Below are 133,016 nucleotides of genomic sequence, written 5' to 3' on the forward strand. Positions count from 1 at the left end.
TAGCCTTGCTTCATTTGTTCAATGCAAGCAACATTATCCTCATAAATGCTCGTTGGCTCATCTGTGGTAGACTTCAGACCACAATTGATTCGAATATGCATAACTATGGATCGAAGCCATATACATTCATGAACTGCTTAGTGAAGAGCAATAATCTCTGTATGATTCGAAGAGATAGCGACTAAGGTCTGCTTTGTAGACCTCCAAGATATCGCGGTCTTTCCCATGGTGAATATATAACCAATTTGGGAGCGATCTTTGTGTGGGTCAGAGAGGTACCCAGCATCAGCAAAACCTTCCAAAACACTTATATCGTTTTGGGATGGGGAGAGGGAACGCAGTCCACCATGTGTGACGTCCCTGGCATTTGATAGGTCTGAATCCATCATCTCTCTGTAGGGATAGAACAAGCCCATATCTATCGTACCACTTAGGTATCGAAAGATATCTTTGACACTCGTCCAATGGCGTCGTGTTGGCGCGGAGCTATATCTAGCCAACAAATTCACAGCGAATGAGATGTCTGGTCTTGTGCATTGTCCTAAGTACAATAATGCGCCTATTGCACTTAGGTAGGGCACTTCTGCCTCTAGTACTTCTTCGTCGTCATCTTTTGGATGGAATGGATCCTTCTTTGGATCAAGACTACGGACGACCATTGGGGTGCTTGAAGGCTTAATTTTGTCAGTGTTAAAACGCCTAAGCATCTTTTGGGTATAAGCTGATTGATGAATTAGGATACCATCCTCACTGTGCTCAAGTTCTAAACCGAGGCAAAACCGTGTTCTCCCAAGATCTTTCATTTCAAACTCGAATTTCAAGTGTTCAGCGGTTTCCCTTAACTCTTTAAGGGTGCCAATTATATTCATGTCATCGACATAAACCGCTACTATTACAAATCCGGAACTTGTCCTTTTTATGAACACACATGGGCATAGTTCATTGTTGACATATCCCTTACCAATCAAGTAGTCACTTAGACGGTTATACCACATCCGTCCAGATTGCTTCAATCCATATAGTTTCAATCTAATCACAAACACGCTCCGTGGTTTAGAGCCACTTGATTTGGGTAACTGAAGCCCATCTGGGACCTTCATGTATATTTCTGTATCCAGATCCCCATATAGATACACAGTAACCACATCCATAAGCTGCATGTTCAGTTTTTCAGAAACTACCAAACTGACAAGGTAGCGGAACGTAATAACGTCCATTACGGGAGAATAGGTCTCCTCGTAGTCGATTCCAGGGCGTTGTGAGAAGCCTTGCGCCACAAGGCGAGCTTTGTACCTTACAATCTCGTTTCTCTCACTTTCTAAAGAATACCCATTTGTGACCAACTGGTTTGGTGTTGGGCGATATTGGTACAACTTTGCCAAGTACTTTTCTTTTTGCAGAGAATCAAGTTCTGCCTGGATCGCATCTTTCCATTTTGGCCAATCAGATCTACGTTGGCACTCATCAACGGAGCGTGGTTTGATGTCATCAGTCTCAATAATCTCACGCGCTACGGAGTACGCGAATACATCATCAACGATGATGGAGCTTCTTTCCCACGTCCCATGTACACTAGTGTAATTTACAGAGATCTCTACGTTCTCAAGGATAGGTTCTGATATTGAGGCATCCCCCAAAGATGTCTCTTGGACATAACCATAATCTGGAACATTCTCATGGGACGGATTTTGAGTATCGATGATCAAAGGATTTGTTTGTGCCTCATTCACTCTCTTTCTAGGGCAAGTATCCTTCGAACCAATTGGTCTACCGCGCTTCCTTACGGGACCTGCGGCCATAGATGCCACATCATTGCCATTCTGGGTAATGGCGCCATCTCCTGGTGTCACAGGAGTGGCGTTATGGCCAGTATTCGGGACATCAATCCTTGCAGGCAAGTTTGCAGCAGGTATGTGTGATCTCGTCACTTTAGCAACATCAGAAAAAGCATCAGGCAGAGTGTCTGCTACGTTTTGGAGCTCGATTATTCTTCGCACTTCAAGTTCGAACTGTGCGGTACGGGGATCGAGATGAGACATAGTGGGGACAGACCACGACAATTCCTGTCGTTCCTGTTGAACATCTGTGTTCTTATCTCTCCGTAACGATGGGAAGACTGTCTCATCAAAGTGACAATCCGCAAATCTAGCGGTAAAGAGATCGCCTGTCAAGGGTTCAAGATAGCGGACAATAGTTGGAGATTCATAGCCAACATAGATGCCCATTCGTCGTTGTGGACCCATCTTAGTACGTTGTGGCGGCGTAATAGGCACATAAATGGCACACCCAAAAATGCGTAAGTGCGAGATATCAGGCTCATACCCAGTCACTAGTTGTAATGCAGAGTAAGATTCGGTTGCAGTGGGTCGTAGACGAATTAGCGTCGCTGCATGCAATATTGCATATCCCCAAGCAGAAACATGAAGATTGGTGCTGGTTATGCATGTCCGTGCTATCATCTGTAGTCGTTTGATAGCGGCTTCTGCGAGACCATTTTGGGTATGAACATGGGGAAATGGATGCTCTACATCAATCCCCATTGACATGCAATAGTCATCGAAAGTTTTCGATGTAAACTCCCCAGCATTATCAAGTCGAATGGACTTAATTGGATGGTCAGGGTAGTGAGCCCGTAGACGGATAATCTGGAAGAAGAGCTTAACATAAGCAGCATTTCGAGTAGACAATAGTGCGACATGTGACCAGCGTGTCGACGCATCAACCAATACCATAAAATACTTAAAAGGTCTGCATGATGGTTGAATTGGTCCACAGATATCCCTTTGGATTCTCTATAAGAACGGAATGAGTATTTTGGGATCCTTTGCGTAGGACGATCTCGGTCCTAATTTCTCGAAGGAACAGGCTTTGCAAAATGAGCGAGGGGCCTTACAAGCAACCAATGAGGGTTTGGGTTGGGCCTGAGCATCTGTAACGCTATTAGAAGCAAAATGTGTGACTACATCACCCATCATGGCGTTGGAACCATGGAAAGTGGCATCCATAGCATCTTGACCATGGGGAGAATCATCCATGGCGTCATGACCATGGGGAGAATCATCCATGGCGTCATGACCATGGAGAGGAGCATCCATGGCGTCGTGGCCGTGGTTGGCGCCATTTATGGCGCTGTCACAAGGGACTTGGGAGGCCCTATGGCGGCTTAGGACAGCTGCAACGCCAGATGCTGCGGCGGCTGCTGTCTTACTAAGTCCGGGAATCAATTTTCGATTCTTGCTTCGTCTCACTCTAAAGAATGGATGTCCGTGTGAAGTCTTTAGTATACAGAGCATCATATCACGACCAGGATGTCCTAGTCGGTCATGCCAAAGCCAGTATGTGTCATAATCCAAGAGATCTTCTCTTATGACGTTATTGGATTCAATAGGTCGAATGGTAGTGACATAAAGTCCACTAGATTGACATATAAGCTTGTCTAAGATGCGCTTTCATCCGCAGTCATTAGAGTTAATGCAAAGGAATTCTTTTCCGTTCTCAGTATGCGTTTCCGCATGGAATCCGTTGGCTCTTATATCTTTAAAGCTCAATAAGCTACGATTTGCCTTAGGAGCGTAGAGAGCTTCTGCGACTTTAATCAAGGTGCCATTAGGCAATAGGAATTGGGTCATTCCATGTCCTTGAACTAAACCTGATGGCCCAGCCATCGTAGTCAGTGAGGAATATATAGGCAACATCTCTAAGAATAATTGCCTATGGCATAGAATGGTGTGCGTAGTCGCACTATCCGCAAGACATTATAGTTCTCCAGAATCCATTCCTAAAAGAAAAGCTCGTAATTAAAAAGGAGTCATAAAGAAAAGAACTCAACTTTTATTAATAAGCCAAACGGAATTACATCATTGCTTCTTTGACCAAAGAAAATCTAATCCAATAAACTAGCTAATGCTAAACAATGGCAGTCGTCTAACTTTCGGTAATTCCAATGCAACTATGACCAGGTGAGTAGTGAGATGTCGGTGGAGCGAGGCTCACTTAAGTACCACTTATCTCAAAACCTTCCTAGACATCACATTTACAATGAGTACGCCTACTTTGAAGAAAGATTAAACCATTGGCATCTACTACAAAAATAATATGGCAATTGCCTACATCTCTTGGAAAATAAAAGGACTTAATCAAAATCGCCAGTTTCTTGGCCCTTGAAGTCGTCCACCCTAAGAGCAACGTCATCCTCTTGATCTTCTTACTCCATGTAGTGCGCCTCCCTTGCTTCACGATACGCCTTGTATACGTCTGCAACATTCTGGGATACTCTACATGCTTTGGCCCAATGTCCAGTTGATCCACATCGAAGACAAACATCATTATGGTCAGGCTCCCTTGATCGAGGCGTCTTTGGGGCGCGATATGGACGACCATTCCCTTTGGTGGCTTCACCACCATGGCCGGAGGCTCTGCCTCTCTCTCTTCACACGTTGACCTCCACGGTTCCGTGCATGCCTCTCTTGGCGGTTTCCTTCCTCTTTAGGGCGAGTATATGGACCAGAACGTCCAGAATTGTCCCTACTCTTAGGGTTTCACTCCTTGCGTCCTCCCTTAGGGGCGCGACTATAGTTAGACTCCGGAATAGACTTGGTTCCCACGGGTCTAGCATTATAGTTCTTCACAAGGATATTGTCGTGCTTCTTAGCTACGTTCATGGCTCCAATGAGCTCATGAAACCTTGTGATATGTCCTGCATTCACATCAATCCGATAATTCTTTGAAATCATCAGGGCAGAGACGGGGAAGGTAGAGAGAGTCTTCTCGATCAACATCATATCAGTTATGGTTTTGCCACAAAACTCCATCAAAGACTTGATACGAAGAGCTTCCGAGTTATAATCAAGCACAGACTTGAAATCACAGAAGCGGAGGCTATGTCATCTCACTTGTAAATCAGGAAGCAGGGAGTCACGAACGTTGCCAAATTGCTGCTCAAGTTCTACCCATAGCTTTCTGGGGTCTTCCTCATTGAGGTATTCACTTTGGAGCGCGTTATCCATGTGCCTTGTCATGAGAATGATGGCTTTGGCTTCATTTGCCTCTCTTGTAGCTCTATTTCCTTCAAAAACAGCAGCTTGTTGAGGAGTAAGCACGTCCTGACTTGGCACTTGGATGGTTTCCAAAAGTCCATCAGCCTTAAGATGTTGGCGCACATCTCGGACCCACCTATGGTATCCTGCGCCAGTTGTCTCCAGTGGAACAAAGTTCAACTTGTTCAGGTTATTCATCCTGAAAAACAACACAAGATTAGGGTTAGTTTCGGAGCAAAAAAGGCTACCATGATAAACTATAAAATTTCTGAGCGTAGTCGCTTCCAAGAAATTAGGGATTTTCTGAGCGTAGTCACTTCCAAGAAAATCTTATTCCAAGAGGGGTTTGGATTAGATCGAAACAACGATCTATGTGGTCGATCGTTTTTCTTCTCAACAAACTCTAAGTTTGGAGGACTCTACAAGCTCCAAGCTTGGAGTGAGCACGAACCCCCACAGTTCGTCTTTTTGGTCTCCCCTATGAAGAAGAAAGGGGGGTAGAAGATGGGAGGTTGCAAGTCCCCGATAAAAACAAGAGAAATTGAATTAAAAACTCTAAAAAAAATGGGAACTTTTAGAAAAAAAAATACCTCGAAATAGGTCAGCGGAAAATTTTGGTCGGAAAAGTCACTGGAAAAAGTTGGTCGGAGCTGACGTGACACCGGCTGCTGACGTGGCAGTCAGATGTTGACGCGGACGCTGACTGGACGCTGACGTGGATCAGGCTCTGGGCTGACGTCAGTGGGCTTTAGGCCTGCTTCTTTTTCTTTGGGTCGAGGTCTGCTGCTGCGCTTCTGGGCTGAGGGGTTGGGCTTCTGACTCTAGGCTGAGCTCTGGTTCTTTTGGGCTAGGCTAACAGGGGCAGAGTGAATCTGCAAGGAGGGAGGTCAGGCGGCGGTTCAGAGCGGATGAACTTTTGGTGGCCAGTTCTAGTGATTTCAAGCCGGTTCCGAGATTAAAGTTTCTGGTTCCGGCAATCTGGGATCAGGTTGAAGCTGTTGGTGGAGTATGGCTGCAGGAGGCATTGAGGAAGCCTTTGAACCGGGCGCCAGAGGGATTTTCGTCACTTCCGGGGACCGGTTTGGTGTTTTTCCGGCCGGTTCTGGGGGTGGTACAGCTAGTTCTGTACTCCTGGAGTTGATAGTTTCAAGGTGGGCGGCGGTGGTTTCTGGGATTTGAAGGCTATGAATTTAGGGTTTCAGGGTTAGGGCTTCATGCTGATAACGTGTTTTAGGGAATCGATATTTGAGAGAAAATTGTTGTGTATTCTCATTGATAATAGGGCCCTCTTTAAATAGAGGATTACAATGCATAGAATCTGAATTGTACAAGGAAAGGTAATCATACAATGAATGAATATCTCTAGATTCTTTTAATTAAACCCTATTACCACTAGGTCAAGTAACCTAGAATTTGGGTCAAACACAAAATAGAGATTTACTTGAACATTACTAAATTTTTTTGATTTATTGTTAAATTAATTGCTAAGTAATTCATGGACATATCAATATGGTAATTACTAATTACTTTCCTTCCTTTTCACATCAATGAGGTTGGTAAATATATCGCTAAAATATTGAATAACTTAACTTTCTTACCTTTGTTGTTCTTCAAGTTGAAAAACTTGATGCCTCTAAGATTTTAAAAGATTCAATATATGTCAATATCTTCATGATCCATATAGTCATGGACAATATTAAAATCCGTAAAGAATGAGTCATGGTTGTTGTTTTGCAAACGCGAAAAGTGATTGATGATGATGTATTCATGTATCCAAGATATATTTGATGGTTTTATAATCTTTTACAGTATGTTTCAACCAATTTGGTTGCTTGTTAATTTTTCATGTGGACTACAATTATTTTATCTGTCATTGACATTCACGTATGATATTGAAGAGAGGTCGATTGTATCATGAAAACGAAGATAAAATTTAACCTAGCTATAAGAAACTATTTAATTAATAATTTGATATATGAAGCATTTAATTCTTATTTTATTTTTGTGGAATCTTCTTAGTTTGTTTTTATTTTTATTTATTTATTAATTAGGGGTATAGATGGAAATTTGATGACGACAAAAAAAATATAGGAGGTGTGTATTAAGTTATTGGGGGTATGGATATTATATAAAACTTCTCTACCAATAAAAACATAACAAGAATAATAAAAAGTTCAGATAAAATTTTGCAAAAAAAAAGAAAAAGAAATTGGGTGTCAAATGCCCAAAAAATTAAGGTAAAAAAGCACATGAATTAAAGTATAAACAACTTCTAATACGAAAATAAAATAAAACCAATTAAAAAAATTTTTAAAAAAAAGGTAAAAAGGGTTAAAAAGGCATATGAATAAAAGAAAAAACTAAAAATAAAAAGTCAAAAACGAAACAGGCCTAGGTAGGAATCGAACCTTGGTATTTTCATGGCCACATCAGCCAGTTACCACTATGGCAAAACCCTAAATGGACGTGGTAGTGGCCTCTTCTTCTGTTGAAGCAGACATTGCCTACTAGGCCTTCAAAGCCGATGTCGAGCTCCTCTGATACAGATCCTATGCCTCTCCTAGTCACGGCCTTAAGAATTGCAATAGAGGCTAAATTGAGATTGAATTTGGGACAGAGGAGATTCAGAGAGATTGGGCTTTCGAACTTTTATACGAACTGATGAAGGATGGGATTGGGGTCATTGCGAGTTGATAAACTGGATTTAAATTTTAGGTTCTTCATTTCTTCGAAGATCACAGAGAGTGGGATTAGAAATCGAGGATTTTTTTTTTTTTGGGTTTCATTCTACACGACGCGTTTTTAGACTAACAAAGGGTTAGAAAGTCTCTATGGTCATGATTTGATACACATTTACGCAAGCGTACGTATCATTGTCAAGATAGAGAAATATTATGCCCAAAGTTATCGTACCACGGGGATTAGTGGCTAACCCACAATCATTGGATAGTCGGAACTAAAGTCACTTAGCAAACAAAAGAAAAATAAAATAAATACAAATGCTACTCTAAGGCACCAAGTCTTAACAATGCTCGACTTTGGTTCTCGCCAAAGCCTAATCAAAACTAAGAGTCTAGTGGTGGTTATTTACAATGAGTCGAAATTGTCACCGATAATTGTAATTTAAATTTCTAATAACTAAAGTGCAAGAATTTAAATGAAAATTTTAACTAACAACTAAATTAAATAAAGGAAAAAAAAGTAAGAAATGAATATAAATAGGGGATTGGCAGTTAGGGATGAATCCTAACCCTAATTCAATGCTCTAGATGCTAATTTGATTTACGTGCAATTTATTAAAGATGGTAGAAGCCGTACCCAAGGCTTTTCAAGGCTCATGGGCTGAAATTCCCTTTCATGGTATTCCTACTCCGGTTCAAGGGTTGTAGGAACTCACTTGACATGAATTAGAGCTGGTTCAAGGGTCACTAATTCACATCAAGAGGCCTAGAGTTCGAGGAATTAGGCAACCAAGCTCACCATAATTGCGATCAAGCTAATCATGTAGTGAACCATGCTTGTCCCACGAATATTAAATCGGGGTTCTAGCTCTAAAATCTAAGGATGTCATCTCCTAAATTTTAATCTAGACTTATTAAAACACATACCCAAGAGTTGACAATTCCTAAGCATGCATTCTAATCAATTATCACAAAACACAAGCATCCAATAATTAACAAATTCCATATATAAATTAAATTAAGCATCCATTACATCAAATTTGGATTATGGCACACAACCCTACCCCCCAACAAAGTCTACTCACAACCCATAATCATAGACATCAAAATTACAAAATTCAAAGAGGAAAAAAAAAGTGAAGAGAAGTATGGAGTAACAAGAACAAGCCACAAATTGCTATAGAGTAATTATAGCTAGCCTTGATTTACGGCGCCCCACTATTACCCAAATTTGATAGTGATGAAGCTCTTAATGCTTGGGCTTCCCCCTTTGAATCTTGTGAAATTGATGAGAAGATGGAATTTTGGTGAGGTGGATTTTGGTGAGGAGGTATGGATCTTGGTGAGGAGAGGAAATTTTGGTAAGGTGGATTTTGGTGAGGTGGTGTGGATCTTAGCGAGGAGAAAAAAATGGAGAAGGAAGGGAAAGAGGAAAGGATTCGGCTTCTCTGCTAGAATTCATTTTGCTAGGATCTGCTTGGATAACACTCTCAGCTCGCCACGTGTTACTGGTTCAATCTAAGGGCTATAATGCTTACAACACAGAAAGCCTGAACTTCACTAACGATCCTTTAACGTCAGTGTTGAATCGAACAAGATCTCTACCCCTGGACTCCTCGCATCTCCCTCTCTCTCTTCGCCCAATTTCCTCTTTCCCCTCATCGGAAGTGAAAGCCAGAGCACCTGGGAAGATCATACTGTCTGGTGAAAATGCTGTGGTTCATGGATCTACGGTCGTCGCTGCCTCCATTGACCTCTGTACCTATGCAACTCTTCGCTTTCCCGCTCATTCTGGTACGCTCTTATCTCTCCTTTGGGTCGTTCTTTGTTTTTCGTTATATGATCGTTTTGATCTAGATTTTGTGCATTTGGATTTGGTTTGAATTTGGGTTTTGGTTAAAAAGTTATTTGGAAGATACCCTTTTGATTTCTGTTCATGGGTTTTGCTAAAGCTTTGTGATTGTGTTGTGTTAACTCAAAAAGTTTCAATCTTTTTTGTTAGCTGAGGTTGGATAATTGTGTTATGTTATCTCAAAGAGTTTCAGTCTTTTGTGTGAGCTGAGGTTGGATGATGTGTTTGTGTTGTTTAAAAACATGAGGTAAAGGATGCACTGTTGATTTGTGAATGAATGCATTCGTTATTGCTAAGTTGAATTTGAAGGGTTTAAGTGATATTAGAAGTCTGATCCTTTTCAGGGATAGGTTTTCAAGATTGAGATGACATGTAACATTCTTGCTGAAGTTTTTGAGTTCTATTTGTGGTTGTCATGTTATTTGGATTATACTCTTTTGAGTTTTATTTACAATGATCTGAAGAAACTTTTGTTGTTGGTGGGTTCATTGGTTTTGTTCAGCTTTGTGTCTGTGCCATGTCAAACACAAAGTTTGCGCGTTTTTGTGAGATTGGTTGTTGGTATTGTAGGGAATCATGAATTGAAGAAAGCCCTTTTGAGATTCTGTGAAAATCTATTCTGTGGATTGAACCCTAGTTTAATTTGCCGGGTTTAAGTGATATTAGACATGGTGACAATTTTCAGGATTGAAATATATAACACTGACATCCTGCTGATTGAACTTTTGAACTGAAGTCTTCTGCTTTTATCCATAGATAATGATGGTTTACTTGGACTGGAGCTCAAGGATATTGGATTAGAGTTTTCGTGGCCAGTTGTTAGGATTAAGGAAGCACTATCCGGAATAGATGTTCCCAACCCATCAACACCTACCTCTTGTCCGGCGGAGGCGATCAAATCACTTGCTATTTTAGTTGAAGAACTAAACATTCCGGAGGCAAAAATCGGAATTGCTGCTGGAGTCTTGGCTTTTCTTTGGCTATATTCATCTATCCAAGGGTATGGGACTGTGGTTTACTTGTACAGCTGACTACTTTGAATTCTCGGCCATTTCTTCATATTTCTTAATTTCTGATTTTCCTCTCTTTATGTGCCAGATTTAAGCCTGCGACAGTTATTATCAGTTCGGAACTTCCTTTGGGTTCAGGTCTTGGTTCATCAACCCATCAGCATCTTTGGTCCCAAACTGATGAATGATTTGACCTCAGAGTTCACTTTCTTCTTCTTTTTGCCATCTGTGGTGAAGCATATCACAGAATCGTGTAGATATTAGGCTTTGTACAGCTTGCTGTCTTCTTCTGCAGTTTGGGAGTTTCATCAGTTTGTGGAACTGTTTAGGAGTTTCATCAGTTTGTGAAACTGTTTTTGCTGTTCATCAGTTTGTGGAACTGTTATTTAACTCTGTGCTTTTATAGTTTAAGCATTATCTATTTGATAATGAACTGTACAAGTTTTAGTTTTCTGCAGAAAGTTGCAGAACTTGAGTAATTTGACCATCAGTTTTTAGTTTTCTGCTCTATTTGATAATGAACTGTACAAGTTTTAGTTTTCTGCAGAAAGTTGCAGAACTTGAGTAATTTGACCATCAGTTTTTAGTTTTCTGCTCAATTTGTTGTGTATGTATGGGAGTTTTGGTTAGCCACTTTTGAGTTTCAAAGTGGAAGGAGGCAATCACTCTGTCGTGTAATTTGGTTAGCCACTTTTCTGCTCAATTTGTTGTGTAATTTGACCATCAATAGCTTAACAAGGAGGCAATCACTTAAAACTGGAATTTTTGTTCTTCAAACCTACTTCTTTGGTACACCAATTGACAAAGCTACTTACTTTACTTAAAGAAGCTTGAGAACTTTGAATAACATGGCTGGTCATTCACCAAGTTAAGATAAAAAATGAAATTCTCATATACTCTGCAGAATTTCTTCATACTTTTCATATTAATTCACTCCAAATTGGAGTCCTGCACAACCTTTTCATACATAGAAACTACAAGATGATGTTATTAATAGACTCCTCACTCCACAACTTACAACCTTTGCTTCATCTCATTAAGTAATGCATAAGCCTTGTTTACATTTTGCTCCCGACAGTACCCATCAATTAAATAGTTATATGTCTGGGTATTAGGTTCAATTCCCATAGCATTCATCTCATTCAAAAGAGATTCTGCCTTCTCCATCTTACCTATCTACCTTGGGCCTATTTGCTTCAGCTGCTTTCTTGGCCTCATATTCTCTCTTCGCCTCTACCTTCTTCCGAGCAGTGAACTCCTCAGCTTTCTCACCAGTCACCACAGCGGAGCATCTTTAGCAGCACTCAAAAGGCTTGGACACAATATCCACAGCCTCACGACCAGCATACCCTGCTGCTCCGGCAACTACTCTTGCAGCTGCTTTGGTTCCCTCCACTGGTGCCTCAGTTCCGTCGTGCGCTACAGTCCAACCTGCCACAGCGGCCTTGTCCTTCAAATCCACCGCAACATGAACAACATAATGCAGAGTGGTCTTACCTGCAAACACAGCCATGTCTTTAGTTTTCTCTGCTAATGGCACCGTGTACTCCACCGTTTTCTTCCCTACACTTGATAGAATATCTTTTGCTGCATATAGTACAGAAAAAATGAATGAAGATGTTGACGAACCTGAAAGAAAAGAAACAATTGAAACCAATTCATACTATAATTGTCCTATCCAAATTCGCATAGAAAATGACATCTTTGTTAAATTGCAGGCATAGAAACAATCTCGCATTTATTTTGTTACTTATTACACTAATAAAAATGAATTTTATACCACTCTTTCATATGATGTTTTCACAATCTCAATAGATGTTCCTCTCATTGATTGCCAGTATGATACCCTCAAACTATTTGGGAATTTAAAGCCTGCGTGATGCAGCTTTTACTTGCCCAAAAGTCCAAAACATAATATAAAATGTCAATAAACTCTTTAGGTGCAAAGAAAACACAACAGAAAATAAAAATGGCATTTCAGATTAACTGAACAAATTCTGCAGAACAGCCTCATCCTATTACCCTTCAACAACTCATTCAACAGAGAATTACAGCATTCCAATCTCGGCGAAATCCCAACACTCCTAACACCCAAAAACACATCAGCAGCCTCATAAAACCAACCCCCCATCGTAAACACATTAATCAAAATCTCAAAAACCACCATATCAGACCCCTCAAACTCTCTAAAACACCTAACAACACAATCCAAAACTTCTAAAGCCGGCTTCCGGGTCCTAACCATTCTCTCCAACACACCATGGGCATGCCCAAAAAGCTTGGAATTACACAAAACAACAGCCATAATCGAAAAAGAATGCAAATTTGGGAGCACACCCAATTGGGCACCAGACCAATCAAAGAAACTTAAAAGTCTCTCTGGGTCATCAATCTGGTGGTGTTGTTGAAGAACGGATCGAACCACACAAGGGTTTAGCTTCTTGGGAAACCCTGATGAGCTCAACACGGACTCCCACTCTCTGCTTCGCTTCAGAATGGTACAGATTTCCCTCACTGTTTCATCATCCTCTTGCTTTTTACTCTCTGATTTATAACTGCAGTAGTAGTGGACCCGAATCAAAAGCCTTGATTTTGGATTACCAATCTGAAATGCAAGGTTTCTCCCATGTGAAGCTAAACCCATTTCTCTTCTCTAAGCCACGGTGTGAGTCTTACCCATCATCTGGAAAATCTTGAGAGTTAAGTGAGGAGTCGAGAGATCGGACTCGGCTTCAGTTCACGACTAGATGATGAGGGGGTCCGATGAGGGGAAGGAGGAAATTGGGCGAAGAGAGAGGGAGATGCGAGGAGTCCAGGGGTAGAGATCTTGTTCGATTCAACACTGACGTTAAAGGATCGTTAGTGAAGTTCAGGCTTTCTGTGTTGTAAGCATTATAGCCCTTAGATTGAACCAGTAACACGTGGCGAGCTGAGAGTGTTATCCAAGCAGATCCTAGCAAAATGAATTCTAGCAGAGAAGCTGAATCCAAGAGGAAAATGGGCTGCCTCTGTTTTTGGTGGTGCGGCTACAGTAGGTCGGGCTCTTGATGTTAGGAAGAAAATGGGTATATATGGGGTCTTGGTGTTGGTCGAAGGGTGAGAAAGAGAATCTGGTAGACACGTGGGTGGTGGTGATTGCAAGAAAGGAAAATGAATGGATGATTGGCTGGTTGTGTGCGTGAGGTAGAGAGAATGAAGGATAAGGTCACGTGGCTGATAGGTTTTGGAAGTGAATGAAAATGAGCAGTTGCCACGTGTCAAATGGGTGATTAACTAATGGGTAATTATCAAAGCTTGCTGCACGTTTTGTGGTTTTGATTAATTACGCAATTAGGCTTAATCAAGTAATTAAGCTTAATCAAGCAATTAACAAATCCACAATTTCATTCTTTCGTCGAAAACTCAAATTTTCATTATTTTCGCGTCATTTTATCTCGTTTCCGCAACTCCATTTATTTACTACCAAATAAATAAAAATAGATTAATTACATATTAATTGACTTGAAGATTAGCTTAATTCTAGTATTTAGAATGCAATTACGTGCATAGAAATACGTGTAATCATGTCACATGAGGTTGAGTGCATTATAAAACTATAGACAGCCTATCATAATGCGACATGTGGAATATTTATATATTTTAGGGTTTTTTAATTGGCCAACTCCATGGACCAGGACCGGCCTGGCTTTTTTCTAAACTGGTATGGTCCTCTCATTTTTATTTATTAAAAAAAAAATTTAAAAAAAAAAAAAAAAAAAACTAAAACTGGCCCAAACCAGCTGGTTTGGTTCGATCCGACTCGATTTTTTGAGTTTCCGGGTTAAAATGTCCACTCTATACGGTTGTTTGAAACCCTCAATTTTCTTTACTTTTTGAACAAAGAAGATAATTTATTGATCAAATACGATTAGAATCGTACAAAAGGGCATCCAGAATGAAGTCTGGAGCATGAGTAAACCATTCAGATTGAACATCTAAATCAAAACTATGGCTAGCCAATCTGTGAGCTACTCTATTGGAAGTTCTAGGTGCATGCGACAAATAGATCTGAGGAGAGTGACTTAGTAATAGCTTGATATGTTCAACAATACTACCCAAAGAAGAACAATCTTCCTCTGCTGTGTTAATAGCTTGAGTAGCTACCAGACAATCACTATGGATTACTACCCTCGTTACATCCAAAGCTTGGAGAAATTCCACTCCAGATTTTAATGCCAACAGCTCAATATGTAAAGCAGAGGTGATGAACTGCTTTCGGAGAGAGAAGCCTGCAATAAAATCTCCCTTATGGTTACGGACCACTCCTCCTACACCACCATAATTAGCTGAGCTGATGAATGAACCATCCACGTTCAATTTCAAAAAAGTACTTTCTGGAGGGAACCAATGTTTCACTTGTTGAACCCCTACCATAGAACCATTATCACCAGAAGAGTTAATTTTTGAATACTTTTCGTAATATATCATTGCAGCAGAGGTTAAAGCTAAACTAGATTTCTCTGAATTATTCCATAGCTTATCATTCCTATTCTTCCAAATACTCCACAACAAGACTAACAACCGAGAAAAGTTAATTGCAATTAGCACTTTAACCTGCTCAAGAAGCCATTCTTTAAACACAAAAGGAGAAGGAAGATGAACTTGAGAGTAGAGAGGATAAGCAACAAGGATGGATTTCGCTGTGACATTCACAGAGAACACGTGGCTCAAAGTTTCAAAAGGATGATGACAAAGCAAACAACGCAAATCACCTGTGTATCCCTTCGTCATTAACTTGGCTCTAGTTGGAAGAATGTCATTACAAACTCTCCAAGCAAAAATAGAGACCTTACCAGGAATTTTTGCTTTCCATAAGGCCCTCCACAACTCTGAGAAGGGATCACCTTGAGATGTGGAGGAGAGGATATTGCCAAGAACGAAGTCTCTAGCTACTTTATAACCACTCTTGACAGAATAAAACCTTTTCTTCTCAAGTTTCCAATACACTCGATCAGCTGGTCTTCTAGCACTTAGAGGAATGCAAGCGACCTGTTCCACAATGTGAGGAGGAAAAATAGATCGAAGCACATCTAAATTCCAAGTAAAAGAGGCGGTATGAATTAGCTCTGACACTAACTCCACATGACAACCATCAGGTTTTCTTAGAGAACTATATGGAACATTTGGGATCCAATTATCACCCCATGCCAAATCTGTACTTGAGTCCCAGTTCCAATTTTCCACAACAGTCCAGCGTTAAGTATTGGCGTAGCATCCAAAATACTTCGCCAAGAGAAGGAAGGCCTATCTCCCATATCAGCGGTCAAAAAAGTACCATCCGGATAATAAATAGATTTGAATAACCGAGCAATGAGAGAATGTGGATTGGTTACTAACCTCCATCCTTGTTTAGCTAACATAGCGAAATTATAGGCATGCAAATTTTTAAACCCCATACCTCCTTCATCTTTAGTAAGACACATGCGATCCCATGACCGCCAATGAATTTTTCTTTTTTCTACAGTACTTCCTCAAAAAAATTGAGCACAAAGTTGGTGAAGATCGTCACAGAGACCCTTCGGAAGCATATAGCAATTCACGGCATACAAGGGAACTGTTTGAGCCACAACTTTTATCAGAATCTCTTTCCCTGCTGCACTGACTGAGGACTTTTGCACGCCAACTAATTAGCTTTTTTGTGAGCCTCTCTTTCAAGTACTAAAAAATAGCTGACTTTGATCTCCCAACATGAATTGGTAAACCTAAGTACTGACCATGATCTTCAACACACTGCACCCCAAGATACTTGTCAAATTACTTTTTACCTCTTTCTTTACTAAAATTTCTTTATACATGTTTATTAGTCTTCTCGTGATGGGAAGCAATATATTCTTCTATTACCTAAGTCAGTCAAGATGCGATTCATAAATGTTTCTATGATTGGGTGATGAACATCATTGTAAGAATTTATATTTGTTTGCAACATTCATTTAACGTGCATGAACAAAAGTTAGGTTATATGCATGAACCCACACGACTATTGATCCACTATAAATTGATTATGATGTAGAAAAACGTTCCCACGCCATTGTAGTTGATCAATTCTTTAGGTTTACTCTTTCTCGACCGATCTTTATTCAACATGCATACAAATGAATGAAGACAAAAGCATACTGCAAATTTCAACTACCATGAGACTCATACGCAAGTTGTTTTTAGTTGAGGTCATAAACAAAACTTCACCCTTCAAATCAATAATTTACCAAGAAAATGTAAGTTTCTCACGCCATGCCCATTTCAAAGAGTTTGAGATATGGATTGTTCTTACAATGACTATTATGATTTTTTGATGTCCATATTGCATATCTTTGGCATGCCTATAGAAGGTTTCATTAGAGGTATCATAGATTACAAGTAGAAGAGCTTGAAACCTTGTTTCCTAAATCAAGTCCTATTGACAATCCATTGCATTCTACAGTCAAACCACTGATCCCATTCAAAATCAAGTGAAAATTTGTGGAAGAATGTATATTGGTATCATCTTCTTCCGCTCCAATTACTCAATACGGCATTCAATAACAAGTGGGTCAAATCACATTTTTGCGGATTACGAATCGTCTCAATTACGACTTTATCTTTTCTAATTCTCCTTTACAGTGTTTTTTTTTTTTTTTTTTGTATAAATGATCTACACAATTTCAAATTCGCTTGATTTTTTTCCTTATGAAAAAGTCAAGAAAAATAGGTGACTCAATTCGCCGGAAAAAACAGAAGAGACCTAGGGTTGGAGAGAGCACAAGAAATTTTTCAGCCTGTCCAGAGGCATCCCCAAGTCGACCGTGGCTCCCTGCCTCATCAACAAGTAGCGGCTCTTGCCGAACGGGGTCTTGGGATCTCAGGGTTCCAGCTTTGTTAATCATTTCATTGATTAAGGTAGGGTATGTTTCTTCGCTTCTCTCAAGCGGTAGCGGCGTTGGTGTGGAAGACAGATGCTGGCGATCGGTGTGGAGAAAGTGGTCAGAGGCTAGATCATGACGGCGACATGCTATGGATCGTACGGGTCTGAATTCTACTCTAAGGCGGGTCGCTAGATGGAGGCGGTAGCTGTGGTGAATTCGGGCTTCAAGATGGTGGGCATGGCGGTGGCAGAGCACGATAATTTTTCACCGGTTTCTCGGTGGTGACTTGGTGTGGTTTGCTGCATGGTTTAAGTATCTCGATTCGGCTTGGGGAGCTCAAAGGCATGGATTTGTGGTGGTGGCCTGTCGGTGGGGCACCTGATGACAAGGAAGAGGAATATTGTGGCGGCGTCTTTTTACTTTTTGTTAGTCTTGTTTTTAGTTAGGTCTTTCCTAGGGACGAGTTGGTTTATTTTTGGTTTTATCTTATGGTCAATGTGCTGACAAGCGATCCTTACACGTGATCTGGTTTCATTGGGACACAGTGTGGAAGAAGGCATTGATTTTTCTGGCCGTTGTCCATGAGGTGTTATTGAGATTCTCGAGATTACCTGTAGCCTGTAAGGTTGGGTGACATAGTTGGTTAGGGGTTAGGCTCTTTGCTCATGGAAGTCAATTTTGATAACGGACCCATAACTAGTTCAGTTTTTAGGAAGGAGAGTGTTCATGTCCACACCGGTCATTCTGGTATTATGTAATTTTGGTTATTTTCAATAGAGAAGTTTTAAATACACACCCTTAATTACTTAATACACACTCCTTAATACATCTACCATTTAATTTCTCATTCTAATATTTTACTAAATACACAATCCAAATTACCTAAAATATCCTTAAACTAAAAAAAATCATGAAATACACTATTATTTAACTACATTAAGGCTACTATTTAATTTGATTAGTATATATCAACATATTAGTGTTTTATAATTAACCATATTAATTACTTGTGTTAGTTATTGGGAAATCCATAAGGATTCATTGTTGTTCCCTTCAAATAGATGCTTAGAAATATGTTTTGTATTATTTGAGTTTTCATCCACCAAACACTATATTGATCAAGTACAAAATTTTGAGTCAAACATTCAACCAAAACTGTATCAGTAGTTTCTCCACAATGGCGGAACTACGAAGTTGTCATTGGATGGTCAAACAAATTAACAATTACTGAGTTTTTTTTTTTTTTTTTTATCGGGTAGTTAGCTGTTAGTAACGCACACACCCATGCAGTGGTATCCCAGCGCCAGAACACCTACACCGACATTGCGGCGAAAGCCAGGCAAAGCCAGACTAATCCACTGCACCGCAGACGCACGAACCCAAAGGGTCCCTCAAATCTGCTGGCCACGGGATGGAGCAATTACTAAGTTTTATATCTGTGATGTTTTATATTAGATAATAAATTGACCAATCATAACTTCTAGAAAATAAAATAAAAAGAAATGAACTAAAAAGTGGGAGTAAAGCGATATGTTTTAAAAACATTTAATGCCATTGATTTTGAAATTCTAAATTATATTTTTTGAGGTAAAGAGTACATACCAATTGTATGTCCATGTTTCATAGAATAAGAATAGTACAATAAAGACTACTCTATTTCAACAATCGTATCTCAGAGTAGTCTATGCCAACAAAAGAATCTCGCCTTGTAGGCAATCTATTTTACCTAACTTCACACGTCGAGCACGTAATTGTGGTATGGTAAAGCCAAGCACTTCTACAAAGGCTCATAAAGACACCTTCACTAGCATAGACATTTATTCTTGAAGAAAAAATAAGCGAAACTAGATGACTATGGGCTCCTTACCCTTGGAGGGATTTCAGCCATTTGCAACTTCAACAATAGTACAAAAGGTTGAGCCAGTGATATGGGCTTAATGACAGCTTACAGTCTGGGAAGCCTAGATTGATCTGGACACCCAGCACAGGGCACCCAACTTCAACAGCCACCCGCTTCTAAATGTCTTCCGACCATTGTTTCCGGTCGTACCTATGACTCCCGCCAAACGCGGGACCGCTACCATCTCTAACCAAAACTGCATCTCCGACATCAGCAGCATCAACCATTAGCACAAGATCTAGCCTCCTTCCTGCAACAGCACAACCAACAATAGCAAACCATCACCGGTTCCACCATCAAAGATCAGCCAATCTCTTGGAGAAAGAGAACGCCACCCAATTCAGATCCAAGCTCTCTTGCCCAGAGAATGGAATTGGCCACGAAATCGCCCTCGTCGGGGCTGGGGTGCAAAACGAAACAATCCAAATAGTGATGCCAACACAACTCGCCATCCCTGTGGGTAAACACGATCAGCCGCAAGGCACGAAAATCGAGACAGACAAAGATGCAGAGGCGGCAAGAACCTCCATGGGAGCAGCCAATTGAAGGCGGCGCTAGGGTTTCGCGAGAATGCACTCTCAGTCTTGGCTCGCATTGCTTTGTCGATTTCCTAACATGTTTGTCTCTTCTTTAAATTCTAAATTATATGGTTTCTCACCCCCATTTAATTATAATTTATTTAAGAAAAATTTAAATTAGATGGTTTCTAACTTTATTCTTGTTTTAAATGAGGATGTCATGTATAGAAATTTATTGTGTTTATAATTATAGAATAATATAAGGAAGATATGATTATTATTATTTTTCTTCTAATACATAGATGTCTATTTTGGTCATTTAATCTACCTATAAAATCTTATTTGAAATATAAAATAATAGGGATGTGTATTAAGTAGCTCGGGGTGTGTATTTAAAATTTCTCTTCAATAAAGAATTCTTATTCCCTTAAAATATATATATATATATATATATATATATATATATATATATATATATATATATATTGTTTCCTTATGGTTGTATTCATGTAGTAATTTTGTATCTCTTATTGCCTATTGTGGGCGCTTTCAATAATGCGTAATATGTAATATTTGTTTTCTTTCAACTATTTTGAATATAATATTTACACTTCTAGCTCAAAGAAAAAAAAAATTAAAATCACTATATTCGAGAGCTCCACAAAACTCGGACTGCTCTTGGTCTAGGGTTTTGCGATTTTCGTCTCGTCCGGCGGCGCTCATCGGTGCTGGTTTGGGCTGCTGCTGGACGGGCTCTAGAATGCTAATGCCTCGATGGCTTCATGTGTGGGAGGTTTGGCTCGAAGGTTGGCCGGAATGGGTGGCGGCGGAGTCCGGACAATTTCTCTAATTCAATATCTAACTGTACAGTGACGGCGGGTTCCATCATGGTTTTCCAGAACCTGTGGCGGCGTCTTCGTCATGGAATTTCCAGAACTGGATGACGCGGTGGCTAGGCGGAGTTGGAGCAAATCATGTCGTGGAGGCGTGCGTGGCTTCGGTGGTCTGGGTGGATTGCTGTGGCGGCGTGGCTACGGCGGGTCTGGCCGGATCGTGAGGGCCGGCGTGGCTTGGTGGTTTTGGGCGATTTCGTGGGGTGGTCGCGGCGGCGAGGTTTCTGGATGGTGGTGGTCGGCGGCGCTGCATGTGAGCCCCCGAAAATTTTGTTTAATTTTTAGAATGTAATTTTTCGCTAACAAGATTTTCGCAAGGTGATTTAAGTGAAGAAATTGATTTTGGAAATTGTTTTGGTGTCGAGACCACCTATTGGGCTGACAATTTAAGTTTGGGCCAATGTTCTTTCATTTGGGCCTAAGACGAAGTCAAGAATTGATCCAGGAAATTTCCGACAAAAAAATGAATAAAAGAAAAGTTACGAGCTCTGTAGACCCCCGTACTTTTTCTTGTTATTTTAATTTGTCGCATAACGTATGAAATTACGTATTCGTAAGGTACGAATGTATTCGAGATTAGATTAAGATTCTGAGGCCATTAAAAGGATTAAGAAATTAGAGAAAATCCAATTTGGGTCTAGGAAACTATTTTTAAAGTATCGAGGCTTAGGACAAGCCCGGAAAAATTTCCCAAATGGATTTGGTGAAGTGTCGGAGAAATAAGGATGTTTGAAGATGTATTTTCGAATTTGGCTTGAGGAAATTAAAAGGAAAATGAAAATGGAGCAGCCCAAGCCCATTGGCCCAACAGGAGGGGCAACTTAGACATTTCACAATTAAATTTGGGGAGAGGTATAAAAGGGGAAACCTTCTCTCAAAACCCTAGCCTCTTCCTCATTTTCCTTCAGCTCTCTCTCTCTCTACTCGAGACTCTCTCTCTCTACCCTCTCGCCGGAAATCGTCGTCGCCGGAACCTCATCCTTTACCAAAATTTCCAGATTTTCTTCTCTTCCTTCCCTCTTTCCATTTCTCTAACCAAAATCAAGAAATTTGGCCATCCAACCCTCCAAAAACCTTAGAACCCGAAGCTAAATTGGGGCTTTTTGTGATTTCTTCTTTCCAAGTTCAAATCAAGGTATTATCCATCCTAATCAAGCCTCTATTCCTTCGATCTATACATCTTTCTTATCAAATTCGATTTTTTGATTTCCATTTTTGATTTTTGGTGCATGAACCCGATTTTCCCTAAACCAAGAGGCTAGGCTATGGGTTTGGCAAGGATTTGTGGTAAGGATCTACCCATGCAACCTTGTTTCGCAATTTTTGGTGGTGATATTGATGTTGGACGAATTTGTAGGTGAAGAAGGCCAATGAGGAGGATTAGGCCATGAGTTTTGAAGAAGAAAGGGTAAGGAATGGGTTTTGGACAAACCCTAGAATTTTTGGAATTTATTTGGTTGATTTTGATTTTGTTGAGATATTGTTGTTGTTGGAAAAATTGTGAAAATTAGATATTTGAAGAGAGTTTAATTAGTAGGATTTTTTGGTCTAATTTTCAAAGGATTGGAAATTGGTGTTGAAGATTTTGGTGATTATTGTTGTGTAGTTTTGGCCAAAAGAAAAAGAAAAGGAAGAAGAAAAGAAATGTTTTTGTTTTTGGAAGAAAAAGAAAATGAAGAAAATGGTAAAAGTTTGATTAAATGAGTTTTACCTTGGTAAATTGGTAAAAAAGTGAAGAAGGTGAAAGTAAAGGTAAATTCGGTAAAAAGGAGGTAAAAGGTAAAAGTGTAAGTGTGGAGGTGAAATTCATGGTAAAAGTGAAAAGGTGAAAAAGGAGAAGTAAATTGGTAAAAGTGAAAGTAAAACTTTATTTATAATTATTTACTTATTTATTTTTGATAAATAAGAAATAATGGTAAATAAGGGAATACTTGGTCAAAAGTCAGAAGTCAAAGTCAACGGTCAAAAGTCAACTCCGAGAGTTGACCAGGGTTGACCAACCTCGTAAAATGTGAGGATCGACTCGACTTTGGTCGCTCGAATTGGCGATAGTTTAGCGGAGCGATAAGGACGTTTTTCCTTTTTAAGAAAGAAGTTAGTTTCCCAAATTGGTAAAGGTTAAAAGAAGTAATTAATGGTCTCATTGAAATAAAAAGGAATACTTAGAGTTGATCATGATGTTTACCTGGATAATTACTTACAAACTAAGTAATGGTTTAGGAAACACGATCGTTAAGGAAGCTTAAGCGGAAAGCACCAGAGTGTGGAATACGCCGGCATTTCCAGGTAGGGTGAGCTGTCCCCTCCTTGTTAGAGGCTTTTCAGTATATGTGGAATGTTATACTAAGATAGTATGTTGCCTGCAAGAACGTTTTTGGTTGTTCATTAGTCGATGCCTCGTGATACATGTGTTTTCAGAACTGATAATTACAAATTGTGAAAACCGAGGCTAGACTTGCATGTTGAGATACTGTACCCATTGTATGTTTGTACTTGTGACCTGAAAGTGAATGGGACCTAGACGCGTAGATTCCTAAGGATCCCACGGTGTCGATAACCGTGAACCTCCGGAGGGGGCCGTGCTCCTATGTTTGTCGAGGAAGAGTGAGTACAGACAGTGAACCAGTCATAGGAGACTCAGGGCCAGGAAATGGACACTTTCGCTACTTGTAGTCATACAGACTATAGAGTAGTTGTCCGGTTCTCGAATTCAGGACGAACCAGGTCGGTCACCGATTTGATTTATATTGGCCGGCAGATAAGTATCTCGGAGCTCCAAGTTGTGTGAAGCATACTGCATATATTTTATGAAAGAAAACAAATGTTTGTGGTTGCCTCTTTTCTTAAAGCATTTTTCGATAAACGTGCACAATATTATGTAGTAAATATTTTCAAGTATATTATTTTTCAAACCTAGCATGGTTGGGTCGGCCCCTACTGCGCATGCGAGGACGAAAGCTCACCCCTACTATAGTGTGCAGGTTTCGAGGATGTGGTCGGGAAGCGTACAGGGGAAGCACATGGCCCGGCTTGGCGCATTTCTCTTTAGTTTTATCAAAAGGAAGGTTTTGGTCCCTTATTGGATTTTGAAGTAGCTTAGTTATTTATTTTCTTACTAATTTATTTGTTTATTTGTTTTCTATTCGCTCATCTACAAAATTTCGAGAGACCCGTAACCCTGGGGCGCGTCTCTCATACTTGTTTTTACTTCGTGATTCGTTATTTTCCAAATTGGGCTCCTATTGTAAGCCCAAATCTTTTAGCTCACTTTAAATTCCGCTTGCGAAAATATGTTGTTCGGTTGATAGAATGTTTTGTGACTTTTGTCCAAGAAAGTGTTTTGTAAACCAACAACCTAAACTCAAAAGGCCTTGCGGTTTCGGGTTGATGAGCTATCGAGATGCCATTCGTGACATGTCGATTCCTTATTGGCTCGGAGTCGCGGCGCTGTGGGACCCCATCTCGGGTCACCACACTGCACCGAAGCTGTGCACTGATTTTGGGTTGAAGATGGTGTTTGGGCTGGGCTTGGGGCACCCTTCTCTGTTGGGCCTGGAGCTGGTCTTCCTCTCTCATGGAGCTGCCCTCTTAGGCTTTTATTTGGGCTGGGGTGTTTTGCCTTAGGCCCATTTCTATGTTTTAGTTTATCTAATTACAATAATTTCCTTTTTAGGAACCTATGCTCTTTTGTGCACCCTATGTACCTCTAGAGCCTCTGGAGTAGTACCGAAAGAGGACTCTCGCTATGTCTACGTACTTAATTGTCTAATGAGTGGGTCTATATATAGCTATGCACCATTGTGGGTACTACCACTAGCTTCTTGTCTACGGCTGAAGTGTATGTAGTGGCCTATTCTGGCTTGTGATGCAGTATATTGACACCCGATTTGGGTTTGATTCAAAAAAAAAAAAATTTACTTTTGAGTCATGCATCATCATATTTATGTGAGATTTAGAGCAAGTCCAATAACATTACCTAAAATTTTATTATTTTGTCAAAAATATGCCTCAAAGTTATTTTACCTAACTATTTTTTAAGGGCTAAATACTGGTTACTACCCTGTGGTTTAGATCCAAAATCAATTCAGTCCCTGGACTTCTAATTTCATCAAAAACACCCCCGTACTTTCAATTTTAATCTAATAGGTCCAATTCATTAATCTTCAGTTGTGGGTTCCAGTTATAATTGGGTTATTTGTTTAAAAACTTTTTATTTGATAGATTTCTAATAGTGGGACTAACTCCTAAATTGACTATGCATACTACCTCAACACCACATCATAAAACATAGGCCCTATATGAGCCACGTCCCAGCAAGTTAACGGACTCAATTAACCGAAAACTAACAGATTGGACCTATTATATCAAAATTGAAAGTGCAGGGGTGTTTTTGATGAAATTAAAAGTTCAAGGACTGAATTGATTTTGGACCCACACTACAGGGTAGTAATCAGTATTTAGTATGGCTGTCAATGGGTCGTGTCGGGTTGGGTTCGTGTTACGTCCCGAACCCAAATTCACCCGTTTACTGGTCATTTGGACGGTAAACGACAACTACTTTCACTTTGACTGTCGTTTCAGCACTTTTAGTGGCCCTAAAAGTTGACTTTTTGTTCGGGTCAGAATTTGAGAAAAATTTCTTCACAAAAGTTGTAGAGGACGTTAAACCGAGCGCATGCATATGTGATACGTAGAAATCAGAGTTCGTATGCGAAAGTTATGAGCGAATTAAGGAAGTTACTGTTCATGGTAAGTAGTATATATATTTGAAAAAGTTACTATGGCCGGTAAGTTTTTTTCTTTCTCTTTCTCTTTCCTTCCTCCCGCGTTTTCTCCCTCTCCTCGGCGCTCTCTGCAACTCCGGCCATCTCCCTCTTCCGGCCACCTGGGAGCGAACAACCGGCACCGGTCGACTCCTCTACTCGTACCCAACCCCCCACGGCGGTAACTCACGGCGGCTTGGCCGGAAAATGACGCATCGGGTCCTTGAAGTTTCACTGTAGCAGTTTGGAATTTCCGTCGATTTCCGACGATGCCGGCCGTCTCCGGCCACCAAACTGGCGTCGAAGGTTGGGTTTTTGCCGGTGATCATTTCCCCTAAGGTCATTCACTTCAACTTGCTGCGTGGAAGACGAATCGAGGAAATTCCCAAACCTAGGGTTTGGAATTTCTGGGTTTTTCTTCACCGGTTGATTTCGACTGTTTCAAGGTAAAATTAGATGATGTTGTAGTTGAATGAATGGTTGGGTTTGTTGAGTAGAAGCTACTGTCCAAATTTGGTGGCCATCGGAGGTGGTGGCCGCCGGCGCGTGGGCCCCACTCGCCGCCACTGTGGGTGGCGCGTAGGGCTGACATTTAATTCCAATTTTTAGCCCATTAAATCCTATAATTTGAGTAGAGCTTGTTTATGAAGTTTGGTAATTTTTGGAGGAGTTTGGAATTGTTTGTGAATTTTGAAAGTGTGGAGTTTCGGTTGTTGATTTGTGGGAATCCGGCCTTCGGATTTCCCTTATTCCGTCATGGAATACCTTAATCGACGGATTGATATAAATGGTGAAGTTTGGCTTGACGTCGAAAGGAGTTGGAGTTGCTAGTTTACGTGGGGTTTTCGGGATTCAATATAGAATCGTATTGTTTTATCGAATTGTTGTTTACGGAATACAATTGTGTACAGGACGAGATACTGACTCATCGCTCGACGAGGATCCTTACGCTTGGATACCACGCTAGCCGTATACTGTGAGTGGACGTTTGTTTTTGAATATTGATGCATGCATTTATTTCTCTAAAGTAATGCTTTATTTAATTATCATTTTTTATATTTTGAGCATATGATGATTTGCTATCCTTACTGATTTTGGTTTTCGGATTCTGAAGTGATTTCAGATTTGTTTGGGTTTTGAGATTTATGAAATATTATAAAGTGATTTCGGAAATGAATTGGTTTCGGATCTTAATTTGGATTTACGAATTATGATGATTGTCGACGAATCATTTTTCCGAGGTGACTTCCGGATTTAAATATTATATTTCTATTCGTCGATTTGAGATTTTTAAAGGATTTTCGAAATGGGATTTCGATGGAGTGATATTTCTTCTTTATTTACCGACTTTCGATTTTGGCATTGGGAATGCCTTATTGATAATCTAGCTATTCTTTTAGTGTGTGGGACACGCTGTTGCTTTATATGACTTTTACGAGAATTTCTGGGTACGGTTGGGAATCGTACCCGTGTTTTCTTTATTCGTGGGACATGGGGAAGCCTTAAGGATTTATTGGATTTTAATAGTTTTTACCCACCATACCTGGGTCGTTATATTTTATTGCTAGCTAGCCTATTAGTACTCCTCCCTGCTTACTATGTGTTTGTGGGTGAGTAAGAGCAGAGCATGGGATGCTCCAGAGTGTGGGACACTCCGACCCGAGCCTGGGAGGCTCCCTTCTCGTATGGTGATAACTTCTTCCCCATACTTTTTCGTGACTTGACTAGCGGGGCTAGTCCGTTATTTTCGTAACCAGCGGGGCTGGTGTGTTTTCACGAGAATCTTGGATTTGTTGATAAATCTGTTTTTCTTAAATGTTGCATGCATCGGGTTTTTAAAAGGAATAAATGTGGAAAAGCACAAAACCCACTTTTCTTTACAATTATTTATTTATTTATTTTGTCCACTCACGCTAACGTTTTATGTGCTTTTCCCCTGGGCCCTTCGGTTTCAAATGCCCAGTCTGCAGAGTAGCTGGTTCGGCATAGTAGGATTCGGGGCATAGCATCTGCTGCCGTTGTTTTCATATTGTAGGTTAATCGTTGAACCTACTTGTATTATGAATTCTTAATCTTCTTTAGATTGCTCTGATAACCTGTGGGACAATTGTTGTAAAGTTTGGGCGTTGCCCCTGTGTATGTTGAAATGTTCGGTTTTTAGTTGTAAATTGTGGAGTTGTTGGATTTTGGGGAGCAGGGTGGCTCCAGGATATTATGGATGATTGTTAGAAGTGTGATTGTAATTCTACAGGTTGGGTAGTCCATTTTTAGGGGTGACTCTGCTGAATTTTCGGTAGAGTTATTCCTAAGGTGGGCCCCACAGGGCCACCTCGGATTTCAGGGTGAAATTCGGGGCGGGTCCTGTCAACTTGGTATCAGAGCATTAGGTTGTTAGGTCCTGTAGACTTCTTTCCTTCCTACTACTCTATATGCTTAATGGCGCCTAGTACCTCCCGAGTGATGGCCCGACCGCGGCGGATCCCCATCATATACTCTTCGGTGCTAGTGTGTTCATTACGTATATAAAGTAGATAGGTTAATGTCCTAATCCTTAAGCTTTGTTATCCTTCTCTTCTTCAGGTGCTATGCCTCCTAGACGCCGAAACCGCAGGGAGACTACTCCCGCTTCAGGAGATGGGAATGCTCCTGAAGGACTAGCGAACGCCTTGGGGCATATTTTCCAGCAGCTGACTGCAGCGCTTCCTGGTTCCAGAACCGATTTTACCATGGAGCGAGCGAGGAAGCATGGAGCGTATAGTTTCTCCCATGCTCCTAATGCTATGGATGCTCAGAATTGGCTGAACAAGATGGAGAGGGTTTTTACTCAGATTAATTGTCCGGAGGACCGGAAAGTGGGCTTGGCAGTAGACTTTCTCGATGGTGTGGCTTTTGACTGGTGGAATATGACCAGCAGGGATTTAGAGAATGATGGCCCAATCACTTGGGAACAGTTTAAAGAACATTTTACTGGGCGGTATTATGGTACAGCTATTCGTGACAGGATGAAGTATGAATTCTTACATTTAGAGAAAGGGGACAAGACTGTGACGGAGTTTGAGCAGCGGTTCACCCAGCTAGCCCAGTTTGTGCCTGATTTGGTTGGCACTGAGAGAGAGCGGATCTACAGGTTTGTTGATGGATTGGGGGGTGATTATCGTCTGCAGTTGACAGGAGTGCCATTCAATACTTACTCTGAGGTAGTTAATGCTGCTCTGCGACTTGAGACCATGTATTTGTCCGGTGTTCGACCTCGAGATGCGGGTGGCCCTAGCCAGGGTCCATCCAAGAGAGCTGCTTCTACTTCTGGTTCAGGATCTTCTGGAGGTGGTAGACGTGTTAGCTCGGATTCAGTCACCCTATCTGATTTTGGAGGACTTAATATGGGAGGTGGACAGTCTGAGTGGCAGTTCAGTGACGGCACTAGTCAGTATGGTGGTACCTCAGAGGGATTCCATACTTGGAGGGATCGTCCCCAGCGTTGGACGAGGGATGTGACGTGCTATCAGTGTGGACAGCAGGGTCATTATAGGAGGGATTGCCCTACATTGACTCATGGCGTTACTCCAGACGTCGGTCAAGGTTCTAGTCACGCATCAGGAGGTTCATCTAGCGGCACTCCCACTAGTTCTGTCAGGGGCGGCACTCAACGAGGTAGTGGTCGTCGTGGACGTCCTACGACTCAGACGAGACTTCATGCTATGTTTCAGCGAGAGGATCACGTTCCTCCATATACTCCTGACGGTACGATATTCTTTCCCTTGTATTATTTTCTTATATTGTTTCACCGGGGAACGCGTAACCAATAGAGTTGGTTTAGTTAAGCGTTTCATTGTTCGTGTGAATTTCGAGGACGAAATTTTATAAGGAGGGGAGATTGTTACGTCCCGAACCCAAATTCACCCGTTTACTGGTCATTTGGACGGTAAACGACAACTACTTTCACTTTGACTGTCGTTTCAGCACTTTTAGTGGCCCTCAAAGTTGACTTTTTGTTCGGGTCAGAATTTGAGAAAAATTTCTTCACGAAAGTTATAGAGGACGTTAAACCGAGCGCATGCATATGTGATACGTAGAAATCGGAGTTCGTATGCGAAAGTTATGAGCGAATTAAGGAAGTTACTGTTCATGGTAAGTAGTATATATATTTGAAAAAGTTACTATGGCCGGTAAGTTTTTTTCTTTCTCTTTCTCTTTCCTTCCTCCCGCGTTTTCTCCCTCTCCTCGGCGCTCTCTGCAACTCCGGCCATCTCCCTCTTCCGGCCACCTGGGAGCGAACAACCGACACCGGTCGACTCCTCTACTCGTACCCAACCCCCCACGGCGGTAACTCACGGCGGCTTGGCCGGAAAATGACGCATCGGGTCCTTGAAGTTTAACTGTAGCAGTTTGGAATTTCCGTCGATTTCCGACGATGCCGGCCGTCTCCGGCCACCAAACTGGCGTCGAAGGTTGGGTTTTTGCCGTCCAATAATTATAAAGCCAAATATTTCAAATTGTTTAATCCTATGATCAAATACTCCCAACGCCCAAAATTTCAAAAAGAAGTACAACATAATTGGGTTATACGGGTTCACTTCGTGTTGGCGGGTTGACCCGTGGCCGAACCATTTATTAAATGGGTCATGGCGGGTTGACCCACGGCTGACCCGCTTTTTAATCGTGCGGGTACAACCCATTTTATTTTGTGTGGGTTTCGAGTCGTGTTATCGGGTCGTGTCGGAATTGACAGCCCTAGTATTTAGCCCATTTTTTAAATTTTGCTCCAACAATTTTACTTAAAATTTAGCCATATTTGAATAATATTTATTTCTGATTGGTTAATAAAGAACAAACTATTAAATGACTTCATTTTTTTCTAAATTAATTTTCATTGAAAGTTTTAACTAGTATACTCGTTTAGAGTGTCATCCCTTATAATTTTGGGAGAAATACCAAACCAATTTTTTCTATCAGTAGTACAAAAAACTTGCTAAAAGCCCAGTACCATTTGGTCTAGCAGCATAGTCTCCCCTTCGTAAGTGGGAGGTTGTGAGTTTGACTCACGAAATGTTATTTACCTGATCAAAAAAAAAAAAAAAAACTTGGTTGCTAAAATGAGCTACCTTATTGGCCTCACGTGGAGCATACACAACTCTATAATCAAGGTGTATATAACCATAGTTTTTACATCTTTTGAAATGAAGGTCATCTAAAAATCTCTTAAGGCATCCCATGGTAGGTAATTTTTAACGGGATGGCCATAGAATCTTGTCATCCCATTATAATATCTTGAGTCATCCCACTTTCTCTTCATGATCTAAAATCTCATTAAAATCTCCAATGGTATGTTTGAATGAAGGAAAAAAAGAGGAAATTTAAATGAAAATGAGGAATTCATAATTCCTACACATGAATTCGTTTGACATTCTAAATTTAGAAATTATAAATTTCTCTATGGAAAAAAAATGTAGGAATTGATTGTCTGAATTCATTATTTCAATATCTATCAAAAGAGGTGTCATTTCGAATTTCCTGCAGAAGTTTCTTCTTAGGGTCCTTGACCCAAAGCACAAATTTGGGCCAAGCCTTTCCTACTTAACCCAGCAATAGTTTTTAATTCCCAGGTACCTAATTCAATGGTAAAATGACAGTTTTACCCTAAATCTAATCAAAAAGGGTGTTTCTAAATGTACCCAGCAGATTTCTTAGTACACCCAGCAAATTTATTTAATTATAAATATATCTAATTAAACCACCTAAATTCCCATATTAACCTTATCTAGGTGGTTTAATTAGATATATTTATACCCAGCAATTTAATTTTTGTCCTCCATCTCTCTCACCAACCATGGCCAAAGCCTCGTGTATCCAATGGAAAATTCTTCGTCAAGCCCTTCTTCGCAAACCAACCGGTCACTTCCTCAATCCTCTCTCTTCCTCTTTAATCAAACTGAGCTTGAAATTTATGTATTTGAATTCTATGTGCTGGAGCAGATAAGCAATCTGCAATTGGGGTTAAGTGAATCACGAGGAAGACGCTGCGAAGTTTTCGTCGCTTAGTTTCTTTGCTGGGTACACAATAAGGGTAGTTTGGGAAATTAGGTGATTTAATTAGATATATTTAAAATAAATAAATTTGCTGGGTGTACTAAGAAATCTGCTGGGTACATTTAGCAACACCCATTAAAAAACTAGGTCATGCCACTCTCATCATTGATCTATCTCTCTCCTCTCTCTCTCTGTAGAATCACCGTTCTTCTTCTTCTCTCTTTGTCTCTTTGTGAAGCGGCTATGGAGTGACTGATCCGCTTCAGAATGTTGATCTCGTCGCCAGAGAGTGACACATTGCCTGTCATAACCTTGACGGCGGCTTCGTCGCTGTAGAAGTTTCCTCTGAAAATGGAGAAGTCGTTGATTCTGTTGGATTCACTGAAGAATTGGGTGGTCCTCTGCAGATCTTGGAATTTTTAAGAGGTCAAGGACTCCACTACAATTTTAAGCCCGCTGGAAGAGAATGCGTTGGACCACGATTTCGTGGTGTCATCGGAGGTAATGGTAGTTAGAAGCGAGTAGGGCGTGTAATCATCGGAGCTTTTTAGACCCAAGTTGGGTTTAAGAGATTGGCGGAGCTGACGACAACGTCGTATTGATAAGAAGAGGAAGGCGGAGAGGGCGGTTAGTATGAGGAGACAAGCAACTCCGATGCCGACGCTGATGAAGATCCACTTGTTGTTGGAAGAGCCGCCACTCGACGGCAGAGTCGGTTGAGGGGATAATTATTTGACTCAGTTCTAGATTATCTTTCCAAAATTTTGGATGATCAGGATTTTTTTTTTTTTTTGGTCTTTTTGCATGCACTTGGATTCTTGGAATCATTCTCATAAGTGATCTTTAGAAAGAGCACTAACCTAGCAACTAGCTGCTTTGTCATGGATGAGAAATCCGAAATCTGAGAATTTATTGATTTTATTGCCCCCAATAAAAGGTTATGAATTGATGTAATCTCCTCATCTTCTTCCTCAATCAAAGTTTTATTTGTCTAATTTAAGGAGATTAGTTCCCCTTTCCCCTAACAAATTTTTATTGCCCCCCAATAAAAAAATATAAAAATTTTACTAGGGGAAATAAAGGTTTATTGGGGGGAGGGGGAGACAATAAACCTCTCCAGCGACCTATGAGATTTCCGATGACCTTTTTTGGAATCTCCGTCGAGGTTTTCAAAGAAGTCCGGCTGCCGGCGATCGGTGATCGGACTCTGGTGAAGTCATTTATGGCTTCTCTCTCTATGTGACAAAGGGTTGAGGGCAAAATAGTCTAAAAAAATTAATTTGGTATTAGGGTAGAACTTATTAGAGTTATAATGGGTAAGTGGAAAAAAAAAATGAGTGGTGTAAGGGATACTTTTTTCCCTAGAATTAGGGTAAATTGTCAAAACCCATTCTTCTTATCTCTTTATTAGTTTCCAAAAAAATATATATACCACCCCTAATGTCAGTGAGATTTGAACTCATGACATCCACGGTATTAATTAGGCTAGCTAACCAATAGGTCACGACTCACCAACGTTTGTTTTAAACTTTTTAAATTTATTATACATTTCAAATTCTAAAAATTGCAACTAATGAAATTTTAATTGATGAAGTTTTAGATTTCATCATTTCAAAAATTATCAATAATTTAAAATTTTCTCATCCAAACGCAATGTGAATCTTTTTTGTGTGTGTGTGTGTGTGTTAAAGGATCCATCTATTTATCGGCGTCGCTTACCATCCACCACCTTTCCTCTGGTCTGCCTGTGGTGGTGGACTTCTAATGGGTATTGGATCTTTTTATGTTTTTGGCTTTTTGGGTTTTATGGGGTTTTGAGGTTTTGAAGTGAAATAGCCCGAATGGGTAGGATTTGATTCCGGCGATGAAAGATGCTTGATGAAAACAAAGGCGATTAGGCGAGGAGATAGCGGAAACGAAAAAAGAATGATGAAATTGATGAACAGAGCTTTATTGCTAGGTTGAATGGCAGTAGTGTAAAAGAAGGAGAAAGACGGGTAAACACGTCTTTTCCTATACTGGCTCGGCTCGAGCCGGTACTGTTACTAGCCATTACTGTTCATAAACTACAGTGCAGTAATCCTGTTTTAGTATATATAGAATTTGAGATAGAGTAAAATTGTATATAATTTATTTTTGTGTTAAAGAGGTAAGTTAATGATTGGTCAATTCTAAAATAATGATATTCGAGGTCGATGAAAGATGATCAAAGTTGAATGATTGGTTTTGATTGATCTGGCCCCTAGATCTCGACGGGTGTTGAAGATATGTATTTAGATAGGAAATATTAATTTGGTTTACCAAAATTAAATTAGGATAAGAACTCCAACGTCATCATATATATCTTTATTTTTAGAGATAAAATCATCAAAAAAGTCCTTACGTGTAGTAAAATACATTTGCTTATAATCAGCCGACTTCCCCGCCCAATTTGTATTTTCTCTATTTTTTATTTTTATTCTTTTTAAAGTACGAGATTGATCACCACTTGTCCTTCTGTGAGCTACTCATTCTTCTTGGTCAGCTAGCGAGAGCTTGGCTATTTCCAAACTTGGAATGGGTGCCATCTGAGTCACTCCTGCCCTTAGTTCTGAGTTCATCTCAAAATATCCACAAGTCCACCTAGTCCCATGACTTCCCATCTAACTTGTTAAGGCCTATAATTCATCATATTGGTTTAGCCACTAACCAAGCTACAAGTCAATAATGCTATTTTTGTTTTAGCACCAATCAACTTTAGTCAATCGGGTTAGGGGGTTAGGGTTAGATGAAAAGAGTCTTAGTAGTATTTGCGTCGAAATGAAAAGAGTTTCGTAATACAAAAGCAAGTCATGTTAATAAGATATCGACTATACGACAAACACGAGTTAAATCTTATAGGTGTGTCGTATATATAAAAGTTTTATATCCATAGTGTGTGAGATTGGAAAATGTAGAACCATGCCTGCACGGCTCCATGGTTTGGTCACATCATAACCAACCCAAATTCTTACAACCACCACCCCATTACCATCAAATCCATGCTATTTTCTATAGAGTTCTTAATTATTTTCAATGCTAGATGGCAATGGCAGATTAATAAAATTAGAGACTTTAAAGTGAAAATCTCAAATTTTTCCATAATATTATCTATAATAAATATATATATTAAATATTATATGAAAAAACAAATTGTCGTATCCTTATCTTTTGCTATAAACATAGGATCATAATTTCATCGCCTTTTCTTTCTCTTAGACCTTAGAGCTAGAGTTGCTGTGCATCTAGAAACAGACCATGCATTCACCATTGTCAACAAAATATGTTTGTATGTCCCAATCTATCTATAATAATATTTTCCCAGCATTCCCAGCACAATCGAGGCATTATCAAAGTCTCTAGTGTCGCTTGTAAAGACGTTGTTCCAACTACCAAGACTTGACAAGGTGAGAACTACAAGCCTTCTTATATGTATGGTTTGATGTCAGAGCCCAACAATATGGTAAAAAAAAAAAAAAAAAAAAGTTGCAGAGAATCCCTTAACAGATAAGTTAATTTCTTGAAACAAAAGTCTAAAAAATCATTCATGAAAAGTAAAATTGAACCTGTAATATCAATCTTAAATAACAAAGATTTTCCATGACTAAATAATCTTCAGTTCTACAGTACTGACTAAAACAATACTTCATTAATGACGAATACATAAAATTATCTCGTGAATATGATAAAGTTAAAAAATTTACGAAGTAGACAGACATGATTAGACAGATAAAAACATAGAATGTTTTATAGTTTCTTAATTTTCATATTCTAATTTACAATTTAACAAGAACCAATAGATTCAGAAAATCCCGCAAACGCAAATTAATGTCGCCAAATAAAACCAGAATCCTAAATCCAATCGTGATTAGTGATTCTAATATATATCCATAATGGGGATTATAAATTATCCACAACGCGATGTCCGTACTGCACATGTTCAATCGCATTCACTTTTGACCAGAAGCAGTGACATAGAAAATGAGAACAGCCCTGTCAATATAGTAGCCTCAACACACCTTAATATAGTAGCCCCATTTTGGGTTTTACTGCTTCTCTCTCTCTCTCTCTCTCTCTCTCTTTGATTTCACCATCTGATCGGAGAGACTCTGCAAATCGGTAAAGGCTTGATCACAAATTTCGGTACCTGATTCGATTTTGTTATGGTCAAATTATCCAATTGGAATTGAAATTCATTAATTTTTGTTGTGGTTGTTAGGGAGGGTGAGACTTTGTGATTGTTCCAAAACGACGACGGATCAGGCGGCGGAGACGAGGACGGAGCCGGACTGTATGGTAGGTCCGGTGGGGGAGGCAAGAAGGGGTGGACATGACTGTGTGGTTGGGTTGGACTGTTTTCTGGACATCGTCAGGGCTTTAGGGATGGGCTCGTGCCTCTCCATCACCGGTGACAACGCCCCCGGCTACGGCCGGGTGTCTTCCCCGGCGCAGAGCAACAAGAGGAGGAGGAGGTTGACCGGCAACTCGTCGTCACCGGTTTCGTCGGCGGCGGCGAGTTCCATGGAGATGTGGCTGCACAGGGTTCCGGGGAGGTTGTTCCTGAATGGCTTCTCTGATGTGGCTTCCCTGTTCAGCAAGCAAGGCAAGAAAGGTGTCAATCAGGACGCTATGATTGCTTGGGAGGTGATATTTTGCTTTGCAATTTCATTTCAATACTGAGTATTACATACATGTGTATGTGTAATTTGAACTAAATAGGGATGTTTGTGGAGAATTATAGAATTTCGGCTCCAAGGAAGATACAATATTCTGTGGTGTTTTTGATGGGCATGGTCCTAGTGGCCATATGGTGGCGAAGAAGGTGAGGGATTCTCTACCTTTGAAGGTCAGCTCACAATGGGTGTTGAACACCAGCGCCGCCGATACTAACCACGCCGGTGCATCTGTGGAGAGCAAGGACAGCCATGGTGAATTTTTCGCCACATTGAAAGATTCGTTTTTGAAGGCTTTTAAGGTCATGGACAAGGAGCTTAAGTTGCATCCTCGTATTGATTGCTATTGCAGTGGGACAACTGCAGTTACGTTGGTCAAGCAGGTACTGTTTGTTGAGTTGGCTACATTTAGGATGCACCGTACCTATGAATTTTCATTTTAATATCATGTTGTTTCGTCTGCAGGGTCAGGATCTTATTATTGCAAATATTGGGGACTCTAGAGCTGTGCTAGGCACAAGAGATGAAGGGGGTTCTCTCGTTGCAGTTCAGTTGACTGTAGACTTAAAACCAAATCTTCCAAGTAACTTTCTTTCTCTTAATTTAGTTAGAGTACAAAAATGTAGTTTTATGTTTATGTTAAAGACTGCCGCATTTGATTACCCTTTTTTGTAAAAAGTAATACATGCTTTAGACAAAAAGTAATACATGCTTTAGACAAAAAGTAATACATGCTTTAGACTTGCTTCTTTTTAACAACTATGGGATATTTAATCTCTCTATACTGTTAGGAGACAGGACTTTAAAACTTTTTATTTGGAACCACAGAAGATTTCAACCTTGAAAGTTGTGGAATTCATTAGTACTGCCGCTCATTGATGGATTTTTTGACTTCTTTATGATAACTTCTTGTTACTGATGATGGCCAAACTGAGATAGCTCTCACTAATAGGCCAACACGACAATTAAGGTGTACGTCAGTTAGTAGCTAGGACTGCATAGTAGTACCATGACCATAATGAACTTCTACATAGGAGTCTGTAAATATGGTGTTTGGTAAAGTAAACTAAATCTGTATACTCAAGGTTTTGCCTTCAAGTAGATAATCTTCAGTGGATAGTATCTAGAAGGTTTTGCCTTCAAGTGGATCCATCAGATGTGAGATCTTTATCTCAACGTGTTATGTTATCAATATTTCTTGATGTTTTGCATGCTTTTTTTTTTTGATCAGGGATAAAAGAAGAAGAATACAATTTTGTTTTTTTTTGACTTTGGGATATATAGATGCTTGCTTGTTTGCTTTGATATGAAAGTAAGTTCACAGGCAAATATGCCTACAAATAACAGACCTATGCATCTGTGAAGGCACAAGCACACAATTGAATTTAGTGTTGTAGTAGCTGATGTTTGGTTAATACACTGCCCTTGGTTAATCTATCTCATAGAGTTAGGATTTTTAGACCACAATATTGTAATGCTAACTTTTATTTATTAATGCACTTCTTTTGCCTCCATCTAGGGGAAGCCGAGAGGATTACGTTATGTAAAGGTCGAGTATTTGCTCTCCACAACGAGCCTGATGTCACTCGAGTTTGGTTGCCCAACAGTAATTCACCTGGGCTTGCTATGGCCCGGGCTTTTGGAGATTTCTGCCTAAAGGATTATGGTTTAATCTCTGTCCCTGATGTTTCTTATCGTCGCCTTACTGAGAAGGATGAATTTGTAGTACTGGCTACAGATGGGGTAAGAGATCAATCTGCATATATAATATTTACCTGCAACTTATTCATTACAACACAGTTTTACCTGCATATCTGGCTGTTGTATGATCTTCATGGCAAACTATGAAGCTATGATTTTATTTTGTGGGTAAATAAATCTAAACTAAAGATGGGTAAAAGGGTGATCATGAGTTTAAAAGGGTAGCAACATAGAATAAAGCTATAACCAAGAAAAAACCAACAAACCACAAGCACCTGCTAAAATTACTAACAAGGGAAACAAATAAAAACCTTAATGGAGAGACTTCTATAACAGATACAACACCCAACTTGGGTGAAGAGGCCACCACCCTGAAGTTCGAAACTAATACACATGGACCAGTCTTCATCCAATGAGGCAAGGCGAGGATCAGCAAGCCTCAATGAAAGTCTACCCCTCACTTCCTTGATGAGGTTATAGAGAGGAAAGACATCTATAGCCGCATTCGTAAACATCTTGTTATAGAGAGGACATACATCTCACCTCTGTTCTTCTCCCCCTAGACGCAGCTTAGTATTGATTCGCTGCCACTTAATGGGGTCTCATCTACTTGGGTAGGATGATACAAAGGAATGGAGTTGTTGACATCCATTTGATCACTTGATTCAGCAGAGGTTCCTACCACTCTTCTACTTGCAAAACAGTACCCAATGCAGTTATGGATATCTATTTGATCACTCTAGGATTGCAGTTGAGCATGATGGAACCTTGCCATCTTGGGTATGCCTTATATTCATACCATACAGAAGTGTTTCTGGTAATCATGAGCAACGTGCTGAATGAAGGATCTAACTATTTTGAGATGGTTTTTATATAATGACCTTGCCTCTTGAGCAATGGTTGTTAGCCTTCCTCAAATTCAAGAGTAAACCTGAGGAGAATGAATTTGCTATAAGCTCCCAAGGTCAGACACTCCAGAATTCACCTAGCTTATATGTTTATCATTACCTTTGATTAGCTTTCTCTATTGTCTAAACATCAAACCTTCTTTGGAAATGAAGATATTTGATCCCTTTCTTTGTAGGAATGCAAACATTCCCTTACAATCTTAGGTCCTTAGAATTCTTGCCTTGGTTCTTTCTTGCTCGGGAAGAAGCCCGTCAACTTTTGAATCTTGGGGTGGAATAGGCAAGCTGTATTGCCAATGCATAAGCGGAGTGAACTGTAAATTGTAAGATGGAGACTTTAATGTACTTCAATTTCATTAGATCAAGCTTAATCCCAGCTTTGGGGCCTGGGTGGTCAAATTGTTCTGGTTTTTACTCAGGAGCTCCTTAACTAGGGGAAGAGGAACCCGAATCCTACTCCTAGAAAAAAGACACAGTCATGGTATTGATTTCCGTAAGTGCAAGTCATGCTTTTGAACTCCAGATAGTTGGTGGAAACACTGTGGACATTGTTTGGGCATTAATCGAGTTTTATGTGTTTCTGCTATCAAAGCTAATTGCAGCTCTTTATATGAATTTAAAAAGTTTTAAAACTTTTTCAAAAATAGAAAAATAGAAAGGAGCCTTGTTGTTTCTTTCCAAGTTTCTCTACATAGGCATGTCTTTTTTTTTTCCCCCTCAAGTTCATCTTTTGCCTAGCATATTTAGATTTTTTTCATGGGCCATATTTTCTGTGGCATATCTTGAGACATAATTAGGTTCTGAAATTTCTAATTGTTCTGTTTTATTTGGTGGCTTTTGTGGATAAATTATTATCGTGTTTTCTTCAGATTTCAATTTATGCAAAGATAACTATTGTTTCTTTTTAGTCAGAAAAAATTATCTGTGTTGGTCGTGTGAATGGATTAACTAAGAAGACATGTACTATTATCAACGGAAAATCAACTTGCATGTGCTTACATTTATTGTATTTTGTACCTTTGGTTTATTTATATCCAGTAGGTAATTGTATCCTATACTTGCAGATCTGGGATGTTCTCTCAAACAAAGAAGTTGTGGATATAGTGGCAGCAACCCCACGACCCTCTGCTGCTCGAGCCCTGGTGGAGTCAGCCAATCGAGCTTGGAGATTTAAACACCCATATGCCAAGGTTGATGATTGTGCCGTTGTTTGCCTCTTCCTCACTTCCGGTGCTTCAGACAATACTTCCCTTTCCTCACCAGAGGAGAAGAAAGTGAACTCAATATAAGTAGTTAACGTTGATGGCGACAACATAGCTGTTTCAGGAGCTTCAGAAATACCATCTGAAAAATTGCCTTAATATCAGGATGGGAGTTGGTACAAGAGCATCAGTTGCATGCTTTACTTTTGACCTGGTACACTCACATATCCTGAGCCTTCTTGATTTGAGCAGTAGCAAGGTTTTATTAGCTCTGTTCTTATTGTGTATATTTCTCGTCATTCTTTCAACAAATATTGATTTTTTCTTGTTTGGCTCTTCCAAAATCTTGGAAAAAGATAAAGGGTGTATTTAGATTGGTTTGAAAGGGAGCCGCGGAACTCATCCCCGGCCATGTTGGTGCTATTTCTTCTCTAGTGTTGTGGTCTGTCTTCTTTTTGGTCTTTTTCATATTGTAAATACAATCTTCAAGCTTTCTAGTTCATTACAAAGGCTACTGTGGTTTTGCGCATCCTGCTGTAAATTTCTTCATATTTACAATTTTAAATTTTTCTTGTAATTTTAAGGCTGTCTTCACCACTCTGTTTGGACTTGTAGTCCTATTTCTAATTTTTATTATCTTTAGGTAACTCTGCATGGGTAAAATGGTTTATGCATCCTAGTTGCTTATACACCAACAATGTCACACGGTGAAATGAGCAATCACTCGCGAATAAAAGAATGATCCAAATTGAGAATTTCTGTTCAGTGTTGTATTGAACAGTACGGGCATAGGAAGGTCGTACAAATGAAGCCTGTTAATACTCTTCTCTGTGCCAACCCTAGTTCCACCGGCTTCGCTGAACATGACAGATCCGCCATTGTATGCTGAAGATAAAAAAGACTCGTAGTACGAATTTCTTGCGTCTGCTAAAAAGAATCTTTACCAACTCTCTAGACCTTGGGAATGCTAGTTGGGATGTCACAATTGCGTGTGCTGCTCGGTAATTACCGATAATTATCAACAAGATAGTGAGATCTTGCTTTTTTTTTTCTTTTTTTTTAATAAAATGAGATCTTGCTTTTGGCTCGGGATGTTTGTTGTCGTCGATTTTTTTTTTAATTTTTACCATGTATGTGCTGGAATAGGAAACAGACAACAATCCCGAATTCTATCAAGTCAATGTAACTCATTACATATCTGTTTTAAAGACGTTGGCGGTTTGTCGGATTACGAGTCTCCGTAGTTGTTATGACCATTTTCTTGCCTCATGATGTACTGGAGAATTAATAGCTTCATCAAGAAATTATGTTCAGACATTTTAGTCTAACTTTTGTTATGAGTGGCCTCTTTTTTTTTGAAAGGGGTTTGGAACCCAGCCTAACTAGGAGGCTCAGCCCCACACCCGAATATTATTAATAATAGGAGAATCAGTGTACAACGAGGGGGACACATAACCTTCACCTCGAGTAGTAGTACAAGAATCCTCATAGAGTGCGTCCTGAATAATAACAGGAGCCTCCTCTAACCAATACTCATCTAAATACGATAGACTAGCGAGGTGTGCCAATCTATGTGCAACACCATTCGCTTCACGATATATAGACTGTACTCTAGTTGAAAGAATAGAGCTCAAATAAGCCTTGCAATCCTCCACAATACAACTTCTGACAAGTCCTCCATCTCTCCATTAACTGCAGTAACAACCATAGCACAATCAGTTTCAATATCAATATGAGTGGCCTCTTAGTGGCTCTTGTATGAGAAGAAATGAAGAATAGTGATGGGGTTGTATGACTATATATACTGGCCAATTCGCATGCGATCGGTGCATTGACTCTTCTATTTTATTTGTTTTAATTAATATAGAATATAAATTGTTCAAAAAAAAATATATATATATAAAATATAAAAAGTGTGAAAACGGGGCCTTAATTATGATATTTACTTTTTTGCCCTCAATACATACAAAGTTAGAACGGGCAATTCTTGTCTTTTTGAATGTTTACCAAATCTAAAATCCTCCCCCCCCCCCTATATATAGATGAACACAATAAACTCTCTCAAAAAAAAAAAAAATAGATGAACAATGAAAGCCTTGTCATGTAGAACAAATTCATGTGAATAAAAATTACATGTAAAAATAAATAATAGGACTTAGGTCTTGTTTGATTTACGAATTGAAATTCTTGAGAAAACTATTTCTTTATTGTTTCTATAGTGATGGAAATTAAGATTCCTATAGATTTTTTTTTTTGGCGAGTAAAAACGACAATTTTTATCCTCACTCAACCATCTCATGATGTCAGTGAGATTTAACCCTATAAACACACCCAGCTTGCAAAGACTATAATTGCTTTCTTTATTGAGATTGATATCAAGTACAGTTATATTACTCTTTCATCAGAAGTACACGATCAAAATGATAGCCTTGACGCCAAAAGAAAAATACAAAAGAAAGCCACCCAAAAATAGAAATGAGGAAACATCATTGTTGTCTCTAGAATTAATGTAGCTAGTACCAAAATAGCTAGAGAGTTTTAGTTGTAAACATCAGGGTTCGCTAGAAGGTGGCTCTCAATAATCTTGAACAAACCGGCGGCCCTTTCTTTGCCAGCCTTAACATGCTCTTCCTTGATCTCCACGTCACCCTTGGTGTGGTAGTTGCTGGTGCTCTTGATGATGGAGCCTCCATCGGAAGATGCCACCAACTTAGTCTCATAGGAGATCTTCTCAATTTTGTCTGAGATAGCATCTCCTTCAATCATGCTGTACTTGTACACGAAGTTGTCTTTGTCAATTCCGTCAATCTGGTGCTTCACATAGCTGTATTCACTTCCTTCACCGAGGTTGATCTTCTTGATGGTTCCAACACCTCCATCACCTTCAAGAATCTCAGCACTCTTAACTGCTTGGGGAGCAATCTTGGGGATGAGGTTGTCGGCGTCAAGGACAAAGGCCTTGAACAACCTAGCTGGTGGAATGACAGAGGTGAACTCAGATTCATAAGTGAAGACACCCATGATGATGACTTAAGTTAATAGTTGAATGAAAGAAATTAACAAGTATGTGGAAGTAATGGAGAAGGTATTAGATGTGGGAAAGTATGAGCATTATCAGTGGTACTTATAGCCTTGGAGGAAGGAGAGTATGGACAAGGTTTTTAATTTTTCATTTACTGTTGAATGTTGATTATATCCATGTGAAGGAAAATTCTACAAAATGTTAACGTATGACATGCATACAATTGCCTTAAAAGTGGTAATTTGAGTCCTCAAAATAGTAATATTAGTCCTCAAAGTTGTAACATGAGTCCTTAAAGTGGTAAATTTTCTTAGTTACCACAAGAGTCCTCAAAATAGTAATATTAGTCTTCAAAGTGGTAACATGAGTCCTTAAAGTGGTAAATTTTCTTAGTTTACCATATGAGTCCTCAAAATAGTAATATTAGTCCTCAAAGTGGTAACATGAGTCCTTAAAGTGGTAAAAATAGTTGATGTATGAGAAATGTTAACATACCATAGCTTTACCCCCATGTGAAAATAGGGTATATAATTTTCAATTCAGGGTGTTCAATACAATAGCAAACCGCTAAAAAAAAGATTGAACATGTGGGAGGATCCGAACGAATTCTGCTTTCATATTATTTTAGTCGAGTCATCCTAGTTTGAACTTTGAACTTCTGGAAGTACAATTAGTCGTGTGGTACGGATAGGCAGACCGGAACTGTGAAAATACTTATATTGTGATTCCCAGTACGTAAAAGAAAAGATAAAAGGAGAAATGATGAGAATAAAAGGAGAAATGAAAAAAAAAAAAAAATGAAAACACTTGAAAGGAGAAATGATCTGCAAACACTTTGATAAACACACTCCTATTATGATCGTCTACGTACTTTGCGACCAAGTTACTAACTTTATTTTTAGTTGAGAATTAGCATAATGGTTAGTTAGCCTTCTTTGACTGCAATAACGTACAACACTACACAATTGACAAGCATGATTTTCTTTTCATAATGGAACCATATATGCACTGCAGGCTACAATAATTCAAACTTACCTCAACTCTTTTGTCATCGACCTCGCCCTATAAGTACAACCTCATTCATGCATGGTGTGATTGATAATCCAATCATATTTATAATCAGTATTAAACAAGAAGAAGTTATCAAAGTAAGGAGACATAATGCCATTTATGGAGGGGACTCTTGTTATTAATTAATTGCATCAAGAAAAGGTGTGACACCCCTTGGCGTTTGAGGTCTTTGATCAAAGACATTATTTTGCTTTCAACTTCTTTGCCGATGCGATTAATTACTTCGATTGGTCATGGCCTCTCTGCCCCAAGGATTTGGCTGAATCATCTGCCTCCTAGCTTTCGGGCGTTTAATTTAGACCAGCTCAGTATAGGTTGCCCAAAGGGATTCAAGCTCCTTATAATTTTCCTTTTCTTCTAAAAAAAAAAAAAATGCCTTTTATGGGGAGATTCACCAAGTTTCTTTATAAAGGAATGAAGATCGAATGCTGTAGAAATTTTGAGTTACTTTTGCACTAGAGCTCTAGTATAATTACGGACATTAGATTATTAGATAGAAATAAACAATCCAATATAAACTTCGAAATTTGTAGTAGTCAATATGTAGTTTAAATTTGTAGGAGTGACGTCTCCAATATAGGGCGATTGATCGATGATTGCAAGGTTCTTGCAACTGAGGTTAGTGGTATTTATTTTCTCCTATATATCGTGAAGCAAATAATGTGGCACATAGATTTGTTCATTTTACTAGTTTGTCTAATGATGATGTTAGTTATTTCGAAGAGAGTCATGCTATTATTTAGGACATTCTCTACGAAGATTTATGTAATGTACACCAGGGTCAAGGTTTATGTCTCCCTGATGATTTAAATATTTGTTACTCCTTAAACTTTTCCTTAAAAAACAATTAAGTCCCTCGCCTTTTAAATTAAGCTGGATAGTCCTTATTATCTCTAATTCTCACACAACATGTCCACACCAGGTCCAAAATGACAATTATACCCCTCACTTGTTTTTTTTATTATTATTTTTCTCTTTAAAAAAAAAAAAATTCTCTCTCTTTTTATTTTTTAATCCTTCTTTTATTTATTTTTTCTGCTTCTCTCTCAGCTCTCTCTCTCTCCCCCTGCTCCGCTCTCTCTCCCGCTCCAGTCCTCCAACCCCAATTCCAACTCCGATCTCATTTCCAACCAGCCCGCCTCCATCGAGCTCCACTCCCAACCTGCCACTCAAAACCCCAATCTCTCACCCTCCTCTGTCTATTCTACTCCACTGAATCCCAACCCGAAACCCCAACCCCCAAACCGGATCCACATCTAATGTCCCACTTGACCCTCAAAATGGATGATGCCGGTTTCCTTCTCGGCCCAAACAATGATGTCGGCCGTAACGTCCTCGACCTGGAGAACTCGGAGTACAACCTGGAGCTCGAACTCAATGATGCCCACCAACCCAATTCTGGATTGCTCCGATTTTCCTTTGCACTGAGCTCACTTTTCACCGACAAATCTATGGTGACTGTGATGGCAGAAAAAATAAATAAATAAAAGAGAGAAAAATTAGGAAAAGAGAGGAGAAAAAAAAAAGAGGAAGCGAGGGGTATAATAGTCATTTTGGACATGTTGTATGCGAATTCAAAAGAATAAAGACTAAATTGTTTAATTTAAAAGGTGAGGGACTGAACTGTTTTCTAAAGCAAAGTGCATAGAGTAACAAGTATTTAATCCGTTTATCTATCATCAATAAAGTTTGAAGATCGTTTCTTCCTTTCAGAAAAACAAATATGCAGTTTGAATTTTAACAAATAAAACATATGTGAATTGAAATAAGAATTGATACAGGACTATTAGTCTATAGTCAAATGCTAGCTATACCATTATTCTAAGAGCTCAATTCAAAGTTTCATCATTAGTTAGAATCCCAAGCGGCTTATGGTGCCCTTGTTCGGTTGAGATTCCACAATGTTTCTAGAGGTTAAAATTTATATTGGTAGATAACCAATAACTCGTGGTTACCTGAGATCGATACTGACACTTCCAGAATTATTTGACAGTTTTGGATGTTCATAATAACAATTTAATTAAATTCAAATTTCAAATTAAAATAACTATAATGAAATTGCAGCCGTTTAAAACGCTCATGTCTAAATGCTTATACATGAATGAATGCACAAATTATTTGAAAACTCCACCAGCGAGGGAAAAATATGATATGTTGATGAGAAGAATAGTAGTGAAAGTAGTGTGACTATAGAGAATGAAGATCGACGAATATAAACATGAACAGTTAAAACGTAGCTTGTTATGCAAAAGATATTCATGTGAACGACAATTAACTATACGAAAAGACATGTAGGACACTTCTTTATTTTAGATGTTTAACGATACAAATTAATAAGATTGTCAATTGATCGAATTCAAACTGTGTTAACATAATTGTTCTTTTATGATTGTAGCTCAAGTTGCTTGAAATCGATGAGCAGTAATTAAATATTTACATGGCGACTAGGAATGCACTTTGAGTTTGCTGAGACGATTAAAAGAAAACAATACACAATTTAATATTGAAATCAAATACAAATACGTCACTCAATCAAAATAACTTGAAAGATCAAAAGTTGAACAAAAATGAAAGCCACGCACACAAACATAGAAATGAGGACACATGGGTTTGCCTCTAGCATATTGAGTATAGTAGAGAGAGGTTTAGTTGTAGGCCTCAGGGTTGGCTAGAAGGTGGCTCTCGATGATCTTGAATAGACCAGCGGCTCTTTCTTTTCCAGCCTTGACATGCTCTTCCTTGATCTCCACGTCACCCTTTGTGTGGTAGTTACTGGTGCTCTTGATGACGGAGCCTCCATCGGAAGATGCTACCAACTTAGTCTCATAGGAGATCTTCTCGATTTTGTCAGATATAGCGTCTCCCTCAATCATGCTGTATTTGTAGACAAAGTTGTCTTTGTCAATTCCGTCAATTTGATGCTTCACATAGCTGTACGTATTCACTTCCTTCACCAAGGTTGATCTTCTTGATGGTGCCAACTCCTCCATCACCTTCAAGAATCTCGGCACTCTTAACTGCTTGGGGAGCAATCTTGGGGATGAGGTTATCGGCGTCAAGGACAAAGGCCTTGAACAGCCTAGCTGGTGGGATGACAGAGGTGAACTCAGATTCATAAGTGAAGACACCCATGATGACTTAAGTTAATGATTTGATGAAAGAAAACTAGTAAAATGCTCGTGGAAGAAGTGAAGATAATCGATATTGATCGAAGGTATTAGATGTGGGAAAGTATGATCACTTGATACCACTTTAGGAAGGAGAGTATGGACATTTTTTTTATTGTTCAATAGCTGTTGAATGTTGATTATTCCAGCAATATGAAAATAAGGGATATAATTTTCAATTTAATACATCAATATTTTAGTCAAGTCATCCCAGTTTGAAGTTCTGGAAGTACAAATATACTAGCTAGTTGTTAAGTACGGACTGCCTCATGGGAACTGTGAAACTTAGACGTTAAAACCGACCCAGTATCCATTTGATTCAAGTAGTAAACTACATCTCAGTTTTTTTAACCAACTGTTTGACCAAAGTAACAATTGGAGAGTTTTTTTTTTTTTTTGGTTACATTTTTGAGAGTTTCTTTGAGATCCTACAAGTTGGTTCAAAATGTGGTTCTCAATTCTCTTGCAGAAGTAAAAGAAAGTAACACCAATTCCCACGTACAAGACTAGAAAATAATTAAGTAGCTTAAAGCAAGGAAAATAAATAAAAACATTAAAAAATGGCAGCCAGAATTATAACAAGACACATTTCGGCATCTCGACTATTCAGTTTTTAGGTCCTAATGTATAGATCCTTATGTAAATTTTCAGCCAAATTGATGATAGTTAAGATCTCTTGTTAATGTGATTGAAGGTGATGCTATAGTTGAGAAGATCTCTTGTTATGAGATTAACTTTGTGCAGTCTGGATCTTCTCCTAACCCAACAATCTACCTAAGCTTTGTACTCGCATGAAATAAAATTAAATGGTTGAATCATGTCTTTCGTATTCATGTATACTCGATCTGTTTCCCTTTTTTTTTATTATTATTTTTTTATTTACTGAATTTGTTTTTCTTGTCCAGTGTGTTCTCAAAATGCATGCGGGAACTTTTGTGTAGGTCGATTATTGAGAATCTGGTTTGGGGAAACAAAAACTATACACTGTTTCTTGGTCGTGTGCTTTTTTATATATATATATATATATACACAGCGGTTCTCCACTGCGGACGTCCGCAGTTTTTCGATCCGTACGGATTTCCAGTTTTGAACCACTTTTCGATCACATTTTCACATCTTAACCGTTCAGTTTTTAGGTCCTAATGTATAGATCACCTCTGAAAAATTTCAGCAAATTTGGTGATCATTAAGGCATTCAAAACTACAAATTACAACAATATATAAGAACGGTTCCGGTTCGTTCGTGTAAATTGCAGTTTTGAATGCCTTAACGATCACCAAATTGGCTGAAATTTTGCAGAGGTGATCTATACATTAGGACTTAAAAACTGAACGGTTAAGATGTGAATGTGTGATCGAAAAGTGGGGAAAAACACAAAATCCGTACGTTTTTGCTTAGGTGCGGATATCCGCACCTGAGCATTATATATATATATATATATATATATATATATATATATATATATATATATATATATATATATTACAAACTTTACACCTTTGGCTTTTCATTTAGGCTTTCACTTGTTAGTTTTTCTTCTTTAGATAATTAATTAAGCGTACTTCCATCATTTCATTGTAAATTTAATTTCATCTAACATCTCAAGTTGAAATGAAATAAAGAGAAAACCTATCCATTCCAGGAATTCAATAAGAATATCCAAACATAGTATGTGTTGCATATATGTAATCTCATTTCACTAAAATCGAGAAGCCAAAAAAATAAAAAATTGCATGATTATATATAATGAAATTTAAGAGCTCAATTTGCTTTTCAGAATGACTCTTCTACCCTTGAAGAGTGTTTACTTGATTGTTGGCAAATCTGGAACAGCAGGAATGATATTATTTTTTGATCTGCTGAGTTCTCTCCTTCCACTGTAGTGCATGCTTCAGCCTCTTTTTATGCTGCCTATAGGGTTCATAATCCTCAGCCTAATCATGTCCCCCAGAACATCAGTGAAGTCATTAAATGGCACCCTCCTCTGGAGAATATTCGGTAAAGTTAAACTTTGATGGTTCGGTCTCTCTTTTAGGTTTGGCAGCAGCGGGGTTTGTAATCAGAAATCATCTTGGTGACCCTATTGCTGCTGGCTCTCGGTCCATTGGTTCCTCATCTGTTCCTGTTGCGGAGTGCTCTGCGCTCAAGGATGGTTTATTAACCGCCCGACGGTTTAATTTTGATCATGTCTTGGTGGAAGGAGATTCTTCTCTTGTCATCAATTGTATGAATCTCAAGTGTGAAGCTCCCTGGATTTTGAAGTCTCTCTTGAAGGAAATTGCTTCTCTTCACGTCCATTTCCTTCTCTCATGTGTTCCGAGAAGCGAATTTTCTGACGGAGGCTGTTACTGCCACTGGGCATAGGTTGGAGCCGAGAATTTGGCTTAATAGCCTCCCTGTTAAGGCTCTTTCAGCCCATTATTGGGATCAGTTTAGCTTTGGGTGCCCAAGAGGGTTTTCTTTGTAATCTTTTTCTTTCTTCTTACAAAAAAAAAAGGAGCTCAATATATTATAAGTTTTATCGATATTTACAATTGGGCGGTGCTTTTCGCACACCCATTTTCTCTATTCACACATCCTATTTATTTATCTATTACTTTAATTCAATTTTTTTTTACAAATTACCCTAACTACCCTCTCTTGCAATTCTATTTTATTTTCTATTTGGCAAGTCAATCATCCCCAAATCCTCTTTGCCAAAAAAAAAAAAAAAATCATCCCCTGTATCCAAAAAAAAAAAAAATCATCCCAAAATCCTAAACTCTTATTTTCCTGCAGACACATAGAACTTCAAAACTCTTTACGATTTTCTCTTTTCTTTTCCATCAAAAACTTCTCTAGCATAGTCATTCTATCTCTCTAAGAGCAAGTTCACCCGTTGGGTCACCAGGACACGAAACTGTTCACTGCCACTGGACTTTTGTTTCCACCCATTGGGTCAGGGTCACCAGTCAATTACTATTCATTGAATATTTTATTAATTTTTTTAGTGTAAATGAGAAATGTATGATATAAATAAATAATATTGATGAGCATTATGGAAATGCAACCAAAGAAAATTTTATGGGTAGACAAATTATATGTCCACCGACACTTTTTTTTTTTTTTTTTACACTCCACTGACACTTTTATCACATGTACACCACCGACAAAGTTTTTGAAAACAGTGAAAACCCACCGACACTTTTATTTGTATGAAAAATTTCAATAAATAGACATGATCTTTACACTACATACACACACCATCCGAGCTTAACAAACCTTCACCTTTTTCTTATCTCTAGCATTACACAATTCCTCAATTTCCCTCGTTTCAATGAATAGGACGTTGTGGGATAAAATTCAACGGTCTATGGATGAAGATGATGAAGAGATGATGGCCACCAACGCCACTGTGATCGCAGCAGTTGCAGAAGAATCTGGAAACCAAACTCGAGGGCGCGGTTCTCATCCTGGTCGTGCACCAAATGAGGAGAGACTTAGAGAAGAAAGGGGAAAAAATATGATGGCCGACTACTTTTTCGACCGACCAGTGTTCAAAGATGGGGAGTTTCGAACACGTTACAAGATGAGTCTCACTGTCTTCAAGCGTATATCTATTGACCTTTGCCAGTATGATCTGTAAAATATTATTTGGACCAAATATTATCTACATTAAGTAAATAACAAACTGATTAAACTTATTCCAATAAATGGGAAATATATGAATTATCTACCTAGACACCTAATGAGCTTTGGTATGTCACTCATATGGTTAGGAATTCATTTTGATAAAGATAAATATCTAATTAGTTGATATGATAATTATAGCATCTTTCAGAAATAACTCATTGGCTAGAATCAATTCTTTTATGGGAAGTCCTATCTAGCTTGTGTATATAGGTGCTTGAAGTCCCTATTCACTGTGTGACAAAACATTTAGTCCTGCCTCATAGAGAGGAGTTAAACACATAGTTGAGTAGAAGATTTCTTGCGTGTGGCTGCTTGAAATTTTGGAGCTCGGATTATTTGTGTTGAATAGCTGTGTTGCTGCTACTGCTTTTGAAGGAATGGCTGTTGTGCATGAAGCAGGTGATGCATCTCCTCTTGTTGTATTCTAGTTCATATTGTATTGATCATTTGATTGTGTTTATGCATTTTGTGAAACAATCTTGGTTTGCTCATTAAGTTAACAATTGGTATCAGAGCAAATTTCACAATTCATATATCATTTTTAGAAGATCAATTCATTGTATTTTGAACTAGAGTTTTGTGTTATGTTGAATTGCAAAACGTTTTGGGAAATTAGGGTTTTGGTTAACAGGCCAAGAAAAAAAAAAAAAAAAAACTCGAAGTGGATTCAAAAACCACATCATTCGATTCGGATTAAGATCGCTTTTGGGAATTATTGCTTCCGCTAAAATTGTTGCAGAATTGCAGTCGCAAAGGTTAGGCCTTCTGAGAACCATGTTTCGATTCAAAGCTTTAATTCGTTTTCTGTTGAATTACAAGAACACTAGAAGCATTCCCGGCGTGCACCTAGGCTAGAGTAGATGGTGACCGGATGAAATTTAAGTTTTGGTGTGCTTGTGTCTCTGAATTGAATTGAGTTGAATTGAAACAATTTTGTGCTTTCTCTGTGATTGCTTATGGATGGTTGTGCTTAATATTTTGCATTCTGCTAATATATATCTGTGATTGAACAATGATTATATGATAAATTGATGAATGTTTGAGTTAAGAAGTTCACTGTCTCCCTGTAAATGTTGTCATATTTTCATTGAGAAAATTGCAGATTGAGTAAAGTTTCTTTTCAAGTGCCTTGATGTCTTGAATTGAATTTAGTTAAACTTTATTTAGGTCACAGGTTGTTGCAAATAAAAATAGGCATGTTGCACAAAGCAATTTCTGTTATTATTTGCATTTGATCATTAAGATAAAAATGACTTGGAAACTTGTGTTAATTGTTTTCAAACTGTGCTTACTCGTGTCTTCCAAAGAAGTGTTAATATAGCATAGTTTGGTGACAAACAGCTTCACACATGATTTTGAATTCATATTTTGATACTTAAAGACTCTTCTACTGTCATAAGATGTTGATTGTCTTTTTGGATAACTTGAGTTCTCTAATTATGGGGTGAAGATTCAGAAACTTAAGTACATTATGTCTACTGCTACAAAAGTGTTGCCTAATGTGAAATTCAGATTTGGGGTATTTTCATTGACATAGTATCTTGTGGTACTTGTTGTCATCATGGTTGATATTTTGTTTTGGTGTTTTATGTGTTTTTGAACTGCTTTTGGAACTAACACATAAATCTGCAGAAATATTGCTAAATTGAAACTTTGTATTTTTTTGAGTTTTGAAACTGAAACTTACAGAATTTTTCTTTTTGACTTTGCTCATTAGGAAGTATTTACATGAACCTCAACAATGTTTTGATGCTCACTGGAACAAACTTTAGAGCCTGGAGAGATTCGGTAGAGCGTTATATGATGATGCATGAGAATATAGACCTAGTCTTTCATGAGGATGAACCTGAGGCATTAACTAAAGATAGTTCAGCTGAGGAGGTTAAGGCATTTAAAGCCTGGCACAGGTCAAATAGAATGGCCAAGAACACCAGTAGGAACACTATGTCTGACACTGTAAGAGGTAGTGTAGAAGAACTTGACTTGGCTACTGACTATATGGAGGCCATTGAGAGAAAATTTAAAGAGAGTGAGAAAGCAGAGGCTGCAAGATTGTCTAAGGCTTTCCATGAGCTGAAGTATGAAGGATCTAGGGGAGTTAGAGAGTACATAATGAAGCTGATCCACATTAATGCTAGGCTCAGGGAGTTACTGATGGGAGTGAATGATAGCCAAGTGGTGCATGTTGCACTGCATTCTTTGCCAAATACCTTTAGTGGGCTTAGAACTAGCTACAATGCTCTAAAGGGTACCTGGACCATAGATGAGATCATATCTATCTGTGCTGATGAAGAAGATAGAATTAAGAAAGAGAGAGAGCCTGCAACCTCTGTGAACCTGGTGGAAAAGCCAAAGAAAAAGAAGAACAAGCTTAAAGTCACCAAAACCATCACTAAGCCATCTGGAAACACTGCAGCACCTAACACCACCAAAGCTTTTAAGTTCAATTGCTACTTTTGTAAGAAAGTAGGACATATGAAGAAGGACTGCTCAGGTATTAAGGCTTGGTTGGTGAAGAAGGGTAAGGATTTTTTAAGTACTACAGAAACTTTTTCTTTAGAAATTAATTTTGTCAATATTAAACCTCACACTTATTGGTTAGATTCTGGCTCACCCTTGCATATTACGAATTCTTTACAGGGATTCACAAAGAAGAGGGCACCAAGAAGTGAGGAAACCAATGTCTGTGTGGGAAATGGCATGAGGGTTGCAGTGAAGGCTATAGGAACCTTAAGACTAGATCTAGGCTTTGGAAATTTTTTAGTTTTGGATGATGTTTATTACATTCCCTCGATTAAGAGGAATTTGCTTTCTATGTCTCTTTTGGTTAAGACTGGTTGCTGTTTTTACATTGATTTGGATGCAATAAAAATTTCTAAAGGTTCCTTGTTATATGGTTCTGGTGTTATTTTGGATAATTATATGAAATTGAATTGTTCAATACCTCAACAAGTAATCTCACTTGTTGAAGACAGAAATAACACATTAAGTAACAACACCATCACAGGTGTTAAAAGGACCTTGTTCAATGATAAATCAGCTTACTTGTGGCGTAGGAGACTAGGCCACATTTCAAAAGAAAGACTGCAAATATTAGTAAAGAACAAAACACTTCCAGAACTAGACTTTTCAGACCTAGCAAACTGCATTGAATGTTTTAAGGGTAAAATGACAAACTTAAGAAAAAAGACTGCTAGCAGAAGTGAAAAACTGCTAGAGTTAATTCATACAGATATATGTGGTCCCTTCAGGCATAGAACAATATGTGGAAATGTTTATTTCATTACATTCATAGATGACTATTCAAGGTACTGTTACATCTACTTATTGTCAGAAAAATCACAGTCACTTGAGGCATTTAAAATTTTCAAAACTGAAGTTGAACATCAACTAGAAATGAAAATTAAGACTGTGAGGTCTGATGGGGGGGGGGGGGGTGAATTTTATGGTAAATATACTGAGCAAGGACAACAAAAGGGTCCATTTGCTTTATATCTGCAGGATGTAGGTATAAAAGCTCAATATACAACACCATACAATCCCCAACAGAATGGTGTTGTAGAGAGAAAGAATAGAACTCTGTTGAATATGGTAAGAAGTATGATGTGTACTTCTGGGTTGCCAAAAATGTTTTGGGGAGAAGCTTTAAGAACTGCAAACTATGTTTGCAATAGGTCCCCAAGCAAGTCTGTGGATAAAACACCATTTGAGTCTTGGTGTGGTAGGCAACCTAGTCTGCATCATTGCCATGTATGGGGTTGTAAAGCTGAGGCAAGAATTTACAATCCCAATTTAGGAAAACTTGACCCTAAATCTGTAACTTGTCATTTTATAGGCTATTGTGAAAAATCTAAAGGTTATAAACTCTATGCACCTCACTATGCACCTAGAATTTTTGAAACTCATCAGGTTAAATTTCTGGGGGAGAGTATTTGCAATACAAAATTAGAAGATTTAACTGATGATTTTGAGGAAATTGCAGAAAGTGAGGATACAGAAATAGAAATGCCAAACTTTAAAAATAATGCAGAAACTGAAAGTGAAATTCACAATGCAGTAGGTGGTGACTTAGAACTTGAAAACCAAAATGTTGAAGTGGCTGAACCTATACCGGACCAAAATATTCCTGAACCTCAACAAAATGCAGTTGAACCTAGAAGATCACAAAGAACTAGGAAGCCAACTTTTGGAGGTGAAAATGATATTTATGAGGTTTATTTGCAAGAAGTTGAGAGCACTTTAGCAGATGATAATGACCCTGTAAATTTTAAGCAAGCTGCAGAAAGTAATGAGTCAAAACAATGGAAGAAAGCCATGGATGCAGAGCTTGAATCCATGTATAATAATGAAGTGTGGGAGCTTGTGAAGCCAGATCCAAATCACAAGCCTATAGGCAGCAAGTGGGTGTTCAAAACTAAGAGAGATGCCAAGGGAAACATTGAGAGACACAAAGCAAGACTTGTAGCTAAAGGGTTCACACAAAAGGAGGGTATAGATTTTACAGAAACATTTTCACCAGTTTCAACTAAGGACTCTTTTAGAATCATAATGGCTCTTGTAGCTCACTATGATATGGAGTTACATCAAATGGATGTAAAAACAGCCTTCTTAAATGGTGAACTGGAGGAAGTGATATACATGTCACAACCAGAAGGCTATATTGAATCTGGAAAAGAAAACTTAGTCTGTAAGCTTAAGAAATCTATATATGGACTTAAACAGGCATCTAGACAATGGTATAGAAAATTTGATTATGTGGTTGCATCTTTTGGTTTTACAGAAAATCTAGTAGATGAATGTGTTTATCTTAAAGTTGTTGGAAACCAGTTTGTTTTTCTTATCCTATATGTAGATGATATTCTCCTTGCTAGCAGTAACATTAAGTTACTGAAAGATACCAAAATATTTCTGTCGAAATTTTTTGATATGAAGGATCTAGGAGAGGCTTCTTATGTATTAGGAATTGAGATAAAGAGAGACAGAGCACAAGGTTTATTGGGATTATCTCAACAAGCCTACATTTCAAAAATACTTCAGAGATTTGATATGGCTACTTGTGCTCATGGGGAGGTTCCAATATCTAAGGGAGATAAATTAAATAAGGATCAATGCCCTAAAACAAGTGTTGAGAAAAGGGAAATGGAGTCTGTACCATATGCTAGATTAGTTGGCAGTCTCATGTATGCACAGGTGTGCACTAGGCCAGATTTATCCTTTGCAGTTGGCATGTTGTCTAGATTTCAATCTGATCCTGGACACAAGCATTGGACTGCTGGCAAAAAGGTATTGAGATACCTACAGAGGACTAAGAGTCACATGCTTGTATATAAGCGTGTGAAGAAACTTGAACTTGTAGGCTTCATAGACTCAGATTTTGCAGGCAATTATCCTGCATCAATGAAGTCTACTTGTGGCTATGTATATATGTTGGCAGGTGGTGCAGTGGCTTGGAAAACAATGAAACAATCATTGATAGCCACATCCACCATGCAAGCAGAAATTATAGCCATATATGAAGGTGTATGTGAAGGCCTATGGATCAGAAACTTTCTTTTGGAAACAAAGATTTTAAGTAATCTTGTTGATGGAAAGCTGAAAGTTTATTGTGATAATGAAGTTGCTGTGTTCTTCAGTAAGAATAGCAAAAGGTCCAATAATTCAAAACATATAGACTTGAAGTTCTACAGTGTGAGAAAGAGGGTAAAAGATGGAGAGATTGAAATAGCTGCCATTAGCAGAGATGCACAACTTGCAGAACCTTTTACCAAGGCATTACCAGTTTCAGTTTTCAAGAAGCATGTTGAAGACATGGGAATTCTCTCTAGTTTAGATTCCTGAGTTCAGAAAGAGCAAAAGTCATAAAGATTATGTTTTCAGTTTCTTAGTTTGAAAGTTTCAATTTTATTTCAGTTTGCAGTTCATGTCAGAAACAATATGTATTCATATTTTGGTCAAATGAATAAAGCTTGAGGTATTTCCAGATATATTGTTTCACAGCTTGATCTTATTTTGAAAATATTTGATTGCTGCTATTTTAGTTTTGTTGATTATCAGGTGGATGGAAATATGCATATATTCAGTAAGAGGCAAACATGCAATCCACTAGTGCTTAAGTAAATAATGTTTGCATTATGATTTTGATATTCAAAATTTTTAGTTGGATTATAATCAAGTGTTTACAGCAGAATGACATACTTTACCACTTGATTTCATCATATCAATTTTGTAGTTCATGTGAGATGCAGAGGTTATTATTGGTAATTTGGAACAAATATGTTTACATAAGCATGTATATTTCCAAGTTCTATTTTAGCTGCTGCGTTCTTTACAGAACTGAATGGATCTTGAGAAACCATATATTTCAGTGCACACTTTGGCTATTTTCTGGAATGAGTTTTGGTTAAGTTGTTATGTAGACAATATTGGTCCAAGGGGGAGATTGTAAAATATTATTTGGACCTAATATTATCTACATTAAGTAAATAACAAACTGATTAAACTTATTCCAATAAATGGGAAATATATGAATTATCTACCTAGACACCTAATGAGTTTTGGTATGTCACTCATATGGTTAGGAATCCATTTTGATAAAGATAAATATCTAATTAGTTGATATGATAGTTATAGCATCTTTCAGAAATAACTCATTGGCTAGAATCAAGGATTCTTTTATGGGAAGACCTATCTAGCTTGTATATATAGGTGCTTGAAGTCCCTATTCACTGTGTGACAAAACATTCAGTCCTGCCCCATAGAGAGGAGTTAAACACATAGTTGAGTAGAAGATTTCTTGCGTGTGGCTGCTTAAAATTTTGGAGCTCGGATTATTTGTGTTGAATAGCTGTGTTGCTGCTACTGCTTTTGAAGGAATGGCTGTTGTCACTACAAAAAAAAATTGCAATAGCCACGGCACCCTCCCATCGAGAAAAGCTGTTTTGCCGTAGCAAAAAAGCATTCGCGACGGCTCTGCGACGGCAAAGCTTCTGACGCCGTTGGTGGCGTCGCCAATACCTTTAGCCACGGCAAAATGCCGTCGCAAACTACTTTTGCGACGGCAAAGAGATTTGCGACACTTAGTCTGTGACGGTTTCATGCTACCCCTAATGCCGTTGCCATTACAAAATTTACTACGGCAAATTTCCGTCGCAGCATAATTAATATTATGATAATTTTATTACTTCGCGCCAAAAATTTTTCATGCCAAATTTGTTTCCCGCCAATATTTTTTCCTGCCAAATTTGTTTCCCACCAATTTTTCAATAGCAAATTTTGCTACGGTCTTGTTGCCGTAGCTTCGGTGTGGTGGTATATAGAAATATATTCTTGGCTACGGCAATTCACCGATGCTAGTAGCCAACCAACATTTTTTTTTTTTAACAAAACCTGTATTTTTGCAACATCCAAAAATGGGATAAAAATATAAATATACCACACACATATTGTTCATTAACTCATCTATTTCATTGCAATGTAATTAAGTTGCTGCACTGTCAGAATATGTAATTAGAAGAAGTACAAAGTTATGCCCAAAACCAAGCACCTAATGAAGACAACCAAGAGTGACACTCAACAAAAATTCCAATATTGCACTATCAGAATATGTGCAATAACATATTGAAACTCAGTCCATTGCTCTATCACTGCTTGAATCTAGATTCCCTTCTTCTCCTACAGACTCCCTCCGAATTTCATGGTCACTAGTTGCATCTGGAACCTAAGACATCAAAAAAAAAAAAAAAAAGATATATCATGTATGGCTTTGCATATCACCCTTTTTCAATGTCATACCATAACCCAATTCCAATAATTAATATTGCAGGTTGCACCCTTCTTTATAATCATATTACAAAGAGAATGGCAGTATGAGAGGAAATTTCAAACCAAGTGTCATCAAAGCTAGTGTTTCTTTTACAAGTTGATACTAGTATGTATATTCATCATTGATAAATTAACAAAGGTATATATGTGAACAACAACAAAGGGCAAACAAATCAAATAAATATTGGCAATAATGCATCACTTGAAACAATTGTAGGACTGAGGACAGATATGATCATAATAGAACATTATGATCTACCTGCCTACTGTACACATATATACAGAACATTATGATCAATATCTTCTTCACTCACCATCTGATACAAATGACAAAAATACAAGTTAACAAAATTGAAGTGTGTAGCTACAAATAACAATTTGAAGTGGTCATGCAAAGTAGGAAAAATGAGGCTGTGCGTCATGCAAAGTAGGAAAAATGAGGTTGCTGGTCATGCAACGTAGGAAAAATGAGGCTCCCTACTAGTTCAAAGCTGCTAGGTTATCTCAAGATCAATATTGACACAATAAAACCACAATGAACAAGGCCTAATTATATTATATATATATAAAAGTAAAATGAGAATGGTACTGTTCAATGAACAGTAATACAGTGACCTGCCCGTTTTGCCCCTGCATTCTCTTTGGCTTTTTAACTGATTACCCCGGCAGGTGTACGTCTTCATTGGCGTCCGAGGCTTTCCGCGTGGCTCTGTTTCCTGGCTCCACGAAGAGAGAACAATCAAAGAGAAATCAAGAACGATCGAGGACTCGAGTCCAGGTGTGTTTCTTTGCTTTGCCCGAAGAGAGAGAGAGAGCATTTTATCCTTGGCCTCTGGCTGCTATTTACCCCTCCGCATGCATGTGCACCGACTGTTGCTATCGTGTCTCTATTCTGAAGAAAGGGGGAGTGGGAGCAAGAGGGATCAAAGAGTGAGAGAGAGAGAGCGCGAACAGGTCTTCGATCTTCAATCGTCTTTGATTTTCATCCATCACTGCTTAACCCAATTGATCCCTTTCTCATTTCAATTAACTACATGGGAAAACTGATTAAGGTTACGGCATTTGCAGAGAAGAGTTTTCAGGCCTGCGATCACTGTTGAGGTCCAAAAGACAAGTCTCCTGTAAGTAGATTTTGTTGATTCTTCTCATTTAGTTTATGGGTTCGTAATTTGGATTGGATTCTACGCTAAAGTTTCAGTCTTGATTTCAATTAGGTACTTTTGCTCTTTAATTTCTGCTAATTTTATACAATTGGGTTATCTGGCACAACAAGTTTAAGCATATTTGATTCAGTGAGCGATCGTGTATAATTGATTTCCTATTAAAGTTTGCATAATAGTGACTTTTGGGTTTTCAGAGGGCAAAACCATTTGGGTTCTGCGGACGAAGAGAAAATGAGGGGAGTCGGGAAAAAAAAAAAAAAAAAAAGAGGGACGAAGAGAATTTGTACTTGGTCACTGTCTCTGATCTATTGATTAACAATAGAGAATAAAGATAGATACTTGGAATTACTTCAGTCTTTCTATGAAATTATGTGAAGTGATTGATTTAATTCTACTGAAATGCTTGAATTACAAGGCTGCTAATAAGTGCATCTAATTGGGTTGTCATTGATTTTGGTTGCAGGTTTTGCATATTGTTATTGTTGGTCTTTCAAGTGATTTATCTCTCAGATCAGTTGTGTTCTAGGGGTGAGTTTTTTTTGTTTGTTTGATGTTATTGTATTCTGCTGATAATCTGAGAAAAGAAAAGTACAATAAAAGCAAATAGAAAAGGCTTTACATCTAAAGATACTATTTTTGTTATTTCGTTTTCATTGTTTAGGTATCCTTTGGTTTATTTGGAGCTGTTTACAGTAGTGTTAGATAAATTTTTCATATAAGCTTGCATTTTGGAATAATGTATAATGTATATGGTAAGATGTTGTTATATGTTATCTACTCATTGATTATTGTTGTCGTCACTGTTATATTGGAGCCCATTTCAATCAGCTTTTCGCTTCTCAATTTGAGATAGAAAAACTGTGGGGTGGAGAGAGAGCAAAGATATACAGATATGTTGTGTATGACTTTGGTCCAGCTGCATGCTTATATTTATAGGAGAAGAGAACCTCTGGGTTCCCTATTATAATCACGTGTAGAGCCTAAAATGCTTACTTCTTTTAGTCAGAAAATTGGAAGTTCCCTTAAGTACTTTGGTTGTGTTGTGGTCATGGTGTTTACCCGTCCCACGATTTATTCTCATATGTGCTGCGCCGACTTGCTATAATGCTATGTGCTTTCTGGAAAATGTCGAAAGGAGCAGACCGGTTTAGAACTTTAGATATGATGAAAGTCCCGAAACTGAACAAAAGGGTTTGGTATTTGGGGAGCTTATGGCCACTCACTTTAGTTTTGTTCTATCTACTTCATCTGACTGCAATTCTGACCAGGTTCAATCTTCAATAACTTTTATTTCTAACCCCTTCAATCAATTCAAAAAAGATCACAGCATTTCATGTAATACCCCGAAAAAAATCCAAATTAAATTCCGTGGATTTTTAGAAATGATTTCACGATAGTGGGAGCGAGTACGAGGCTCGGAGAAGTTGTGGAATTAGTTCGAACGATTAATTTTCGAAAAAACGAACGTTATTTAGGGGCTCGCGAAAGTTGACTTTTTATACGTTCAAAATTTGGGAAAACTTTCTTCATGAAAGTTGTAGAGCTCGTCGATACGATCGCGTGCATATGCGGAACGCAAAAATCGGAGTTCGTATGAATTAGTTATGATTTTTTGAAAAAGTTTCCAATTTAGTATAAAGCTTCCATTTTTGGAAATTTCCAAAAATAAAAACAGATTTTTCCAAAATTGGAAAATCGGCTGCGATTTTAGTTCCCCGCCGGAAATCGCCTCCAAAACTTCGATCGACGATTTCTTCCTCCTCCGGCCACCGATCCTCACCAAACTTCTTCCATTGGCTTCGTATGGTCCTTGCGCACATGTCTGTGGCAGCCTTTCACGGCGGCGCGGCCTGTAGCGGCGGCGGCAAGCCCGGTCCGATTTAAGCTCGATTTTGGTCAACGCCGGTTTTCTCCTAGCTCCGGCCACCAAAACTTCCGATCCTTGGCTCCATGAACTCCCCTCAACCTGCTGATCATCATACTAGGAGGATTGCACCTAGAGTGACCGGTTTCACGTTCGTCGGAGCTCGGTAAGTTTTCAATCCGAAACGAAAATCTTTCGATCGGTATATCTCGAGCTGTAGTGCATCGTTTTGATTGATTCTTTTTCCAGTGGGTTCCCCTTGATGTTATTAACAACTCTCTAGAAGGCATCGAGGCCTGAAATTGAAGCTTTGACGTCGAAATCGAGCCTTGCCGGATTCTGCAAAATTTTGGAATTTTTCCGACCACAGAAGCTTTCGATCGGTATATCTCGAGCTACAGACCATATTTGTCTGTGATTCTTGAACCAGTGAGTTCATCTTGAGTTTCTTAACAACTCTTCAGAAGGAATCGAAGCCTTAAATTGACGTTTTTACGTCGAATTGGAGCTCGCCGTTTTCTGCAGTTTCTCGCCGGTTTCTGGAAAATTCCGGCCACCTTCATACTGTTCAAGGTAATTTTCGACCCCTTCCGGTCATTTTCAGACTTCGTGCTAGTTATGAAAGTTGTTAAGCATGATGAGAGGAAGAAGAGCAGCCCGGCCCCGACACCATTGGTGGTGGTTGGCGGCGGCTCTGCCACTAACTCCGGCGGCCCTTTCCGGCCACCTCCGGGGATCAAAAATATGGTTTCTGTACATTTTCAGATTCTATATTTCAATACGATCATTTCGATATATTATACGCAATTTTTGGATATCGTATGATTAAGTTATGAATTTTACGATTTCAATCGATTTCGATCGTTCGATTTGTGATCTGTGAAGATCGGACCGTCCGATGGACTTGTAGTTTTGTTATGTTGATCTTATGACTGTCCCAGTGGCTTTGTGTGGTCATGGGCGAAGATCCGACCGTTGGATCTTCGTATAATTGTGAAATAGTGATTCGGAAGGCGATTCGTGAGAATCTAACCGTCGGATTTTCGTATAATTTTGAGGAGATGTTTGTTAGAGTGATTCAAGAAGATCTGACCGTTGGATCTTCGTGATAATTTTGGAGGATGATCCTAAGGGCGATCCGTGAGGATCCGACCGTTGGATCATCATATAAATTCGATCTGGCCGTTGGATCATCATTAAATTAGAATCCGACCGTTGGATTTCCGTATATGTGTGGTTTATGAATGATTGCTAAGTTAAGATCGTATCTGACTAGGTGATTGACGGTTTGAGTTAGTGGACGATTGTGGATCGTATTTTGAGCGGAATTGAAGACGCAGCGGGATTATCGAGGTGAGTAAACCTCACGTGGTTCATATTACGAACCGAGTACTTTTAATTAATTTATTTTTTGTCGTCATTGTGTGAACTATAGTTGGTATTAATGGGCATTCCTGTGTGAATGTCTATCTATATATATATTATTTATGTGAAATAATATGTATTGTTGAAATTGTGAGATATTATGTACTGTTATGGTTGTGTTGAGTTTATTGTTGAAAAGCAACAATATTGTGAGAGGTATTAAATTTATTGTTGAGAAACAATAAATTGTTGATTTGTTGAGATATATTGATCTGTGGAGATCAATAGGTCACGGGGGTGACCATGGCATCTATTAGTGAACCACGCCCTTGTACCGGGTAGGTGGAAACTAATAGCATTAAATCGTGAACCACGCCCTCGCGCCGGGTAGGTGGAAACGATCAGTTAGAGCTCTAGTCTGTCTGCCAAATGTTGAGTGACCTTATGAGGGTAACGGGGAGTGACTCATAAGTGTATAATATTTATATATATATATATTTATATATATAAGAGAGTGAGAAAGTGAAGTGGTTTTGTGGTGATCATTGTAATTGTGATGTTTCTACATTTCTATACTTGAGTTAAAGGAAATGTATTTTATTAAATCAACAGTTCTTTCTTGTTTACTCATACTGGCTGTAAAAAGCTTACCGGGTTTTGTGTTGTTGCAACTCCCGGTACACTATTCAAATTGTGTAGCGGGTAATCCTACAGGACAGGAGAACCAGGACGGTGATCGTGCGGTTAGAGCAATTGTTAGAGTTTTACAGCAATTGTACGTTGTGAGGTGTGTTATGCTCATTTGAGCTTTACAATATTGCTTGTGAGAGTGAATTGTAATAATGAACTCGAAGTTTCGAGATTTGGATTTTGTAATTGTAATTATTCATGTTTCGGATTTGAATTTATTATTCAAAATTCGGGGCGTGACAGTTTGGTATCAGAGCGTAAGGTGCATATTTGGTGATGTGTCAATACCTTCCGAGTGATGGCCCGGCTGCAGCGGATCCCCATCGTGTGCTCTTCGGTATTGGCTAAGTCATTGGGTATGCGTGAGTGTTGGGAGTTGTTTAGGCCGCTAGGTCGTTTTAGGAACGTGAATACCTTCCCTATAGTATTGACTTGGTTAATATGAATTTGTATTTGACTTATACTGTGTTTTAAGTGTTATACAAGTATTAGCCAAGCATACTATACTCCTTAGGTGATGGATATTCGAAGGGGTTGTACTTAGAACCTTACAGTTGTCTTGTAGGTTCGTATGGGAATAAGTTCAGTGGCCGCGAGTTACAATCCTTGAGGAATAGGAACCTCTTGATTCAACTCTGTTAAGTCAACGAGGATTGTTTTATGGAAATGAGGTTCTTTTGATTGTTGAAGTGTTTGGTTGAAGGCATGATGTGGATCTTTGCACGTACCTAGTGTGGATACGAGTATTGATTGATAGAAGTTTACCTTCTTAAGTTAGACGTACATATGGTTTTGGATGAGATGTACATGTCAAATAATAGATATCTTGTTTTGTAATGAGATGTCCTTGTGGAGTTTGTTAGTAGGGTTGAGGTTAGGGAAGAAATTATTGTGGTTACTTCTTCCTTGTGCTTGTAAGTTGTTAAGCAGAGTTTAAGGTGCGAGACAAGAATTTTATTTTGTGCTCGATGGTTAGAGATGAGAGACCATTGTTTTGGGTTGTCGTTGAGTACTATAATTCCTTCAGAATCAGGATTGTTGGTAGAATTGGAATTAGTAGTAGTTTTGGTGATTCGGAATTTGAATTGAGTTCGCGAGATGTGTCTTATATACGTGGTTGATGTTGCTTGCATCATTTTGGAACGATACGTTACGATTCACAAGGAAAACTGGATTTGAAATTTATTCATTTGAACACCATGGGTTGATGACCTGACCGTGACTTGTGAATATAGTTTTGTTCAAGTGAATGAAATTGAATTTTGTGGCCTTTGTGTGGTGAACTAGTTTTCTTAAGTTTTGGATCATAGTATGGAGATAGACTGCAGTGAATTTGAAGTTGTTGTGTGTTTTAAGTTTAAGTAGGCGGGACACTTAAAGTTTTGCAATGGAGTTGATTTTGGTGTAATTAATTGGGAGAGTTAGAATCAGTTCTTGTGAATGATGTTGGATGAGAGTGTGTGCCTTTGGTGATTGATTTTAGGTGATATAGTTAAACGCAATTTCGGATATTGATTTTAGTGACTTTGTTAGGTATCCATAGTGGTTCAAGTGAATTACTATGTGATATGGAGTTTGATTCGAATTCTGAATCGCTAAATGTTAGGGATTGAATTGTGGTGAGTTTTTGTTGAAGCAATTGATAGATGGAATTATCGAGATTCTATAAGAGTTGTAAGAGTAACTCTAAAGACGTGGGTTTTTCCTAGCTAACTCAGGATGTGTTTAGCTTTATAAATCCCTAATCCTATCGATGAAATTGTTGTGTTTGGTTTGACTCAGAGGATACTAGCTAGACCTCGATGCGACTTAATTGATTGTTGGATTCTTTTTGAGTGATTGTTTTTATTGCATCATTATGAAAGATGTGTGCAGTAGAGTTGTTTATGGTTTTGAAAATAGTATTGGGTGACCAAGGTTCGATCCTTGGTGTTGTTGTTGGTTAAACAAAAAGAAAAGAAAACATGCACACCATCTTATTGATTTTACATTACAAAAAAAAAAAAAAAAAAAAAAAAAAAAAGGAAAACGAGGACCATGCTATACTAAGCCTAGTCAGCAGCTCCGGATGGATTGAGGCTGAGCTCAAGAGAAACGTTTGAGCCATTGTGGTAACCGCCTGAGCCACCAGAATAGCAACCAAAAGCGCTGCCTTCCTCGGAAGTAGCCTTCAGGTTACCAAAGACGTCCTCGCCGTGCACGGGGAACAGAGGAAGAGTTTGAACCTCCTGGTGATCTCCTCCTCGTTGTTGCAGGGATGTTTGTCCTCCTGTTGTGCCAAAAGAGTTGTACTGGTATTAGTGTTGAAGTGTGAGGAAGAATATGAAACAAAATTTAAATCAAGAAATCCTTCATTACCAGTAGAATAGGTGGAACCAAAGTTGAGATCAATGGATTTACCATCATCAGTAGAACTAGTGGACCCAAAATTGATGTCAATGGATCCACCAGCTGGCCCAAAATTGGTGTCGATGGATCCACCAGCACCAGTAGAACCAGTGGACCCAAAATTGAGATCAATGGATCCACCAGTACCAAGAGAACTAGTTTCCATGGGCACTGGAGCAGCCTGATTACACCTATTCATCTGCTTCTCTCGAGCCCTGACGTTCTGGAACCAAAAGTAAATGTTCTTACCCTCAACATGTCCATACTGGTTCAGCTGGAGGCAGATCTCGTGAATGTGCTCTGTAGTTGGGCACTTAAATCCCTTGACGTAGTAAAGATCCTTGAGGATTCTTATTTGTTCTGGAGTAGGAATCCACCTGGTACGGCTTCGCCAGAAATCCATGTTGGCACTACTTCCAGCTGCTTGGGTGTTTCCTCCCTCCTCTGTTGGTTGCTGTTGTTGTGGTTCCATTTGTTGCGGGGTTTGGAGCTCCATTAGTTGCAGAGTTCGTGGCTCTTGGGTCATGGAGTGAGAGGATGTGAAAATCGAGGAATACATGGTTTAGTGTTTGAGGGAGATTTTGTTAGAAGGATTGGAGTTGTTGAACTGGTGATTGGAGATCTGAGATTCTCAGAGGAAAGATGAGATCGAATCTTCAAATGGAAGAAAAGATCTGAGAAAGAAGGATTGAAGATTTGGAGGAAAAGATTGAAGATCTGAAAGTTCAGAGGAAAGATGGGATTGAATCAACTAGATGGGAGAGAAGATCAGAAGAGAAGGATCGAAATTGATGAAGAAAGGATTTGAGAAGAGAAAGGCTGAAGAGTTGAGAGAGAAAGACTTGAGCTCGGAAGAAAATTTCTTTTCTTTTGGAGTGAACAGTTTTTCTCCAGAATGCACCTATTTATAGAACAAGGTGAGCAGATCTCCACCGTTGGATGAACGATCTCAGAATTTGAATCCACGCGTTGGATTAAAGTCGCCCCGAAACCCGGAAAAGCTGTTGGCGCGTGTTGAGCGTGTAAGGGGACAGGCCGAACCTCGAGACGCTGTGGCAGACAGCTTTAGCCGAAAGTGATTTGCTTTCCGTAAATCACGGAAGAGACGTGTCGTGGCACGTGGAGTGTACCAACAGTTTGTTGTTATTCTATCGCTTATGATAGAATAAATAAAAGAAGTTGCATGGATAGTAACGAGAGCAGCTGGTGCTCTAGTGGTTGAAGAGCAAGGCTCTTGTACAAGAGGTCAGAGGTTCGAACCTTGCCTCTCGTTTATTTTTATTATGTTCGCTTATGACATAATAAGTATAACATTTGTACACATTATATTAAGCACAGCTTGTGCTCCAGTGGCTGGGGACAAAAGTTTTGTGCAGCAGGTTGAGGTTTCGAACCTTGCCTTCCCCGTTATTTTATTTATGTCGCTTATGACATAATAAATATAACACGTGGGCATATATTAATGAAGGCAGCTCTTGCTTCAGTGGTTGGGAGCAAAACCTTCGTGTTCGAGGTCGGGAGTTCGAACCTTACCTCTTACAAATATTTTTGGATCTCGTATATGCTTGATATACGGACGTATATACGGTATGTACGGTATACATACGTATATATGGTCTGTACGGTATGCATACATATATACAGTTGTACGATATGCATACGTATATACGGTCTGTACGGTATGCATACATATATACGGTATACCTACGGTATGTACAATTTCATACCGTAGCCGAGCTGGAAGTCGGTGGGCCGATTGGTAGGCCCAAATAGTAAGCCCAAATAGTAAGCCCAATTGTTCGGCCCGAATGGTAGGCCCAAATGTTAAGCCCAATTGTTCGGCCCGAATGGTAGGCCCAAATGTTAAACCCAAATTGGTTCGGGCCGGTTCGAAATGTGAATGGTTCGGTTCCTTCGGCCCAATTGGCCAGCCCTAATGCTTAGCCCAAGGATTGAGCAAGCCCACGTCATCATCACTGGGTGACATATTTTATTGGTGTACTTTTGGGGATGATTTGTTTTGAGTGATGCATCTCTATTGTTGTGTAGAATAGTGCATGCTTAAGTTTTACTATAGAGATTTACCGTGATGCTAATGGAGTAGCGAAACGCTTTGTGGGAGTCTTTACTGTGCTTGTATGCCAGTACAGGGTGATGATCTATGTGAGGATCTATGAGATAATCTCTGTGAAGATCTAAGTGATGATCTCTGTGATGATCCACGTGATGATTTTGTGTAATTGATGTGGAGTGATGTTGAGCAGTTGTTTTGTGAATTTACATCGTGACGAAAGGATTTAGTGGCCATAGGAATGTATTTTTATACAAAGGGCTGTGGCTTTGTAGATTACTACAACTTTGGGATTGATAGAGATTCGATGATTAGGTCAACCTTAATTGAGAGGAATTGACTTACGCTTAAATTTCGGGACGAAATTTCTTTAAGGAGGGTAGATTGTAATACCCCGAAAAAAATCCAAATTAAATTCCGTGGATTTTTAGAAATGATTTCACGATAGTGGGAGCGAGTACGAGGCTCGGAGAAGTTGTGGAATTAGTTCGAACGATTAATTTTCGAAAAAACGAACGTTATTTAGGGGCTCGCGAAAGTTGACTTTTTATAAGTTCAAAATTTGGGAAAACTTTCTTCATGAAAGTTGTAGAGCTCGTCGACACGATCGCGTGCATATGCGGAACGCAAAAATCGGAGTTCGTATGAATTAGTTATGATTTTTTGAAAACGTTTCCAATTTAGTATAAAGCTTCCATTTTTGGAAATTTCCAAAAATAAAAACAGATTTTTCCAAAATTGGAAAATCGGCTGCGATTTTAGTTCCCCGCCGGAAATCGCCTCCAAAACTTCGATCGACGATTTCTTCCTCCTCCGGCCACCGATCCTCACCAAACTTCTTCCATTGGCTTCGTATGGTCCTTGCGCACCTGTCTGTGGCAGCCTTTCACGGCGGCGCGGCCTGTAGCGGCGGCGGCAAGCCCGGTCCGATTTAAGCTCGATTTTGGTCAACGCCGGTTTTCTCCTAGCTCCGGCCACCAAAACTTCCGATCCTTGGCTCCATGAACTCCCCTCAACCTGCTGATCATCATACTAGGAGGATTGCACCTAGAGTGACCGGTTTCACGTTCGTCGGAGCTCGGTAAGTTTTCAATCCGAAACGAAAATCTTTCGATCGGTATATCTCGAGCTGTAGTGCATCGTTTTGATTGATTCTTTTTCCAGTGGGTTCCCCTTGATGTTATTAACAACTCTCTAGAAGGCATCGAGGCCTGAAATTGAAGCTTTGACGTCGAAATCGAGCCTTGCCGGATTCTGCAAAATTTTGGAATTTTTCCGACCACAGAAGCTTTCGATCGGTATATCTCGAGCTACAGACCATATTTGTCTGTGATTCTTGAACCAGTGAGTTCTTCTTGAGTTTCTTAACAACTCTTCAGAAGGAATCGAAGCCTTAAATTGACGTTTTTACGTCGAATTGGAGCTCGCCGTTTTCTGCAGTTTCTCGCCGGTTTCTGGAAAATTCCGGCCACCTTCATACTGTTCAAGGTAATTTTCGACCCCTTCCGGTCATTTTCAGACTTCGTGCTAGTTATGAAAGTTGTTAAGAATGATGAGAGGAAGAAGAGCAGCCCGGCCCCGACACCATTGGTGGTGGTTGGCGGCGGCTCTGCCACTAACTCCGGCGGCCCTTTCCGGCCACCTCCGGGGATCAAAAATATGGTTTCTGTACATTTTCAGATTCTATATTTCAATACGATCATTTCGATATATTATACGCAATTTTTGGATATCGTATGATTAAGTTATGAATTTTACGATTTCAATCGATTTCGATCGTTCGATTTGTGATCTGTGAAGATCGGACCGTCCGATGGACTTGTAGTTTTGTTATGTTGATCTTATGACTGTCCCAGTGGCTTTGTGTGGTCATGGGCGAAGATCCGACCGTTGGATCTTCGTATAATTGTGAAATAGTGATTCGGAAGGCGATTCGTGAGAATCTAACCGTCGGATTTTCGTATAATTTTGAGGAGATGTTTGTTAGAGTGATTCAAGAAGATCTGGCCGTTGGATCTTCGTGATAATTTTGGAGGATGATCCTAAGGGCGATCCGTGAGGATCCGACCGTTGGATCATCATATAAATTCGATCTGGCCGTTGGATCATCATTAAATTAGAATCCGACCGTTGGATTTCCGTATATGTGTGGTTTATGAATGATTGCTAAGTTAAGATCGTATCTGACTAGGTGATTGACGGTTTGAGTTAGTGGACGATTGTGGATCGTATTTTGAGCGGAATTGAAGACGCAGCGGGATTATCGAGGTGAGTAAACCTCACGTGGTTCATATTACGAACCGAGTACTTTTAATTAATTTATTTTTTGTCGTCATTGTGTGAACTATAGTTGGTATTAATGGGCATTCCTGTGTGAATGTCTATCTATATATATATTATTTATGTGAAATAATATGTATTGTTGAAATTGTGAGATATTATGTACTGTTATGGTTGTGTTGAGTTTATTGTTGAAAAGCAACAATATTGTGAGAGGTATTAAATTTATTGTTGAGAAACAATAAATTGTTGATTTGTTGAGATATATTGATCTGTGGAGATCAATAGGTCACGGGGGTGACCATGGCATCTATTAGTGAACCACGCCCTTGTACCGGGTAGGTGGAAACTAATAGCATTAAATCGTGAACCACGCCCTCGCGCCGGGTAGGTGGAAACGATCAGTTAGAGCTCTAGTCTGTCTGCCAAATGTTGAGTGACCTTATGAGGGTAACGGGGAGTGACTCATAAGTGTATAATATTTATATATATATATATTTATATATATAAGAGAGTGAGAAAGTGAAGTGGTTTTGTGGTGATCATTGTAATTGTGATGTTTCTACATTTCTATACTTGAGTTAAAGGAAATGTATTTTATTAAATCAACAGTTCTTTCTTGTTTACTCATACTGGCTGTAAAAAGCTTACCGGATTTTGTGTTGTTGCAACTCCCGGTACACTATTCAAATTGTGTAGCGGGTAATCCTACAGGACAGGAGAACCAGGACGGTGATCGTGCGGTTAGAGCAATTGTTAGAGTTTTACAGCAATTGTACGTTGTGAGGTGTGTTATGCTCATTTGAGCTTTACAATATTGCTTGTGAGAGTGAATTGTAATAATGAACTCGAAGTTTCGAGATTTGGATTTTGTAATTGTAATTATTCATGTTTCGGATTTGAATTTATTATTCAAAATTCGGGGCGTGACATTTCACGTCTGAATTTGCTTAGAAACCATATAGGTATAAGATCGACTTTGAAGAGTTAGCTAAGCGTTCTGGGAAAGGAGTTCTAGCTTTTAATTTTTTACTTATTTATTTATTTATTTTGGGTCACAGAAACTTTGTGTTAAAGTTATTGTTGGGATGTGCCTGACTTCTTATATAAACACTCCTATGCAATGCACTGTTGTAATTGATTGAACTATATGCCTGAGATATATGCATATGAACTATGTCAGATTATGTCAAATTGTTTGAGTAGATGAATTCCATTTGGGTTTCTTTCTTTTTTTTATCTATCTTTACAAATTGAAAATTTAATTCATTGTTTTCTGTGTAGTTGGAGCTTGAAGGCTATTCAAAAAGTTTGAAAGACGTTTGGAGAGTTGAGGATTCTGCTGCGAGGTTAGTATAATCAGTGATTCCTTTTGTAATACCCGAAAAAATCCAAATTAAATTCCGTGGATTTTTAGAAATGATTTCACGATAGTAGGAGCGAGTACGAAGCTTGGAGAAGTCGTGGAATTAGTTCGAACGATTTTATTTTCGAAAACGAACGTTTTTAGGGGGTCAACAAAGTTGACTTTTTATACGTTCAAAATTTGGGAAAACTTCCTTCATGAAAGTTGTAGAGCTCGTCGATACGAGTTCGTGGACATGTGGAACGCAATATTCGGAGTTCGTATGATTAAGTTATGAATATTTTAAAATTGGGTTTTTTCTATAAATAGAGAAATTTTCCAAATTCTTTCATTAAGGACGAAACTTTTCCCTTTTTGCTAAATAGTCCCTCCGGTTCTCTCTCTCTCTCGATCGAAAACCCTCAGACCCGGAACTATTCGACTGACCCGACCCGGACCCATCTCCGGTCTCCGGCGTCCTCCGGCCACGACCCGGCCCTCCTTGTGATCGCCGCAAGCCGCCCAGTCGCCTGGTGCCACTGTCTTGCACCGCCGTTGCCCCCAAACCTGGATCGAAGCGACCCCAGGCGAAGTAACCGACCCGACCGGATCTCATCGACGCCGGCGTTGCACGGGCCGATCCTCCCCATTTTCGTGATCTCCTCCTTCCCCTGATATCCTCATATCCTCCTTGCTTGACGATTTGGAGTGTGGAGTGAAAGATCACGAGTTGAAGATTTCGACGTCCCTGATTCAATCTGGAATCTGATCAGACGCACGAGATTAATCCAACTTCAACGCTTGATCTAGGACGATCTAGGCCGAACCAGGCTTAGCTCCAGGTATGAAAGTCGACCACCCTTTCATTTTGAACCAGTTTGTAGTTGGTCACTTTGCCATCTGAGGTGGTTGACCGTCGTTGACCGCCGCGTTGACCGCCCACTGACCACCGTTTGTGGCGGCGCATCAGACCATATTTCGAGTTTTCATTATCTAGGCGATGATCTATGCATCCATACGAGCGTTTTGATATATAACATGGTCATGTTAGAAAAAGTTGATAAATAGTGGATTTACGTTTTGACGTTACTATTTAACGTTTTTACGTTTATCTTCGGGTTACGATCTGTGAAGATCTGACCATCGGTTTTGCTTCAATTTTGGATATGTTGATCGTATGACTGTCCCGGTGACCTTGTGAGGTCACGGGCGAAGATCCGACCGTTGGATCTTCGTATAATTGAGAAATAGTGATTCGGAAGGCGATTCGTGAGAATCTGACCGTCGGATTTTCATATAATTTTGTGGAGATGTTAGTAAAGGCGATTCAGGAAGATCTGACCGTTGGATCTTCGTGATAATTTTGGAGGATGATCCTAAAGGCGATCCGTGAGGATCCGACCGTTGGATCATCATTAAATTCAGATCCGACCGTTGGATCATCGTTTAATTTGAATCTGAGCGTTGGATCGTCGTTTAATTACATATTTGAGTTGTTGGCTAAGTCAAGATCATTATTGGACTAGGTGATTGACGGTTTGAGTTGGTGGACGATTGTGGATCGTATTTTGAGCTGAATTGAAGACGCAGCGGGATTATCGAGGTGAGTAAACCTCACGTGGTTCATATTACGAACCCAATACAATTAATTGCTTTATTTTGTTGCAATCATATGAACTATTGTTGGTGTTACTAGACATTCCTGTGTGAATGTCTGTATATATATTATTACGTGAAATAATATGTATTGTTGGAGTTGTGTTGAGTTATTGTTGAGAAACAATATATTGTGAGAGATATTGAGTTTATTGTTGAGAAACAATATATTGTGAGAGGTGTTGAGTTTTATTGTTGAGGAACAATAAATTGTTGTGATCTGTGGAGATCACTAGGTCACGAGGTGACCATGGCATCTATTAGTGAATCACGCTCTCGTACCGGGCTGGTGGTTATTAATAGTATTAAATCGTAATCACGTCTGTGGCCGGACGAGTGGTTACGTTCAGTTAGAGCTCTAGTCTGTCTGCCAAATGTGGAGTGAACTTATGAGTGAAATTGAGAGTAACTCATAAGTGTCAATATATATATGGTAACCTTATGAGGGAAATTGAGAGTAACTCATAAGTGTCTATATATATATATGAGAGTGAGTGATCTTATGAGCTAAATTGAGAGTAACTCATAAGTGTCTATATATATATATGAGAGTGAGTGATCTTATGAGCTAAATTGAGAGTAACTCATAAGTGTCTATATATATATATGAGAGTGAGAAAGTAACGTGGGTTTGTGGTAGTCTTGAAATCTAATAAATCAACAGTTCTTTCTTGTTTACTCATACTGGCTGTAAAAAGCTTACCGGGTTTTGTGTTGTTGCAACTCCCGGTACACTATTCAAATTGTGTAGCGGGTAATCCTACAGGACAGGAGAACCAGGACGGTGATCGTGCGGTTAGAGCAATTGTTAGAGTTTTACAACAATTGTAAGTTGTGAGGTGTGTTATGCTCATTTGAGCTTTATAATATATTGTGAGAGTGAATTGTAATAATGAACTCGAAGTTTCGAGATTTGGTTTTTTGTAATTGTAATTATTCAGGTTTCGGATTTGAATTTATTATTCAAAATTCGGGGCGTGACAGTTTGGTATCAGAGCGTAAGGTACATATTTGGTGATAATCAGTACCTCCCGAGTGATGGCCCGTCTGCAGCGGATCCCCATCATATACTCTTCGGTACTGGTAAAATCATTGGGTATGTCTTAGTATGGGGTCTAGACAACGTGTAAGTCCGTAGGACGGTAGAGTTGTCTACTAAGTTCGTATTAGAATAAGTTTAGTTTCCGCGAGTTGTGATCTTCGAGGAATAGGAACCTCTGGATTTAACTCTGATGAGTCGGTGAGGTAGAGGTCGAGTCTGATGTAGGGACATGACCTTTCTATGGAGACAGTTGAGGATGAGGTGGAGGCATTAGAGGTTGAGTTGCCTAGTCTACCTGTAGTTGATGTGATGGATGTTATTCTTGGGTTGAAATGGTGAAAGAGATTGAGACCCTAGGAATAGTTGAAAAGAGAATTGATCTCACCAACTCAAGATGATAGGAGTGTGAGGGATTATGAGACAGAATTCTCAAGACTATATTGGTGTTCGAGTGTAGTGATGTAATTTGGGAGATACTTATGTTACCTTTAATAAGGGTAGTATGTCAAGTGATCATGGCATAGGTTGACTTTGTAAGTGAAGTGGTGGAGCTTGTGTAGCTTCTTTGAGTTATCACCTTTGAGGAATGGGAACCTTTGGATTAAACTCTGGTGGAGTTATTGAGGATGGTTTTCACGAAAAACAGTATCCTTATGTGCATTGTAGTCGTTGGTTGTTGGGGTCATGGTGTTTGACCAATGCTTGTATCTAAAGTCGTTACGAGTATTTGACTAGTAGTTGTGATACTTTCCATTAGTTGGATATGCAGATGTTTTGAGTTGAAGAATACTTAGCAGTTATTGGTTGCTTAGTGATGGAATTGTGTTATAATGGAGCATTCATTCATGCACAGTTGTTTGGTGTTTAGGATAGCTACTATATATTAGCTAAATGTCGGGGTGTGGTTTGAGATCTGCGGATGGTATTGGAAATTATTGTGGAGTGCTGGTTCACTGACTATTGTTGAGTAGTAATGCATAATTCGTTGTTACTATGATGGATTTTGTGTATGGTTGACTTATGGAAAGATTGATATGACCTCGTGATAGGATTGACTGTGAAGAGACATTGTGTTGATGTATGAGCTTAGGTAATAACGTTGTTTTCAACTCTAGGAGTGCTAGGGTTGTATAACTAATTTATGAGGCCAGATACTGTTGTGAGGACAGATTATGGATTATGACGTGGTTAGTGTGAAGTGCTATAATCACAGAATTTTGACCCACTAGATGTTGACTTACCACCAAATGAGCAGTGAGGTGATTCGTGGGTGAGATACTGAGTGTGGTACCAGTATCGATTAGTGGATGCTAAGATGGTACATATTGCTTGTTGAAGCAATTGATAGATGGAGTGATCGAGATTTTTTTTAGAGTTGTAAGTGTAACTCTAAAGATGTGGGTTTTTCCTAGCTAACTCAGGAAGTGTTTAGCTTTATTAATCCCTAATTCTAGCGACGAAATTATTGTGTTTGGTTTGACTCAGAGGATACTAGCTTGACCTCTGTGTGACTTAATTGATTGCTAGGTTTTGAATGATTGTTTGTGATAAATCATTTTGAAAGATGTGTGCAGCAGAGTCTCGATGGTTTTGAAAAGAGTATTAAGTGACCAAGGTTCGATCCTTGGTGTTGTTGTGGTTAAACAAAAAAAGAAAAAGAAAACATGCACACAATCTTATTGATTTTATATTACAAAAAGGGAAACGAGGACTATGCTATACTAAGCCTAGTCAGCAGCTCCGGATGGGTTGAGGCTGAGCTCAAGAGAAACGTTTGAGCCACTGTGGTAACCGCCTGAGCCACCAGAATAGTAACCAAAAGCGCTACCTTCCTCGGAAGTAGCCTTCAGGTTACCAAAGACGTCCTCGCCGTGCACGGGGAACAGAGGAAGAGTTTGAACCTCCTGGTGATCTCCTCCTCGTTGTTGCAGGGATGTTTGTCCTCCTGTTGTGCCAAAAGAGTTGTACTAGTATTAGTGTTGAAGTGTGAGGAAGAATATGAAACAGAATTTAAATCAAGAAATCCTTCATTACCAGTAGAATAGGTGGAACCAAAGTTGAGATCAATGGATCTACCATCATCAGTAGAACTAGTGGACCCAAAATTGATGTCAATGGATCCACCAGCTGGCCCAAAATTGATGTCGATGGATCCACCAGCACCAGTAGAACCAGTGGACCCAAAATTGAGATCAATGGATCTACCAGTACCAAGAGAACTAGTTCTCATGGGCACTGGAGCAGCCTGATTACACCTATTCATCTGCTTCTCTCGAGCCCTGACGTTCTGGAACCAAAAGTAAATGTTCTTACCCTCAACATACCCATACTGGTTCAGCTGGAGACAGATCTCGTGAATCTGCTCTGTAGTTGGGGACTTAAATCCCTTGACGTAGTAAAGATCCTTGAGGATTCTTATTTGTTCTGGAGTAGGAATCCACCTGGTACGGCTTCGCCAGAAATCCATGTTGGCACTACTTCCAGCTGCTTGGGTGTTTCCTCCCTCCTCTGTTGGTTGCTGTTGTTGTGGTTCCATTTGTTGCGGGGTTTGGAGCTCCATTAGTTGCAGAGTTCGTGGCTCTTGGGTCATGGGGTGAGAGGATGTGGAAATCGAGGAATACATGGTTTAGTGTTTGAGGGAGATTTTGTTAGAAGGATTGGAGTTGTTGAACTGGTGATTGGAGATCTGAGATTATCAGAGGAAAAATGAGATCGAATCTTCAAATGGAAGAAAAGATCTGAGAAAGAAGGATTGAAGATTTGGAGGAAAAGATTGAAGATCTGAAAGTTCAGAGGAAAGATGGGATTGAATCAACTAGATGGGAGAGAAGATCAGAAGAGAAGGATTGAAATTGATGAAGAAAGGATTTGAGAAGAGAAAGGCTGAAGAGTTGAGAGAGAAAGGCTTGAGCTCGGAAGAAAATTTCTTTTCTTTTGGAGTGAACAGTTTTTCCCCAGAATGCACCTATTTATAGAACAAGGTGAGCAGATCTCCACCGTTGGATGAACGATCTCAGAATTTGAATCCACGCGTTGGATTAAAGTCATCCGAAAACCCGGAAAAGTTGTTGGCGCGTGGAGAGCGTGTAAGGGGACAGGCCGAACCTCGAGATGCTGTGGCAGACAGCTTTAGCCGAAAGCAGATTTGACTGCCGTAAATCACGGAAGGGATAAGCCGTGACACAAGTGGGCCGTACTTGGGCCTGTCTCGGATCAAGGCATCACTGTAGCTGTGGGTGGAGGCCTGATGGGCCGAGTTTCAGAAACAGTTTTGGACATGATGGGCCGAGTTTCTGAAACAGTTTTGGATGAGTTGGGCCGAATTGTTGAAATAGTTGAAACAGTTGGTTTAAATAAAAGGATTGGTATGGATAATAACGTGAGCAGCCGTGCTCGAGTGGTTGAGTGTACAGTTCGTGTACAAGAGGTCTGAGGTTCGAACCTCGCCTCTCGTTTATTTTTATTATGTTCGTTTATGACATAATAAGTATAAAATTTGTACACATTATATTAAGCACAGCTTGTGCTCCAGTGGTTGGGGGACAAAGGTTTCGTGCGGCAGGTTGAGGTTTCGAACCTTGCCTTCCCCGTTATTTTATTTATGTCACTTATGACATAATAAATATAACACGTGAGCATATATTAATGAAGGCAGCTCTTGCTTCAGTGGTTGGGAGCAAAACCTTCGTGTTTGAGGTCGGGAGTTCGAACCCTACCTCTTACAAATATTTTTGGGTCTCGTATATGCTTGATATACGGATGTATATACGGTATGTACGGTATACATACGTATATACGGTCTGTACAGTATGCATACGTATATACAGTTGTACGGTATGCATACGTATACACGATCTGTACGGTATGTATACGTATATACGGTATGTACAATTTCATACCGTAGCCGAGCTGGAAGTTGGTGGGCCGATTGGTAGGTCCAAATAGTAAGCCCAATTGTTCGGCCCGAATAGTAGGCCCAAATGTTAAACCCAAAGTGGTTTGGGCCGGTTCGAAATGTGGATGGTCCGATTTCTTCAGGCCCAATTGGCCAGCCCTAGTGCTTAGCCCAAGGATTGAGCAAGCCCAAGTCATCATCATTGGGTGACATAATTAATTGGCGTGCTTTTGGGGATGATTTGTTTTGAGTGATGCATCTCTATGGTTGTGAAGAGTGGTGCATGCTTAAGTTTTACTATGGAGATTTACCGTGATGCTAATTGAGTAGCGAAACACTTTGTGAGAGTGTTTACTGTGCTTGTATGCCAGCACAGAGTGATGATCTATGTGAAGATCTATGTGATGATCTATGTGAAGATCTATGTGAGGATCTATGAGATGATCCATGTGATGATTTTGTGTAATTGATGTGGATTGATGTTGAACAGTTGTGTTGTGCGTTTACGTTTGTGATGAAAGGATTTAGTGGCCATAGGAATGTATTTTTATACAAAGGGTTGAGGCTCTGTAGATTACTACAGATTTGGAAAAGATGGAGATTCTATGGTTAGGTCAACCTTAATCGAGAGGAATTGACTTACGCTCAAATTTCGGGACGAAATTTCTTTAAGGAGGGTAGATTGTAATACCCGAAAAAATCCAAATTAAATTCCGTGGATTTTTAGAAATGATTTCACGATAGTAGGAGCGAGTACGAAGCTTGGAGAAGTCGTGGAATTAGTTCGAACGATTTTATTTTCGAAAACGAACGTTTTTAGGGGGTCAACAAAGTTGACTTTTTATACGTTCAAAATTTGGGAAAACTTCCTTCATGAAAGTTGTAGAGCTCGTCGATACGAGTTCGTGGACATGTGGAACGCAATATTCGGAGTTCGTATGATTAAGTTATGAATATTTTAAAATTGGGTTTTTTCTATAAATAGAGAAATTTTCCAAATTCTTTCATTAAGGACGAAACTTTTCCCTTTTTGCTAAATAGTCCCTCCGGTTCTCTCTCTCTCTCGATCGAAAACCCTCAGACCCGGAACTATTCGACTGACCCGACCCGGACCCATCTCCGGTCTCCGGCGTCCTCCGGCCACGACCCGGCCCTCCTTGTGATCGCCGCAAGCCGCCCAGTCGCCTGGTGCCACTGTCTTGCACCGCCGTTGCCCCCAAACCTGGATCGAAGCGACCCCAGGCGAAGTAACCGACCCGACCGGATCTCATCGACGCCGGCGTTGCACGGGCCGATCCTCCCCATTTTCGTGATCTCCTCCTTCCCCTGATATCCTCATATCCTCCTTGCTTGACGATTTGGAGTGTGGAGTGAAAGATCACGAGTTGAAGATTTCGACGTCCCTGATTCAATCTGGAATCTGATCAGACGCACGAGATTAATCCAACTTCAACGCTTGATCTAGGACGATCTAGGCCGAACCAGGCTTAGCTCCAGGTATGAAAGTCGACCACCCTTTCATTTTGAACCAGTTTGTAGTTGGTCACTTTGCCATCTGAGGTGGTTGACCGTCGTTGACCGCCGCGTTGACCGCCCACTGACCACCGTTTGTGGCGGCGCATCAGACCATATTTCGAGTTTTCATTATCTAGGCGATGATCTATGCATCCATACGAGCGTTTTGATATATAACATGGTCATGTTAGAAAAAGTTGATAAATAGTGGATTTACGTTTTGACGTTACTATTTAACGTTTTTACGTTTATCTTCGGGTTACGATCTGTGAAGATCTGACCATCGGTTTTGCTTCAATTTTGGATATGTTGATCGTATGACTGTCCCGGTGACCTTGTGAGGTCACGGGCGAAGATCCGACCGTTGGATCTTCGTATAATTGAGAAATAGTGATTCGGAAGGCGATTCGTGAGAATCTGACCGTCGGATTTTCATATAATTTTGTGGAGATGTTAGTAAAGGCGATTCAGGAAGATCTGACCGTTGGATCTTCGTGATAATTTTGGAGGATGATCCTAAAGGCGATCCGTGAGGATCCGACCGTTGGATCATCATTAAATTCAGATCCGACCGTTGGATCATCGTTTAATTTGAATCTGAGCGTTGGATCGTCGTTTAATTACATATTTGAGTTGTTGGCTAAGTCAAGATCATTATTGGACTAGGTGATTGACGGTTTGAGTTGGTGGACGATTGTGGATCGTATTTTGAGCTGAATTGAAGACGCAGCGGGATTATCGAGGTGAGTAAACCTCACGTGGTTCATATTACGAACCCAATACAATTAATTGCTTTATTTTGTTGCAATCATATGAACTATTGTTGGTGTTACTAGACATTCCTGTGTGAATGTCTGTATATATATTATTACGTGAAATAATATGTATTGTTGGAGTTGTGTTGAGTTATTGTTGAGAAACAATATATTGTGAGAGATATTGAGTTTATTGTTGAGAAACAATATATTGTGAGAGGTGTTGAGTTTTATTGTTGAGGAACAATAAATTGTTGTGATCTGTGGAGATCACTAGGTCACGAGGTGACCATGGCATCTATTAGTGAATCACGCTCTCGTACCGGGCTGGTGGTTATTAATAGTATTAAATCGTAATCACGTCTGTGGCCGGACGAGTGGTTACGTTCAGTTAGAGCTCTAGTCTGTCTGCCAAATGTGGAGTGAACTTATGAGTGAAATTGAGAGTAACTCATAAGTGTCAATATATATATGGTAACCTTATGAGGGAAATTGAGAGTAACTCATAAGTGTCTATATATATATATGAGAGTGAGTGATCTTATGAGCTAAATTGAGAGTAACTCATAAGTGTCTATATATATATATGAGAGTGAGTGATCTTATGAGCTAAATTGAGAGTAACTCATAAGTGTCTATATATATATATGAGAGTGAGAAAGTAACGTGGGTTTGTGGTAGTCTTGAAATCTAATAAATCAACAGTTCTTTCTTGTTTACTCATACTGGCTGTAAAAAGCTTACCGGGTTTTGTGTTGTTGCAACTCCCGGTACACTATTCAAATTGTGTAGCGGGTAATCCTACAGGACAGGAGAACCAGGACGGTGATCGTGCGGTTAGAGCAATTGTTAGAGTTTTACAACAATTGTAAGTTGTGAGGTGTGTTATGCTCATTTGAGCTTTATAATATATTGTGAGAGTGAATTGTAATAATGAACTCGAAGTTTCGAGATTTGGTTTTTTGTAATTGTAATTATTCAGGTTTCGGATTTGAATTTATTATTCAAAATTCGGGGCGTGACACCTTTAGCTATTTCTCTGTATTGCAATTTTGTTGCTGTCACATCAAAAATTTATATCACCAACCTAAAATAAATCACCGAAATTTAAGGGAATCTGATACTTTAATGGAGTTGATGTTAACAGTTTGTTTGTTGATATAATCTTCTGTCTATTTCTTTTATCCATTCTATTCTTGGCATCTTTGTTCATACTTTGGTTTATCTTTGTTCCTCTCACACATAAATATATGCCCTCAATACTTTCATTTAATATCTGAAGTACTCGAGAACATAAATTTAGATGATTTCTGATCCACTTAATAAATTTGATTCTGTTACCTGTAATTTTTTAAGCTAATTCACATTCCTTCTGCACCTTTACACTGAAATTCATTTCCAGTATCAGTGTCCTGCATTCCCTTTTTTCTTCATCACAACTTGATCATCCACTTTTCAGTTTCAAGTCATGCACCAATTGTCCTCACCATTTACACATATATATAAGTTCAACAAATACAAAAATCACTTCCAGATAGAGGTTTGAGTAAAAAAATTGATCACTTTTGTGAGGCAACTTCTTTGTGTTTGCAATTGTTAAAGATTCATACTGACTTGATTTCCCTTTGTTGGTTATGATATATGCCTAACTTCATATATGAAAGCCTTCTTCAATTGTTATATCCATCACTAATAAATTCTTCTATCAAGTCAAATGGGTGCATATCTGATTCTGCAGGACTTTTGCCGGCATAAATTCTATTACTGTTATGAGGTAGGATGTACATAACGTAATGAATGAGTTCTAAAGAAAATAAAGTTGAATTGAGCTTATGTGAATACAAATGTCATTGCATCCTAGCTGAAAAGAAAAGCTGCTCAAATTGCTGAAAAGGAAGTTCATAATACGAAGTTGCAACACAAAACTCCTAGAATTGCTCGATTGTAAAAATTGCTCCACTGTTTGGTGTTTTATTTTTTTGTAATGAATAAAAAATTAGAGGTACAAAGAAAAGAGAGGACAAAAGTTTGTAATGAATAGTTTCACAGTTTTGATAGTTTTAATATTGGATCAAATCAATGAATAATATTCATTGCTCCCGCGGCAACGCGCGGGCAACAATTGCTAGTTCTTATAAAAATAAAAATAAAAACTAATTGTCAAAATACTCATTTGGTCTGTAAACCATTGAGTAATGATAATTATGAATAAGTGCCTACTATATTCAAGGCCGATGCACAGCACAGACACGCAAATGTGAAAATGGTAGAAACCAACATACCTGTATGATCCTTGAAATGGAATTCCCAATTATATAGGCCATCTAGATTAGAAAAAGAAAGGTTAATTAACTTTAAGTATTTGCATAATAATAGCCTCTACAAAATAGAAGCAAACTTACCAGTAACATTTTCTTATAGTAGAGGATAGCTGGTATGCGCGTGCAGGGTTGTAACAAGGTTTATCATAGTAGTAACAGCACCTGGTGTGCCCTAAATGCCACAAACAGACTCAAGAGTTAAATGACCTAAATTTTCAAGTTTAATGCAATATACAAAACCAAAACATGAAGATGATGACAACTGCCAAGGTACCAATTGCAACTAAACATGCATATTTAAATTAGAAAGTTGTATGAGCAGCAATACCTCTTAAGAGTTGTAGAAATGATAATGATTTTACTAATTGAAACTCTAAGAACCTTGTGCTCAGAAGAAATATGAATGAAAGGATCAATAAAGACCTATACTTTCAGTGAAACTAGTAACTACCTTAAGTGAATTTTCTAAATATAAAGTGCAAAACTGTAACAGTGCAGAAAAATATGTGAATAAAAGTTTGGCCTTATTCCCATCTCTCCACCATGTACTACTCTTCTTGATCCTCTCTGTAGCCCTCCACTGAACACAGTAAGTCTAAATTGACCACTTTTAAATTAAAATCACCAAGTATCAAAGGGAAAAACATAAACTAAACCAAAAAGAGATACATCAGTATAACTACCTTAAGTGAACCCATCTCTCCACCATGTACTACTCTTCTTGATCCTCTCTGTAGCCCTCCACTGAACACAGTAAGTCTAAATTGACCACTTTTAAATTAAAATCACCAAGTATCAAAGGGAAAAACATAAACTAAACCAAAAAGAGATACATCAGTATAACTAAAATCAATATAACTAACAACAATTTAAGAGCCTAATTTTGTAAACATTCCAGAAACAAAAAAACAACATACTCAAGAAAGAAAACACTCACGTACACTTGTTCGAATACTAAGAAAAGCATAAATTGGCAAAATGAGAGATCTTGGCTAACTTGCAGAAGATAAAAGGATCGGACTTTACAGTTTATTAAATTATAACCATGACTACCAACCAAACCAAGAACTTTAAACAATTAACCTAAGTGAACAAGCATTGCATACAAGTGAGCTGACATCAAAGTACAATACAAAAAGACTATAAATCCCTAATATATACCCTAGTATAACAATAATCTGATACACATTAAAGTATACAAATTGATTATATATAGGTAAGAGGGCAGAGTAGCATGCTTATGAAGTAAGTGAGTATGGACACAAATAATGATTGAAATTTTAAATAAATAAGCTTTGTTCAAATATACATTAAAAAAAAAAAAAGCAGCAAACAAAAAAGATAAAGTGGATAACTTCTACATTTACTCCCAACAATCTCATAGACATCCAAGACATGAAAAGATAAGGCTTACCTGGAATTAGACTCAAACCATTAATGACGAGTGGAAGATAGAGGATAGAGAATAGAGGACAAAGCAGACTAGCCTCCGAGTAATATCCAAAGAAGCTGCAAAGCCAAACAATTAATAAGATGCAAACAGATAATGAAGTATCAAACTACATGACACTTTTTTTTTTTTTAGAAGACAACTAAGTGAGAACATATCTATACAATATCCAGCTTATTGCACGTAATACTAGCAAGGCTGCGTTCACAGAAAGAACTAGTCTCAATAACTATTGCCTCAATCATCGTCCTAGGAAGGAACGTTAATGCCAGTACACATAAAATTCATAGTTTGAATCTTGGGGAATACGATTTGAAAACCAAAAACGGCAAAGCAAATTTTCTGCGAGACTTTAAAATTCAATTGAAAACATTTAGGGCCTGAAAACTATTACACACAAAGTCCACAAGATAATATTATAAGGATAAATCTAACATGCCATAATGATTAGAGCTACAAACCTAATATATGCACCATCTAGGCAATCATGTAGAGCACACAACATCCGTAACAAAACAAACATAAGAAATTCTGAAAAAAATATTAGAAGAACTTACGTGTTCTTAATAGTCAGGCAATCTTCCTTTTGCTTTCCCTTCACCCATCAGTAACTGAAACAAGAGATGAGCCCACAATTAAAAATAATACAGATGCTATCAATTCAAAACAAATTCCAATGCCAACTAAAAGTTTTCTTTGCTTTTGAAAGAAGATGCAAAACAGATATACAATTATGCATGCAAGGTAATTGCAAATCTTAGCAAGCACATTGGTAAAAGAGAAAGCAAGAGTATCAAAGAATGGCCAATTAACAAAGGAAGCCAAGAGGAGATGCTATTCTACATAATATGACAATTAAAAATTGAAGACAAGTTGATAAAGAAATAGCACATATATTCGAGTTCCACATTACATTAGTTCTATCTCTTATAAAGAAATAGCACATTATTAGCTAATCAAATTAAACACCAGCCAACTAAACCAAGTATATATCTATTTTCATTCAGAGAACCCCTACAAGCTATAAAAGGCCACTACTCATAATACATATAAATATCCAAGTATCAAAACCAACCACTGAATAGGACCACGGAAAACTAAAACATAATCACAAACACATTCATATACCATTTAGCTGAAAGCTTCAGCAACTGAATTAACCCATATAGTGATAAACAAAACCAGAGCTATTAATTACTCAGGGCTTGAAAACCATTCAGGGCCAAATTCAAATTAAAAGATTTAGGGCCTGAAACCATCTAAACGAAAAGATTAAACAACCGAGATATCACTATCTACCATGTGAAGGAATAGATCAGGCCCAATGCTTTGAATTCTCCACAGAGCAAATTGAAGTCAGCTCCATTCATATTGAGATTTTCAGTACCAAATCGACATACCCAAACACTCAATTGACATACCCAAACACCAAAACCAACAAACATAACGGTTCTTCCACAAATAAGCAAAATTGAAAGTGATTTCAAATACACAAACAAATTTTCTATACTTGGTTCCTCTCAGACAACAAAAATCTCATCTCTTTCATTTGATAATTTGAACTAACCGAATTGAACCCACTGATGGGAGAGAGAAGATACATACCCAGAGAGCGAGAGAGACGAAGGTGAGTATTGCGTATGAGGTTTTTGAGATTTAGATGAGTCTTCAGAGAAGAGTTTTTGGGTTGAGGGGAGGGGAAGATGGAGTATGAGGTTTCATTCCTCGGGAAGATTGAGTTTTTTGGGTTCACTATGGCGTGCGGCTATTTTTCGTTTCCCCGCCCCTTGTGAAGCTAGGTCAACTTTGATTCTGATTTTAAGACCCAAATAGTATAAAAGAAAAATAAAAGAAAATTAAAAAAAGCTACGGCAACTATAGCGTAGCAAGAATCAGGACAAATTTAACTACGGCATTAAAGATGCCGTCGCAATTGTATCAGTTTTTATGCCACGGCGTTAATTTGCCGTCGCAAACCAATTTTAATTTTGCGACCCCTTGTTTCCCGTAGCAAATCTATGACCAATGGCGACGGCATTTTTGCGCCGACGCTAACTGCGGTAGCCATTGCAATTTTTTTTTGTAGTGTGCATGAAGCAAGTGATGCATCTTCTCTTGTTGTATTCTAGTTCGTATTGTATTGATCATTTGGTTGTGTTTATGCATTTTGTGAAACGATCTTGGTTTGCTCATTAAGTTAACATGATCGTTACTTTGTTCAAAGGTCAGATGCTGCTGGGAAAGTCGGATTACTTCCGGAGCAGAAGATGACAGCTGACTTGTGAATGCTTGCTTACGGTGCTGGGGTAGATGAATGTGCTGAGTATTGTCGGATGGCAAAATCCACCTCCATCACAGCCTTTCAGCGATTTACACGAGGAATTGTTGATCGTTACTCAGCAGAATACCTCTGCGCTCGTACTGCTGTCAACCTTAGACGACTTCTTGCCAAAGCTGAGAGGAGTGGTTTTCCAGGAATGATTGGGAGCATCGACTGCATGTATTAGCAATGGAAGAATTGTCCTTCTGGTTGGGCTGGAGAATATAGTGGTAGGAAACATATCCCCACTATCATCCTAGAAGCAGTCGCATCTTATGACACTTGGATTTGGCACTCATTCTTTGGAATGCCCGGGGCATGCAATGACCTCAACGTCCTGGCAAAGTCCCCGTTGTTTGATGAGCTTACCACCGGTAAAGCACCTCAGATCCAATTCCAAGTGAATAATAGAATTCACAATTTAGGCTACTATCTCGCTGACGGTATTTATCCTCGATGGGCGACTTTCTTGAAAACAGTTCAAAATCCTCGACGCCCCAAGGAAATCGAGTTCGCAAAGGCTCAAGAGGGGTATAGGAAGGATGTGGAAAGATGTTTTGGTATATTACAATCACGCTTTGGTATTGTTAGAGGAGCTGCTCGTGGGTGGCATATATAAAGAGGACATTCTATACATCATGTTGACTTGTATTATATTACACAACATGATTATCGAGGATGAACGACCTGAAGACAGTGAGGATGAGTTGGAGTCCGATGATGACGAGGAAAACAACATGAGGCCAAGGATTGCTGAGGTATGGGATGGACCCACCGGTAGAGACTTTGATCCTGTTGGTAGAGATGGTCATAATATGAATGGATTCATGGACCGATACCAAGAAATTAGATCTGAGCACACTCACTCCAACCTTCAGGAAGATCTCATTCAACACTTTTGGGAAGTTCAAGGCAACATGTGTATCTAGATCTGTTATTTGAATAATTGGCTACTATTTGGTTGTGTGTTTTTAATTATGTTTGTGTGTTTCTCTTTTAGTTTTTATGTTTTTAATTATGTTTGTGTGTTTCTCATTTAGTTTTTATGTTTTTAATTATGTTTGTGTGTTTCTCATTTAGTTTTTATGTTTTTAATTATGTTTGTGTGGTTTTCATTTAGATTTTATGTTTTTAATTATTTGAATTATTGCTTGAGGACTTCCTTCCATGACTTCCTTCCAATGTACCCACATATTCAAATAAATTTTCATTTCATCAATCTAATATTACATAAGCGAAAAACCAAGCATAGTAATCATAACAATACAATTTTTAAAATTTATAACTTCTAATTTTGCTAATCCTCATCTTCATTAGAAATCCAATTTGTGTTGGAGGGGTCATCCAAATGGTTGGGGTTAGTGGATTCACCCGAGGAGAAAGGTGGTGAAGGGACTCCACCGGTGAATGGTGGTTGTGGGAAGCCACCGGGGAAAGGAGGTTGCGGATAGTATCCACTCGAGGAGGTATGGCTTGCAATGTCCCTAAATTGTTGACAACCCAATACAATATCGTAACATTCTAAACTAGTGAAATCACCTCTTTTTGGCCTTCCTTTCGATTTGGTCATCGCAACTCTCCACAAATCTTGTGCTTGACGTTGCTATGTTAATTTAAAAAAAAATATATAAATCTATTAGTACAAATATAAACGAGGTACAATGTATAAACTAATTAAATCCACCTACATCACCTAGTAACTTTAAGTATAAGGTGAGTATAATGTATCAACTAATAATTTAAAGTATAAAGTATGATTACAAACTACGAATTTGAAGTATAATGTATCAACTAAATTTTAATATATCAACTAATAATTTAAAGTAAAATGTATTAAGTAATTAAATTTTAATATAAACTAAGTATGATGTAAATAAAAATTAATATTCATGTTACACTACAAATTCATACCTCATCAATCATATTCGCACCACTCTTGTACCAAGTTTTCGCTTGCCTTAAAGAACAATGCCAAGCATAAAGTTCGATTTTCAAATTTTTCCACCTCCCTTGAAAAGCTTGCAATGATCGGACATATCCATCCCAATGTTCGGCATAGTGTTCGCGTACATCTATCCATAGATCATCTTTTCTTCGATCCATACCCTTTGCCGGATTTTCGCTAACGGCTCTCCAAGACTCGCACAATTGAATGTCTTCCATATTTTTCCATCTCATCCCGTCAATAGTTGGATTTGCTACGGGTTGTACGCTAGTATTGGCTCGTACGCTCATATCGGATACAAAAATTTCAGAAGATGAAAACTATGAGGAGGAGGAACAAAAATTGTTGAGGAAGTGAAAATGATAGTTTTTTTTGTGTGAGAGGTAAAATAGGAGGTGAGGTATTTATAGAAAATTTTGTATATATTTTTTTTCTTACCGTTGTAATCTGCCCTTTTTTTTTTTTTTTTTTATCTGCAAACCTAGTTTATAGGTCCATAATTGTAAACCATCGGATCCCATTATTAAACAAAACAACGGTCCAGATCTGTGGACCGTTACATTCAAATTCCAAAGGAGACCAACAACTACTTGCCACGTCGGCCCCTCCACATGCCGCTACACGACAAAAACCCGCACTGCACGCGCGTCCGGGTTTCTCAGTGCTACGCTCCAAGCGAGTGAACCACACTCCTTCGTCCTAGCGCGTCTGTCCTCTTCTCTTTTGTTTGGGCCACGTTGGAGCCCTGGGTCACCCCCTCAGTCACCCTGCTGCCCGAGCTCGTGTCCTGGGCCATGCACTATTCGCTTGCCCAAGCCCGGTGGAAGCTTCAATAGTTAGATTTTAATGACTTTGGTCACTTTTTGACGTGGAGCCCGGGCATAAACAAGCCCGGTGGACTTGCTCTAACGTGATGCTTTGAAGTTTAATTATGGTAGAACAAGCAACTTTAGACCTATCTTTGGAAAAAAATTTACATCTGATTTGCAATTAAGACATGAAAGAAAAATATGAATTTGATTATTTGAGCCCCTTAATTTGAATTTATCATTCCTGGTAAGATTCTAACTGAAATTATTTTGTATAGTTCAATCCATTGCTCTCTACTAAAAAGATCAATTTCTCAGCTATTTGGTGGACTAGGAACTTTAAATTTGTGCGTTTTGTTCATCTTAGTTTGATTTTGGTATGGCTTGCTTGCTAATCATGGTTTTGACTTGAGTTGATTGATAATTTTAAAATTATTGACGCTTTGATTTCATTTTGACTTTAGTCATATCATCACTCTACAAAATGTTTTATGTCACTGGGAATGGTATCTTGAATCAACGTTGCTTAATCAGATGTGAGAGGTTTTGAATCTCCTTTAGTTTAGGTGATATGCTTATATCTTTCTTCAGTTTTGTATAGCAGCCATGATGACATATCTAAATCCCCAAACTCAGTTAAATCGTGATTTTTCATCTAAGCCTAATCTTTGCCACACTAATTGCAGAACTTTTGACAGATTGCACTTCGTCCTGCCCATTAGTTTTTTTTTTCCCTAATCAGCAATGACATTCACGAGAAAAATTGATTTATTGTATAATGATGTTTAATTCATGATTGACTTGCCAAATAGATAAAAAAAATTACAAGAGAGGGTAGTTAAGGTAATTTGTAAAAAAAAAATTGTATTAAAGTAATGAAAAAATAGAGAGGGTGTGCGAATAGAGAAAATTGGTGTGCGAATAGCACCACCTTTTACAATTTCCTAAAAATAGAAAAGCATACGGGCGTCCCTATTGATCAGTTGAGATTTCACAATGTTTCTAGATGTTAAAATTTATATTGATAGATAACCAAATTAGCGGTCACGAGAGATAATTTGAAAATAGATTACTATAATTAGGGGTCACATGAGATATTGACACTTGGTAGATGTTTACTTTCCTCCAAAATTTTCAAGTAAATTTTTAAAAATGAAATAGCAATCATTCTATTCGAGGAACAAGCATGGCATATGTGCATGTGTAAATGTATATACATTTATAAATGCACAAATCATATGAAAAGCTCACCAGCCAGCAAGAAAAAAAGAAGACATATGATGATGAAATGAATAGTTGAAAGTTGTGTGACTATATGGACTTTGTGTGACTATATGGAATGAAGTCTGAAGAATATAGATATGAACTGTTAAAAGCCTAGGTTTGCTATAGAGAAGAAATTCATGTGAATGAAAATTAACTGTAGGAAAAGACATAGGACTACACAACAAAACTTATTTTATTTTCAGACGTTTAACCGTGCAAATTAATAAGATATCAGCTGATCGACTTCAAATTGTGTTAATAAAATTGTTCTTTTATGATTGTAGTTTAAGTTGCCTGAGATCGATTAACAGTAATAATTAAATATTTACATAGCGACCATGTATGCACATCGAGTTTGAAGAGACAGTCAAATGTGTATTATTTTCTTTATTGAGATTGAAATCAAACACAAGTACAGCACTCAATCAAAATAATTTGGCAGATCTAAAAGATAAACAAAAATGAAAGCCACATAAACATAGAAATGAGGAGACACGGGTTTGCCTCTAGCATCGAGTATCGTAGACTTAGAGAGAGGTTTAGTTGTAGGGTAGGCCTCAGGGTTGGCTAGAAGGTGGCGCTCATGCATGGTGCTCAACCAAACTTAGTTGTAGGCATCGTGGTGCTCCAAGAGGTAGTTCTCAATGACCTTGAAGAGGTGAGAAGCCTTCTCTTTCCCTGCCTTGACGTGCTCTTCCTTGATCTCAACATCACCCTTGACATGGTATTCACTAGTGCTCTTGATGACGGTACCACTGCCGGATGCCACCAACTTAGTCTCGTAGCAGATCTTCTCGATTGAGTCAGGAGCACCCTCAATCACACTGTAGTTGTAGACAAAGTTCTCCTTGTCAATGCCATCAATTCTGTGCTTCACATAGCTGTAAGTGCTACCTGCAGAGGAGATTTTGAATCTCAGTTAAGTATGATCCATCTTTTCTGTGTTGTGGCTCAAAATAAGTTTTGGGTTTTGCTTTAGTATTTAGAAATTTATATTAAAAAAACGTAGTTTTATACATAAACATATATAAGTTAATTGATCAATATTAACGTGAGCTAGACTAATCACCTTCGCCGAAGGTGATCTTCTTGATGGTTCCTGCACCACCGTCTCCTTCAAGGATCTCAGCGGACTGAACTGCCTGTGGTGCAATCTTGGGGATGAGGTTGTCAGCATCGAGAACGAAGGCCTTGAACAACCTAGCTGGAGGGATAACAGAGGTGAATTCGGACTCATACTTGAAGACACCCATGATTAGGTAAGTATTTGGAAACTGAGAAAATGAAGGGGAAGATCAATGAGATTGATGATATTGTAGTGGGAGATTTTGGGTTGGGAAGAAGTGAGGAGTAGCTATGGGTATTTATAGGGTTGAGGATGAAGGTTTACATTACAAGTTCCAGAATAACGTGGTGACCATTACTTTTGTCCATGGAATATCTTGCAACTTGGTCAAGGAAGGCACCTTGGTATGAATAAGAAATATCCAATCAAGATCACGAGGCGGACTATAACCTTAATTATTTTCTTCCCATTGTTTGATAAAAGGTCTAATATCCATGTGCAACCAACCTGTGCTTTTTGTTCTCTCTCAATTTTAAATTTCTAACAGATTGCTCACTGTCTGTGGCTCCATTTGGTAGAATCCAATAGCTCAATGTTCAAAGAAATCAGACTTCTTTTAAGAAGCAGCTTGAGTTTATTCATTCCCATTAACAAGTCTCCAGTTCCTTGTTTTCGTTACTATTCACCCTCTCATATTCATTATTCACCATCCTTAGCATGCAGTTCAAATTGTATAAGCAAACACGATCATCACAGAGCCCACAAAACTAATAATGATTTAGTTGTTTGTTGGCTATCTATCCCACTATGGTTACACCACTATCCCAGGACAATTCTTAGGTTCACCCCTTAAGTGAATGAGCATATTCACCCTCTCTTGCGATTAACGTATAATAACTTTATAATTTTCTAATCCAACCATTCATGTTGTATAACGTAATACAAAGATTAGCTCTGTAAAAAATCAATCAAATTGAAGACCTTTTAGTTATTCATTTCTATGAGATACATAGACGTACGGTTCATCATAATAGTAGTAAGCATTGTTGAAACCATCCATTTGTTTGATTCAATTAAAAAATTAAACGATTTCCGATTCGATTGATTTTTTTACAGAGATGATCTTTAAAGGCTAATTTAAGATATGAACCGTTGGATTATAAATTTGTTAAGTAAAAATATGTTGTTAATCGACAATGAGGGTGAATATGTTCACTCACCCTTGTCCACTATTATCCCATCTTTGTAAGTATGAATGAATCATTTAAGCAAGTAATTGAGAGAAAAATTTATTTTCTGAACAGTAATATAGTTTCTCCCCATAATTGACTCCATATTCATGATCTGTTATATTAAGAGGACTTAGAATAATCTATTAGAAACCACTAGGGATAGTGGGGTGGTAGAAGGTCCCAGTCTGGAACCCTCAGGTCTGGCTTTCGAATCCCCATGATCGAGACCTTGGTGGCCAGCTAATGGGTGATTAATGCCCCGTGGCATTCAGAAGAGATTAGTCTTGCTCTGTTGGGATACCTCCGAAGGATGTGTGTGTTGCTAACTATCTAACGCTAACCTCCCCCAATAATAATAAAAAAAAAGAATAATCTATTAGAGCAATCTATATTTGTTGGTCTATATGAAAATATATACTTGCAACGTACCGATCGACATGAATGAAAAGTTAAGAACGTGAACATGAATTGGATAAGAACATAAGGTTGTTAAAAATATTGGAAGATTTTGGAGCTATCCATGCCATTGAAACAAATGGCAGCCGATGTTGAAATGCAGGTGGCTGAAGTCGAGTCATCCTACGAAATTTCTGTGAAATTTGGAACTTTACCCATTTGATTCTGTTTGAGCCCAAAAGTAATTTTGGCAAGATCCTTTAGTGGATTCAGCACAGCGGGTCGATACCTGCGGCCCAAAAATAAGCCTATATATTCGGGTTTGGGTTATAGCTTCACCCATTCCGTGATCCATAAGGAAAACGAAACCTTATTGGAGTCGGGTAGCGAGGATTGAATAGGAAACTTCAACCAATAATCCTTCTGTGGCAAGGAGCAGTCAAAGCCCTAGGTATATATACCAGGTTTCAAGGACGAATAAAAGATCAGCTCTCAAATCAATCAATCCCAGCGATTACAAAGCCTCCCCGGAGCAAACCTTCAACCTCGTTGAAACCCGGTGACCGCGCGCCAGTCCCAGTCTCTCCAAGAGCCGACTGTCAGCATCACCAGATCAACCCGGTGACCGTACTTCCAGTCCTAGTCTCCCCAGGAGCCGACTGCGAGCGCAACCGCCACCGTTACTACCAGCGAAGCAAGGGTAACGCCCTCGCAACCCAGCGAAGCTAAAGTCACGCTTTAGCACAAGCCCGTGCTTTCTCCCAAACTTCCCAGTGATTGCTCTGCTTAGTCTACAACACTAAGTATCGATTCGGTGACGCGAAGAGATCACACCCAAAGTCCTTATCCGTAAGGCAAGAAGTCCTTTTCCGGAAGGCTAGAGAAGAACCTTGTGGCGAGGTTGGTGCTCTCCTCGTCCACAACGCTTGAAGAAGAAGTCAGGTCAAGGGACTCCCCCGACGACTGCACCCCACGGTGCTGGCACGCCTGCGCACACGCTCAAAAGAGACAGTTTGCAAGCCAACTGGTTTTGGAGCCAAACAGATTCCAAGTAATGCATGCATGTACTCGTAAACCCCAGTAATCGGTATTATTGTCTTACAAAGTCATAATTTGATAGTCCTATAGTGAAAGCTAGAGTGCTTTACTTCTGGTAAAGTTAAAGTAGTATGTGCTCCTAGCTACTTTATTTGCAGCTGACCACACCATTATCGCACATGTACGTTAGAAACCAACTGGCCGGGTTCACAGAAGTTACTTTGCCAAGGGCTAATGAGAGCAAAAGTAGCTGAAAACATAAGAAATGACTACGTACAAGAATCGATTCCGATTAGAAGCTTGGTTTTACGTTCAAGACTTGAAAGGCTTGAGTCATTCAATAATGGCAACCACGGTCAACATTTGTTGTTAGTATTCTGTTAAGTCCAGTTATATTTCATTATGAATGAGTTTGAATCCCCTTTTCTCCGAGGATAAAAAAAAATGAGTAGAAAATAGAAAAATGATTTCCTTCTATTCCTTCGATTGCATGATGATCCTACTTGGATCCAACACACTCATTTCTGATCTACTTTGCGTACATGCTTCTGAGAACTATGATTATTCATGACCTAACTAAGTGGTTCCAGTGGCGGATCCAGGATGTGAAGTTGGGGTGGGCTAATCTAATACATGCTTAGAAGAATTTTTTTTTTTTGTCGATAATACTTTCAAGAATGTTGAGATTAAATTTTAGAAGAAATTTTTATTAGTAGATAATGTTACAACTAAAGAAAGATGGAAAATGAGGAAAGAGCAAAAGGAAAAAGAAAAAAAATAACAGGCAATGTAAGATTAGATTTGACTTTAAGGGGGAGAAATTTTGAAGATATAATTATAGAAATGTTTAACTTAAGGGGAAAAAAGAGAGAGAAGAAAATGGGGAAAGAGAGGCAAGACTTAGTAGATTCGAACCAAGTACAGCCTAAAGACAAAGGCAAAACAACTGAGCACTCTGCCAAATGAACCAAATTAATATTCGTTGAGACTACCACTTATAGTAGCTTAAATATTTGAACCATTTTGGGTTGGGCTTGAAATATTTGAAGCATTTTGGGTTGGGCCAGCCTCTTAAGTGGATCCGCCCCTGGGTGGTTCTCCCACTCCATGCTGCGGGTTTGTTTTTTTACTGAATTTTACACGTAATGGAGTAATAACCATAAGCTTAATTAGAAACATCAGCACATATTACAAAAGCTGGTGTTCTAAGTTCTAACCAGACTTTTATACTTACAGATTTCAAAATTGGATATTCTTGAGTAGAAGCTGGTTTTTTAACCAAACTTGTGCATTTACATTTCTTTAAAAATTGGTATTCTAACCACAACTGTTTGTTATATACAAATTACAAAAGTGGTTACCACCATGCGAAATAGCCATCATTTTTAGTCTAAACCATGCCAATTATTCTACATGCGGTTTTCAGGTGTGTCATCAACTGCTTCGTCTACTGTTGAGGGCTGTGTTTTTCAGCAATTCGTTTGTCCTTGGATGTGATGGGCTGCCACTGATATATTTGAATCAAGAATAGCAACATATAAAACGTAAGTGGAGGAAAATGAGGCTAGGTGATGAATCATCAGGTAACCTAATATGTCATATATTTTTACCAATAGGTTATGAATCAAATTAAGGGTTCTCCCCACTGTAGTTAATCAAAACTCATTCAGGTGCAGTCTAGGTTTCTCCTAATTCAAAACACAAAGGTTTTCATGAACATAAGTGAAACTAAAAAAGAGGATGATCAAGTTATGGTGAAGAAAGATAGAGAATGCAGGCCGGGTACGTACTAATTAAAACTGAAAGTGAATTCAATCTATTACAAGCAAGGCTGTAACATCTATGTAAGTTTTTGAGATTGGGATTCTGCAGCTGTGGCTATGGACTTATGAAAAACGAAGCCACAATAATTGGTATTCTGTGTGTTTTCCGTAAATGCTTAGCAGGCTGATGATTTTAAATGTAGTCACTAAAAGCTGAAAGAAAAAGGGTCCAGAAATAGCAGGCATTTTAAAGCTACTGTAATAATTCATTATATGATGGGTCTGCTTGATGTATTTCCAGGCCACAAAATGCATTTGTTTCGGTTGATTTATGTATCATTATTATTTTAACTGAGCTAGCTAGGTTCATAAAAATTATAATATGAAAATTTGTTTATAAGAATGATATAGCAGCAAACATCTCATGATTACAAAGACCTTAACGATTCATATGTTTAGACCAGATCATAGTGTTTTTGTTTAATTTGTTTCCTTTCAAATAGCTTATGAAGTATAATCAATGGGAAGGAGCAAAGAGGATGACATTGTTCCATCAAACATAGTGAACAAACAGATAGAACACAAACAACAATCTGAATGAGGATAAAAATAGGCTAAAAACTTTGATTCTAGCATATAAATTGGAAACTGGAATGAGGGGTCTAGAATTTCATGCGTCAACTCCTTGTTAACAAATCATGCATATCTTTACTACTTAGAAGTTAGAACCATAGTGGACGTACTGCAGACCGATGTGCAATGCTAAAAATAAACTAAACTGACCTATACAGGGAGGGAAAAAGAAGTGCATCTATTCTTTCCCAACAACAAATTACCGATCTTGGTAAAGATAAATGGCCAAGATACAAACGGTTCATTCTACTTTTGGTTGGGTAGAGTGAGAGACTGTGAAAGGAGAAGAGGAACAATCGATCTGGATTCGTTTGGGTAGAGGTGCAGAGACGGAGAGAGATTGTGGAAGGAGAAGAGCAGGAATCGGTGTTGGTTTGGTTGGGAAGAGGTGGGTGCGAATATTTGGATCCAGTGTCAGCAAAAGCAAACTTCCAGGTAAATTTGGATCCTTTAGAGCTTTTACCTTCTTGGGTGTTGTTACCTTGATAACGATTGATTCAATTATTGATATCTGAAATCTGGTTCGATTTTGTAATCTTCTCTCTAATCTAACCTCATATCTACTTACGCGGGTCGAGGGATTATTTGGGGTTTATGTGAAGTGGGTTTGCTTGAACAAGATGTTTGCTTCTGTTGTTTTTGTTTTGGGGATTTGTGCTTTTTTTGGTGGGTTTTTGCTCTGGAAATTTATCTGGTGATGGAAGGCATTTACTTTTACGTACTGAGCTGGAGGTTAGCCGATTGTGGGTTCTCTGTGAAATTGGTGATTTTAAAGAGTTGATTGGTGATGATTGGTTTGATGCAAAGATTAGCAGAATTATAGGAAAGGTGAAGGAAGAAACAGGTTTTGCAGCTTTGATTTTTTGTTTCATTGTTGAACTTTTTGGATCCGAAAAGGAGTTAGGGTAAAACCCAAATAAAATTGTTTGATTACCAATCTTTGCACTGCAGCGGTTCGGATTACCTGGGGCAATGTCTTCCTTGAGTAGGGAACTGTTGTTCTTGATTTTACAGTTCTTGGACGAGGAGAGTGGATATGCAAATTCTTCAAAATTTTTGAATTTCAAGCTCTTTTTATTTTATTTATTATTATTTTTTTTAATCTTATAAACTGTGATAAGTTTATGAGATTAGGAAGTAAGTACTTTACTACATATTTAGCTTTGCCAATGTGTACTGGTTTTCAATAGGAGACGTTAGTTAAATGCTTTTCAGATTCATTTCCAATTTCTCCTATGACTAATAATAATCAGATTATTATTTTTTTAATTATGTTAGTAGGTTATTATTTGGAACATGAAAACACTACAGACTGAAAGCACACTGAAACATCACATGATGATCGTTAATGATGTTCGATTTAGAACAAAACTCCTGAGCAGAATATGGACAAGTATGATGGTAGAGTTAGCATGAGTTCAGAGTCAACCACTGTATATGATCTCATATATCTTTGATTCCTGACAGAAAATAAATTTTCAATATATATTAAGGATTAAATACTGTTTACTCCCTATACTTATAGGGTTTCATCGTTTCAGTCCCTGACCTTCGAATTTCACCTAAAAAGTCCCTGAATTTCCAATTTCTTCCCAATTGGTCCCTACCGTCAGACATCCGTCAAACACTCCGTTATCTTGCTGACGTGGCAGTGGTTTCCCCCCTAAAAAGTCTATTATACCCTCACTTACTCTTTTTTTTTAAAATTAATTTTATTCTTTCTTTCTTTCTTTTTTTCTTTTTCTGTTTTTTCTTTTTACCTCTTCTTCTTCCAGGTTTTCTCTCCTCTGTTCATCTCCATCATCTTCTTCCAAAAACAAACCTAGCTCTCTCTCTATCTTCTTCTCCCCGGCGGTCTTGGATGGCGAGACGAGGGGGAATTGGGCGGTGCAACACATAGCCCATGAAAATTGAGGCACAATATACAGTGCAACATTCACATAACTAACCATTAATTCAACCTCCACACTAGTACTGCCCAAAACCGAAAATTCATCATGTAAAGGAATCCAATTCAACCAACAAATATAGACGGGAATCGGTAAAGAAGTCATGTAAAGAACTCACACAGACTGTGGATACGACAGCTAAAGCCACGATAAAATTGCCAATATGGTAGGGGAAAATACGAACTAGTCCTCTTGAAACAAAAGCACAAAACAAGATCACCGGAACCACAATCAGCGACACAGTAAGAAATAAGAATCAATGACTTGGCATCCGGACCAAATATCAGTCTGCCATTGAAGCAAAATTTCTGCACAGAAAAGAAAAATTGCAAAAAAATGAGACACATTGTACCTTTTCGCAAATCCAAACACCAATCCCAGCTTACTTAAGAACCTTAAATCTAAATAGAGAAACTGAAGAGGAATATAGACCTACATTGTTTCCTTTCCAAACTTGAAATACTCTGAGGGACGGGCCAGGGGGTTCCATAATCCGCCGGTCGGAGTTGGAATGCTGAGCATGCATAGAACTACCGTGCATTCCTTCCCGCGTTCTGACCAAGTCGTCGTCTTTTCTCATTGGCCCGCACCCTTCAAATTCCCGAGCTCAATGCATTTGATTCTGAATCTCAAAAACAACAGGTCGTCTTCCCTAAACGATCTGCAACACACACAATCACTTGCCCATCGAGAAGGTCATCAAACCCACTACTATCACTTGCCCGCGGCGGCGGGGACGTCACTGTCAAGGAGAAAATATTGTTTGCAGCGGAGCTCTTCAGCCCCGCAACACCGGGCCAGAATCAGCGACCTTGGAGGAGGAATCAGTGGGCCCACCACCACCGTACATGGAATCCAAGTTCAAAGCTTCGAAATTGATGGAGAACCTGGCCGAGCCGCCGAAGATCTTCTCGAAGTCTTGGGCTTTCAGGGCTTCGAAGATCGGGTCGCGATCGTCAGAGAAGGACCCGTCGAAGGAATTGGAGGTGCGAGTTGATCTGGAGGAGGGTCCAGTCGAGCAGGAAGACGACGACGATCGAGTCGCCGGCGAGTTCGCGGTCGAGTTTGCAGGCAAGTTGGAGGAGAGGGACGGTTGGGTAAGTGGGGTGCTGGGGGCGGAGGGGATTCCACTCGGCGTCGAGGGCAATGATGGCGGAGCGAGTCAAGGAGGTGGTTAGGTGAGTGAACTCGGGAGAATCGGTGGAGGAGACGAAGTGGGTTTTCAGGGGCATTGGGTCTTGCGGATCCATGGATGAAGAAGAGGTCAAAAGGAAAAAGAAAAAAAAGAAAAAGAGAGAAAGATAAAAAATAAAAAAATTAAAAGAAAAAAAGTAATTGAGGGTAAAATAGACATTTCAGCATAAAATAAATGCCACGTCAGCAATTTAACAGTCAATTTGGACGGAGTTTGACGGCAGGGCCCAATTAGGAGGAAATTGGGAGTTCAGGGACTTTTTAAGTGAAATTCGAAGGTCAGGGACTGAAACGATGAAACCCTATAAGTATAGGGAGTAAACAGTAATACCCCGAAAAATCCAAATTAAATTCCGTGGATTTTTTAGAAATGATTTCACGATAGTGGGAGCGAGTACGAGGCTCGGAGAAGTTGTGGAATTAGTTCGAACGATTAATTTTCGAAAACGAACGTTATTTAGGGGCTCGCGAAAGTTGACTTTTTATACGTTCAAAATTTGGGAAAATTTCCTTCATGAAAGTTGTAGAGCTCGTCGACACGATCGCGTGCATATGCGGAACGCAAAAATCGAAGTTCGTATGAATTAATTATGATTTTTTGAAAATGTTTCCAAATTAGTATAAAGCTTCCATTTTCGGAAATTTCCGAAAATATTTTCAGAATTTCCAAAAATGGAAGCTCGGAGCTGCAGCCCCTCCCCCGACCGGAAATCGCCTTCGATTTTCTTCCGGCTATTTCTTCCTCCTCCGGCCACCGATCCTCACCAAACTTCTTCTATTGGCTTCGTATGGTCCTTGCGCACCTGTCTGTGGCAGCCTTGCACGGCGGCACGGCCCCTAGCGGCGGCGGCGGCCCGGTTTCGATTTAAGCACGATTTTGGTCAACGCCGGTTTTCTCCTAGCTCCGGCCACCAAAACTTCCGATCCTTGGCTCCATGAACTCCCCTCAACCTGCTGATCATCATACTAGGAGGATTGCACCTAGAGTGACCGGTTTCACGTTCGTCGGAGCTCGGTAAGTTTTCAATCCGAAACGAAAATCTTTCGATCGGTATATCTCGAGCTGTAGTGCATCGTTTTGACTGATTCTTGAACCAGTGAGTTCTCCTTGATGTTCTTAACAACTCTCTAGAAGGGATTGAAGCCTGAAATTGAAGTTTTGACGTCGAAATCAAGCCTTGCCGGATTCTGCAAATTTCGCCGGATTCTGGAAATTTTCCGGCCACCTCGACTGTTTTAGGTAATTTCAACCACTTCCGGTCATTTTCAGCTTACATGATAGTTATGAAAGTTGTTAAGCATGATGAGAGGAAGAGGAGCAGCCCGGCCCCGACACCATTGGCGGTGGTCGGCGGCGGCTCTGCCCTAACTCCGGCGTCCCTTTTCCGGCCACCTCCGGGGGTCAAAAATATAGTTTCTGTGCATTTTTAGATTCTATATTTCAATACAATCATTTCGATATATTATACGCAATTTTTGGATATCGTATGATTAAGTTATGAATTTTTAAGTTTCGATCGATTTCGATCGTTAGATTTGTGATCTGTGAAGTTAGGACAGTCAGATGGACTTGTAGTTTTGATATGATGATCTTATGACTGTTCCAGTGGCTTTGTGTGGTCATGGGCGAAGATCCGACCGTTGGATCTTCGTATAAATGCAAAACAGTGATTAGGGAGGCGATTCGTGAGAATCCGTCCGTCGGATTTTCGTATAAATTTGTGAAGATGTTAGTAAGGACGATTCAGGAAGATCCGACCGTTGGATCTTCGTGATGATTTTTGGAGGGTGATCCTAAGGGCGATCCGTGAGGATCCGACCGTTGGATCATCATTTAATTTCGATCCGACCGTTGGATTGTCGTTTGAATATGTTTTTGAGTTATTGGCTAAGTTAAGGTCATGTGTGATTAGGTGATTGACGGTCTCCCTTGGGTGAGCGGTTTTGGTGTGTATTGTGTTGAATTGAAGACGCAGCGGGAATATCGAGGTGAGTAAATCGCACATGGTTCATTCACGAACCGATATTCGGTGATTTTATTTAATTGGGAAATTGTGGAAATTGTTTTATGAAAATAAATATTTGTTTTAAATTATATGGACTTGATCGACTACGGTCCATAGGTAAGTAAAATGTATTTAAACTATAAAAATGAATTTCTAGATTTTATTGCATGTGAACTATAGTTGGTATTAGTGGTCACTCTTGTGTGGGTGACTACGTATATATATATTTACGTGGAATATATATTGGATGGTGTGACATCGGGTGAAGTATTGATGTGATTTACTGAGTTATATTTTGAGCATTACCCTTTGGAATATGTGATTTATCTTAGATGTTGTGTTGTCTATGATAATGGGTAATTGAGTAAAGTGCGATAGTTGAGTCGTTGAGATGAATTAAATGAGGAGTCGAGTGAATTGAGGAAAGCAGTCATTCGTAAGGTGAACCTTGGCCCAGGTGACACTTTACGATACAGTTAGAGCTCTAGTCTGTCTGCCATCATACTGCTTGGGGGATAAACGAGTTATCATATGCCCTTGGGTATGACATCACATACTGAATGGGATGATTAATATAATTAATCATAAGCCTGTAAGTATGATATACTGAATGGGGTGATTAATATAATTAATCATAAGCCTGTAAGTATAATATACTGCATGGGATGATTTATATAAATAAATCATAAGCCTGTGAGTATATATTGAGTAAGAAGTTGTTTATTTTTGAGTAGTCATGATGAGATGTGAGTTGATTGATGCTTGAAGTGACGTTGTACACTTCAATTCTTATGCAAAACAAAATTAAAATGTGCTTGAGTTGATTGTGTTACTTTAAATCGTGCAATCCTTTCGTTTACTCATACGAGCTTTGCAAAAAGCTTACCGGGTTTGTATTGTTGCAATCCCGGTACACTATTCAAACGGTGTAGCGGGTAATCCTGCAGGTCAGGAGAATCAGGGCGGTGATCGAGCGGGTTAGAGTATTTGTTATAGTTTTACAGCATTTGTAATAGTGAGGTGAGTTAAGCTCATTGAGCCTTAGAATTTGATTTGGTGAGAGTGTGTTGTAATAATTAATTTGAGGATTTGATTTATTGTAATATTGAGAGGTGTGAAGTGTGGTTGTTTTGAGAAAAAAATTCAGGTTGTATTTATGTGAGTTGTATTAATTCATGTTTCGGATTTGGATTTGTTATTCAAAATCCGGGGCGTGACAATTAAATGATAAGAAGTACAAACCAAATTGTTTGAAATATAGTGGTTCACCCTGGCTGAAAATTACTGAAGTGTAGTTCGTTATTGCAGCCAAATTATCATTTAATGTCACTTGATTTCCACCCTAAGAACAATGACCTTTTTTGCTCATGTGACGTGAACAATGACATTTGCTTTTGGAGTATTAATCAGTATTTGTGCATTTGTAAGGTTAAATTTTGGGATCTACTTTAATTCTTTGAAAGTTGCCAGTAATTCTGGTTTGTTTTTGTTCTAAATCTTAGCCATTTAATGATGCAGGGAAGTTTAGCACAAGCGAGATTCCAGCCAAGAATTGGACAATTTGTCGATGCTGAGAGTGATAGGCAGACAGATTCATTGCAGGTATGATTAGCTGCTATTTATTTCACTAAATTTCTCAACAGTTTCATTGATCTGTTGACCTGCAAAAAATCTGTTATATTGTCATATGTTGTTACTAATCAGACAACACAATATTTTGAACTTATACAGGGCACTCCACAGAGGTGCACTCTCTTTGTTGGGATACAAATTTGGCTTCCGTCAGTCAAGAGTCTGTCAGAGTGTGGTCATTAGTCCTCTGGAAAGTGCATTCACAAGCTCAGTATTATCTCCATAAAAATGTTTTGTGGAGTTATATAGTTTTATAATTTTCATGCATTTAGTAAGTGCCATTAAGTACTTAATATTTGGTTCTTTTAGCTAGCGGATAAAAAATAGGAAACTGGCGTATTAAATTAATGCTATTCAAGCTTTCCCTTAATGTTTTTGTAGAAGTGCAATGCAAATTGGTAATTGAAATGTGTACATGTACAGCCCGTTTTAATTCTGAAAGTTTTCCATTCTTTTGCAGGAAACTCTAGAAGCTGAGATCAAGATGCTCAGGAAGAAGTTGACCTTTAAAGCAATTACAATGCCTAACGCTGATCCTCCTAATATCTCTAGGTAGTTTTTCAAGTCTGTAGCACCTGTTGAGCTTAACGGACTGTAGATTCTGCAGATTGCTGATAGAAGGAAGGAGTGTTGTTACTAACATTACCAGAGAGGTCGACGTACCTAAGACAGGTCAATTTGCCTACGAAATTTGAAAGCCCATCAATTCTTAGGTTTTGGAGATCTAACACACACAAACACCTTCAGTTTCAAATGATTGTATTGTGATGATGTTTGATCCTAGAGTGGTAATGCTGATTTCAATTTCACATTGGTTGGCCTATTGCCAAATCAATTTTATGGACCATTTGATTGTTCTTCTTTTTCTGCATGCCTTTTGTTAGCATTATGCCTGGTCTCTTGATCTTGACAAGTGAATGCATTCAGCTTATTGTCTTGCTTTAACTAATTGAGTGAGCTCATCAACAGGGTTATAGAGCCTTACATACAAAATTATTAACAACAATCCCGCAGCATAGCGCGGACACTTTTGCTAGTGGCAACTAAATCCAATGAGGTTTTTCATTTAGCATGCAAGGGTATAAGTTAATATTCACATTGTAAGTGCCTGCAGTCTTACCAATATAGCAATAGTAGTTATGTAGGATGTTGTCAAAATTATCACATTTGGTGTTGATATTGATCGATTTGTCCAGCAGAGTTATAGTAGCCAGGGCCGTCCCAATGGTAAGTGAGGCCTAAGGCGAAAATCATAACCTGTTTTTTATTTTTCTGTATTTTTAGCATATTCTTGCTACTTTACAAACAAAGTACTTGGTACAAGAATTTTGGGTCTCTACTATGAAAATAAGAATAATATAACCTATAAATCGAGCCTAATTTCAATTAGTTAACTACTTAAGTTCAAACAAATCGAGTATGCATTAGCTAAAGATAGACAAGTACAAAATATACAAGAAAGTTTGTGGTAGAAAGAGAGAGAAAAATTGACGCAAAGGTACGAGGCCTAGTTCTACAAGATCTAGATAAGTTCAAATGACTTGGTAATATGTTGGGTAATTTAGAAGTTGTATTCAATTTTTGTTTGGCTTTAAATAGTATAAAGTACAAAAACTTGTTTCAAAGTGAGGCCTTCACCAAAGTGAGGCCTAAGGCAGTTGCCTTGTCTGCCTTGGGCTAGGGCCAGCCCTGTTAGTAGCGCATTCACCACCTGGCATGTTAATTTCCAGGTGCCATTTACAAAAGGAGCTGGTGTGAAACGAATCCAAAAAAATATATATATATAGAGACCTTCCTAGGGATCTTAGCTTTCTAAAGTGTCTTCCCAAGAACACTAAGGATCACCAAATGAGGAGGAAGCAAAGGAATCCCCATCACCATATCCCGAGCTACATAGTAGGTAGATTTAGTTAAAAACCTACCTTTCTTCTCAAGATTCTCTAGCGATGGAATTAATATTCCCACTGTTTTTTTTATTTTTTTTAAGTAAAAATGACAATTTTTATCCACACTCAACCATTTCATGATGTCAGTGAGATTTAACCTTAACATCCAACTTGCAAAGACTATCAAACGATTTTTTCTTTCTTTATTGAGATTGATATGAAGTACAATTATATTACTCTTTCATCCGAAATACACGATCAAAATGATAGCCTTGATGCCAAAAGAAAAATAAAAAAGAAAGCCACACAAACATAGAAATTAGTAAGGAAACATGATTGTAGAGACAACAATGTAGCTAGTACCAGTATAGATACAGAGAGTTTTAGTTGTAAACATCAGGGTTCGCTAGAAGGTGGCTCTCAATAATCTTGAACAAACCGGCGGCCCTTTCTTTGCCAGCCTTAACATGCTCTTCCTTGATCTCCACGTCACCCTTGGTGTGGTAGTTGCTGGTGCTCTTGATGATGGAGCCTCCATCGGAAGATGCCACCAACTTAGTCTCATAGGAGATCTTCTCAATTTTGTCTGAGATAGCATCTCCTTCAATCATGCTGTACTTGTACACGAAGTTGTCTTTGTCAATTCCGTCAATCTGGTGCTTCACATAGCTGTATTCACTTCCTTCACCGAGGTTGATCTTCTTGATGGTTCCAACACCTCCATCACCTTCAAGAATCTCGGCACTCTTAACTGCTTGGGGAGCAATCTTAGGGATGAGGTTGTCGGCGTCAAGGACAAAGGCCTTGAACAACCTAGCTGGTGGAATGACAGAGGTGAACTCAGATTCATAAGTGAAGACACCCATGATGATGACTTAAGTTGATAGTTGAATGAAAGAAATCAACAAGTAAATGTGGAGGTAATGGAGAAGGTATTAGATGTGGGAATGTATGAGCATTATCAGTACTGGTACTTATAGCCTTGGAGGAAGGAGAGTATGGACAAGGTTTTTAATTTTTCAATTGCTGTTGAATGTTGATCATATCCATGTGAAAATAGGGTATATAATTTTCAAGTCAGGGTGTTCAATACAATAGCAAACCGCTAAAAAAAGATTGAACATGTGGGAGGATCCGAACGAATTTTGCTTTCATATTATTTTAGTCAAGTCATCCTAGTTTGAACTTTGAACTTCTGGAAGTACAATTAGTCGTGAGGTACGGACAGGCAGACCGGAACTGTGGAAATACTTATATTGTGATTCCCAGTATGTAAAAGAAAAGATAAAAGGAGAAATGGCAAAAAAAAAAAACAAAAAAGGGGAAATTACTGGTTACTCCCTCAACTTTTGGGGCGTCGACAATTCAGTCCCTGTCATTTCAATTTTAACAGATTACTCCTTGCACTTTCAAATTTCGCCCAATTTGGTCCAAAGTGACTATTTTACCCCTCACCTTTTTTTTTTTTTTTAATTCTTCAATCTCTTTTCTTTATTACTTTTTCTGCTTCTCTCTCTCTCTCTCTCTCCCCCCTCTCCTATAAACAAAGAGAGTAGCCAATTTGGGACCAGTTCAGTCGCAAGACCAAAACTGACCATAACCACCACCACCAAGCTCTCTCTCTCTCTCTCTGCTGCAATCTTTTCTTCCTCTTGTTCCTTTACCCAAACACCTAGCTCATCAAAAGCCTTTTCTTCTCTTTTTCAGGCCACCATAAATACCACCCATTCCTTCTCTTCCCTAAATTCCTTCGGCGATTAGATTGCGAAAATCTCAGGAAACCCAAAAACCAGAGTCTCCTCGCCGATGGTTCAGTGATCCGGGAAGTCCACGCGGATAGCCTTGATCCCCGTTGCCGCGAGGATATCGGCGCACAGCGTTAAGGGGGGTGATAGGTCGTGATCGAGAAGTTGCTGGAGGCGACGATGGAGGACTTTGTGGACTGGCAGGTGGTCGGCGACGGCGGCGAGGGGGAGTTGGTGATGGAGGCCGGCGAGCCGATGCTGAGGATTGGGATTGCTTTATTAATCTCAGTGCTTCGGATTGATTGTTTTCGGGTAATTTTGGGTTTCAGAGAAAGAATTGGGGTTTTGTGAGTTTTGTGAAATGTGGAATCGCTGTTTTGGGTGTTTGGATTTGTGGGTTTTGTGAGGATTTTGGTGGTGGTGAAGGTAAGGATCTGAGGGATGTGCAGGTGGTGTTTGCGGCAATGGTGACGATATAGGTGGTGACCGGGAACTCACCTTAATCCCACCACCATCTCCAGAATTGGGATTTGTGTTGTGTTGCCTGGTGATAGCAATTCGAAAAGCAACAAGGCTTTGGATTAGAGAGTCATCCGGGCATCCTGTATTTACGAAACTTGTGGGAAATATTGTTGCCATATCAGGCTTGAAAAAGAAGAGGATGAGGAGATTACAGAGAGACAGAGAGACCGAGAGAGAGAGAGAGAGAGAGCGGAGAGGAAAAAAAAAAAAAAAAAAGAGGAAGTGAGGGGTAAAATAGTCACTTTAGACTAAATTGGGCGAAATTTGGAAGTGCGAGGAGTAATATGTTAAAATTAGAATAGTAGGGACTGAACTGTCGACGCCTCAAAAGTTGAGGGAGTGACCAGTAATTTCCCCAACAAAAAAAAAAAAGAAAACACTTGAAAGGAGAAATGATCAGCAAACACTTTGATGAACACACTCCTATTATGATCGTCTTCGTACTATGCGACCAAGTTACTAAATTTATTTTTAGTTGAGAATTAGCATAATGATTAGTTAGCCTTCTTTGACTGCAATAACGTACAACACCACAATTGACAAGCATGATTTTCTTTTCATAATGGAACAATATATGCACTGCAGGCTACAATAATTCAAACTTACCTCAACTCTTTTGTCATCGACCTCGCCCTATAAGTACAACCTCATTCATGCATGGTGTGATTGATAATCCAATCATATTTAAATTTAAAATCAGTGTTAAACATGAAGAAGTTATCAAAGTAAGGAGACATAATGTCTTTTATGGAGGGGACTCTTGTTATTAATTGCATCAAGAAAAGGTGTGACTCTGGGAAATTATTACATGGTCCCGGACCATAGTACACGTAGTGGTCCCGAGTGATATTATTGGCTTATGTGACTCGTAATGATTTCTTATTGGTCTCTTAAATTAATTTCTTTTCTTTTTTAATCCCCTACATGATCCCCACCGCATTCGAGTGATATTATTGGTTGGGACCACCACATAGCAGTGCCACGTGGTAATCTAGGACCACAGAATAACCGATCCAAACCAACCAACCGAGTCCGTCCCGAACCAAGCAAGTCGGTTACCAAGAGTTTCGGTTACCGAACTTGTGGTACGGTACAACCGTACCGAGTGGGTGTAATTGGTACGGTAGCGGTATGAAATTTTAAAGAAATACGGTATACCGTACCGTACCAAGTATTTAATATAATATATAATTATTTTAAATATTTTTTATATAATTAATCATAACCGTTGATTTTATTCCATGTTAACTAACAACCGTTAGATTAAAACTTTGCAAACCCTAATCCCATTCCCTCAGACCCTCTCTCAGTCTCTGCCAGTCTGCCTCTCTCGACTCACCTCGTCTCTCTCTCTCTCTCTCTCTCTCTCTCTCGAACCCGAGCGAGACTAATGCCTCTCTCTCAAACTCTTGGTCCAAACCCTAATCCCTAATCCCTCAGTCCCTCTCTCGACCACTCCCTGTCTCCCTCAGTCTCTCTCTCTCTCTAGCGAGCGAGGTTCTAAGCCTTTCTAACTGTTCCAAGAATCGAATCGTTCGACCCATTCGACTTCATTTCACGTCAAATCGATTCGCGTCAAAGTAGCTGAACAATTGCTGCAGTAAGAAACCCAAATCAAAGACTCCAGCAAAGAAGCCCAAAGACAGTGTTCTTGAGCAGAGTCAGTCTCTCTATTCTTCTCTCTATAAAAAGATTGTGTCTTTATGTATTGATTGGGTCTATCTTTGATTTTTATGTATTGGGTTTCATAGCTGAAGATTTTATTAATTTGACAGGACGCTCAGGGCGTATATGGGGAGTGGTAAGAATATATAAAGCTACCATAACTATTCTCTACAGATATGCTTGTGTTCCAAGTGTCATTTGATTCAACTATTTTGAAACCACATTCTATTTTTATGTCCCAGGCAATGAGATCTACAGGCGGCTGCGTGAAGCCTATATTTATTTCAACTGGTCACCGCATTTCACTTGATACTGCCATCAAAATTGTAAAACTGACTTGCAAGTATCGTGTGCCAGAGCCTATCCGGCAGGTGAAAACTGAAAACACTTTGGAAGTATTTTGCATGTAGCCTAGGTTCCCAGATTATGAATTTAATCGCTGCACAGCTTAGAAGAAGTTATTTTACTAAAAGTATACATTGGGAATGGAGATAATCTTTTACAAGACTTTTTCACAAGTTGTCCAGAAAATCTCATGGTCTTAATTTTAAGTTGTCTGGTTGCTCAAGATTGTTCTTTAAAAAGGCAGTTGTTGACCACAAAATGGAAGATATGATGTCTTCTGGTCCGATTGTTTACTGCTAGAATATGTTTGTCATCGGATGCTGTTACCATCTCTCAAATTAGAGATTATGTTTAACATCATCCTCCTTCTGATATTCTTCTTCATTAATTGAATTTACAGAACTGCCAGCATTTTTATTCTTTTCAACTAAAATGGATTTGCAGAAACTTTGACTCTTTGAGTGAGGCAGGGAGCACAACAAGAAAATATGCAGTGACGATGAGATGAAATTTCATATTTGAGTCTTTGAATACTTTGTTTTCAACTATTGTCCGCTTTGTTATTGTATCATTCATTCATTTGTGTGAACTGTAAGTGATGGTATGAACTGATGATGAGATGAACTGTAACTGACTAAGTGATGATATGAATTATGAACTGATGAACTGATGATGAGATGGACTGTAAGAGTGTAAGTGATGAACTGAAGTTGATGTGAGAGACTGAGAGAGTGAGAGTTATAAGTTATTTGATTGTTTTACATTTGCTTATGGTCTAGGCCCTTAAATTCATACAAGTTATTTGATTGTTTTTCATTTGCTTTCAGTTTTTCTGTTGCTGACAGGTTTGAGATTTAAAATTTTCATTTGGGCCGTAGCTAAAAGCTGGCCCAATCTTAAACTCGGTTGGAGGCCCAACCAACCGATACCAACCGATACCGAGAAGTTGGTATACCGACTTTTGTGGCCGGTAATGGTACTTCATTTTGTGTACCAATAAGTTCTGGTACGGTAGGTGGTTTTGGCCTTGAAGGGCCGGTACCGTACCGAACCCAGCCCTACCGATGCGATTACTTCGATTGGTCATGGTCTTTTTGCTCCAAAGATTTGGTTGAATCAGCAGCCTCCTTCTGGTTTCGGGCATTTAATTTAGACCAGCTTAGTATAAGTTGCCCAAGGGGATTCTCCTTATAATTTTCCTTTTCTTCTAAAAAAAAAAAAAAAGCCTTTTATGGAGAGATTCACCAAGTTTCTTTATAAAGGAATGAAGATCGAATGCTGTAGAAATTTTGAGTTACTTTTGCACTAGAGCTCTAGTATAATTACGGACATTAGATTATTAGATAGAAATAAACAATCCAATATAAACTTCGAAATTTGTAGTAGTCAATATGCAGTTTAAATTTGTAGGAGTGACGTACTTCTCCAATATAGGGCGATTAATCAATGATTGCAAGGTTCTTGCAACTGAGGTTAGGGGTATTTATTTTCGCCTATATATCGTGGAGAAGTTTTAAATACACACCCTTAATTACTTAATACACACTCCTTACTCAATACACCTACCATTTAATTTCTCATTCTAATATTTTACTAAATACACAACCCAAATTACCTAAAATATCCTTAACCTAAAAAACCATGAAATACACTATTATTTAACTACATTAAGGCTACTATTTAATTTGATTAGTATATATTAACATATTAGTGTTTTATAATTGACCATATTAATTACTTGTGTTAGAAATAGGTATTGTATTATTTGAGTTCTCATCCACCAAACACCATATTGATCAAGTATAAAATTTTGGGAAAATTCTACAATGTGTTAACGTATGACATGCATACAATTGCCTTAAAAGTTGTAAAATGAGTCCTCAAAATAGTAATATTAGTCCTCAAAATGGTAACATGAGTCCTTAAAGTGGTAAATTTTCTTAGTTACCACATGAGTCCTCAAAATTGTAATATTAGTCCTCAAAGTGGTAACATGAGTCCTTAAAGTGGTAAATTTTCTTAATTTACCATATGACTCCTCAAAATAGTAATATTAGTCCTCAAAGTAGTAATATTAGTCCTCAAAGTGGTAAAAATAGTTGATGTATGAGAAATGTTAACATACCATAGCTTTACCCAAAATTTTGAGTCGAACATTCAACCAAAACTGTATCAGTAGTTTCTCTACAATGGCAGAACTACGAAATTGTCATTGGATGGTCAAACAAATTAACAATTACAAAGTTTTATACCTCTGATGTTTTATATTAGATAATAAATTGACTAATCATAACTTTTAGAAAAAAAAAAAAAAACTAAAAGTGGGAGTAAAGCGATTTGTTTTAAAAATAGGGTCCTTGACCAAAACCCCTAAAATGAGTCAAAGTTATCCCACTTACCCCAGCAAGAGATTTTTATTCTCACTTACCCAATTTGAAGGAAAATGACAATTTTACCCTTAATCAAATTAATAAACCCCTTGATCTCTCTCATCTCTCTCATCCCTCTCCGATTTCTGTCAGATCTCTCTCTCTCTCTCTCTCTCTCTCTCTCTCTCTCTCTCTCTACCCTGCAAAGTTCCAACGCCAACTCTGCCTACTACTAGACTCCGTCCGCCCACCACGGCGTCGTCACCAGCCACTGGCTCGCCTAGGCTCAGACCACCGTGGCCGAAACCCCGACGAACAGGGGTCGGTTGTCGCCGCCGTTAACCTCGACTACCGTCGCCGTCGACTGCATCTCTCTCTCTCTCTCTGTCTCTCTCTCTCCTCCCTCTCGCCGTCGTCGTTATGCGGTCTTAGTTTCAGCAACAGCATCCTCGGGTTTTCCAGAAACAGCTATGGATCTTCCTCTGCCTTCTGCTTGTTGTTCGTGCTCGCTGCTTCTACCTCCTTGTGTCGCTTTACAGAGAGACAATAGGCCAATAACCTTAACATACAACACTTTTTACACAACGAAAAAAAAAAATTTGTTGTGTGATGAGGGAAAGTGAATCATACAACACGTTTACAAAACTTACGTTGTATAAGGCTGTTAAAATTATGAAGTTTTTAGCTAGAAGATCATTGCATAACACTTACAAGATTAATTTGTTGTGTGAATGAAAAAAAAAATAGCAGCAAATTTTCCTCCTAGCTTGACTCAAATTTAGCTTTAAATTGATACTACATAGTACAACAGAATAGTTATATCTGTTGTATGAGAGTAGCGTGCAAAATATCATACAACAGTTTTTGACTTTGTGTTGTACGATCAAGAGGGAAAGGTTTGGACGTGCCTATATTTGCCCCAAAATAGCACTCATTCCCCCTCAAGACCTATAACTTTTGATTGAAATATATCAGGTAATTGATGATCCCACAACCAAATGACTTATTTGTGTTGTATGAATGAGTAATGCCTAACCTAGAGCCAAAATTGTCGAAGTATTTGCATATAGGCGGGAACTTTCCCTCCTTACTCGCTCAGCTCAAATTTAATACGTACCAAAACAAACAATATTTATGTGTTGTCTAATTCATGAATGAATACAAAATAAAAACAACCAAATGCTCGTACACTACTAGAATTTTACTCTTAGACATCACGACAATTACATCGGTGAGGAATTCACGCGATGTAAAAAAATATCATTAACATCAATTCCTTAAATTCTGATTTGTATGCATATAACTGACATCGATTTTTAAAATAGCTGGTGACTAAAATTTTATTCAAATTTTTGTGAAAATGTAGAGCGGCTAAGTTTAAAAAATTTCAAGAAACGCGGGACATGAAAATTTGTTTCCCACACTTCGACATATTTGGACGGCTAAAATTGACTTTTGAGGCCCCAACTATTCGACTAGCACCCAACCTCCCTTTCCTCTCCTCCTCCGCCTCCGATCAGAACCCTCATCCTCTTCATTCTCCGCCTCCGACCAGAACTCGATCCTCCTCCTCCTCCTTCTCCGCCTCGGACTAGCTCCTCTGCTCGAAGATGGTGAACAGAATCGGAGTTCGAGGGATTTGTGAGCTTTTAATTTGTGTCATAGGTAATTCACGAATCTGTTCAAATCATGGCTTCAAAGGATTTGCGAGTTCTTAATTCACCGATCTGCTTAGTTTTCTTTCAAGGGTTTTCGAGAAACAAGCATTCTTCATTCATTGAGCTTTCTGGGCAAGTTCGAGCTTGCTGGGTTTGTGACCATGTAATTGCCATTCATGTTCTGAGCTTTCTAGGCATTCTCCATCTCTAGTTTGCTCTCTCTCGATTCTTCTCATTGTTTTGTGATTGATTTGGATTTTGTTGAGTTTTAGGTTTTGGGTTTTGCAGAGGAGACTTCATGCTTGTTCTCGCGCTGGTCAAGACATTCGATTCTATGTTCTCTGCCGATGAAGGTTTATGTAGCTTGAAGCAGGTCAGTACGTAACTTCAAATTTGTTTCTCTGTATATTATGAATTGGTCAACAGAGATTAGATTAATTTCAATCTTGGGTCTTGGGGATTGAGATTTGAGAGCATGTGAATGGTGGGCAAGTTGATCTTGGTTTTCAAGGTTTCTGATCTTGGTTTATATGCTTACAACAGGCTTCCTTCTCAGTTAATGGTGTTAATGGTGAGTCACTGTGACTAAATTCTTTGTTTTCTGTTTGGGTCCTGTGAATTTTGGGTCTTCAATTTTAAGGGTTTGGTAATTGATCGAAAATTGAATTATAGATGGGTGGAGATTCAGGGATATATGCTTGAATGAGATTTAGAATGCAGATTTGTGATATGGTTGCAGAACATCTGTGGAGAAGAATTACAAAGAATTCATATACAGAAGGTGAGGAAAGATCTCTTGGTGTATACTTTCTTTTAGTTATCTTACCTTCTATCGGTTGGTTGCAGAACTTGGAAGCAAGGTACGGTAGTCAAATTGGTTAGAGGAATTCATTTGCACTTTCATATAATTAAATGACTCTAACTTGTCAAATTGTCTCCGTAATTGTTTGCTTTTGTTGATTGCAGTCTCTTGTCATACTAGTATCAATGTCATACACAGCAACCTCAGATTACAGAACTAGATATACCATTTTGACACTTCAGATTAGTGTGTTATTTATTTTACTATATATCAGCTAGCTGTGTACTCGATCTTATTTGGGATTGACTATTATTGGGTAGGCAGGTGAGCTCATAAAATTTGAGTACCAAAAGAAGGTCGCCTCGCTGAGCAAGCTAAAGAAATGTAGTACTAACTCAGAAGCATTGGAGAAATCAAGAGCACCAGTGAGTCATCTGCATATAAGATACATAGTTGACATGCAATCCATGGACCCAACAGTATCAAAGATAAACTCTTTACTTTCAGCTTGTTGCAGGGTGAGTTTGCAGTGTACTCATATTTGACATTCTTTGGTTGTGATTTTGTCTGTGGTTGGAGTCTTTTAACTTTGCACCTGATAATTACATTTCTAGATGAGCAATTTCAAACAGGTTATTATAATTCAATAGAGAAAATTGAATTTGATAACATCGAACTAGAATCTATTAATTTTGGTTGCTTAGGTACTTTTGGTTGATCAAGGCTTTGGTAGATAGTTTAATGGGTCTGATGGTGAGTTGTGGGTAGTTGGTGGGGAGGGCAGGTAAAGGTTTAGGTCCTAGGTTTTGAGTATTAATAAATGAGTTGTAGACTTGTAAATTTTGCTAGGAGGTCTTTTCACCCAGAAGCATTATAATAATGCCTTGTTAGGAGCTTCTGATACCATTTTTGCTGCTATCAAGTGTGAACTTTTTCTGGGTTGAATTATGTTCTTTTGGTGAAGTAAAGTATCTGTTTTTAGTTAATGCTTAGTTGTAATATATTTTCCTTACTTCAGATATTTTCCTACTCGAGCTAGATATGGTATTATTCCCTCAAGAGAGGATCCCAACTTTGATAAGATAGCAGCTAGTTATGACACTTCCCTAACTTTTTGTTTTCTGGGTTTTCAATTTTTTTGGTTGACATATCTTAATGCTTTTGCAATTTTGATTACTTAGAAATGAGTGAAAAACTAGGTTATCAGATCCTTTCCCCATGACCAGACATTTATTTTACCTGATTAAATCCTTCATAACCTTGAATTTTGCTTATTCTGTTTGCAGGTTTGGGAACATCTAGTGAAATGTTGCCTAAAGAGTCACTAAGTGATCAAGCATGGAATACCAAGCAATGAAGCAAAATATATTTTCTTTCATCATGTAAATTCAGCTAGCTATGAAACTTTATAGTAATGACATGTTACTTGGATTCAATATTTGGTGGATATATTGGAATTTTATTGATGTATCACATTGCTTTTGGCGTAAATATTAATCATTGTTCATTGGATAATGATTTCAAGCACTAATATAGTAAACTTCACACAATTAGTCACTGTTCGTTAGGTAAAATGGAGCATTATTATCAATGCACAAAGTCCAGAAAAGATGATTATCACACAACAGAATTTCTAATGTTAATAATGTTGTCTGAAGTAACAATTTGGATGTTCACACAATGAATCCTTATATAAAATGCAACGGTTCTACCAAACATACGTTGTCTGATTTACAATAACACAACTGTAATAACTAGAATACGTTATCTGATTCGCCTTTCATACAATGGCTCGGAAACAACTTTCGTTGTGTGAATGATGCCAATGACATGTGCAGCATGACTGCGCGGCAACTGTGGTTGCCATTTGCCGAGAGAAGGCACAACAGTTTTAACCAAATAAGTGTTGACTGTTTGTGATTCACACAACGGGTTTCCACCGTTGTGCCATTTTTCATCACACAACGCTCCGATACACAACGGAGATCGTCCAAATCACACAATGAATTTGGTCCGTTGTCTGTTCGCTTTTTTGGCCTAGTGAGAGAGCTTCAAATTACAGAGAGCATGGCCTCCAAGAGCTCTACGAGATCGAGCTCAGCGACCTATTCGTACATACGGAGCTTGATTGTATCGAATTGGTCTCTATTAAGTTTATTTACTGGCTCTACTATTGTGTAGATTAGAAGTTGTGGTAATTGTGAACCTGCTATTGGAATTTGACTGTCAGTAAATTTGAAAAGATTGTACAGTGTTTGTGATTATGGTTCAATCTCGGAGTTTTGTAATTGCAATACTTTGATTTTCGGTTCACTGTCAGTTCTTTTTTTTTTTTTTTTTTTTTTTTGTAAAATGGGGACTATTAAAGTTCTATTGGAGGGCAATACACAGCTATTGGGGGGCAATAGACGTTTTGAATTGATGTAATCTCCTTGTTTTTTTTTTTGTAATCAAAGTTTTATTTGTCTAAACTTAGAGAGATTAGTTCTCATTCTAGCAACTGAAAGTCCTATTGAGGGGCAATAGACGTCTATTGGGGGACAATACATGCCTGATAGTCGTTTATTAGGGGGCAATAGACTATTAGGGCAATAGACGTCTATTGGGGGCAAAAAACTTTCCAGTGAGATTTTCAGCAAATTCCAGTAGGCGGTAGCCGATGACCGGAATCTGGCGAAAGTTGACCGGAATCCGGCGAAAGTTGACCGGATTCCGGCGGCCGGTGACCGGACTCCGGCGGCCGGTGATCAGGCTCCGGCGAAGTTTCTCATGGTTTCTCTCTCTTCCATTTTCTCTCTTTCTCTCTCTAAGTAACAAAGGGGGAGGGTAAAATGGTATTAAAAAAAATTAAAAAACAAAAAAAAAATCTTAATGGGGTATTAGGGAAGACCTCCTTAGAGTGTTTTGGGTAAAAGGGAATTAAAAAAACTTAATGGGGTAAGTGGAAAAAAAATCTCTAAAAATGGGGTAAATGGACAAAAACCCTTAAAAATATTTAATGCCATTGATTTTGAAATTCTAAATTATATGGTTTCTCACCCCATTTAATTACAATTTATTTAAGGAAAATTTAAATTAGATGGTTTCTAACTTTATTGTTGTTTTAAATGAGGATGCATGTATAGAAATTTATTGTGTTTATAATTATAGAATCATATAAGGAATATATGATTATTATTATTTTTCTTCTAATACATAGATGTCTATTTTGGTCATTTAATCTACCTATAAAATCTGATTTGAAATATAAAATAATAGGGATGTGTATTAACTAGTTTGGAATGTGTATTAAAAATTTCCCTATATCGTGAAGCAAATAATGTGGCACATAGATTCGTCCATTTCACTAGTTTGTCTAATGAAGATTTATGTAATGTACACCAGGGTCAAGGTTTATGTCCCCCTGATGATTTCTATCATCAATAAAGTTTGAAGATTGTTAATTTCTTCCTTTCAAAAAAAAAATATATATATATGCAGTTTAAATTTTAACAAATAAAACATTCATATTGAAATAAGAATTGATACAGGATCGATCTCTTAGTCTATAGTCAAATGCTAGCTATACCATTATTCTAAGAGCTCAATTCAAAGTTTCACCATTAGTTAGAATCCGAAGCGGCATATGGTACCCTTGTTTGGTTGAGATTCCACAATGTTTCTAGAGGTTGAAATTTATATTGGTAGATAACTAATAACTCATGGTTCCCTGAGATCGATACTGACACTTCCAGAATTATTTGACAATTTTGGATGTTCATAATAACAATTTAACTTCCTCCAAATTTCAAACTAAAATAACTATAATGAAATTTCAGCTGTTTAAAACGCTCATGTCTAAATGCTTATACATGTATGAATGCACAAATTATTTGAAAACTCCACCAGCGACGGAAAAATATGATATGTTGATGAGAAGAATAGTAGTGAAAGTAGTGTGACTATAGACTATAGAGAATGAAGATTGAAGAATATAGACATGAACAGTTAAAACGTAGCTTGTTATGCAAAAGATATTCATGTGAACGACAATTAACTGTACGAAAAGACATGTGGTGTGTTTGGTATGGCTGTGTTTTTCAGAAAAGCTGGCTTCTGCTTATTTCTGAGAAAAAGTAGCTGAAAAGCAAAGCAGCTGAGTGTTTGGTAAACTGGCTTTTTTTAAGTGCTGTCAATGGCAAAAAGCAGTGGCAAAGTGTTTGGTAAACTCAAACTGGCTTGTGCTTTTTGTTTGTGGAATGACCAAATTGGACATGAGAGATTATTTTGCCTTGATTGTTTAGTAATACAATGTTCATCAAATGCTTTTGTTATTATTTTTAATATTTATTATGTCCTTATTCATTTTTGTCAACTTTCAATTTTTATAAATTATGGTGAGCATATGATTAATATTAGACAATTTTAAAAATAACTTATACAAATATATTAGTAACATTAATAGTAATATTAATAAATCATGGTGATTGTATGATTATTATTGAACAATTTTAAAAATAACTTGTACAAATATTCTTGTGAGAAAGCAATGTTCTCATTGCTTACAAGCTCACCAAGAAATCAAACCTCTAAGATCTTGACCATCAGCACATAATTTACAAAATTATTTGCAGCATATCTGCTTCTGATGCATGGACCTTGGAACTTATATGCAGTCTAATTCTAATTGGGCACAGGAATAATTTGAGAATCATGTGCAAACCAATAATCATGTGTAATAATCATCTCAAAACACAGTAAGACACGATTCACAAACTGTGCAAACCAATCCGACTCATATCTTACTGGTTGTGGCAAAGTACGGAAAACATAGCCATGTAATAATCATATTCATTGAAATCTAGATTGGGAACTTAAGCCCAGACATTCCTCCATTTATGTGATAAAATGCTAGTCTTTACAGCCTGTCTGATTGAAAAGAAAGAAAGAATGTGGCAAAGAATTGCATCTGGCAACCCACTGATCCTGTCTTCATTGTGTGAGCATAATTTGAGACGCTTTGAGTTTGAAGCCATTTTTGATTTGAAACCTATAAAATGCGGTTCAAATCCCATTAAGTTATAATCATCACAATTCCAAGAAACTAAATGTTTCTCAGAAACTATGCAAAGAACATATGCTATATAAATCATACCCGTCTAGGAGAGTCAGCCATGTTTGAATTGAGTGAACAAAGGGAGGAAGAGGAAGAAGAAATTGAAGCTACTGGAAGAAAACTGCTCGATTTGGTTCCATTTTTCCAAATCAACCTAAATCCACATTGATTCAGTACCCAAGCATAATTGATCTAAACGAACTATACTCAAGCATATTTGATCTCATATCCGTCAAACCCAGAACAATGTCATCTCAAACATTCATCAAATTCAAAGAAATTGAAACCGAAATAGATACAAGACTAACCATGAATCAAATTGCAAAGCAGCCAGCAATCAAGGATTGAGGCTTCGATTTCGAACACGGATGAGAGGCCAGATGAAAGCAGTCAGAGAGAGAGAGAGATCAAACCAGTTATGAAGTGGTATTTCCGAAACGGAGAGATGTGAACACAGAAGAGAAGGATTGTGTAATTACTGAAACAAGGGGAGGATAGAATTCGGTATTTCTGAAAGTTCATTAAACTACAGTAATCACCGCTACAGTGATAAAAGCCAGCCCCTGCTTCTAAAAGCAAGGTACTAGTGGCTTTGGCTTTTCCATCAAAAAAGCTCTGGCTTCTGGAAAAAGTAGGGAAGAAGCTGGTTTACCAAACGCAAGATGTCGAGGTGCTTATAAGCAGGGGAGCAAAAAAGCCCCCCCAAACGCAGCCGTAGGACACTTCTTTATTTAGATTGTCAATTGATCGAATTCAAACTGTACGTGTTAACATAATTGTTCTTTTTTTTTTTTTTTTTTCTTTCTTGATAAGGATAATTGTTCTTTTATGATTGTAGCTCAAGTTGCTTGAACTCGATTAGCAGTAATTAAATATTTACATGGCGACCAGGCATGCACTTTGAGTTTCCTGAAACAATTAAAAGAAAACAATACACAATTTAATATTGAAATCAAATACGAATACGTCACTCAATCAAAATAACTTGAAAGATCAAAAGTTGAACAAAAATGAAAGCCACGCACACAAACATAGAAATGAGGACATGTAGGGTTTGCCAGCTCTAGCATATCGAGTATAGTAGAGAGAGGTTTAGTTGTAGGCCTCAGGGTTGGCTAGAAGGTGGCTCTCGATGATCTTGAATAGACCAGCGGCTCTTTCTTTTCCAGCCTTGACATGCTCTTCCTTGATCTCCACGTCACCCTTTATGTGGTAGTTACTGGTGCTCTTGATGACGGAGCCTCCATCGGAAGATGCTACCAACTTAGTCTCATAGGAGATCTTCTCGATTTTGTCAGATATAGCGTCTCCCTCAATCATGCTGTATTTGTAGACAAAGTTGTCTTTGTCAATTCCGTCAATCTGGTGCTTCACATAGCTGTATTCACTTCCTTCACCAAGGTTGATCTTCTTGATGGTGCCAACTCCTCCATCACCTTCAAGAATCTCGGCACTCTTAACTGCTTGGGGGGCAATCTTGGGGATGAGGTTATCGGCGTCAAGGACAAAGGCCTTGAACAACCTAGCTGGTGGGATGACAGAGGTGAACTCAGATTCATAAGTGAAGACACCCATGATGACTTAAGTTAATGATTTGATGAAAGAAAGGTAGTAAAATGCTCGTGGAAGAAGTGAAGATAATCGATATTGATCGAAGGTATTAGATGTCGGAAAGTATGAGCACTTGATGTGGTTTTATAACCTCTAGGAAGGAGAGTGTGGACATTTTTTTTATATTGTTCAATAGCTGTTGAATGTTGATTATTCCAGCAATGTGAAAATAAGGGATATAATTTTCAATTCAATACATCAATAATATTTTAGTCAAGTCATCCCAGTTTGAAGTTCTGGAAGTACAAATATACTAGCTAGTTGTTAAGTACGGACTGCCTCATGGGAACTGTGAAACTTAGACGTTAAAACCGACCCAGTATCCATTTGATTCAAGTAGTAAACTACATCTCAGTTTTTTTAACCAACTGTTTCACCAAAGTAACAATTGGAGAGTTTCTTTCTTCTTCTATTTTTTTTTTTGTTTTTTGTTTTTTTTTAGAGTTTCTTTGAGATCCTACAAGTTGGTTCAAAATGTGGTACACAATTCTCTAACAGAAGTAAAAGAAAGTGACACCAATTCCCACGTACAAGACTAGAGAATAATTAAGTAGCTTAGAGCAAGGAAAATAAATAAAAACATTAAAAAATGGCAGCCAAAATTATAACAAGATTATTATTCCTATTAGAAGCTTCATTCGAGACTTGAAAGCTCGAGTCTCTTTCAAAAATGGCAGCATCACTACCATTATTTGTCATTTAGAAAATATTAATTTTCATTGACATGCACTTCGTTAATCTATATATATATATATATATATATATATTAAGGGGTCTCTTTTTTTTTGCCATTCTAAGGGATAGCTTATTAGACCCACTTTACGATCGCATTTCGGCATCTTGACCGTTCAATTTTTAAGTTCTAATGTATAGATCCTTATACAAATTTTCAGCCAAATTGATGGTAGTTAAGGTACCGAACTAGATTAAATCAATGGACGAATTGAATTGGTCAAACTCGAACTGTTCATGTTTATAATTGTAAACACCAGTTATAAATGCCCTAATGATAATCAATTTGGTTGAAAATTTATAGAGGTGATCTACTCATATATACCTACAAACTAAACGGATGAGATGTGAATATGCAATCGAAAAGTGAGTCTAATAAATTATCCATTAAAATAGCCAAAAAAAAAAAAATGATTCCTCACTAGAAAGGTCCTGATATATATATATATATATATATATATATATATATATATATATATATATATACAACCATTCTCAGGTGCGGACGTTCGTACCTAAGCAAAAGGTACGGATTTCCATTTTTTCCCCAGATTCCGATCACACATTTACATCTTAACCGTTCAGTTTTTAGGTCCTAATGTATCGATTCGGAACCGTTCGTATTCATTGTTGTAAATTGCAGTTTTGAATGCCTTAACAATCACCAATTTGGCTGAAATTTTGCAGAGATGATCTATACATTAGGACCAAAAAACTGAATGGTTAATGTAGTACCCCGGAAATTCGTTATTATTTTTCGAGGATTTTTTGGAATCTAATTTGTGGTTATTGGACGGTTTCGTGGCTCATGGATGGAGCGGAAGTGTTTCGGATGAATAATTATTCAGGTTCTTTCCCGTATACCCAAAAAGCTCTGGTATTTTTCTGAACTGCCCAACACTTTTGTATTACACTGTTCTTTTTAAGAATAGACTAACAAGGATAAGTCTTTATCTAAATGCCATTTGTATCCTATATTAACCCGTGGTTTTGCTAATACTGTTCGACCAAACAAACTTCCTTTTAAAAGACAAAAGCAAAACAAAACTAGCCTTCAACATGCCTAAGTTTTTCTCCTACGGCCTCTTGCCTAACGAATACTTTAACAGGCGGAATCACTGCTGTTTGTCTTAGTTTTGGTTTTAAAACTGGTTTTTTCAGTTGAATAGTATAATCAGAACCTTGGATCTTTACAAGATGCAGACATTTGGATAGTGACCTATAAAGATGAATAAAGATGAATAAAGATGAAGATAACTATATAATGATAATGACAACTATATTTGTTGAAGAGGTGAATGAGCAACCACATGAATTCATTTATTCAAATAATATACATGTTAAACATTCAGAGCCTCATTCTTAGGTAAACAGCAAAAGCTGTTTAACTATCCATGAGAATGAGAACAGGTACTTACTTATACTGAAGCACACTACTTCACTTCTAGATAGGAATGGAAGCACACTATTATGGCTCTTTTCGAATATCGGATTGATGTTTCCGTTTTTCGAATGCCTTACAAATGAAACTAAAGCTCTTTATATAGAGAGCGGAACTCAAACTGGAATTCAAAACACAAAATGTACAGAACAACTCCGTGATCTTCTGCTTTTCTGAGTGCTCCTGATGATGGAGGTCGGACAGGGAAAAGCAAAAGTATCTGGGTGAAATGTTTTTCACCTTCTTCTTTTCTGAAAAGCAAAAGTATCTTTTTGAAAAATGGAACAGTTGCTTTTTTGTTTTGGTGCTTTTTTCTTCACCAGCTGCTACATGTTGTCGTCAGTCTCCGAGTTGTGGCCAAAGACAAAGGAGTTGTTGTCTGCCTGGGCCATTCTGACTGTTGTAGCATTGTCTTCAACGTCTGTGTCGACATACATCTTGTAGTGGTTGTCGTTTTCAAGTTTGTCCACCCACTGCATGCATGCCATTGTTGAGTCTATCTCTTTTCTGGTGAGAGATAGGAATAGGTCACTGCTGACTACGTCAGGATGATCGTAAGCAATGATAATAGTCTTTTCTCCTGCTGCCAGGAAGGTATTGCTGAGGTCTTCAGAGATGATCTTTTTCATGTATTCCAGAGCCATGGCCTTCATCCATGGGATGCTAGAGTTTGGTTGGCCATTGTATCCAATACAGGCAGGTTGTAGATATTGTCTTGGAATAATTCTCACATAGTGATATGGAGCAATGTATTCAATTTCCCCATTTGCTTGCTGGATCCATTCTGGAGGAGTGGATCTAAACTTCAGTCGAAGCGTACAGTCAGTTTTTCTAACATTCTTGATTGTATTGACGATGATGGGCGGCAAACCTTTTAGATCATCATTAGTTTTGGTCCACAGATTATGGACAAAACCATTTTCAACAAGCCAAAGCTTGTGTTCTTGTGGATGTTCACTCTGAACATTTACCAGGTATCTTCCAACATATGGTCCCGCAATGATGAAGAGGGTTGGAGGAACTAGGTCTTCTGAATTGTGCCTTCCTATTAGATTGTGGAATTTATGCCAGTCTGCTTCAGTGAGTGCCATGATAGGGACCCTAGCACTTTCTGGGCTTTCAAGGAAGTTAATTTTTTCTTTCTTGACAGCACTCTGCTGTAGTTCTTCGAATTGTGGCCTGCCATTTTCATAAAGTTCTTCAGCTAAGGCAAAGAGGGCTGGGAACATTAGACCACTGCTTCTTTCTTGAAAGGCAAATAAAAGATTATCCAGAATTGCCTTCTGGTGGTAAGCTAATGTCCTGCCAGTTCTGAACACAGGAGTATCGAAAGTCCGAAGTTCGTAATTGAAAACATTTATTACTCCAGTTGGAGTAGGTTTGCTTTTTGGCAAAGCAACAGCCGTCAACGGTCTTGATGAGCCTTTACCGTCTGCCGTTTGAGACGGGCTAGTCAATCCTTTACCCTGGGATTGATCAGTTGTAGCCAAGCCCTTTGGACTTAGCAGGAATCTCTTGAGGATTTTTTCTTTAGGATTCTCATTGGTTTCATGTTCTTTCCCAGCTCTTCTGCTTCTGGGATTGCGACCTTCGTCGTCGTCATCATTTCTTTTGCTGAACATGGCTAATTCTCTTGTTAAGGCATCTGGAAGATAGTTTTTGTTTCCTGCAATCAATTCAACAACATAATCATATTGGTTAAGGAATAATTGCCAGTTAGCTAGTCTTCCTCTATCAGCAGCTTTATCAAGTTTGAAATTTTTGAAATTCTTTACTCTGGCACAATCGGTGCGGATAGTAAAGGGTTTTCCAAGGAAAGCTGGAGAATTTAAAATTGTTTTCTTAACAGCCAAAATTTCTTTTTCCCCTGTGGGATAATTCAGTTCTGCAGGGCTGAACTTGCCACTACAAAATTTACAGATCTTTTCAATGTTAGTTCCAGACGCTCTCGCCAGAACCACACCAGACCAATAATTATCACTCGCATCTGTTTGGAGGATAATTTCATCGTTCTCTTCAGGTTGTTGAAGAGGAGGGAGGTTTTTGCAGAGATTTTTTATCTGCTTCACGATTTTCTCATCATCTTCTGTGAAGTTCCATTTTCTTTTAGAACTTGTTTTAGGAGATAACATCGCTGTTAACCCCGATATTTTAGGGATAAAATCTCTCCCATAATTAATGACACCAAGGAATCTTTCTAGACTCTTAGCATCAGGAATCCTGTCTGGGAACTTCCAGATCTTCTCAAGGTTATGAGGTTGGAGTTTTATCACTCCATTTTTGATATTTATACCTAGGAAATCAACTTCATCAAGGATAAAGAAGATTTTCTTTTCACCTAGGATAATTCCATGCTGAACTATCAGCTTTACAACCTCATGGAGGTGTTTCATATGTTCTTCTCTGTTTTTGGAGAAGACCAGAATGTCATCTATGTAGACGACGCAAAACTCCGCAATGTGTTTGAAAATGTTGTCCATCTTTCTCTGGAATATTGAGGGAGCTTGCTTTAGACCAAAATGCATTACTAACCATTCGTAATGTCCTTGTGGTGTTCCAAATGCAGTGAGAGGTACACTCTCAGGATGCATTTTGACCTGCCAGAAACCCGACTTTGCATCGAATTTCGAAAAGAACTTGGCTCCTCTGAGCTGGTTGATTAATACTCTTACTTGAGCAATTTGATAACCGTCTTTGACAGTCTTTTTGTTGACATCTCTGTAGTCAATCACCATTCTAGCTTTTCCTCTTAGATTTTTTGCATGATTTCTCACGTAGAATGCTGGAGCATGATGAGGGCTAGTGGAAGGTTGAATTAATCTCTTGTTCAGGAGATCTTCAATATCTTTTCTGAATTCTTTTTGGTCTTCCTCTTTGTATTGAGGAATGGCTTTGACATGACAGATGGCATTCATGTCATGCAATCTTAATTCACAGACCACTTGGTCTTTTTCCCAAAATTTCTGTGGGTCTACATCGATGTTCTGCTCGAGTAGTTTCTTGATTTTTTCAAGAGTGGGAATTTTCTGAGACTCAAGCTTATTCTGAAAGTGCTTGAGGTTATGCTCATGGATGAAACTAGCTTCTTCTTCTTCACTAGTTTCTGCTTCTTCTTCTTCTTCAGAAGATTCTTCAACAAGTAATTCTTGTTGTTGTTTGATTTGGAGTATGGGTTCAAATTTGGGTTTGTAAGGGGTAAGATCACCACTATTCTGTTGCGATCTCTGATATTGGGTAGTAAAGTTTGGACCTACAATACTTTTGGCCTGAATAAGCCTATCAGCCCAGAACACCCGTTCTCCTTTTCTGAAGCCTATTGCTTCTTCATCCTGAATAAATCTCTGTTGGAGAATAAAATCATATCCCAACAAGAAATCTGCGCCTTGGCCTTCAGATTGCCAGACGTTGTGGATGATAAATGTTCCTCCACCAATGGTGATGTGAACATTTTTTGCTACTTTATTCATGGTGAGATGGCTTCCATCAAAAGTAACACCAGTAGCTGTTTTCTTTTCTTCTTTCCAGAGTTTTTCTGGAATTGCAAATCTTTTTGCAATTGTAAATCCTGATCCATTATCTACAAAGGCATGTAGATGATATTTTTTGTGATCAGGAAATTTTAGTCCAATCTCTATGTAGTTGCTGTATCTACTCGTAGAGACGACTTTCGATTGCTGAAGCTCATTTTCTTGAGCTTGTTCCTTTGGAATGAATGGTTTACATTCTTCCGGAACAATTTCTGGTGGTTCAACCAGTTCAAAATTTAAATTTTCATCGGTTTTTTCTTCTTCGATGATTTCTTCTTTATTTTTGAGGAAGATGGTTCCATAATTTCTTGGAACAAAGTTTCTACTTCTTTCTCTTTTTGTTCAGAGAAATATTCTTCATATTCTTGTTCAACCAGTTGGCTGACAAGACCATTCTTGGTTTTTCTTCTTGCTTCAACTATGAAGCATTCTTTGTGGTAAGTCTTTTTTGACTCTTCACAAAACATAGGGAGACCATTCTTTTCATGACATAAGCAGTAGTCACAAACGAATGTACCAGGGTTCACCTGATAAGAAGACATTAAGGATTTTGTCTTGCTTTCTTTCCAGTTTTTGATTTTCAAAACATTCATTTGTCTGGATTCGAAGTACTCTACTTCAGAATCTGTCTCAGACTCAGATGAATCTTCTTCTTCGGACCAGGCAGAGTAAACTGACCTGTCGTCTTCGTCATCATCAGAATAGGCTATTTCGTAGCCTTTCATATTTGCTGATTCTACTATATGCTCATATTCTTCAAAGAGAGCTTTAGTAGATCTTTTACCCTTTTCCGGGCATTCATTGGCATAGTGCCCTTCAGCTTTACATAGCCAACATCTGCAAGCTTTCTTGCTTGGTTGTTTATGTTGACGAGTATTCTTCTTTTTCTTGAAGAATTTCTTTTTTGGATCTTCATCCTGTTGTTTCTTGTAATTGGAACTATTCTTGAATTTCCAATTCTTTCTTTGATTACTCTTTTTGAATTTTTTAGAGTAATATCTTCCTTTCTTTTTTCTGTAGAACTTGGATTCATGACATCCCCAGTTGGTTGGCATATCCAGTATTCCGTAACAGAAATTTTCAACTCCTTTGAGTTGTTTCTTGGCCATCTTAGCTCTAAGATTGGCTTTGCATTGTTCTTTCAGTAATTGCCGGATTCTGTCAGCAATTCCTCCAACTGAAAATCTTTCAATTGGTTTTTCTGCTATGCTTTCTCGCACAGCTGTTCTCCACGGTTCAGGGAGTTTCCTGTGCAACAGGTTGACTAGATCAGTACTTTCTAGTTCACCAATTGTATAGTAATATTCTTGAAATTCATTCAAGTATTCTTCAAAATATCTCATGTCACAAATTTTGAGAGCATAGATATTTGATTTGGCCGTTTCTCTGGCTTTTTCACTCATATTTGCAGAATCTCCACAGAACTGATTGTACAGGGGTACTGCAAAATCATACGGAGATTTTGAAGCTTTGATATCTTCCAGCCATTCTTTTCCTCTGGCTGTTTCTTTGAAAGAGAAATAATATTTCTTAGCTACTCCTGTGAGAGTAGTTTCAAAGTACATTTGAAGATCAGAAGCTTCGAATTTTCCAAAGGTGAGAGCAGATGCCATCATCAGGCTGTCTACCCATTGGTCAAGAGTTTTTCTCTTGTCTAGAGTTTTGTCTAAGTCTAACCAGATACCAAAATTGGTAATTGGTACTCTGGGTATCTTGTCCTCTGGGACAAATCTTTGAGAATTTCTTTCTCCATCTCTGCCCGTAGGGGCCTTCTGTATAGGGAGTTTCACCTTTCCTTTTTCTCTGGTGATGGAAGTTTTGGAGCTTTCTCCTTCTTCCATTTCAACATCCTGGTAGGGAAGGAGTTTTCTTTCCTTTCCTGGATTGAAATTTTTCATTTCTTCGATTAGTTTTTCTAATCTTTCTGGATTTTCACAGAATTCTACTTCTTCATAAAGATCATAGAGCTTTTGTGCTCCAAGCATATTAACTGGTCTGTTTAGATCAGCTTCTAGGTCTTCTTCAGTAATTGGCTCTTCAATAGTGGGTTTTGTGCCACTAGTACTAGCTTCTCTAGTGCTATAGCTTCTTCTGAGAAGATTTTTGTTTATCCTGATATTCTCAGGACAGACATCACTTTTTTTGTGATTGTCAAAATTTAGACTGATTTCTCCAGTCTTTCTGCTTTCATAAATTTTAGCTTTTGCACTTTCTGCTGGTAGCTTCGGACCAGATAATTTCCATTCAATGGGAAAAGTTACTTCATTCCAAGTAACCTTATGGATCTGTTGTGAATGGTTCTTCTGACTGGTGAGGAATCCAGTAGTAAGACCAGGGATGTTTGATATCCTTGTCTTTGGCTCTACTGTAGTACTCATCAGTTTATAGTATATCCTGTATACTATTGCCAATTCTTGCATATCATTTTTCATAGATATGCCATCTGTCTTGACTCTCAGTCGGAGACAGTGGGCTGCATCTTTCAAGCTTGTTGAAAAGTTGGGGAAGCAGTTGAAATATGCCACTTGGTTGCACAGAGATGCTTCAAGGGTTCCCAAAAGACTAGCATGAAAATCTGTTAGTCTATTGTCTTGTAAGACACATAGAACTGAACATTTTATGCCTTCTCGAGCAAGAAGTTTTATGCCTACTTGGACTGCTCCAATGTGCATAAATTGATATTTTTTTTTGCTTTTGCTCGGGCAACTTCAGCAGGAGTGATCAGTAAAAGATCGGTTTCTCCTGTTGTAGAGGGGGTTGTAAATTCCAGTAATTTGAAATGATAGCTATCCATCAGGTCAAATGTTCCCCTTTTGTATATTTGTTTGAAATCTAGCTTTGGAATTGAGGCGTTTTTTACCTCATGCTCGATTTCATTATATTCAAATTCTTCAGCATTTAGGAGTTGTACTCCTTTCTTTTTCCCGAAGATGCTCATCGTGTTAACATCTCGAGTTTCTTTCGGCTTTTCATAACGAATACTAGTAGAACTAGTTGATGGATCCAGAAAAATCAAGTTTGGAACAGGATTCTCTGGTCTTTCTAATGGGTTAAATCCATTAGCTTTCTTTTTTACTGTAGGCACTTTCTTGTCCTTCAGTATAGTTTTCATAGAATCCAGCGTTTTTTGCTGTTCATTGATTTTTCTACTAACACTTGTTAGCTTTTCTTCTTCCGTTTTTGGAAGTCCTTTGATATAATCCAGTTTGTTTTCCAATTTTTCTAACTGGTGGATTATAACAGGAATTTGTTCTAGATGATCTTGACATCTAGCTATTTCTTTCTGCAGGATCTGATATTTTTCATCAGAAGATTTTAATAGAGAATTCAGTCCCTCTATTATTAAATCAGACATTGTCCCCATAGGGGATTCCCCTGCTGAGCTATTTTACAAGCTCTGATACCAGTGATTTGCGGATCTAACCAATGCTCAAATAATCAAGAGGTTTTTGTTCCTCTTCCAGAATATATAAGAGATTATCAATATCTTCTTCTATTTTATAAATTCTGGTTTGAAGCCTATAGATAATATCCCAGTAGTTGGGAGTTTCTCTACTAAGACTTTCTCTATATTCTTTTAACTTTCTCAATTTTTCTCTCTCCTTTTGCAATTCTTTGCTAGTATTTTTACAGATAGCATTTAACTCAAGTCTGTCTACGATTGAAATCTTGAAGTGTACTGTTTACCTTTGAAATAGAGGATGAATGCAACAGCTGTATCTATTTAAACAAATATAATTCTTATGGGCCCACCACGTTTCAACAGAACAATAGACAACAGATTTTTAAAGGAAAACCAACTGACAGGGACTTCAAAGAAGGGTACTACCGGTAAGAAAGTTGATAAGATGGGTTGGTAGGAATGGAAAAGAGAAAGAGTTGTGTAACGAGGAATAAAAATAAGACACTGGGGTGTATGAGAAGTATTCTCAGGAATCTGGGGTGTATGAGCATTAACCCTAATTATTCGAAGAATTTGGTTTTAAGGGGGTTGCAAAGGTTGACTTTTTATTCGTTGGGTTTCTCCGAAAACTCCCTTCATGAAAGTCGTGAAGCGCGTCGATACGAGTTCGTGGACATACGGAAATCAGAAATCGGAGTTCGTATGAAGAAGTTATGGCCATTGGAAAACGTTTCCATTTTGGTATATATGGGAAATTTCCGAAAAAATATCAGAAAAATCAGATTTCCCTTTTTGGAAAGTTTTTCTCTCTCCTCTCTCCCGAGTTTTCCTGAGCAGTCATCTTCACTGAGCTCGTTCTCCCTCCTCCGGCCACCAATCAATGAGATTCTTGTCTCTATCTCTTCGCCTCACTCCCATCTACGACTCTATGGAGTTTCACGACGTGGGTCGGCCTGTGAACGACACAGCAACTCCGGGAAGTTTGGCACCCGAGCTGCAAATCGCCTTGATCGGAGTCGGCTATTCCGGCCACCATAGCCGGTGGTTCTTGAGGGCTTTTGGAGCCCAGAGGACGTAGACGCTTCTCCCAAGGTGGCTTGCATCGATTCAACTTGTGGAGATCGAATTTTGGAATTTGGGATTCTAGGGTTCATCGGAATTCAAAGCTTTCGAGGTAAATTCCGGCCATATGGCTTTGATTTAGACTTTGTGCTAGTAATGGAAGTTGTAATTGGAGTTGAGATGAAGAACTTTGGTGTTGGAAGTTTTGCCAAATTTCGACTTTGGGCCGACAGCGGTGCTGCCACTGTGGTGGTGTTTTCCGGCGGTTTTCGGCCACCTCGGGAAAGTTTCTGTTCTTGATTTCGATCTACTCGTCGATACGAGCATTTTGATATACAATACGTAATTTTTGGAGATCATATGAGCAAGTTATGAATTTTCAAAGTTTAGGGTTTTCGGTTCGATCGATGTTCGATCCGTGAGGATTTGACCGTCTGATTGACTTGTAGTTTTGATTTATTGATCGTAGAACTGTTCCGAAGATGTTTGATGGTCTCGGATGAGGATCTGATGTTGGATCGTCGTGTAATTGTGTTTTGTGAATTGTGTGATTTGTGTTGTATTGAGTGTGACCTTGATGTGATTAGATGATTGACAAAATTGTTTTAGCGGAGTTTGGACGATTTGTGCTTGTCTTGGTTTGTGTGAAGACGCAGCAGGATTTGGAGGTGAGTAAATCTCACGTGGTTCATTTACGAACGGATTTATTTATTACTCGGAATTACTTGTTTAATTGTTAAATCATTTTCGAAACAATTATTTATTTTAAAATATATGAACTTGATCGACAACGGTTCATGGGTAAGTTAAAACAATGTTTTGATACAAAATGATTTTCGAGAAGTATAATTTATAAAACTATAGTTGGTATTAGTGGTCATTCCTGCGTGAATGATTACGTATATATATATATATATTTACGTGGAATATATATATGGATGGCGTGACATTGTGATATGCGTATGATTTGGGAATTATTCGCATTATTAATTGTGCATTTACTCTTTTCGAGAATGCAATATATCATGTGATTGATTGATGTTGTCACGCCCCGAATTTTGAATAATAAATTCAAATCCGAAACCTGAATAATTACAATTACAAAAAAACCAAATCTCGAAACTTCGAGTTCATTATTACAATTCACTCTCACAATATATTATAAAGCTCAAATGAGCATAACACACCTCACAACTTACAATTGTTGTAAAACTCTAACAATTGCTCTAACCGCACGATCACCGTCCTGGTTCTCCTGTCCTGTAGGATTACCCGCTACACAATTTGAAT

General features: G+C 38.5%; 8 protein-coding genes, 6 long non-coding RNA genes and 1 pseudogene across 18 annotated transcripts; 7 read left to right on the top strand and 8 right to left on the bottom strand.

Annotated features, from left to right (window-relative positions):
- Positions 1-6,044: 6,044 nt before the first annotated feature.
- Positions 6,045-11,316, top strand: LOC133711491 (mevalonate kinase-like). The gene is made up of 4 exons (XM_062137602.1): positions 6,045-6,161; positions 9,115-9,511; positions 10,326-10,569; positions 10,668-11,316. The coding sequence occupies exons 1-4, from the start codon at positions 6,045-6,047 to the stop codon at positions 10,765-10,767; spliced, it is 858 nt and encodes a 285-aa protein (XP_061993586.1). The 3' UTR covers positions 10,768-11,316.
- A 588-nt stretch (positions 11,317-11,904) lies between these two features.
- LOC133711977 (pentatricopeptide repeat-containing protein At5g61990, mitochondrial-like) lies at positions 11,905-13,571 on the bottom strand. The gene is made up of 2 exons (XM_062138047.1): positions 12,077-13,571; positions 11,905-12,010 (listed from the first exon to the last, which is right to left on the bottom strand). Exon 1 carries the CDS (start codon positions 13,221-13,223, stop codon positions 12,516-12,518), a length of 708 nt encoding a protein of 235 aa, XP_061994031.1. The 5' UTR covers positions 13,224-13,571; the 3' UTR covers positions 11,905-12,010; positions 12,077-12,515.
- Positions 13,572-21,684: 8,113 nt separating this feature from the next.
- LOC133707997 (uncharacterized) lies at positions 21,685-22,713 on the top strand. Its single transcript, XR_009845487.1, has 3 exons — positions 21,685-21,903; positions 22,024-22,055; positions 22,126-22,713. It is a non-coding gene; the product is annotated as an uncharacterized LOC133707997 (long non-coding RNA).
- Positions 22,714-28,116: 5,403 nt separating this feature from the next.
- On the top strand, positions 28,117-29,337 carry LOC133711492 (uncharacterized). The gene has a single exon (XM_062137604.1). It carries the CDS (start codon positions 28,117-28,119, stop codon positions 29,335-29,337), a length of 1,221 nt encoding a protein of 406 aa, XP_061993588.1.
- A 6,211-nt stretch (positions 29,338-35,548) lies between these two features.
- Positions 35,549-41,148, top strand: LOC133708729 (probable protein phosphatase 2C 33). 5 transcript variants are annotated; one of them, XR_009846007.1, is made up of 7 exons: positions 35,549-35,695; positions 35,796-36,220; positions 36,318-36,632; positions 36,715-36,832; positions 37,769-37,992; positions 39,923-40,274; positions 40,704-41,148. XR_009846007.1 is itself a non-coding variant. In XM_062134237.1 (6 exons), the coding sequence occupies exons 2-6, from the start codon at positions 35,870-35,872 to the stop codon at positions 40,145-40,147; spliced, it is 1,233 nt and encodes a 410-aa protein (XP_061990221.1). In that variant the 5' UTR covers positions 35,549-35,695; positions 35,796-35,869; the 3' UTR covers positions 40,148-40,660. The 5 variants fall into 5 exon arrangements, 3 of the variants coding, with proteins under 3 accessions (XP_061990221.1, XP_061990222.1, XP_061990223.1); XR_009846006.1 differs by lacking the exon at positions 40,704-41,148 and adding an exon at positions 40,417-40,660; XM_062134237.1 differs by lacking the exon at positions 40,704-41,148 and having other exon boundaries at positions 39,923-40,660.
- On the top strand, positions 37,999-39,481 carry LOC133708730 (uncharacterized). Its single transcript, XR_009846008.1, has 2 exons — positions 37,999-38,914; positions 39,035-39,481. It is a non-coding gene; the product is annotated as an uncharacterized LOC133708730 (long non-coding RNA).
- A 1,281-nt stretch (positions 41,149-42,429) lies between the features above and the next one.
- LOC133710535 (major strawberry allergen Fra a 1.08-like) lies at positions 42,430-43,141 on the bottom strand. Its single transcript, XM_062136632.1, has one exon. It carries the CDS (start codon positions 43,079-43,081, stop codon positions 42,599-42,601), a length of 483 nt encoding a protein of 160 aa, XP_061992616.1. The 5' UTR covers positions 43,082-43,141; the 3' UTR covers positions 42,430-42,598.
- A 3,487-nt stretch (positions 43,142-46,628) lies between these two features.
- Positions 46,629-47,351, bottom strand: LOC133712314 (major strawberry allergen Fra a 1.08-like; annotated as a pseudogene).
- Positions 47,352-59,659: 12,308 nt separating this feature from the next.
- On the top strand, positions 59,660-82,959 carry LOC133712092 (uncharacterized). The gene is made up of 4 exons (XR_009847150.1): positions 59,660-59,935; positions 60,441-60,505; positions 71,920-71,984; positions 82,582-82,959. It is a non-coding gene; the product is annotated as an uncharacterized LOC133712092 (long non-coding RNA).
- An 8,349-nt stretch (positions 82,960-91,308) lies between these two features.
- LOC133711045 (major strawberry allergen Fra a 1-3-like) lies at positions 91,309-92,309 on the bottom strand. The gene is made up of 2 exons (XM_062137217.1): positions 92,024-92,309; positions 91,309-91,848 (listed from the first exon to the last, which is right to left on the bottom strand). Exons 1-2 carry the CDS (start codon positions 92,205-92,207, stop codon positions 91,559-91,561), a joined length of 474 nt encoding a protein of 157 aa, XP_061993201.1. The 5' UTR covers positions 92,208-92,309; the 3' UTR covers positions 91,309-91,558.
- Positions 92,310-97,280: 4,971 nt separating this feature from the next.
- LOC133710279 (uncharacterized) lies at positions 97,281-104,808 on the top strand. The gene is made up of 4 exons (XR_009846586.1): positions 97,281-97,517; positions 103,750-103,833; positions 103,963-104,134; positions 104,324-104,808. It is a non-coding gene; the product is annotated as an uncharacterized LOC133710279 (long non-coding RNA).
- LOC133707939 (uncharacterized) lies at positions 99,111-100,422 on the bottom strand. The gene is made up of 2 exons (XR_009845435.1): positions 99,468-100,422; positions 99,111-99,339 (listed from the first exon to the last, which is right to left on the bottom strand). It is a non-coding gene; the product is annotated as an uncharacterized LOC133707939 (long non-coding RNA).
- Positions 104,809-105,932: 1,124 nt separating the features above from the next.
- On the bottom strand, positions 105,933-106,707 carry LOC133710505 (major strawberry allergen Fra a 1.08-like). The gene has a single exon (XM_062136586.1). It carries the CDS (start codon positions 106,613-106,615, stop codon positions 106,133-106,135), a length of 483 nt encoding a protein of 160 aa, XP_061992570.1. The 5' UTR covers positions 106,616-106,707; the 3' UTR covers positions 105,933-106,132.
- Positions 106,708-119,602: 12,895 nt separating this feature from the next.
- LOC133708133 (uncharacterized) lies at positions 119,603-120,660 on the bottom strand. Its single transcript, XR_009845594.1, has 3 exons — positions 120,259-120,660; positions 119,990-120,104; positions 119,603-119,884 (listed from the first exon to the last, which is right to left on the bottom strand). It is a non-coding gene; the product is annotated as an uncharacterized LOC133708133 (long non-coding RNA).
- Positions 120,661-120,811: 151 nt separating this feature from the next.
- On the bottom strand, positions 120,812-121,626 carry LOC133708132 (major strawberry allergen Fra a 1.08-like). Its single transcript, XM_062133592.1, has one exon. The coding sequence runs from the start codon at positions 121,523-121,525 to the stop codon at positions 121,043-121,045; it is 483 nt and encodes a 160-aa protein (XP_061989576.1). The 5' UTR covers positions 121,526-121,626; the 3' UTR covers positions 120,812-121,042.
- Positions 121,627-133,016: the final 11,390 nt, after the last annotated feature.

This window comes from Rosa rugosa, chromosome 5, assembly GCF_958449725.1.
Source record: "Rosa rugosa chromosome 5, drRosRugo1.1, whole genome shotgun sequence".
In the NCBI taxonomy this organism is placed as follows: Eukaryota; Viridiplantae; Streptophyta; class Magnoliopsida; order Rosales; family Rosaceae; genus Rosa; species Rosa rugosa.

Coding starts and splice junctions, on each gene's coding strand:
- LOC133711492 (XM_062137604.1), top strand. CDS start 28,117: ATGCCTCCTAGACGCCGAAACCGCAGGGAGACTACTCCCGCTTCAGGA.
- LOC133711045 (XM_062137217.1), bottom strand. CDS start 92,207: ATGGGTGTCTTCAAGTATGAGTCCGAATTCACCTCTGTTATCCCTCCA. Junction 91,849..92,023: donor GAAGATCACCTTCGGCGAAG/GTGATTAGTCTA, acceptor TCTCCTCTGCAG/GTAGCACTTACAGCTATGTG.
- LOC133708729 (XM_062134237.1), top strand. CDS start 35,870: ATGGTAGGTCCGGTGGGGGAGGCAAGAAGGGGTGGACATGACTGTGTG. Junction 36,633..36,714: donor CAGTTACGTTGGTCAAGCAG/GTACTGTTTGTT, acceptor TTTCGTCTGCAG/GGTCAGGATCTTATTATTGC. Junction 37,993..39,922: donor TAGTACTGGCTACAGATGGG/GTAAGAGATCAA, acceptor CTATACTTGCAG/ATCTGGGATGTTCTCTCAAA.
- LOC133711977 (XM_062138047.1), bottom strand. CDS start 13,223: ATGGGTTTAGCTTCACATGGGAGAAACCTTGCATTTCAGATTGGTAAT.
- LOC133710535 (XM_062136632.1), bottom strand. CDS start 43,081: ATGGGTGTCTTCACTTATGAATCTGAGTTCACCTCTGTCATTCCACCA.
- LOC133708132 (XM_062133592.1), bottom strand. CDS start 121,525: ATGGGTGTCTTCACTTATGAATCTGAGTTCACCTCTGTCATCCCACCA.
- LOC133710505 (XM_062136586.1), bottom strand. CDS start 106,615: ATGGGTGTCTTCACTTATGAATCTGAGTTCACCTCTGTCATTCCACCA.
- LOC133711491 (XM_062137602.1), top strand. CDS start 6,045: ATGGCTGCAGGAGGCATTGAGGAAGCCTTTGAACCGGGCGCCAGAGGG. Junction 6,162..9,114: donor GGGGTGGTACAGCTAGTTCT/GTACTCCTGGAG, acceptor TGTGGATCTTAG/CGAGGAGAAAAAAATGGAGA. Junction 10,570..10,667: donor CTATATTCATCTATCCAAGG/GTATGGGACTGT, acceptor TTTATGTGCCAG/ATTTAAGCCTGCGACAGTTA.